Source organism: Xyrauchen texanus, chromosome 33 (assembly GCF_025860055.1).
Source record: "Xyrauchen texanus isolate HMW12.3.18 chromosome 33, RBS_HiC_50CHRs, whole genome shotgun sequence".
NCBI lineage: Eukaryota > Metazoa > Chordata > Actinopteri > Cypriniformes > Catostomidae > Xyrauchen > Xyrauchen texanus.
In genome coordinates this window covers 3,542,417-3,671,974 of record NC_068308.1, presented here as the reverse complement: position 1 = coordinate 3,671,974, position 129,558 = coordinate 3,542,417, and the positions used below count along the sequence as shown (strand labels likewise).

Here is a 129,558-nt window from a genome sequence, read left to right as displayed (position 1 = left end):
TTATGTGTACTTGCTGGTTGATTTGATAAATATAGGGTTGTGTGCACTGTAGTAGCTTCTCCAATCTTTTGATGAAATGCAAGTGTGACTGGAGCTGAAAGAATCTGCCATGGGACATGGTGTTTCTAAAAATTCCAATATCCATTACATGGACACTCTTGGCAATTTAATTACTCCGTAGCCGGATGGAGACCAACTTGGATTCTGATTTATCCTGTACTAGCTGTTTCGAGACCCAGTGTACTACTATGCATGGCAATGTGCAGTCTTTGTTTTAGAATCACACTTAGTTAGCATACTAGCATAAACAAGTTTGTTTGTTTTGTTTTGTTTTTTATAAAAGAAATGTAATAACACTAACTTCAAAATAAAAAAACTAAAGTTGTGCTTTTTTTGGGAGGGATTTGTGAGAATTGTATGGTGTTTCGATTTTAATTGGCTCTATATTACAAAATTATTACACCATACTTTTTTTTATATATAAAATAAGCACATTTTATGTTAAATAAAAACCTTAATTTCAGTAAATTGAAAGAGTGTCAAAACATCAAAATATGTCATGAATTGGGGGTCTCTGGTAAAATCTGCTGTAATAAAAATAAGTTTTGTCAACCAAAAGATGCTTCGGTGCTCCTTGCATTGGCTGATCTCTATAAGCCAATGTTGTAACAAAATTAATTTCTAGATATTATCACAAGTTACGTATTGGATATAGTTTAGACATTATAAAAACAATTATTTATCAAATTGTTGCATAGTTTTTATCTCTGAAATGCTTGCACAAATTTCACCACCAGGCATACTGATACTAAGCCATGAGGTTCTTTCAACACCTGATTTCCATTGGGACAAAAATCCAGTGTTCTACAACTCTGAAAGAAAAATTAACTTTGAATAATATCTCTTGATACTATTAAGATTATAACAGTTGAAGGCGCTACCATGAACAGAAATTCCACTCCGCCTCCTGTCTAGTCTAATGTGATGCCAGAAGCTCACTCAGATTAAGTTAGGGGTTATGTTTTCATTGTGATTGGTTGATCAGGACTAATGAGTAACCAGGCATTATTCATATTACAAAAGCATGTTTTATTTGGTCTACACACAAAAAAACATGTGATGTCGATTTCCAATGGACGGAAGGTCTGAAGGGGCTAATGTGCCTTGATTTTCTGTCTATTGATTTGCAGTTGATTTATAATAGTGAATTGCACTATTATAAATGTACATTTCAATTTTTTTTTTATTAAAAACAAATATATATTTTTAGGACTTTTAATAATAATAATTCATTACATTTATATAGCGCTTTTCTAGACATTCAAAGCGCTCAACATAGCATAGGGGAAATCTCCTCGACCACCACCAGTGTGCAGCATCCTCCTGGATGAAGCGACGGCAGCCATAGTGCGCCAGAATACCCACCACACACCAGCTGTTTGTGGAGAGGAATGTACAGTGATGTAGCCAATTCATATATAGGGGATTATTAGGAAGCCATGATGGATAGAGGCCAATGGGCAAATTTGACCAGAACACTTGGGTTCCAACCCTACACTTTAACGAGATGTACCCTGGGATTTTCAGTGAAGTCTCATCCGAAAGACATTTGTTATTTAAAAAGATAATAACCAAACATGACATATTAATCTTCAATGTCATTTTTAATTTTTTTGGAAGGCAATTTAGATAATTATAAGGAAAACAGGACAATCTTAGATTTGGGTGAGCTAAATTGGGTCACATCTTAGCCTTTGTGACAACAAGCCCCAGTCTCCCACTTATAAGTTAATGGTAAATGTAAATAAATCTTTAGCATCTTTTATATCAAGGGGTAAGAGCAATATTTCTAACAGGTATTCTGTAGCAATTCCCAACTACCTGATTCAATTTTGCACTTATGTTGCCATAGCTATAGTCAATGCCTTTGTGTTTAAAAGGAAGGAATCTTAATTTCACTAGCATAACACCATTGTATAAAGACACTACTTAATAAGAACTTTTCACCAGTTTATTCTATGGGTATAACACATGCACGTTCTGTGTTGTGATGTCATAAAGCCCACTTGGATATTCATATTGAAAGTGAAAACTATTATATTTACTGCATAAATACAATGACATGAACTATTGACCACTATTAGACAGATACTGGTAAAATTAAGGGTCACTATGTAAGGAAATATATTATCATTAAAGCACATAAAAGAGACATTTGCTTTACAACATCTTTTTCAAGATGACGTGTCACAAATGCTTTCCACCTTCTGAGCGTTATAGTCCTCTGTCTGGTAGGCACAAGCGCTGCATTATATGCCTGGGCCAAGCCCAAATTGAAGCGACAAATTGTGAACGTTTGAAGCTCACTTGCAGCTCGCCTTCTTCTGTTGGACAACACTGGTCCCCCTCCCTCCCAACATACTCCCCACTTGCAGGCTTCCTCGCCTCCATTTCAAGCATCTTTGAACATCTGAATTCGCCAGTGACGATCTGCGCCTCACATTCGGCGATTCAGATGAAGAAGGGTTTGCTATTTCATTGGCAGCATCTGAAGGTGAGGCCTGGTCCCACTCAGCCGATGATCTTGTTGGTATTTTATACCTGCAGGGAGGAAAACTGCACAAAAATACATGACATTGGTTCTCTCTCAGGCAGTTGAAAAGCTCCAGCTTGAGGGACACACTCCAACTTGAGGGCCCTTGCGTTCTTGACTCGATGAATGGTTCTTACAGAGTCCCGGTGCCTTTTTCCCTGAGCTGCAGGACAAGTAGGTCAGAACTTGGTGTTTGCACTACTCTGCACGAATGCATGTTTCCGGTGAAGTGGTGTTCACGACACTATTCTGGGGCTATACTGAGATTCCCCCAACTGGCTGGAAAGCTCAGCTGGTGAAACCGTTCAAGCCATGCCAGCTCACGTCCTCGCTCATAGGCAAAGTCTACACTGCTGCGGTCTTGCAGGCCTATTAGGCTGACCTGCTCGATAACATGGACGAGAACGGACAAGATCAAAATTTTTTAAGGAGCTGTGCTGCGCCACTGATATGGCACTCTGGGTAACTAAGAACACTGCCCAAGACATAGCAGGTCTATGAGTGTCCATAGAGCTTCATCTCTGGCACAACTTGACAGAGATTCAGGATAAGGATAAAGCTGTTTTGCTCAACACTCCAGTGTCGCAGCAGGGCCTCTATGTTGACACTAAGAGTGCCTTCACAGAGCGATTCAAAACAGCACCACTTGCCAAGGCAAGCTGCCTCTCTGACAGAAGGGGCTCGCATGAGCTCTTCCGTGGGGAAGTGCCTTTAGCTCCCCAGAAAATGGAGCCAGCTGTTAGGCCCCAGCAGTCATGGCCAAAGCAAAATATTGTTCTCGCTGACCTTCTGAGATGGGTGTACCATCTACGAAGATTCACGCCAAACTCCCATGAAAATACAAGTGATGATTTTTATAGATTCACTTCAATTTTATTTGCATAATGACATATGTTCTTAGCTCATACACATAATGTAATGACACACAGGAGGAGACGCTTGCTTGCTCCATTACTCTTGAAATACTCGACACTCCCCCTCACCATCCTGAACAGCACTGTGGCAGCAGTGGAGTAATTTAGGTTCATGGGCTCTATCTCTCAGGACCTGAAGTGGGATCAGTAACCAAAAAAGAATGCTTTGGCATGAATAAAGCCATGGCTTTATACAAATAAAGCCATGTACACCTCTGCAGATCATATATATATATATATATATATATATATATATATATATATATGTATGTATATACACACACACACACACACACATGTACACATATACATATATATATATATATACAAATATATATATATATACAAATATATATATATATATATAAACCATGGCTCGGTTGGCTGGAGCCTCTGATGATCCTCCGAGCTTTTTTCATACACCGCCTGTCATAGATGTCTTCCAGGGAGAGAAGCTCACCTCCGATGATGTGTCTGGCAGATTGCACCACCCTTTGGAGGGCTTTGCGGTTGAGGTCGGTGCTGTTGCCGTACCAGGCAGTGATGCAGCCAGTCAGGATGCTCTCTACAGTGCTGATGCAGAACCTTGTGAGGATGTGGTGGTTCATTCCAAACTTCCTCAGCCATCTCAGTAAGAAGAGGCGCTGGTGAGCATTCTTCACAATGGCCTCTGTGTGGATGGAGCATGTGAGTTCCTCAGTGATGTGGATCTCGAGGAACTTGAAGCTGCTGACTCTCTCCACCGGTGCTCCATTGATGGTGATGGGGCTGTGTTCTCTGTCTTTTCTCCTGAAGTCCACCACAACATCCTTAGTCTTACTGATGTTGAGGGAGAGGTTGTACTCCTGACACCAGTGTGTCAGAGTGTGCACCTCATCTCTGTTTCATCATTGTCAGTGATCAGACCTACCACCGTCATATCATCAGCAAACTTAATGATGGCATTGGAGCTATGTGTTGCCACACAGTCATGTGTGTACAGAGAATACAGGAGTGGGTTGAGAACACAGCCCTGCGGGGCTCCAGTGTTGAGGGTCAGTGATGAGATGTTGCTGTCCATTCTAACCCCCTGGCGTCTGCTTGACAGGAAGTCCAGGATCCAGCTGCACAGCGAGCTGTTTAACCCCAGAGCCCAGAGTTTTACATCAAGCTTGGAGGGCACTATGGCATTGAATGCTGAGCTGTAGGCTACAAACAGCATTCTCACATATGTGTTCCTTTTTTCCAGGTAGTAGAGAGCAGTGTGTAGTGTAGATGCAATGGCATCATCAGTGGAGCGGTTGTTGCAGTAGGAAAACTGCAGTGAGTCCAGTGAGGTGGGCAGCACAGAGCAGATGTGATCTCTGATTAGCCTCTCAAAGCATTTGCTGATGATGGGGGTCAGAGAAACAGGATGCCAGTCATTTAAGCAAGTGATTTTGGAATGCTTTGGTACAGGCACAATGGTGGACGTATTAAAGCATGTGGGGACCACAGACAAGGAGAGGGAAATTTTGAAAATGTCCATAAAAACACCAGCCAGTTGGTTCCCACACACTCGGATGACGCAGCCAGGAATGCTGTCTGGTCTGGCGGCTTTATGGATATTCACCTGTCAGAAGGATCGTGTTACATCTGCTACAGAGACGAAGAGTGAACTAACCTCTGTAGCTTTGGCCACGAGAGCTCTCTACACGAGGGCGGTGTTGTTTCCCTCGAAACGATCATAAAAAGTATTAAGCTCATCCAGGAGAGAGGCAGCTCTGTACATAGCAGAGTTTTTATTCCCTCTGAAGTCAGTGAACAGTGAACTGTCCTTCAATCTTGTCCCTGTACTGACGTTTGGCTGCTCTGATAGTTTTGTGGAGGGCATAACTGGCTTGTTTATGCTCCTCCATGTTCCTGGAATTAAAAGCGGAGGTCCGCGCATTAAGTGATGAGGTTAAGTGACCAGAATGGTTGACACAGAAGCATGAGAAATTTCAGATCAGAAGAGCAGAAAGACTTGATAGAATGTATGTTCCTCTGATCACACCAGGATTTGTTGATCATAAAACATACATCACCACCTCTGCTTTTACCTGAGAGGTCATGCAGTCTGTCCGCTCGGTGCACTGAGAAACCCCACGGGTTCGATGGCTGAGTCTGGAATCTGCACAGACATTCAAGTTTCTGTAAGGCAGATAATGTAGCAGTCCCTTGTCTCTCATTGGAAAGAGATCAGTGGTCTCAGAGCTTATAGTCCAGAAACTGAACATTTAACAGTAGAATGCTGGGTTGCAGGGGTCAATTTGCAAGATGTCTTAGTCTGATGAGAATGTCGGCTCTCCTTGCCCTTATCTGGCTGCATTTCCGTGGCCAAGCAGCCCAGACAAAATCATAGACTATTAGACTAGTCTATCATAGACAATAAGGCAGATGACATCCAAGACGAAAACCAAAAGAATTGTAGACAAACAAACCAAAAACTGCAATACTGGGTCGGCGCTCGCAGCGCAGCAGCCATACTCGGCGCCATCTTGCCATCAATGTCTGTGTTTCTTTGACCACTCTAACCATTTATTTTTGTTTTTCTGTTTCAAAAGTGTCTTTTTCTTGGCAATTCTTTCCATAAGTCCTGCACCCCTGAGTCTTCTCTTTACTGTTGTACATGAAACTGGTGTTGAGCGGGCAGAATTCAATGAAGCTGTCAGCAGAGGACGTGAGGCATCTATTTCTCAAACTAGAGACTCTGATGTACTTATCCTCTTGTTTAGTTGTACATCTGGTCTTCCACATCTCTTTCTGTCCTTTTTGGAGACAGTTGTCCTTTGTCTTTGAATACTCTAGTGTACAACTTTGTATGAAATCTGCATTTTCTTTGGCAATTTCAAGCATTTTATAGCCTTCATTCCTCAAAACAATGATAGACTGATGAGTTTCTAGAGAAAGATGTTTATGAAAGATGACCTAATAAATAATGTTTAAGACATCTATTGCATACTGTGGCAACTCAAAAACAAACACAAAGACAATGTTAAGCTTCATTTAACAAACCAAATAGCTGTGTTTGATATAATGGCAAGTGATTTTCTAGTTACAAATTTTCTAGTTACAAATATATATATATATATACACACACACTCACCTAAAGGATTATTAGGAACACCTGTTCAATTTCTCATTAATGCAATTATCTAATCAACCAATCACATGGCAGTTGCTTCAATGCATTTAGGGGTGTGGTCCTGGTCAAGACAATCTCCTGAACTCCAAACTGAATGTCAGAATGGGAAAGAAAGGTGATTTAAGCAATTTTGAGCGTGGCATGGTTGTTGGTGCCAGACGGGCCGGTCTGAGTATTTCACAATCTGCTCAGTTACTGGGATTTTCACGCACAACCATTTCTAGTGTTTACAAAGAATGGTGTGAAAAGGAAAAACATCCGGTATGCGGCAGTCCTGTGGGCTGAAAATGCCTTGTTGATGCTAGAGGTCAGAGGAGAATGGGCCGACTGATTCAAGCTGATAGAAGAGCAACTTTGCCTGAAATAACCACTCGTTACAACCGAGGTATGCAGCAAAGCATTTGTGAAGCCACAACACGCACAACCTTGAGACGGATGGGCTACAACAGCAGAAGACCCCACCGGTACCACTCATCTCCACTACAAATAGGAAAAAGAGGCTACAATTTGCAAGAGCTCACCAAAATTGGACAGTTGAAGACTGGAAAAATGTTGCCTGGTCTGATTTCTGTTGAGACATTCAGATGGTAGAGTCAGAATTTGGCGTAAACAGAACGAGAACATGGATCCATCATGCCTTGTTACCACTGTGCAGGCTGGTGGTGGTGGTGTAATGGTGTGGGGGATGTTTTCTTGGCACACTTTAGGCCCCTTAGTGCCAATTGGCCTTGTTGATGAGAGCGAAGTAGTATGGCCAGACTGGTTCGAACTGACAAAGTCTACGGTAACTTAGATAACCACTCTGTACAATTGTGGTGAGAAGTATGGCATCTCAGAATTCTATCTGAGATGCGGGTTGCCGGTGTTTTGGCAGCACGAGGGGGACCTACAGTATTAGGCAGGTGGTTTTAATGTTGTGGCTGATCGGTGTATCACTGTTGCTCTACGGTTGCTAGGGTCTTCCATCTGGTTGCTAGGGTGTGGCTAGGTAGTTGGTTGGTTGTTACAGAAAGGTAGCTGGTCTGAGTCAAAATAACCCACTTCCACATCTCTAATATATTCTGCTACTGAGATATAACTATTAATATTCAGTTGCTAGGGTCCTCTATCTGGTTGCTAGGGCATGGCTAGGTAGTTGTTAGGGTGTTACGGAAAGGCTGCCAGCCCAAGTAAATTTAACCCAGCACCATGTCTCTACCATATTCTGCTACAGAGAAATAAGTGTTGATTTTTGGTTGCTAAAGGTCTTACCTCTTGTTGCTAGGCAGTTTCTAGGGTGTTAAGGAATGGCTCACTGTTGGCCCAAGTAAAAATAACCTCTATGATATTCTGCTGCTGAGATATGTTTGTCGCTATTTGATTGCTGGTGTGTTCCATTTGGTTTGCTAGGGCGGGTCCATTTGTTAGTGTGTAACATCATGTATGCCTGCCAGCCTGAGTCAAATTAACCCACCGCCATGTATCTACAACTTTCTGCTACTGAGAAAGGAGCATTGGTTTTTGATTGCTAGGGGAATTGAACTGGTTGCTAGGGTGTTATGGAATGACTCGCTGTTGGTCTAAGTCACTTCCATGTCTCTACGATATTCTGCCTCTGAGATATGAGTGTAGCTATCTGGTTGCTAGGGTGTTCCATCTGGTTGCTAGGGTGAAAATAAGAGTTACGAAAAGGCTGCCAGCCCATGTCACAAGAACCAACTTCCACATCTTTCCGATATTCTGCTGCTGATTTATGAGTGATGCTACATGGTTGCTAGGGTGTTTCATCTAGTTGCTAGGACATGGCTAGGTAATTGGCAGTGTGTTACAGAAAGGCTGCAAGAGTCAAAAGAACCCATATTCCGCTGCTGATATATGAAACTGTCTGTTCAACTGGTTCTTTTTCAAAGCCACACAGAGCAAATTATAACTCAAAACTCGAATAATTACACAAAATCTATAGCTCAGATCACATTGCAGTGGTTATTACACAAGACCAATCACTTTAAAAACATGTTGCTATTTATTTAATAATTAAATTTAGACACAGTTACACCAACCATAGAAACACACATAGGAGTTTTTAGAATGTAGCTATGATTTAGATAATGCCTGGTGCATCAGTACTTTCATATTACTCATAATACGGGTAATAATCACAAATAAATCCCTTTACATTTATCACTAATTTATGAGTTAAATGTTTACCTTTTCATCCATGTAAGAATTGTGAGGTAATTTTTAAAAATGTACATTAGCATTAACTGATACTAGATCTGAATATGCAGTAAAACATGTACTGTAGAAAAATACTTGGATACTTATTTTGCACATTAATATACTTATTTCTAAACCATTTAAACTATCAAACGTTTTCCTGACCAACCACATGGTGATTGTGATTGCCGCTAGACTGTTTTTTTTTTCAGGTCTCCATAAGAAGGAATGTAAAAAAAAACTACCGAAATGTTGAGTTCAGGTTCAACTTGTGCAGTTGTTGGCTGTAATAACAACTCAAAGTAGTTTATGATATCAACGTAACTAACCACGGTCCATCGCTTCATGTCATCTACCCAATCGGGTGTGGAACTGTCAAAAAGACGGTCATCACGAGTCTGCAAAATATAGGCACTATTAAGCCACATGTTTTTTATTTGGACATTTTTACTAAATGAATACGCTAAACATCACATTACCTGCTAAAAACATATGCCAATGGGAGTGAAAACACTGGAGAAGGTTTCCGTTATGAATTGTGAAGCGTTTCCCTGTTCAGGAAAAAGGTAAGTTACTGTAAGTAAACCTTTAGAAGTCTGACTTCCTGAAGAATGTAAACATTGTGACTTTGTGGTGCTTTAAAAAAAATGTCTCAGTTTCAGCAGCTGACATGTTAGCTTCTGGAGTAACCAATGACATGAGTTTGGGTAGAGACTATCTGTTTTCCAACCAATGGCTGGGGGGCTTTTCAGAAAACCTGTGTCATTATTTTTAGTGGCCAGGCACTGAATGTGCGTAGGCAGGCACCTATTGTATCCATAAGTGTTCTTCTTCTTATTCCACGGTTCTATAATCTACGGCAGCCTATAAACCCTAAATAGGAAAGTTATGAAATTTGGCACACTGATAGAGGATACTTTCAAATGTAACTGACCTAAATTTGTAAGTATAGGTCTATGGAGAACAATAATGGATGTTTCTGAATCTGTAGCCGTTTTCAAACTGGAATGCATGTTTCTCAACTATCCAATGAAGTAGGAAAATTGTGTAAAGCTGTTGAAATATGCTCACTTATTGTCATACGGACATTTTTATTCTGCAGAGAAACAAGTCTACAAATTTGGGGTATCTAACTCAAACCCTCTAGTGCCACCAACTGTTCAAAGTTGCACATGTTTCGGCCTATACATCCATAAGTCCTAGAAACAAAATTATTTTGCCTCCGATACTTTGGGTCATGCCGAGTCCCAATGGCTCATATCGTTTCGAAGCTCCGCCCACTAGATTTTAGGGTATTTAAAATTTTCAGAAAAACCCACTTATTTAAACTTCTCCTAGATCGTATTTCCGACTTGCTTTAAATTTAGCACATGCAGAGAGACACTACAGACACTCATAACAAAAAGATATAGAATTCGCGGTGACCAAACTATTCTCGTATAAGGCATAGAAATCGACGGCGATCATGCCAAAATCGCCAGACGTAAGGCTGTATATTCACAACGCTTAGCAGCTTGACAAAAAACTTGGTCAACACAAGCATGACTTTAGGGTAACTGCACAGTTTTGTCACAGTGGTCAAGAGATATGACATTTTTTTTTCATTATTCTGAATAGTTTGGCCTAAAATCACAAGACGTGTCTCTTTACATTCCTTGGGGCATAACAAATGGAATGATACCCAATTTTCCTATGTAGGCCATTTAGAATTTTGACTTAAATTGCTTTATTTTAGAAACACATTGTCATATCATTACGAAATTTGGGTCATGGTGTCATTGGGTCCCGAAGGTACTCAAAACGTTTGAAGACTGCGCAACCTAGTGGTCAAATGATATTATAAAATGCTTATAACTTTTCAATGACTTTTTAAGCTTCCTTAGTTCTTAGCTTCCTTGGATCATTCCGAGTGCGATGATGCTAAATTCGACATGGATAGACATACTTCCTGTCAGCAATTTTGAATTTAGTTGAAAACCTACCTTTTCTAACTCTTCCAAGAATGTACATCTGATTCACATGAAATTTGTTGTGTATCATCCAGGAACACTCATGACTAATTTATCAAAAGCTTTTTGACAGACCAAACGATTCTTGAATAATGCATCAACGAAATAGATGGCAAGACTACTACAATGATCTGAGGCTGTATCTTGGCAATGCTTTACCATATTGACATTGACCACACACTGACAGAACCATATAGATGTGGTTTTGGTGCATTAGTGGAGCACAAATGACAAAATGTACCCTTAACACATATGTCCAATGTGAGTCTGTTGGTGTTTTTTGAAGTTGCTCGAGTGGCTGAAGCATTTCCCACACAGGCCGCAGCTGTATGGTCTCTCTCCTGTATGATGCCTCTGATGAATCTTCAAGTAGCCAGACTGACTGAAGTGTTTGCCACATATGGTGCACAGATAGGGTTTTTCTCCTGTGTGTACTCTCTTGTGCTTCTTGAAATCTCCAGCATGGCTAAAGCTCCTGCCGCAGAGTCCACAGCAGAAACGCTTTTCAGCTCGATGGTGTTGTGGGAGGAACCTCAAGACTGGCGCATTGCTGGTATTTCTGTTGTACGATATGCCGTTTATATCCTGTCCGAGAAATTGGGAATTCAGAAGTTGCTGCGGATCTAACGATAGTTCAGTCTGATCAATACTATGGTCATAAATTGACTCCTTGGAAACATAAGCCACATTGTCAATTTGTGTTTCCACTTTGATTTTTTTCAAAGTCGGGCTGACAGTCAATTCACTGCCTGACTCATCGTGGTTAGTGTCTTTGTTGTGGTGTGTTAGTGAGGATGTATTTGTTTCATTTGGCAGCATTTGGACAGCAGTGATGGAGTTGCAGTTGGATGACGGACTGTGATTGAGCAGCTTCACTTCTTCTTTGACATGAAACTGTGTTTGGTGAGGATGTCTGAGGGAGGGAGACATGATATTATGTGACAGATTGGTGCGACAGTGGCTGTATTGTGGTTCATTTACTGCAGTTTTGCTTTCAGTGAATAGATCGTTCTCTTCGGACTGCACAGTGTTCCGAGTATCACTCGGCTCTTGATGTTGGGAAGACTCAGGTTGGACCCTCATCTGCGTTTTAGGACTGGTACCATCTGCGAATCAATGGATGAGAGATTTATGTGATCAATGACACAATCCCCTCAATATAACCTCAATAGATGCAAATCTAGAAAAGATCCTTGGTATGTTCTTTATGTTTCACCTGTGTGTGATTTGTCCTGTAACTCATGCAATTTCCTCCGCAGTCTCTCATTTTCTCTCAGTGTTCGAGCGTTTTTTTCCTGATATTCACACACCGTTTCTCTCACGATCTCCAGCACTTCCTGAACAGCTACCGTCAGGAGCTTCGACACACGAGCGTTCAAGCGATCAACCTTCGACATGACTAAAACAGCACCATTCAATACAAAATTGTGAGAAATCAAATATGATATACGGTGCAATAATTAAAAATACTTAGTTGTGCAAAAAGGATCTGCCATGCATCATAAAAACATAATAATAAAATAATAGCAATAACTTTTTTATTGTGACATTATTTTCATTACAATTAAGCACATTTTACCACCAATTCTAATGGAAATCTCTCAGACTTATTACTGCAATATAGTAGAATAATTAAATATTATTTGAGTTAAAAACTATTTATCATTATTATTTTCACAATTATTTTCATTATGCTAAATTAAATAAAAACTACTGTATTACAGTTATGAGACTTTAATGAGAATTCATAAGCCGCAAATGTGGGTGCATTACAGAATTTGGGGGGAAATGTGCATTATTTTCATGAAAATATGCAATATGAAAATGTCACAATGAAAATAAAATCTTGATCATCCTGTTTTTATGCAAAATGTAATTTAATGTTTATTTTCATTTGCACGCCCACATAGACATACAATATATCTATATAAACAATATCACAATAACACAATATTCAAATAACAATAATAAAAAAAACAGATAAAGTTATTATCAACTTTTCGAAATAAATATGACAATGTGAGGTGTTTTACCTTTAATCTTCATGTTAGCTCGCTGTCACGAGGGATCAAATCTATAAATTCATATAATCATGCGTCCGAGTAAAAACTTACCTGCTCCAAATCTGGCCTCTAAATCCTCGATTAAAGTTGCATTTCGGAACGAAATTAAAGCATATAAATTTGTTCGATTCACTTCCGCTGCTTTCAATATTGATATAATCCGGCACTTCCTGCACACAGCGGAAGTGACGACGGGCAAGGTCGCAAGGAGGAAAAAACAAAGTATAGATATAATTTATAACACATTAAAAGTAAATGCGTTTTCCATAAATGCGGTTTTAAGTGATAAAAATGGATTCTTAAAAAAACATGCTCTTATAATATGGGATATTTCAACTTGAAATACTTCGAGAAATTTGTTCTTGTGAATAAAGTATTTCCAAAAAGAAATTAACAATGTGTTCAACAGCATCGATACTTCTTGAATAATTGAGAAATGTATCTTTCAATGAAAAAAATGAACTCAGTTTATAAAGGGAGACAAATAAGAACGTAATCCTCCCAACAGTATTGTACATGTGTACACTCATAGACATATAGATTATATAGTCTCTAAATAATATCTATGTGTACACTGACAAAATAAATTATGCACTTTTGTCCTCCATCATACAGACACACATTCATTAGATTAAAGTAGCTATTAGATCATTTGTTAGATAGATATAATGCAATATCTTAAAATGTAGTTCTTTAGAAACGCAATAATTTTAGGCTCTTTTCCAGTGAAGATTTTCACCAGTTAGGTGATTTATAGAACATGTTATGCAGTAAATGCCTTGACTTATTATAACAAAGATGTTTATTTTTTACAAAAACATCTAATCTCATTATATAAGGCTTTTTGTAAAGTTGTCTCATTACAATGTATTAAATGTGTGTCTATTGTAAATTATACTATTTGGCATTGTATAATTTAAGTTATACTATCCCCCCTTTTTTTTTTTTAAAAAAAAGGGATAGTTCACCCAAAAATGAAAAGTCTCTCATCATTTATTCACCCTCATGCTATCCCAGATATGTTTGACTTTCTTTTTTCTTCTAAACATTTTTTTTTACAAGAATATCTCAGCACCTGCAGAAAGTGAAAGTGGATATTTATTAAGCTTTCTAAAAATCTTTAATAATAATAATAAAAAACATGTTTATACATTTAGATGGTTATTTTTGAAAGTTTGCTAGTTGCACAATTCTGTTTTTTAATCCTTTCAAAATCATTGAAGTATTTTCCCTTCATGTACTGCATTGTTAAAAAATATGTATAGCTCATGGAAGCTTAAAATATGACCATAAAACATTTTCAAATGTCTGGAAAATCTCATCTTTCATACATCCTTTTTATTGAGTAAGAAATGATTGAACCACAGGTTCACTGCAGATGAAAAGTACCAACATTTCACTAAATACTTACAAGCACAATTTAAAGAGTATATATCAGTATATATTTTTCTCTTAATGATATACATCAATCTGAAGTCTTCAGACATATAGCAAAGGATGACTAACTAGTGATACATAAAAAAATAAACCCAAAATCAGGTCTAAACATGCCTTTAAATGTTTGCCCACATAAATAGCTCATATCGAAAAAAAAAATGGCACCAAGACAAGGCAAACTAAACTGATATTAAATATTGAATCTCTATACAGCTAATGATGTATACTAGCACTCGTCGTCTAGTGTTGTCTCATCAAAGAGACTAAGCAAGTTCTTCGGCTCAAAGATGCTTTTATTGGCTGCTTCAGTGCGGATCCAGCTAGAGCTGCGGCTGTGTGGCGAGTCTGTGATGAGACTGTGATGAGAATTGTGGTGTATGGGACTCAGGCTACTGCTTGAGTGGATGCTGGAGGGAGTGTGTTTGGCACTGATGTGTGTGGGTGTGTGTGCCAGTGGAGTAGATGTGCTGCTCACAGATAACCTCGCTTGGACTCTGGAAAAACAACAGGAGAGATCACAACATGAATCAAAAACATCAAACACAACTAGGTTTTTACAATATATGAAGAAATTTAGTGTTCTGTGTGTTGTACCTGTGTGAGAAGGTTGGAGAGTGTTGGTGGTCTTCTGTTATGAACACACTGTGATGAGTGGGACTGTCGGAGTCAGAGTGAATGTTGCTCACATCAATGTCTCTGTCCCCTCTCTCTCTGGGAGGAGTGCAGGGGGGAGAGGAGGCGAAGAGAGGAATAAACGGCACATTGAGGGAGGATAGAAATCTCCAACCGGCCATCAGGAGGGACTGTGTGTGGAGAAACAGAAAACAATATCAGACGTACAAAGATATCAGAAAGGAACATAGAGAAATATCCTTAAAGCACTGTTTACATGCAGTAACACAACCAGAAGTTCATCTGCCTAGAAATGTAGTCCTACTTCAAAAGGATGATTCTGTACATTTTTGTACAGAATTAAACCAAGCACTTCAACAAAAATAAAAACATCCAATTTCTGACTTCCAAGTGCATTATGGTCAAAAAAATGTTGCTATCCAAACTCAGGGACTTTGCAAGCTGAATTGACATTTAATCATGTACAGGATATGACTTGCTGATTTCAACTATTTAATTTGTACTTGTTAAAATGCTAATTCAGCAATGCAGTTACTACTAGTCATTTATTACATTTGCACTAGTAAAAACATTTTATACTCATATCTGTAATTGCATTTTCGTTAGTATATAAAAAATGTGCATTTACATTAGTTGAAATCAAACTGTTGATATCAGGAATGGATATTTGTAATAGATACAATGTAATTTTTGATATCCAAAATGATAATTTTTACTAGTAAGAACTACATAACTGTGGTTTTGGAATTTTAACTAGTCAATTAATTATAGACATCTATTGTTTTTACTTATGCAAATGTAATTATGGATATATATATATATATATATATATATATATATATATATATATATATATATATATATATATATATATATATATATATAAAATGTGCACTTTCACTAGTAGTAATTCCGTTGTTGACTTCAAGAATTAGCATTTTAAAGGTGTTGTAAGCAATTTCAGCCATTCTACTTCCAGGAGACTGTTTACGCCATGTTTAATATGGAAATTATCACATGTAGCCTAAAGCATATATTTCAATCAAACAGTAACATCAATACACTCAAAAAAATTGTTTAGCCTATTTTTAAGATACAGATTTCAATTACATAACAAAATTCCAGCTAAATGAACTGTGTGTTGTATTTTGTTAATGATTACTTAATTGAATTTGATGGAATTATGTTATGAAATTGAAATGTGTAAATAAAAAAAATGCAACAGACTAACCTTTAGCAAAAGATGACACAATACCAGTGTTTGTGTAGTACCAAGCACTGACTTAATTCGGTCTCAGCGGGCTGTCAGACTGACACACGGCTGCTTTTAAATGCTAACACAATTATTTGAGCGTGTGCTCTGTTACTCCTTTTTCACTGAAATGCACAATTATTCAAATTAAAACCAAGTGTTTATTAAACCGCGAAATGCTGCAATCTTAAATTAAATGAGCTTTAAATGCATGTGTGAAGCACCGCTCATACACTGGGAACTCCACTGACATTGAGAATCATTCACGTTGTACAAGATAAAAAACAAAACAAAAACGGAGCACTAATCCAATTTGAAGCACATGTAGACTATATATTTATAAACTCAGCAAAAAAAGAAACGTCCTCTCACTTTCAACTGCTTTTATTTTCAGTCAAATTAACACATGTAAATATTTGAATGAACATAAAAATATTCAACAACTAAGACATAAACTGAACATGCTTCACAGACTTGTGACTAAGAGAAATGGAATAATGTGTAACAGTCAGTATCTGGTGTGGTCACCAGCTTCATTAAGTACTGCAGTGCATCTCCTCCTCATGGACTGCATCAGATTTGCCAGTTCTTGCTGTGAGATGTCCAACATGAGGGAGGAGGATGTCTTCCCTGTAACGCACACTGTTGAGTTTGCTTGCAATGACAACAAGCTCAGTCCAAACATGCTGTGACGCATCGTCCCAGACCATGACGGACCTCCACCTCCAAATCGATCCCCCTCCAGATTACAGGCCTCTGTGTAACGCTCATTCCTTCGACTATAAACGTGAGTCCGACCATCACCCCTGGTGAGATAAAACCAGGACTTGCCAGTGAAGAACACTTTTTGCCAGTCCTGTCTAGTCCAGCGAATGTGGGTTTGTGCCCATAGGAAACATTGTTGCTAGTGATGTCTGGTAAGGACCTGCCTTACAACAGGCCTACAAGCCCTCAGTCCAGCCTGTTGCGGACAGTCTGAGCATTGATGGAGGTATTGTGCGTTCCTGGTGTAACTCGAGCAGCTGTTGTTGCCATCCTGTACCAGTCCAGCAGGTGTGTTATTCAGATGTACTTATCCTGTGCAGATGTTGTTAAATGTGGTCTGCCACTGCGAAGACGATCAGCTGTCCTTCCTGTCTCCCTGTAGCACTGTCTTAGACATCTCACAGTACAGACATTGCAATTTATTGCCATGGCCACATCTGCAGTCCTCATGCCTCCATGCAGCATGCCAAGTCATGCAGATGAACCCTGGGCATCTTTCTTCTGGTGTTTTTCAGAGTCAGTAGAAAGGTCTCTTTAGTGTCCTCAGTTTTTATAACTGTGATCTTAATTGTCTACTGTCTGTAAGCTGTTAGTGTCTTAACAAAAAGTAATATTAGGGTCCTACTTGTGTATAATTAATTGAGAAACACTTGAAGAAAACATTAATTTATTTTAAATTACATTGAAATGTAACTTTAAATAGGCTAAAGGAATGTGTTCAAAAGCATGTTAACATATTAGCATATTTTTGCTGTGGTTTCAAAATTGGTATCGAGAATCATACAATTTCACTGGTATCGCTACGACTACTGAAACGTGGTATCAAGACATCACTACTGAACCCTCTTATCTGTTGTCCAATAAGAAACACATAGTTCTCTAAAACATGTTGAATTCAGTGTTTTAAAGCTCACCAATAACCATTCATTCCCTTTAAATCAAGCATCTAGATACAGAACTCACTTTTGCAGCCAAACAGAATATCTCGTGTATTTGATCGACTGCTGCTCTTGTTTTAGCATTCGGAGCGTAACATTTAGGTTTGCGGATCTTAAGTGTAGCTGCACGAGTAGCATGCAGCACAGAAGGAACATTATCTCGCGTTCATGGCCATGCGTCAAAGGGCTCAGAATAATTTCACAAGCATCGTGAAAATATTGAGATTCCGGGACCATTTGTGTCCCAGACCGGACTTTTCCAGGACAGATGGCCAAAAACCCGGGAACATCCCAGAAAATCCAGATGGGTGGCAACAATAGTCTAGAGCTGTCACAGAGACCGGTGAGATATCTTACAACACTTATTTGTTGGTCAAAAGAAGGATGTATAAATTATTTTCTGTGGAAATAATTGTTCAGTCAATGTTCAGTCATGATGCCAGTTTGGAGTCGAACCCTGATTTTTGGTTCCCTCAGAATTTTCCTATGGATTTTAGTAAACAGTACTTGAAGATACTTTGACGTTTTGTTCCACAACATAAATCATACAAACAGGCATACCTCTAAAGTGAATTCTGAACTACGTTTGTTAAAAACTAAATTTATGTTGCAAATGAGTTGTTACACAAGGATAACAAATACCACAAGCATGTGCGTGTACATCCATGACAAAACAGAAAACCATTGTAGTCCTTTTCTTGATATTGTAAGCAACATACTTTTTCTTTTAAACATGGCAGGTTCATGTTTTTAGAGGTATGACTGTGTGTAATTTATGTTGTAGAACAACATGTACAAGTATCTTCAAGTAATGTTTACTACAGACCTTAATTTACTCATAAATGCAAAACTGCCATTATTAAATCCCATGGGAAAATCCTGAGGGAACCCAATTCTCTTCTGTGTTTTTGGACAACAACTACAACATCTCCATTGACAGCATTTCTCTTCTCTCTTAGACACACACAGGGTTTCATTTGTTTACAAATTCCATTTTTTGCGTAAATGGAATTTTTAAATTTTTCTCAATTTTGTGTTTTACAGTTTAATTAAATTGTATTATCTTAAGCAAAAAGATTTTTAGAACGTTAATATACAATAATATAATGTATTTAATATATTTCTGTTGTAATATCCCACATCTAGTGTGTTTTGTTTTTGCAGAAAGCAGAATGAAGCTCTTTGAGTTATGCATGTATTTGACAACAGCTTCATAAACCTCAAGATAAGCAGTTCGTTTTATGGCTTGATTATTACACTGCAAAAGGCTGTGATTTAATTATATAAATATATACTGTAGTCTGCTTGTGCTGCATGCTTCAAGGTTAATGCGCCTGCTGCTCTCTGTCATCTACACACAGAGCATGTGATACTCCTGAGTTTTGTGGTGTATTAGAGGCCGGCTTCACAAATTCCCTTTGAATCACGCAGCACATGCAGATTTAGACTATTTAGTAATTCATATTAGCAATACCCTAACAATATTATATTTATTTAATGACATTTTATTAGAATTAATCATCACAATAGGATATTTCACGTTTTTAATTTGATTAATTGTGCATTAATTTACGGTGTCAAATTCTGTGACGTTACGCATTTGTTTTGTTAATTTTGCGATTCTGTAGTTATTTTCCACTGAAATCATAGGGCCCTGTGTGATGCCATGCTTACTTGACAGAAGTGGAATAGGGACAGGAAGCTCTCGATGGCGCAGAGAGACAGCTGTCGTCTCCACTTGTGTTTGCACACTGAGGGCAGTGAAAGCAGCTGCTGTGCCGTGACTCTGTCGCAGGGCTCTGGGGTCAGCATGAGCCGTAGTACATACTGCAAGTCTGCTGACAGTGCTGAAACACACACACACACACACACACACACACACACACACACCTTTACTCTTGACAGCTTTAAAGGTGACCAAAAAGTTTTTGGGTCAACAATAAATTAGGATGTCTGAAATTATAATAAGCAGAAATCTTTATAAAATATGTTTTAACTTTTAAATGCATAACTTAGTTGTTTAGTGACCCCAGGATCTCATCCCAGCACCTTCACCTCATCCAGTTTTTAGAGTTATGCCCCTAACTTTCTCTTATAAATTGTGTTACAATAAAAAAAAAGCAAAAATTGCCACTGGTTGGACGCTAGGTGGTACTATGGGGTAAATTCCGTTAAGCAGGTTTAGGGTTAATCCAAAACAATAAAGCAAGACACCTTGGTTTCAAAAATGAACTTTATTTTTTATTAATTTTAACTAAAAATTCAAATGAAACTGAAAAAAAGAAAAAAAAGAAAATTGGCAGTTAAAATGTGTTTTTTTTTTTTTTTTGAAAGATGGCTTTAACAGTTGTGAAAGGCAACATCTCTCTGGCGAAGAACCTCCTCCATCTGTGCATTCTCTACCGGTCGGGTATTTTGTTGTCCAGGAATATACATCATGAGTGTGAATACATTTTTGTTCCCTCCTACACAAGATATGCACAATGAGCCACGTGATAAGATGCGTGGATTGACTGTCATCACTCCGCATACTCTCTTCTCAAATAATACAATTATTAACACTCTGATCAATATTTTAGGTCCATTTATTAAGCATGAGACGATATATCGAATTTCGATATACTACTGCACTTTTTTCTACACTGTTTACAGGGTTCACAAGGTCCTTGAAGCACTTAAATTTTGCTTTTAGTAATGTTCACTGGAATACCTGTAAATCGCCTTGTTTTAATGAAAACTACTTGAGATTAAAGCGGATTGTTTCCTCTGTGTAATGTGTGTCCATCAAAGATGAGGCTACTCCACTCTTAATATCCTATCAGTTCTTTACTGTCAGATAAAATACATTTTTGATATCATTTTAAAATTAATTTTAATCTCACACAGCATGTATGCGCTAAAGAAACTGAGAATCTCGTTGATGTTCGCTGAAATTAAACACTGAAAGCCGCTCGCTGAACTCTTAAACAGAGTAATTTTTTGTACGCATTTCAAACAGTGATAGCTCATATCATTATTATATAAACCATTTCATGATATAATATTAAAGGTGCAGTATGTAACAATTTTCATGTAATATTCGCCTTTTGCTTTGACAATGTGTGAACGTCTTGTAACGCAACTTAAAAAATTTGCCCTTCCTGGACTTCCTAGGTTGCCTATTAAAGCCTGTAGACTGATATAAATGTGAAGGGAGCGGGTCTGTTTTGCCGGGAAAATCCAAAGAATGTGAGTATGTACGCTCTCAAAGAGCCTTGCCTCAGTGCTTCTCTTCTGCTATTCAACAGCGACAACAAACAGTGTGCAATACTAGGTAACATTATCTTAGAGATGGAATCCAGCAAACGGCCGGCTCCCAGCACAACACCGACTCCAACACAAACTCTGAGTAACCCAAAAAAACAACATTTAAAATGTATTTACTGAATCCAGTCTGGCTAAGCGGGAATGTGATCATGGTCGAGCGTAAACTAGAGTGAACATCAGCAGGGCACTAGATTCCTGGAGGGACCTTCGTTTGGTTTTGCGGATCAAAACAGACCCTGAATTGCCATTCTTCTTATCGGACAGGTAATATTACATAACAGCAAAGCATGTGAAATATAGTGCTATAAGAATTGATCTGTGTCATTTTAGCTAAACTACAATAACACATGAAATGAGCAGGTTTTCATCAATGACGTCTTCACCAAGGAGGTACATTGCTGTATTCATCTTTCCCTCAATCCTGACTAGTCTCCCAGTTCCTGCCACTGAAAAACATCCCCACAGCATGATGCTGCCACCACCATGCTTCACTGTAGTGATGGTATTGAGAACAAAGAGGTACAGAGAAACGCTGGAGCTCTGTCAGAGTGACCAACAGGTTCTTGGTCACCTCCCTGACTTATGCCCTTCTCTCCCGATCGCTCAGTTTGGCCGGGTGGCCAGCTCTAGGAAGAGTCCTGGTGGTTCCAAACTTCTTCCATTTATGGATGATGGAGGTCACTGTGCTCATTGGGACCTTCAATGCTGCAGAAATGTTTCTGTACCCTTCCCCAGATCTGTGCCTCGATACAATCCTGTCTCGGAGGTCTACAGACAATTCCTTGGACTTCATGGCTTGGTTTGTGCTCTTACATGCACTGTTAACTGTGGGACCTTATATAGACAGGTGTGTGCCTTTCCAAATCATGTCCAATAACTGATATTACCACAGGTGGACTCCAATCAAGTTGTAGAAACATCTCAAGGATGATCAGTGGAAACAGGATACACCTGAGCACAATTTTGAGTGTCATGGCAAAGGCTGTGAATGTACATCGTTTTTTATTTTTAATAAATTTGCAAAGATTTCAAACAAACTTCTTTCACGTTGTCATTATGGGGTACTGTTTGTAGAATTTTGAGGAAAATAATGAATTTAATAAATTTTGGAATAAGGCAACATAACAAAATGTGGAAAAAGTGAAATGCTGAGAATACTTTCCGGATGCATTTTTGTCTTTTTCATTTTGGTTGTTCGATCATTCTGTCTGTGTTGATGTCAATGGCATAAATTATGCCAAAGGTGTGTATTTTTGGGGGAATTTTAATATTTCAACCTCAGTTCCTATAATACATCTATAATACACTGTGTACACAAAATAGTTACACGCATGACCTTCAGGACAAAAATGTCTCCATTGAAACCCATTAAAACTGCAATAATTGATCCCAGTGCCAATAAAGCATAAACTCATGAATTCTATGATATCATGCTTTCATTCCAGATCCCTGCCTTCAAAATGTGCATTTTTAATATTTCCACCCGATGGCGCCATTTGTCTCATGTTTAGCATTTGGAGCAAATACATGCTTTTCCCCTATTTTCTGTTTGCTGTATTATAGAGCACTGCAGGCCAATTCAATAAATGATGCAGCTAAAATTGTGTGGGTGTGTTGATATGGATGTCAGAGTGTGTTTTTTTATGTGCGTATTGAGAAATTTGTGTGTGTGTGTAAAAAACATGCATTACGTGGCATTATATAAACAAACTGGCATTTAAAGGTTTAAAATCCTGAATATGAATGAATATTTTGTAGTTATGATCAGGACTGATGTTGGTTAAAAAAAAAAACACAAAATAATTGAAAGTGGAAAATAATATTAATAATAATAATAATATTTTTATGGCAGTTTTTGACATGGATATATTTGTCCTCGAAGGACCTCTGAGTAACTTTTTTTGTATTGCTGCACAGGGGTTAAAGGACTTTATTTTGATAAGAAATTTTGATTAGCATTTTGCTCAATCATTGTAAAAAAATAAAATAATATTTTGTCATTTAAGTGTCATTATATCGAATCATGAACCTCATATTATGTATCGAACCGGATCGTGAGATAACCATATCGTCTCATCCCTACAATTTATTTATTTGCTAAGCCACTGTGTAATAAGGATAATGTCTGGGTTAAGTTTGCCATAATGATATAATAATAATAATGTATATAATAATGACTTTATATTATCCCTTAAATATTACTATGCTGTGTTATATGGCATTCATTTTGCAATAAAAATAAGTAAATAAATATGTTTTGAGTGTAATTTACTTGCTTTTCATTCTAACCCTAACCCTAACATATTGAGATATATACTGAATATTATAAGGTTAAAAATACTTAAGTTGTGATTGTACTGTACCATTGGTGAATTCAGCTGGTAAGTGTCCCTGTCTGAGCTGCTGCCATCCATCTCCTCCTTTAGGAACCTCAATGTTACAAGCCAACTCCAGAATAGACACTCCCAAACTAACAGACAACAAAAAGACATCCATTCATCTGATTCAGTGGCGTAACATACATTTGACATGACAATCAAGTCTAGCTTTGACTAACCTGAAGATGTCTGCGGCTGACCCATACTCTCCTCTGAGTAGCTCTGGGGCCATGTATCTGGGGTCTCCTTCCTGTAAATCCTCCTGCTCTCTCCCCGTTTCTTTCTCTATCTCTATCCCTTGTGTTTGGGCATCTGTGGAAAGCTTGAGCAACAAGCCAAAGTCTCCAAGTTTGAGGCGTCCAGACTTGGTGAGGAAAACGTTTGCTGGTTTGATGTCCAGGTGGGCAAACCCTTGAGTGTGCAGGTGCTCGAGTGCTGAGAGCATGTCGCACAGGTATGTCCAGGCACACGCCTCACCTGATACAAAACAAAACATACTCTCACCTTTAGTAATGAACACCTGCAAGCTGGGATTGCATGTCTTGAGCAAATTTAAAAAAGCCCATTGTTGATTGTTGGCCATTACCCCAATTTCACTCATGTTAACACCATCACCAACATTATTACCAGCTTATTCAATGTGTGCAAGTGTTGGGAGTATACACTAATGATTTCACACAGTTTTCTTGCATTATCAGCGTTTTTGAATAAGCTTATTTTTGGTAGTTATCAGGGCATTGTGTGCATGTAAACATAGTTTCATGCTGTAAAGCCCCCAGTGAGCAAATCAAAGCTGACTGTGGCAAGGACAAAAACAACTAAACCCAGACAAGGTGATCAGGACCCCAACATTATCCTTATTACAGAGTTTCCGCTAGAAAAAAATGGTTACGGACATTTTGATGATATGCCGGTCAAATATATCGCCTCTTAATTAGTCAAGTTGAGGAAAACTGGAGGCAGTCTATGTAACTTAAAAAATGACATAATCAGGCCGTATAGAATGCAACATATTATTATTAGCTTAACTTTCAAATAGACGAAAAAAAAAACATGAACGTCCGATTGGCGTCAATCAACGCCAATTGTTTTTTACTGTGGTTTCACACACATTCACTTTTTGAAACATTGAGGCACGGATGTACCTAATACAAATAAATAAAACATCTCCAGTTAACTAGCAGATCATTCATTTAGTCCGTTATTAAATAAGAGATCTAGCGCTGAAATCGTATCGGTTACCTAACGTAACCTCGGTTCTCTCTAGATGAGGGAACGAGTATTGCGTAAGCTAGCTTACGCTATGGGAAAGATTCATCTTTTCAGAGATATTGAAGCCAAAAAATTATCCTTAATTTTTGTATCCATTGTCAACGCAGTGCGGCAGCTGCAGACCTTGAGCGGGCTAGCTAGCGAGCTCATAGGTTGCTCTGCGGCAACTGCTGCAGCCTATAGACGAGCTTGGGCTAACTCGCGATCCAATGAGAGGCGTCCGCGGCTCACTGCATCAAAGCCCGCCAAAATGGGCGTGACTAGAGTGCATATAAGCGTAGTTCGTGAGGCTGGAACCCTGGTTTTCATTGACTGAAGCGAAAAGTCGCCGTGGCGCGAAGCACGGCCGGCTACGCAATACTCGCTCCTCATCTAGAGAGAACCGAGGTTACGTTAGGTAACCGATACGTTCTCTTACGAGAGGCTCTCTCAGTATTGTGTAAGCTAGCTTACGCTACGGGAACCCATTGTCAACGCCGTGCGCGCCAAGCATCCACTGTATGAGCCCCAGGGAATTAAGGGGGACCCGGGGAGCCCTTATGAGTGGAGAAATAATATTTGGCCGGCAAGAATGCGGGTCATTGATTGTGTAATACATAAGCACATAGTGGGAAAGGAACAACAGAGCGGCGGTGCCGGTCTGTGTGGAATGTGTCCCATCAGTGCAGCTCACCAGGGGAGCTGTAGCGTATTAAACCGCTAGTAGTTTTGCCTGCAGAGCGGGCACTTCCATATTGTAAAATCTGACAAAGGTGGAGGGGGAAGTCCATCCCGCTACCACACATATGTCGTGAATGGAAATCCCGCTGGACCATGCCCACGAGGATGCCATGCCTCTAGTGGAGTGAGCCCTAATGCCCAACGGGCATGGCAGGTCTTTTGACGCGTATGCAGTAGCAATAGCGTCCACTATCCATCTAGATAATGTCTGTTTCGAGGCGGCGAGACCTTTGGTGCGCCCTCCGAACGTAACGAAAAGCTGCTCGGAGCGTCTGAAAGCGGCGGAGCGCGCAGTATACAATCTCAGTGCTCTGACCGGGAAAAGGAGATTGGCGTCGCGTTCGCTATCGGGTGCTGGCAGCGCCGATAGGGAAATGACCTGTGCTCTGAAAGGAGTACCGATCACCTTGGGAACATAGCCGTGTCTAGGCTTTAAAATGACCTTGGAGTCACTTGGTCCAAACTCAAGACACGCAGCGCTGACAGACAGCGCGTGAAGGTCTCCCACACGTTTGACTGATGACACGGCAGTCAGAAAAACGGTTTTGAGTGAAAGGTATTTCAAATCCACGGATTGAAGTGGTTCGAAAGGGGGCTTTCATAGTTTCGAGAACTATAGAAAGATCCCAGATAGGAACCGATGGGGGCGCGGGGTTCATCCTTCTAGCTCCCCTGAGGAAGCGGATGACCAGCTCGCTTTTACCCCATGACTGGCCGTGCAGGGGTTCAGCGAACGCCGCAACGGCCGCCACATACACTTTGAGCGTGGATGGGGATCTGCCCTTATCCAGCAGCTCTTGTAGAAATACGAGCAGCGTACGTACACCCCACATGTCCGCGGGTCCAGGTCTCGGTCGGTGCACCATTTTGAGAACACAGACCATTTTGACGCATAGAGTCTTCTCGTGGAAGGGGCTCTAGCGTGTATGATGGTGTTTATTACTCCTTCTGGCAGAGCGACGGGTAGTCATTGATCACCCACGCATGCAGCGCCCAGCGCTCTGGGTGGGGATGCCAGATTGTGCCGCGAGCTTGAGAGGAAATCTGCTCTCACTGGGATGGGCCACGGCGCTGTCAGTGACAGCTGTGTAAGCTCCGGGAACCATGTCTGATTCTCCCAACGCGGGGCTATGAGGAGCACCGAGTGACGCGTTTCCCTGATCCTCTGCATTACCTGTGGCAATAGCGAGACGGGAGGGAAGACGTAAAGCGGGCATCTGGGCCATTCCTGGGCCATTCCTGGGCCAGCGCGTCCTCGCTTTTCGAGAAAAATATTGGGCAGTGAGAGTTCTCTTTGGACGCAAAGAGGTCTATCTCTGCTCTGCCGAATAGGTGCCATAACGTCTGGACTGTTTGAGCGTGCAGGGACCATTCCCCTGGGGGAATATTGTCTCTGGACAGTCTATCCGGGCCGTCGTTCAGGTGGCCTGGCACGTGCGTCGCCCTCAGCGAGCGCAGGTGGCACTGGGACCAACTCAGTATGCGTTTCATCAGATGGAAGAGGTTCCTGGATCTGACACCGCCCTGACGGTTTAGGTAGGATACCACAGATCTGTTGTCCGAACGGACCAGGACGTGGTGACCCTGAATGACCGCGAGAAAGCGCACGAGCGCGTACTCAACCGCTATCATTTCCAGACAATTTATGTGAAGGAGCTTTTCCTGAACTGACCATAGGCCGAAAACCGGAGAGCCCTCGCAGACCGCGCCCCAACCCGTGTTGGACGCGTCTGTCGAGATGACTTTTCGGCGAGATACAGCTCCCATTGTCACTCCCCGCTGATACCATTCGGCCACTGTCCAGGGCTGCAGAGCTGAAATACAGGTCTGAGTCACCTTGATGGGCTGGCGGCCTGTGGCCCAAGCCCGGCGAGACGCCGGGTGTTTAGCCAATGCTGAAGCGGGCGATGTGCAGTAAACCCTGCTGAAGTACTGCTGCGGCTGAGGCCATGTAGCCTAGCACTCTCTGAAATTTCTTCAGAGGTGTGAGGCTGTTCATCTGAAATGACGCTGCTAGTCGCTGCACACGGCGCGCGCTGTGTAGATAAGCGAGCCGTCATTGCCACTGAGTCTAGTTCTATTCCAAGGAAGGAAATTGCCTGACTGGGCTGTAGTGAGCTCTTGGTCCAATTGACTGCAAGGCCCAAACTGTTCAGATGACTGAGGAGAACTGTCCTGTGAGACAGAAGCTCCGTATGTGATTGTGCCAAAATCAGCCAATCGTCCAAATAGTTCAGAATTCGCGAAACCCTGACTCCGCAGGGGTGCGAGCGCCGCGTCCATGCACTTCGTGAAAGTACGGGGTGCTTAGGACAGGCCGAACGGAAGGACGGTGTATTGATAAACCTGGCCGTCGAAGGCGAATCTCAAGAATGGCCTGTGACAGGGATTTATCTGAATCTGAAAGTATGCATTTTTTCAGATCGAGAGAAATAAACCAGTCCCCCTGGTGCACATGCGCGAGGAGTTTCCTGATTGTAAGCATTTTGAACGGTCTTTTTGCAAGCGCTTTGTTCAAAACCCTGAGATCTAATATGGGTCTGAGGCCGCCGTCTTTCTTGGGGACAAGAAAATAACGGCTGTAAAACCCAGACTCGCTCAGGGGAGGCGGCACTCTCTCTATGGCCCTTTTGCACAGAAGGTTTGCTATTTCTGAACGAAGCATGCACGCTGCTTCCGTGTTCACAGTAGTTTCGAGCCGAGCTCTGAAGCAAGGAGGACGGCGATCGAACTGTAGCAAATAGCCCTGTTTTATTGTGCTTAACACCCATTCGGATATCCCTGGAATATCTTCCCACGCTTTGAAGCGTAATGTTAGAGGGTGAATGGCCAAATCTTTTGGGTGATTGCCGCACACAGCGCGCTGAACAGAATGTGTGAGCGCGCTTACTGTGCTTATGCTGGACTGCTCGCAGACAGCATGGACAGGCTGTTCTGTGAGTGACTTCCCGATTGATTTGAATGGGGAAAGAGTCACGTCTGTTAAGTGATGCGCAAGCATAGCCACGGGGCATGGGACTTACATACAGAGAAGTGTTTGCTGGCCGTGTGATAGAGCGGCCAGAGAATGGGCGCGCGCACGGATTCGTGGGTGCGTTTATTAACCCTAACACTCGAGCGGGTCGTAACCGCTTTATGTGAGTGTGCTCTGATAGGGACTGTGTGTAGGGGTGAACACTGGATTGTGGGCACATTTTCTACACATAAGGCTTTATTTTGGGTCGCCGTGGAAACGGCGTTTGAGTGCAGGCAAGCGGGTAATATCACCGGCTTGTTGGCTGCTGAATCCACCACTGCAGTAGCCTGAGAGAAGGGGACTGACAGGGGGCGTACGGGACTTACATACAGCTGGCCGTGTGACAGAGCGGGCAGAGGAGGGGCACGTGCACGGGCTCGTGGGCGCGTTTATTAACTCTAACACTCGAGCGGGTCGTAACCGCTTATGTGAGTGTGCTCTGATAGGGACACGGGATGTGTAATGCTTGTGTGTAGGGGTGAGCACTGGATTGTGGGCACATTTTCTACACATAAGGCATGTTTACTCTTTACAAGATTTCTTTGGGTCGCCGTGAAAACGGCGTTTGAGTGCAGGCAAACGGGTAGTATCACCGGCTTGTTGGCTGCTGAATCCACCACTGCAGTAGCCTGAGAGAAGGGGACCGACAGGGGGCGAAGCTTTGACGGTGGTCCGGCCGTGGCGGGACTGAGCCGTCGTTTTCTCAACAACGCTAGGAGGACTTCGGTTGCTCAGGTTTCAGTACAATCTTAGGCCGAGGCCCGCGGGGGGCAGCGGTCTGCGGCGGCGGCTGTCTGAGCGCGATCGAGGGCGGCCGCCCTGTCGACGCTGAGAAGTCTGGCTTGTTGAGCTGGGCGCTGTGAAGAGGCTCGTGCAGGAGGCTGGTCACGTGGGCGGCCTGCAGAGGAGCTAGCCCGACGAGGCAGAAAGAGATTCATGGCTTGGGCTTCGAGAAACGGTCAACAATGCCACTCACCGCGGAACCGAAGAGACCGGACAGAGAGAGCGGCGCGTAGTGCGTTCAGCTTCTCCCATGTCGGCTAGTCAGATCTGAAACAGCCTCTGTCTGTAAGACGGCCATGGAATGCAGAGCAGATATGGCTTGGCCGGCGGCGGTATAGGCGCGGCCAACACAGGCGGAAGTAGTTCTGCAGGCCTTAGACGGGAGCACCAGCTTAGACCGGCATCTCGCGGAGGGCGGGCAAAGGTGCGGCGTAGAGTCTGTTGGGAGCCTGCTCAGGGGGCGGTGACCACTCGAGCCCGAGGCGGTCGACGGCCTGTGTGAGGAGGCGCGTTAGTTCCCCTTCGACTCCGGCGCGGGTCCTGCTGGATTCCTGGGCCGAGGAGGAGGCGTGTGAGCCTGACCACTCCTCGCTGTCCGAAGCCATGATGGAACAGCCCTTATCCTCCGCTTCTTCATCCGAGATGGCAGCAGAGCAGCCGCCGGCGGCAACTGCGCCTCCCGGTGGGCGGGAGGGTGAAGGCGATGCTCGAGGGAGGGGCTCCGGCGAGGCAATCGCTTCTACCACTGGTTCCGGCAGCCTTTGAGAGCGGCGCTTTTACTGCGCGGCTGAATGGAAGGCGGCGCGGCGGCTCGGTCCAGAACGCCGAGTCGAGCCCGCAGGGTCGACATCGGAAGCTCCTCGCAGAGATTGCATCCGCCTTCAGCGAGGGCGAGCTCTGCATGCCCCAGTCCCAGGCAGAGAGCGCAGATGACGTGGCGGTCTCCGGTGCTGAGAGGGGCGCGCATGAGGCGCAAGTGGAGCGAGGCATCTTTAAAAAGACGCTCGTACTCTTTTGTGAAGTTCATAAGAACTAGCTTGCTTTAAAAGGATACGTCGCCGGATGGCGTAGCTCGCAGGACGGCTGAAGGTGGCGAAGACGGCCGGCTTCTTCGAGCGCTGTCCACGCTTGCTTGATGCCCCTCGAACGGCGACGCGGCTTCCAGTTCAGAGATGCGAAGAGCTTCGCTGAAGAGATGAAAATCAGGGTTCCAGCCTACTGAACTACGCTTATATGCACTCTAGTCACGCCCATTTTGGCGGGCTTTGATGCAGTGAGCGGGGACGCCTCTCATTGGATGCGAGTTCAGCCCAAGCTCATCTATAGGCTGCAGCAGTTGCCGCGAGAGCAACCTATGAGCTCGCTAGCTAGCCCGCTCAAGGTCTGCAGCTGCCGCACTGCGTTGACAATGGATACAAAAATTAAGGATAATTTTTTGGCTTCAATATCTCAGAAAAAATGAATCTTTCCCGTAGCGTAAGCTAGCTTACGCAATACGAGAGAACCTCTCGTAAGAGAACTGTTGTTTTTGAAATCAAGCTGAGCGCTCGTGTCCGCTGCTATCAGTTGCATGGACGACGCGCTGCGCGAGTTGCGCAATCTTCACTAGGACGCGCGTTTCAACCTATCGCCGTTGTGGAGACTCTCTATTAATTCCGGTGAAATCACAAAATAAAATGCACACAAACGTGTCCCTGCTTGATATAGACTGTAACCATGCACTGATGAACATAGGCTATTCAGTTTTGATGATAGAGAAAAAAACTGCACGAATGCGCGGATTAGAAGCACTGATCTATCTATAATGAGATGTTCCTGATTCACCATCGTCTGGCCTCTGAAAAAAGCTTTTAAAGCTAGTCTGCCTGGGCCTGGCCATATTTGAAACGTCTCACTCAATCGTTCGTTGTTTAGGTCTATATTGCAGCCGTTTTAGGTGTGCGCTTTATTTGAAATGCAGCATGCGATGTTGTTTCATAACTTTCAAACGATAGAGCCTGTTCCTTTATAACATAGCAAGTGTATTTTTGCTTTATACATTTTAGGCTTATTCTCAAATTCAGATTGTGTTAGGGGGACGGGATTATTAGGCAATTTTAATCGGACAATTTGACCGGAGAGATTTAATTTTGTCGGACATTTAATTTTTTTACCGGCCAATGTCCGGTAATTACCGGACAACGGAAACCCTGCCTTATTACACAGCTGGTTAGCAAATAAATTAATGGGCATAAAGAAAATCCTGAGATCAGAGCATGATTAGGTGAAATTCATGGTCATTGAGCAAAAGAAAATTTCTCTAAGACCACTGAAACACTGTATCATCAGCCTCATGTGTGTTTTGAGGAAGTGTAATACACTACAGATCAGAGTAGCGCACACATGAGACATACGACACTCGTAAACATCTAAAGAGAGCGTGAAGGGTAGGTTGAGTTGAAAACAGACTTCGAAAGAACTTATGATTTGGTCTATCATCCGTAGACACGCCTTTAATGTAAACTTTCCTGTCCTATAATTTCTGCTTGCCAGGTCTATAATATTGCAGGTGGTTATGCTTAATTAACTGTGAGTGTCAGAAACCGTGATTTAATAAGATTCATTGTGTATCCTTGAGGAGCACGCATTGAACTGGACACCTAAAATAGCCAGGAGTTGAGTGTTTGTTTATAAACCTTAATTTAATCTACAGTGGCAAGAAAAGGTATGTTAACCATTTGTAATTACCTGCATTCATGTATAAATTTGTCTTAAAATCTGGTTTGATCTTCATCTAAGTTACAATAATAAACTAACACAATCTGATTGAACTAATAACACACAAATTATTGTATGGTTCTTGTACATATTGAATACATTACTCATTCACAGTGTAGGTTGGAAAAAGTATGTGAACCCCTAAGCTAATGACGTTAACAAAAGCTAATTAGAGCTAAGATTCATCAAATCTTGCATCCAACTAATGAAATGAGATTGGAGGTGTGGTTTAGAGCAACACTGACTTATAAAAAGCATTCAAACATTTTGAGTTGAGCTATTCACAAGAAACATCTGCTGATGTGGACCATGCCTCGAAAAAAGACATCTCATAAGACCTACGATCAAGACTTGTTGCTTTGCATAAAGCTGGAAAGGGTTACAAAGTTATCTCCAAGAGCTCAGATATTCATCTGTCCACAGTTAGACAAACTGTCTATAAAAGTAGATGATTTGGTACTGTGGCTACTCTCCCTAGAAGTGGCTGTCCAGCCAAGATAACTCAAAGAGCACACTGAGAATGCTCAATGAGGTAAACAAAGAACCCTTGCGTGACAACTAAAGAATTGAAGGAACCATTGGAACTGGTTAACATCTGTTCATGTGTCTACTACACAGAAAACTTTAAACAGGCATGGTGTCCATTGCTATGTGCCTGAAGTTTGCCAAAGACAACCTTGACACTCCACAATGCTACAGGTAAAATGTTTTGAGGACTGATGAAACTAAAGTTGAATTGTTTGGGAAGAACATGGAGAAAAACATATGTCATAAAAAGGGCACAGCATACAAACATGAAAATATCATCCCATAGTGAAGTACGGTGGAGGGAGCATCATGATTTGGGGCTGCTTTGCTGCTTCGGGGCCTGGACCACTTGCCATCATCAAGGGAAAAATGTATCCACAAGTTTATCAAGATATCCTACAGGATAATATCAGGGTGGCTGTGTGCCAGCTGAAGCTCAGTAGAAGTTGGGTGATGCAGCAGGAACATTGAAGTAAATCCACTAAATTCCTGCAGAATGGCTTCTAAAAAAAAGAAAATTCATCTTTTGGAGTGGTTCAATCAGATTCCAGAATGTAACCTAATAGAGATTATGTAGAATGGCCTCAAGAGTGACGTTCACACCAGACATCCTAAGAATATGGCTGAGCTGAAGCAGTTCTGGAGGAAGAATGGACCAAAATTCCTTCTGAACGTTGTGCAGGTCTAATCTATGCCTACTAGAAATGCTTGGTTGAGGTTATTGCAGCCAAAGGAGGATCCACCATTAAATACAAGGGTTCACTTACTTTTTCCACAGCACTGTTCCACAGCATCCCGGAGCGGGTGGGTGGTTTTAATGCCGTATCTCCGGATCCCAGTGGGCTAGAGAGGTGGAGCAGGTGTCGTTGGAAAGGTCCCGGCGAGCCCCGTCGAAAGAGACCGGCCATGACCCGAGTTCGGTCAGGGAGAGAGGTCGAGCGGAAGGGGCGATTCTTCCCGGGGCAGTGTCTCCGCGCCCGGGTGGACTAGAGAGGCGGGGCCAGTGTCATCGGAAAGGTCTTGGGCAACCCTTTCGAAAGAGTTCGGTTCTGTTCGGGAGAGAGAGAGAGGTCGGGCGGCATCAGCGTTTATTCCCGGGGCCATGTATCCACGCCCGGGGTGATGTGTTGGGATGTGTTCAATAAAGACATTAAAGGTTATAGTTGTTTGTGTGTTGTTAGCTTAAGCACATTGTGTTTGTCTAGTGCCTTTGATCACATTTTATGACCAATTACCAGCTAATTCCAATTGGTTCACATACCTTTTCTTGCCACTGTATAGTAATAATAATAATTTCTAATTCAAAAACACAGCTACTCTTTCAAGTATTGCATTATCAAAAAGATACATTTTCTAATGAAAATTATATAAAGCTGTGTTTGTTTTGCTGATCGATGAGAGGGTTCTCTTTGTGTGTACCAGTGTGTGAAGGCTGTTCTTCAGCGTATAGCAGTAGACTGGTGCAGCAGAGTTCAGTCTGAATGTACAGGTGACCGGCCTCCTCCCAGGCAGCAATGAAGCCCAGCACATGAGGGTGAGAATGCAATCCTTCATGATTACGAGCTTCATTTATGCTCCTGGCTCGCTCACCTTCACCACGGAAACGCTGCACTGAACGCTTGACAGCATACTGGCAGCCATCAGCAAGACTCTCCACCTGACAGACAGTTAAAAAATAAAGATGACAGAACTATAAGGGCCATGCATTTTTGCATTCAAAAATTGCTGAAACAAATGGAACAGAATGCAGGTTTCACGAGACACATTTTTGTGTTTTATAGCTTCCTGTGGTCTTGACAATATCACGTTCCACTGCAGCACTTAACGGGTCAAATTGACCCAGCCGTTAAAGGGATGGTTCACCCAAAAATTTAAATTCTCTCATAATTTACCCTCATGCCATCCCAGATATGTATGACTTACTTTCTTCTTCTGAACAAAAAAAATATATTTTTAGGAGACTATCTCAGCTCTGTAAGTCCTCACAATGCAAATGAATGGTGGCCAGAACTTTGAAGGTTCAAAAAGTACATAAAGGCTGCATAAAAAAAAAAGACTAAAATATTGATCTGTTTCTCAACCACACCAATCATTTCACTTCTGAAGATATGGATTTAATCACTTGATTTGAGTGGATTACTTTTATGCTGCCTTTATGTGCTTTTTGGACCTTAAAAGTTCTCTCCGCCCTTCACTTGCATTGTGAGGACCTACGGAGCTGAGATATTCTTCTAAAAATCTTTATTTGTGTTCTACAGAAGAAAGTCATACACATCTTGGATGGTATGAGGTTGAGTAAATGATGAGTTTTCCCTCCAATAGTTGTTTTATCATCAACAATTTCACAAACACATTTGTTCCTATCATGGTGGGGGTATTCCATTGACAACCATTGTATTTATTTTACACTACTGATTTTAATTTCTATTGTTTTCTAGAAGTTCTTGGCCCTGGTTATATTTTGGTAATGTTTTGACACTGCAGTACAATTTTTCAATACAAATTTCTAGCCAAAACATTGAAGTCAAGTTGATGAAAATCTTTATTAAAGTCTACAATGCATCAAATTGACTCAGGGGCCACAGAGGGTTAACTTAATCTTTAAAGCATGGCTTAAAGATGTGATGTCTAAGATGTATTTATAGCCCATGTTTACATTGAAAAACAATATACAAACAGCATAGATAAAGACTTTGTGAGAACAGCCCCATAGTGTATTAATTCATGAACTTATGCTTAATTCCATTATTTTAAAGGAATATTTTGCAAAAAAATACCCACAAACAAATGCACGTTAACTAATTAACTACACATAGATACAGTGGTTACGGTGTAGCCTAACATTCACCTCTTCAAAAATGTAACCACGTGTTGCATCGACACAACTGATGTGATTGGTCTGTTTTGTAACCAGAGACTATCACCCCCCAGGATAATAAAAAGATATCTGATGTGGCGTTGCATTTTCTCCAAGATTATTTTAAAATCTATGCATCATATCCACTGATCAGTGCTCATGTCACATTTTGTTTGGACTCGTTCGTTTTTCGGAAACATCTGCGATTTCTTTATTCTGTTTATTTCATGAAGTTACAAGCGAAAACGTGACAAAAGTCACGTTTACAACTTCTGTGTTTTTCTCTGGGCTTTTACCTGTTGTATATATATTTGATTTCAGCATAAAAAAAATATTTGTTGTATTCTACTTGAGACCTTTACGATCTGTATGTTTTGATCTTATGTTTGACAGTATGGTTTACAGTAATCAGGGGTATTAGGGGCAGTGGTGGCTCAGCGGTTAAGGCTCTGGGTTACTGATCAGAAGGTCGTGGGTTCAAGCCCCAACACCACCAAGACACCACTGTTGGGCCCTTGAGCAAGGCCCTTGAACCTATCTGCTCCAGGGGTGCCGTATCATGGCTGACCCTGCACTCTGACCCCAGCTTAGCTGGGATATGTGAAAAATAAATAATTTCACCATGTATATGCAGAAATGTATGTATAATGTGTGACAATTGGTCAAATTAAATTAAATAAATTAATTAAATTAATTAATTAAATTAAATCAATCATGATTTATGAGTTATGAAAACATAATACTTCTAATTTGTAAGCCAATTAAAAAGCACCTGTTAAGAGTTAGTTATATTATCTATATGCATAGTAAGCTTTAAAATGACACCCATATTGTTTTAGTCACATGTGCAACTCTACCTCCTGCAGCAAAGCACCCCCACAACATGAAGATGCCACCCCCATGCTTCAAGGTGGGGATGGTGTTCTTCGGTTTGCAAGCCTCACCATTTTCCCTCCAAACATAACGATGGTTATTGTGGCTAAACAATTAAACTTTTGTTTCAACAGACCTTATCTTAAAAAAGACCTCATGTGCACTAGCAAACTGTAGTCTGACTTTTTTTTATAGTTGTTTTGGAGCATTGGCTTCTTCCTTGCTGAGCAGCCTTTCAGGTTATGTCGATATAGGACTCGTTTTACTGTGGATATTCAGTGCATTTGGAAAGTATTCACAGCGCTTCACTTTTTCCACATTTTGTTACGTTCAGCCTTATTCCAAAATGGATTCAATTCATTATTTTTCTCAAAATTCTACAAACAATACCCCATAATGACAATGTGAACGAAGTTTGTTTGAAATCTTTGCAAATCTGTACAAATGTATTTTTTTTTTTTTTTTTTTAAATCACATGTACATAAGTATTCACAGCCTTTGCTCAATACTATGTTGAATCACCTTTGGCACCAATTAAAGCCTCAAGTCTTTTGTGTATAATGCTACAAGCATGGCACACATATTTTTGGGCAGTTTCTCCCATTCTTCTTTGCAGGACCTCTCAAGCTCCATCAGGTTGGATGGGGAGCATCGGTGCACAGCCATTTTCAGATCTCTCCAGAGATGTTCATTCGGGTTAAAGTCTGGGCTCTGGCTGGGCCACTCACAGAGTTGTCCTGTAGCCACTCCTTTGTTATCTTGGCTGTGTGCTTAGGGTCATTGTCCTGTTGGAAGATGAACCTTTGCCCCAGTCTGAGGTCCAGAGTGCTCTGGAGCAGGTTTTCATCAAGGATGTCTCTGTACATTGCTGCATTCATCTTTCCCTCGATCCTGACTAGTCTCCTAGTTCCTGACGCTGAAAAACATCCCCACAGCATAATGCTGCCACCACCATGCGTCACTGTAGGGATGGTATTGTCATGTGCCTTTTACTGAGGAGTGCTGCAGAGATGGTTGTTCTTCTGGAAGGTTCTCCTCTCTCCACAGAGAAATGCTGGAGCTCTGTCAGAGTGACCATCTTGGTCACCTCCATGACTTCCCATGATCACCCTTCTCCCACGATCACTCCTTATATAGACAGGTGTGTGCTTTTCCAAATCATGTCCAATAACTGATTTTACCACAGGTGGACTCCAATCAAGTTGGAGAAACATCTCAAGGATGATCAGTGGAAACAGGATACACCTGAGCACAATTTTGAGTGTCATGGCAAAGGCTGTGAATACTTTAGTACATGTGATTTTTTATTTTTAATAAATTTGCAAAGATTTCAAACAAACTTCTTTCATGTTGTCATTATGGGGTATTGTGTGTAGAATTTGAAGGAAAATAATGAATTTATACAGTTTTGGAATAAGGCTGTAACATAACAAATGTGGAAAAACTGAAGCGCTGAGAATACTTTCCGGATGCACTGCAGATACTTGTCTACCTGTTTCCTCCAGCATCTTCACAAAGTCCTTTGCAGTTGTTCTGGGATTAATTTGCACTTTTCGCACCAAACTACGTTCATCTTTAGGAGACAGAATGCGTCTCCTTCCTGAGCAGTATGATGGCTGCGTGGTCCCATGATGTTTATAGTTGCGTACTATTGTTTGTACAGATGAACGTGGTACCTTCAGGCATTTGGAAATTGCTCCATGGATGAACCAGACTTGTGGAGGTCCACAATCTTTTTTCTGAGGTCTTGGCTCATTTCTTTAGATTTTCCCATGATATCAAGCAAAGATGCACTGAGTTTGAAGGTAGGCCTTAAAATACATCCACAGGTACACCTCCAGTTCAGTACATCTCCAATCAGAAGCTAACTGGCTACTTGCCTAAAGGCTTGACATCATTTTCTGGAATTTTCCTAGCTGCTTAAAGGCACAGTTAACTTAGTGTATGTAAACTTCTTACACACTGGAATTGTGATAGTCAATTAAAAGTGAAATAATCTGTCCGTAAACAATAGTTGGAAAAATGGCTCATGTCATGCACAAAGTATATGTCCTAAATGACTTGCCAAAACTATAGATTGCTAATATTAAATCTGTGGAGTGGTTAAAAAAAAAGTTTTCAACCCAAGTGTATGTAAACTTCTGACTTCAACTGTACATACTTTGATAAACTCATTTTTAATGCTACAATAATTTAATAAATACTTTTTAATCCAAAAATTGCATTTTCCTTTATTCATAAATATTAGTTATTTTAGAAAATTAAGGCCTATTCTCTCAATATATAAATACTAGCACTTGGCTGTGAACTCACAGAATGACAAAGACACACTAATGCAGAACTATAAAGGAAAACCACCGCAGTGCCTACTAAATGGACCCTACGGCGTAAGTTCCCTGCAGAAGTATAAATCAGCCTTTTAGTGTCCCACAGAAGAAAGCCATATGTTTTTGGAATGACATGAGGGTGAGTAAATTATGACATTATTATTGTATTATGACATATATAATTATGAATGTTTATTTTTGGGTGAACTATTCTTTTAAGAATTTTTTATTTAAATTATTTTTAAAATAATTAATTTTTAAATATAATGAGTAAAAAAAAACAAAAAACAAATTAGATACAATAATCCACTCTCTGATTGTATGCTGCACATTTTAGCAATTAATATAGTGGGTCTTCCATGCAAACACAAAATTCACATACTGTGCACAGTAATTATAGTACATTGCAAACTGTAGAAACTGTGCATTATTTTAGCACGCTATTTCAAACATAGCCTTCTGGCATGTCTCACCTTGAACACTTCACCAAAGGAGCCTCGTCCAATAAGGCCCAGGTTGATAAAACACTGGCTGAAGAATGGCTGCGGTCGACATGGGTCATACACAGAGCGAGGAGGGGGAGACTCTATAAGAGAGTGTGACAGGGGCGTCCAGGGGGCAGGGCGGTGGGCAAACACCCGACTGACTGGGGGGCATCCTTTAGATGGGGGCCGCGGTGGTGAAGAAAAAGAGAGCGGTCGGGGCGGGGACAGTGAGGATGATGATGTGGAGGAAGAGAAGGGCTGTCTGCGTTTCTTCAGGGAGAAGGACTGCTGGGCGTGATAGAAGTGGGCAGGCAGGGGAAGGGGGGTGCTGACCACTGATGTCTGATGAGAAACCGACATAGGAAAGATAGTCGGTTCTTCTAACGGAAATGCCGATTCAACAAACTTCCAGATTATATTTTAGATTAAGCAGTTGTGAAAGTTGGTTGAACATCCAGAGGCTCCACATCAATATCCACAAACCTATAACAGAACAAGAGACGTGTTACATGTTCAACATAAAATATACGGAGATAACAATATTATGTGTTAGCAATTAATGTGTAAATCTAACCATGTATATCGATCTACTAAGTGTGGAAGTACCACTGTACAGTGATTTTCACACTCTGATGTATAACATAATAGTCCAGGGTATCTGAAAAATACTTTGTGTACATTTCCATAATTATGCTACAACCATTGTGACATGTTTAAAATATTGTATTATAAATGGTGATGCCACAAGAAAAAAACATGATATATGACTATGGCACTAGAAAATATGTCAGTTCTCACATTACCCCGATGCATATGTTACACTGATGCCATCTGTTCCAATGTATACTACGGTTTTAGCATGGTACCATGTCAAAAAACAAACAAACAGATTTTGCTGTTTTGGGAGGATACTGGTACTTTATTTCACCAAAGTGGCATTGAACTGATCACAAAGTATGATCAGGACATTATTGATGAAAAACAAAACAAAAAACAGCACCATCACTATTTGAAAAAAAGTCATTTTTTATAAAATCTAGACAGGCCCCATTTCCAGCAGGCATCACTCCAACATCTTATCCTTGAGTAATCATGCTAAATTGCTAATTTGGTACTAGAAAATCACTTGCCATTAAATCAAACACAGAGCTTTACAGTTTCATGTACAACAGTAAAGAGAAGACTCAGGGGTGTAGGCCTTATGAGAACAATTGCACAGAAAAAGACACTTTTGAAACAGAAAAACTAAAAGAAAAGGTTAAAGTGGACAAAGAAACACAGACATTGGACAACAGATAATTGGAAAAGAGTGTGATCTTAACCCCATTGAGCTTTTGTGGGATCAGCTAGACTGTAAGGTGTGTAAGAAGTGCCCGACAAGACAGACTATGGTAAGTGCTACAGGAAACGTGGGGTATAATGTCACCTGAGAATCTGGACAAACTGACAGCTAGAATGTCAATGATTTGCAAAGCTGTCATTTCTGCATGTGGAGGACTTTTTTGAAGAGAAATCTTGTAAGGAGTTTAAGTTCTGAATTTTCCCCCTAAATTGTAATATAAATTTTTCACGTTATTAATCTCCTCACTATACATTGTGATCAGTTGAATGCCACTTTGGTGAATAAAAGTACCAATTTCTTTCCATAAGAGCAAAATCTGTACATTATTCCAAACTTTTGGCTGCCAGTGTATATATATGGACATATAATAATACCGTGGTGACAAGTCTAAAGCCCATCTACGATGACTGCCATAATAATGATCATAATCATGGTATTTTCAAGGAAAATGTCGAAAAAACATGGTAATACACTGGTAGACCTAACTCGTGTAGCGTTAATATGTAAAATAATAATTAAACCACATAGACAACCAGTTCATTCAGGAGAATATTTTAAATGTCTAAAAGTCTAAACATTTACAACCTTTACTTCTTCACAGATAGATAATACAACTCAGTCGACAGCAGCCTAACACTTGTTCTCAGATATTATATATTAACTTGTGAGGTTGTTATGAGGTAAAAAAAAAATATAATATGATAAATACATGAACAAATCTGACACGCCTTCAATGAGATCTTCCGCCACAAACATTCAAATAACTCTTAAAAAACACTACAGTCCGTTATATTGTTTTATACCTACATTAAATTTCGCTCCTGCTCATTGAGATATAACTGTATATTCATCGCTCCATTTGTTGTTATTAATATGATTCACGATGTCTCGCGCCACATACTTTCAAACGCTTCATACACGCGCCAGAAACACACGATGACGTCGCGCGACTCGCGGTGTATTGTGGGACAGTGGAGCGGTGAATGGTGATTGACCTCACAACCGCTGAAATGGTGAGAAAAGTCATTCCTTACGTTAAATAAGCCGTTTATGCGCTGTTTATATGTGAGTAACTGCCATGTTTCATTTGAAATGTGTTTGTCGTGTGATACTAAAATAAGTGTGTAGTTTACACTAATGTCACGAGTTGCGTCGGACTCAGTGTCGCGTCGATCTTTCTTCATGAACTGTGTTTGAATGACGAGTGTCTGATCGGATTCATGTCGTCGCATGTAAACAAGGCCGCTGAGGAACATTAGAAGAGCAAGTCAATATTAACAACATTACACTCCACTCGACAACACTCATCTAAAGTAGTGTTTGACGTTTTCTGCGATTACCATGGTATATTAATATGGTAATCATTCAGTACCATGGTAAATATATATATCAGAGAATCATGCTATTATAGCCTTATTTTACTATGTGATTGTCGTAGTACTTGTGTCAATCCTGCTTCCCCTTACAACTGTCGAAGATATTAGCTATCAAATAATTGTATTGTCACTGCAGTTTATATACTAGTGTAACTGCCTAATCCAACAACATTTCGATCTTGTAGCAGTACACAAGACAATATTTATATATACACACACAGTAGACGATACATACATACAGTATATTACAGAGCACATGTACAAGTACTTGAACAGTTGGGTCATTGACAAATAATGTTTTCCAAGGTGATACAAATCGTTTACTAATCTAGTTTTAAACACGTGTCAAGTTCTTAGAAATTTGATCTTGGTGTCTATTATTATTATTATCTTGGTTTCTATTATCTTGGTTCTAGCATTTTTTTCACCCTTTCCGGACGGTTCACCAGATGACATTTTTTAATTATGCCACAGAAAAAATATCAAAATGATTTTAAGCTCTGTAATTGAAAACATGTTCATCATAAAAGAAGTAGATTCAAGTAATAGTTTTGTGGAAATTTATTTGTAATGTATTTTTAAATAATTTAATAGTTTTGGACCAAATCTATTGGAATTATCATAAATATGAGTTCCACATGAACAACCCCTCAAGGACACCCTGAGATAATTTTGAAACCGAGTTGGGAGATGCAAGCTTTCAACATGGCAGAGGAGACTACGATTTCTTTAGAGAATGACAGGTTTTAATACATTTTTCTAAATACAGCAAATTGTTAGCGCTTGCCATTTCAGTCATATTCATTTATGTATATGTGCAACATCTGATGCATATTGTACATTTTTACATTGAGATAATAGCTTATATTTGCCCAAAAAACATTATCATCAGCAAACGGGCTGAGTAATATGCATCACAGTGTCAAAATATGAGTCCCCCCAAGAAATATGCAGGAGTGAACTGGGTGTACTCCATGTTTCCTGTTCTTTCTGACAACAAAGCACTTGAACGTGATGTACTCGTAATTACCACTTCAGAAGTAGTACATTTCTTGTAGCACATGATGGCAGCATTAATGCTTCCCCACACTTTTTAAATCGTCCGTAAGCCCCTGCTTTACACAGCTCACTAAAACTCACACTGTTTTCTAGGATGTATTCTTAATGATCAGGCGTCAAAAGACCACAATCTTCACGGACGCCAAAGAATCCACAACCGTTTATGAGTTGAAACGCATCGTGGAGGGCATAATGAAGAGATCGCCTGAGGAACAGAGACTATACAAGGTATGAGCTCACTGATATGATTCAGAACTTTAGCGTCTAATTTTTACCCCATTCATATGTTCCTTTTATTTAGTTTTTAGTCGTCTGTTTGTACTATGTGTTGTACTGCAGGATGTGTTTGTAAAGTTAATGTTGTTTCAGTTATTGAGTCATGATGTGTTTCAGGATGACCAGGCGCTAGATGACAGTAAAACACTAGGAGACTGTGGCTTCACAAATCAGACAGCCAGACCACAGGCCCCTGGGACTGTAGGACTGGCCTTCAAGATCAATGGTATGTGCCATGAACTACAAAACTGCCAGACAGACTTTTAATGGATCCTGATCCCCAGTTATGTAGCTTTCTGATGACTAAAGGGTATTTAACTCGGTACGTGATTGTCGGCAAGCGTGGCTTGCAATCTTGTGAACAGGTATGTTCCATACACACAGGATGTTTTTGCCAAGTTGCCACATTGTGCATTGTAGGGTTGCAAAGGTATGAGATTTTCACGGTCGTTGACTGTCTCAGAAAATATCATGCTTTTACGGTATCAAGGTATATGTTATTACACAATTATTATCAGTTACAATGACCCTTAAAGGAGTGAAATCAGAAGGGTTTTTTTGTTGAATAAACGCTATATTATAATTTAAACTTGAAACCATTTGTTTTAATTAAAGTATATGTAAAAAAAGGTCTCCCTTTTGAAAATAAATTAGAAAGCTAACAGAATTATGATAATAAACTGAATTATAAACATGAAAAAAAAATTGCATGTAACTAACATATATAGTTATATATGTATAGTTTATATAACTAAAGCATGTTAGTTTACATGTTAGCATAGCATGTTAAATTAGCTACTAAATGAAAAATAACATCAGCTGTGTGAGCTTTTAAAGTAATGTCCTATGATTATTAACAATTAAAATATATAGTATTTGTGCGACAGCAAGGCCAGACTGCTCCTGTCTGTAGCATTAACTCAGTGGTTCTAAACTGGTTTTGCTTCAGGACAGATTTTACATTGGACATCAAGTGTCGACCTGCCATAGATTAAACATAACCTGTATTTAATGTATCCTCAGTCGCATTTCCTTTTATGTTGCATAGTTTTGTTCATGGTTTTCAAGTACAAGGACATGCATCAAGCGACATTATTTTTGTTGTTGATGTCAACAACAAAATCTACAGGAAGTTTCTCTCCCCTTTTTAAAAATTGAAGAGCATATTTACTTATATGAGCCCATTATTATCCCGTTTGTTTCCTAATTTCAAACATAATTCAAACAGAACATACATATTACACAGGAGGATATGCTCCTCATTACCACGGTTAGGTCAGTGTAGCTAGTCTTAAATAATAGTAATAATAATAACAAATGATAGTATTTATGAAAAAACGTATACTAGCTGAAACACATCTTGGAACTTTAATTACAACTACAACTGCCACTGTTGATATAAAATGAGGTCTAATAGATTCTACTTTTATAGATTATTTCATATGAAACAAATAACATTTTGTCAAAATATAAAAGTTACTTTTACTCATGTAAAATAATGAAACAGTTTTGCAAAGGTGATGTATAATAAATAAAATTAAGCGCAGAGCACAGAGTTGCTCTTTTATTCCTCAATGCCAGAGAGAAGAGCAGATCACGATCACGAGCTGGTTCCGTTACACTTGTTGCGAAAGTGCCGATAAGAAGCCTTTAGCTGGTTGCGAGATAATAATCACTTGGGCGGCAGCCGAAATATCTGTCTGCAACCTAGTCCGAATAGACCTGCAACCCACCATTTGAGAAACACTGCTTTAACTCACACACACACACACACTCACTTATGTTCAATCTTTGTTTCAATCAGACCAGAGAATCTTGTTTCTCACAGTCTGAGAAGCCTTTAGGTGCTTTTTTACATGTCTTGCTCTTGAGTGGAGGCTTCCATCTGGCCACTGTGCCATAAAGCCCAGATCGGTGGAGTGCTGCAGTTATGGTTGTCCTTCTGTAAGTTTCTCTCATCTCCACACATGATCTCTTGGAGCTCAACCAGAGTGACCATCGGCCTCTTGGTAACCTCTCTTACCAAGGCCCTTCTCCCCGATTGCTCAGAATGGCTATGCAGCCAGCTCTAAGAAGAATCCTGGTTGTTCCAAACTTCCATTTAAGAATTATAGAGGCCACTGTGCTCCTGGGAACCTTCAATGCAGCCGAAATATTTTGTAGCCTTCCCTAGATCTGTGCATCGACACAATCCTGTCTCTGAGCTTTGCAGGCAGTTCCTTTTGACGTCATGGCTTGGTTTTTGCTCTGATATGCATTTTCAGCTGTGAGACCTTATAAAGACAATCAATTGAATTTACCACAGATGGACTCCAATCACAGTGTAGTCATCTCAAAGATGATCCTGAGAAATCGGATGCACCTGAGCTAAATTTCAGTTGTCACAGCAAAGGGTCTAAATACTTATAATTGTGATTTTGTGACCTTGTAAAAGTTTTTTCTTTTTAATAAATTAGCAAAGTTATACAAAATCTGGTTTTTGCTTTTTCATTATGGGGTATGTAGTGTAGATTGATGTGGAAAAAAGTCATTGGAATGCATTTTAGCATAAGGCTGGAGCATAACAAAATGTGGGGGGAAAAATTAAGGGTTCTGAATACTTTCTGAATGCCCTGTAAGTATCGTTCTGGCACACTACGGCTACCGTCTAGCGGTGGGAAAATGCATCGATGCATTGCGAGATTAAAGGGAAAGAAAGAACACTGGAATAAAGTACGTTTATGCAGCCGAGTTCACCCCATGAACCTAGATAAGATAAAATGGATGGATGGATGGAGACTGCTGAGTTCGGCTTACTGTGCCATTATTCAAAACTGTTTGTTGCCTTCCCCGATTATGATATATATATTTTGTTAATATTGCATTTGTATCTCCATAAAATGTGTAATTTCTCCATAAAACAGTTAAACCACGAATAGAACTTGGCTTAAATAAATGTGACTGACTGGGCAGACATTGGCTGTGAATGAAAACATTTAATTTATAATTCATTCTCTTTATAGTAAATTTCAGATTGTTCTGAAGGGAACTAACCAGTTGATTAGTCACCTGTGATTGGTCAATGAAATGCGGCAGCCATGAAAATGTCTTTTTTTTTAATCTTTCTCCATGTGTGCTGCAAAATGTCCTGCATGAAAATGCGATTGAATTCATGTGAATGATCTTGACAAACGGTGGCATCTCCGTGTAACTCCCTGACGGCTCTTTCCCAATCCCAAAATTAATAGGGAACTCACGGTAACCACATCCCTTGTTACTGGGACATTAATTAAGATTATTAATAGGGCTGCCCCCTGATAGTCGACTAACCATTAGTCGATGAGTAGAGTCTTGATCGACCAAGTTTTGGTTGGTTGAGAGAAAAAATAAATAAACTCCAGAGGAAAAAGACAGAAACGAATATTACTGCTGGTTGGACGCTAGGTGGTACTATGGGGTAATTTTCATTAAGCAAGGTTAGGGTTAAGCCTACACAATAAAGCAAGACACCTTGATTTCAAACTTTTGAACTTTTTTTATTTACTTTAACTAAAAGATCAAATGAAACTGGAAAAAAAATAAGTGCACTTAAAATGTGTGTTGTTCAACTTTTTGAAAGATGTCTTAACAACAGTTGTGAAGGGCAACATCTCCCTACTTCATCTGTGCATTCTCTACCCGTCCTGTTTTACATTATCCAGGAAAATATATAATGTGTGTGAATGAATTCATTTTGTTCCCTCCTTCGATATATATATATATATATATATATATATCCAATTACATCGGAAACCTTAGGGCTGAGGGATTAGTGAATATTCTTACTTTTGTGATTTTGCATTGAAAATGTAATAATTTCTTAAAAAAATGAAAAACTTAAATCAAATACATTTCTAAATTCAAATTGCACTCCAAAATAAATGAAAAAGCAAGCAAATAAATAATAAAGTGCTAAAATAATATATATATATATATATGTAAAGTAACCACCTTTCCAGTTACCGTCTGTCAAGAATCCGTCTAAACATGCAGGTGGAAAATTACTTACACAAATGAAGACATAAAAACAATTATGAATGTAAAAATAAGAATTATAATGATAATAATCACTGAAATATAAATCATGGTTCGAGGTGAATGTGTTTTTGTATTATTTTATGTTTTAATCACAGATGTACAGGCTGCAGAGTTGCGTTCACAATGAACTGAACTCAAAACACCTCCTGAACTGAGATGTCGGAGGTCATTTGCAGCACTTATAAGAAAAAAAATCGGAAGGCAGAAACAAAGAAAGAGTGAGATCCTTAGATACGTGTGTTCCACGAGACTGCACACCTCCGTACAAACATACATGCGCATAGACGCTTTTCTGTCATCTGTTCTTAATAATATAATAAAGTGTGTTTCTTTAAGCGTGTGTCTGTGTGTCTACGGGCAAATTATTTGTAATATTAATTTGATTAAAAAATAAAAGTCTAATAATATTAATTTAATACATTAATGGGGAAACGAGCCAAATATTGTATTGACATGTTCAAAGGCATCAGCTATTGGTGATCACTGACCATCATCGATCCCCGAGATCATCGTCTGTCGGCACAACCCGAATGTACATTTCTCTCTATATATTAACAAAATGTTCAGACAGTCTCCATTCAGAATCATTACCGCTTTTGCCGGTGCCGGAATAATTCATTATTTATTCAATTGTTTTCAATAAATATGCCAACATTGGCTAATGTTGATTCAGTGAATGTCATATTTTATGTTTAATGTATAATAATCGTAATGCAAGGGAAGCATGTCATAAATATATGCCCTATTTCCAGCATAATTTAGTATCAGTTTGGCTGTTGAAATAATGGATTGGGTATTTTAAATTGAGTGTGTACACAATGGTTTTTTTGACGGTTTTCTGAGGATTCTTTTCTTTTAGTGTAGTCGATTACAAAAATTATATTTAAACATCTGTGAAATAAGTCATTGCACACACACCTACAGTAGTTGATTAAAGTTGCTTCTGATTGGTCAGTGACATCCAGCAGCCACAAAAATATAAATAATTTTTATGTTGCAGTGTGTGCCATAAGCAGTCATGCGCGACAATTTTACCACGTTTTACAGCCTACCGTGTAAAACACCCTTAAATTGGTACTTATTGTGTATTAGGACTGGTGTAATTGTTTTACAATTTATGGTAACTAAGGAAATATTTTGCAACAAGAGACCTTTTTCACTGACTATGATGATTAAAATTTAAAAAATATTTTGTGTAAATTTATAAAATTATGCTTTGTGTTATATTACCCTGGAATTATGATGCCAACAGAGGTTGCATGTTTATGTAAAAAATAAATAAAATAAACTCTTGTAGGTATCAAAATGTAGATATGCTTAACAAAATAACTCATTCTTTCTTTCCCCCTCCATGCCTCCACAGATGATGCCTTTGAGCCCCTGCAAGTGGAGCCGTTCTCCAGCCCTCCTGAACTTCCCGATGTCATGAAGCCTCAGGACTCTGGCAGCACAGCCAATGAGCAGTCAGTACAGTGAGCACGACTGCATAATGACTAGAGTAGCATGAGTGTACTGATACAACACGTCAGGATGGAGCGAGTATGATTATGGGGATATAAGAAACCAAAAAGATCTCACCAGTCGCCACCCACCGCTGAACTAAAGCCAATTACTAAATGTCCAGAGAAGCATCTAGAAATAAGATTACTGTTGTTGTTGATACGTCTGTTTACTTCATTATCTGGACTGACACAATATTCCATCTCAAGTGACTGACCTCATTTTAAATGTCATATGTGTCAAACTCGTTTTCTTTGCCTGAATGAAATTTGAAGCATTAGAGAGATGCTGTTCCTTTAAGAGGCTGTTTACATAATTTGTTAAAAAATATATAAAAAAGAATTTTGATTTAGCACCACAAATGGCACATGGGGGAGCAAGTGTGATGCAAAGGTTTGTAATTGCAGATGTGCATGTATCAGTTTTAACATGTTACACTTGGAAGCATGCAGGAAATGTTATCTTTTGAAGAAGAAAGCTTTTTGGTTTAGTATGACCTCCGTTCACCTCTGCAGCTGATTTCTAGTGCAATGTATGTTTTTTTTTATTATGATATAAGCCTTTAGATAACAAGCTTCCCCTTAGTCAAAGAGATTATTAAATCAGAATTTTGCATAATCTGCGTTTACGTTACTTTTTTCCTCTTGATTTCTGATGGTGTTTCTACTAGCAACCTGCATTTGCTCTAAAAACTAAGGCTTTCCTAGTAGAGTAACAGTTCATTATAACCAGTAATATCCACCACTCTTTGTGCTTTTTATTGGTTTGTATAAATGACTACTATGACTATTCAGAATGGAAATGCTATACATATGAGAATATATATGAGAACAACAAAAGAGGTTGTCAAGGGGTTGGACACTAAACAGATCACAAACCTTGGTATCTCTGTTTGACTCATTCGGTGAGTAAAATCATGTTTTATGCAGCAACATGTACAGTTCTTCTCAATTTAAAATACTAACCAATAGTGAACAACATTTTGTTGCTAGTTCTTATTTAGCATTGCTTACGGTGTAACATTGCCTTTCCAAACAGTAATGTGGCAGTACCATCTCCCAAAAATATGCTATTGCCACAGTACATGTTAAATAAACTATGGCATAACCATGGTACATGTAATAAACAAAATAAATAAATAAAAAGTCCAAAACCATTGTGCTACTTTACTACTTTATATTGGTAGTTTTTTTTTATATAGCTTATAAGAAACCAATAAACAAAGCCAACTATTATAAGTTAAATTACACTGACAATACTTTACAATGATAAATTACCATGGTACTTTATTTTATAACCATAATACACTGATCAGTCACAACATTAAAACCACTGACAGGTGAAGTTAATAACTTTTATTATCTCATTACAATGGCACCTGTCAAGGGGTGGGATATATTAGGCAGCAGATCAGTCAGTTCTTGAATTTCATGTGTTGGAAGCTGGAAAAATGGGCAAGCGTAAGGATCTGAGTGCTATGACAAGGGCCAGATTGTGATGGCTAGACAACTGAGTCAGAGCATCTCCAAAACAGCTGGTCTTGTTGGGTGTTCCCAGTATGCTGTGATTAGAACCTATCAAAAGTGGTCCAAGGAATGACAACCAGTGAACTAGCAACGGTCATGGGCGCCCAAGAATCATTGATGTGCGTGGGAAGCGAAAGCTAGTCCGTCTGGTCTGATCTCACAGAAGAGCTACTGTAGTGCAGATTACTGAAAAACGTAGTGCTGGCCATGATAGAAAGGTGTCAGAACACCCAGTGCATCGCAGCTTGCTGGGTATGGATCTGCATAGCCGCAATCCGGTCAGAGTGCCCATACTGACCACTGTCCACTGCCGAAAGCAGCAACAATGGGCACAAGAGCATCAGAACTGAACCATGGAGCAATGGTAGGTGGTCTGGTCTAACGAATCACGTTTTCTTTTAGATCATGTGGACGGCCAGGTGAGTGTGTGTGTGTTTACCTGGGGATAAGAAGGCAGTAGAATCACCATGGAAAGGAGACAGGCCAGTGGAGGCAGTGTGATTCTCTGGGCAATGTTCTACTGGGAAATCTTGGGTCCTGGTATTCATGTTTATGTTACTTTGACACGTACCACCTACCTAAACATTGTTGCAGACCAAGTACACCCCTTCATGGCAATGTTATTCTCTGATGGCAGTGGCCTCTTTCAGCAGGATAATGCACCCTGCCACACTGCAAAAATTGTTCAGGATGGTTTGAGGATCATGACAAAGAGTTCAAGGTGTTGACTTGGCCTCCAAATTCCCCAGCTCTCAATCCGATTGAGCATCTATGGGATGTGCTGGACCAAAATGTCTGATCCATGGAGGCCCCACCTCACAAGTTACAGGACTTAAAGGATCTGCTGTTAATGTCTTTGTTCCAGATACCACAGGAAACCTTCAGAGGTCTTGTTGAGTCCATGCCTTGACAGGTCAGATCTGTTTTGGCAGCACGAGGGGAACTACACAATATTAGGCAGGTGGTTTTAATGTTGTGGCTGATCAGTGTATATTATTATTATAATTATTATTATTACTACATATTATATTACCAGTATACACTCACCTAAAGGATTATTAGGAACACCATACTAATACTGTGTTTGACCCCCTTTCGCCTTCAGAACTGCCTTAATTCTACGTGGCATTGATTCAACAAGGTGCTGAAAGCATTCTTTAGAAATGTTGGCTCATATTGATAGGATAGCATCTTGCAGTTGATGGAGATTTGTGGGATGCACATCCAGGGCACGAAGCTCCCGTTCCACCACATCCCAAAGATGCTCTATTGGGTTGAGATCTGGTGACTGTGGGGGCCATTTTAGTACAGTGAACTCATTGTCATGTTCAAGAAACCAATTTGAAATGATTCGAGCTTTGTGACATGGTGCATTATCCTGCTGGAAGTAGCCATCAGTGGATGGGTACATGGTGGCCATAAAGGGATGGACATGGTCAGAAACAATGCTCAGGTAGGCCGTGGCATTTAAACGATGCCCAACTGGCACTAAGGGGCCTAAAGTGTGCCAAGAAAACATCCCCCACACCATTACACCACCACTACCAGCCTGCACAGTGGTAACAAGGCATGATGGATCCATGTTCTCATTCTGTTTACGCCAAATTCTGATTCTACCATCTGAATGTCTCAACAGAAATCGAGACTCATCAGACCAGGCAACATTTTTCCAGTCTTCAACTGTCCAATTTTGGTGAGCTCTTGCAAATTGTAGCCTCTTTTTCCTATTTGTAGTGGAGATGAGTGGTACCCGGTGGGGTCTTCTGCTGTTGTAGCCCATCCGCCTCAAGGTTGTGCGTGTTGTGGCTTCACAAATGCTTTGCTGCATACCTCGGTTGTAGCGAGTGGTTATTTCAGGCAAAGTTGCTCTTCTATCAGCTTGAATCAGTCGGCCTATTCTCCTCTGACCTCTAGCATCAACAAGGCATTTTCAGCCCACAGGACTGCCGCATACTGGATGTTTTTCCCTTTTCACACCATTCTTTGTAAACCCTAGAAATGGTTGTGCGTGAAAATCCCAGTAACTGAGCAGATTGTGAAATACTCAGACCGGCCCGTCTGGCACCAACAACCATGCCACGCTCAAAATTGCTTAAATCACCTTTCTTTCCCATTCTGACATTCAGTTTGGAGTTCAGGAGATTGTCTTGACCAGGACCACACCCCTAAATGCATTGAAGCAACTGCCATGTGATTGGTTGATTAGATAATTGCATTAATGAGAAATTGAACAGGTGTTCCTAATAATCCTTTAGGTGAGTGTACATTCATATATACACTCACTGAACACTATATTAGGAACACTTTTTCATGTGATTATATTTTCAACCAATCGTGTGGCAGCAGTGTAATGTAGAAAATCATGCAGATAAGGTTCAGGAGCTTCAGTTAATGTTCACATCAACCATTAGAATGATGAAAAAATGTGATCTCAGTAATTACAACTGTGGCATGATTGTTGGTGCCAGACGGGCTGGTTTGAGTATTTCTGTAACAGCTGATCTCCTGGGAGTTTCACACACAACAGTCTCTAGAATTTACTTTGAATGGTGCCAAAAACAAAAAACATCCAGTGAGCAGCAGTTCTGCAGATGGAAATGTCTTGATGAGAGAGGTCAACAGAGAATGGCCAGACTGATTCGAGGTGACAAATTTTACGGTAACTCCGATAACCGCTCTGTACAATTGTGGTGAGAAGAATAGCATCTCAGAATCAGGGGCGTAGGAACCATTATAACTGAGGGGGACATGTCCCACAAGATTCGTCCTTGATTGTACTGCAAGGGGGAAAAGTGCAGGCGTTCACCTAAAATGAAGCCTTTAAGACCCAGCAGAAACCTCTGCCAGCTGGTTGCTTTGGCAGTGGGCAGAACTAACTTGAGCTAACCCATTGGCTAGCACTCACAGTCCACGTTTGGATTCAGAAAATCAGTTTAAGTGAATGCAGACAACATGATTAATATTAATGAACCCACAGACTGCCAGAAGCAGACACTGATCTAACAGACGTGAGCAAACAGAGAAGTCATCTTTGGCTACATTCACTCTGTAGCTGAATGTGGCACAAATCAGATATTTTCAGTCACATGTGAAAGGCCTGTTCATTGGATGACCGCGTGAACAGCCAAAAGCGGACACTTTCATATGTGGAAATAAATTGGAGATGTATCTGATTTGTTCCGATGTGTCTTCATTCTGAACAGCCAGGTCAGATTTAATGTGATTTATTTTTACAACAATCTTAATGAACCGTGCTCGCTTGCCTGCTTAAATTACCGTGTGATATGCCTGTTATTGTTTAAAACCTTTCATTTCGAATCATATCTTTTTAATTAATGCATTTATTTCCTTTTTAAGAACTGTTAACTTTTGGATTCAGAGGTTCGTTTGAATTTCACATGGTAAAAAATGTGCATGAAAACATGCAGAGGTAGATTCAGCCTATGTTACATGGCTCTTTGCTCATGTAATTCGTGCAGAAAATATAGTTCCTGTTTCACAAACAGTATCAAAACATGAATGCATGCAATGGTAGGCTAATCTGACATAATTGCAGATAATAAAGCTTACATATTGCCATTTTTCCTGCTGTTTTAAAAAAAATGTATTGGGTCTCGCTTCAGTAGTAATTAAATTCCACCATACGACTGCAAATGACTTTATTTAAAATGACTTTATCCATCTGGTCTTTCATCACCTGCTGATATTTCATTAGATAGTCATTAAGTGCCCTATTGGGTTTAAAAAATAATAATAACCACTAATAACAATTTTAATACATTAATTCATTATACATATTAAAATAATGAACATGGGTTTGTTATACGCATGCTCATGGAGTGTTACGCATGCAGGTCATTTAACCAGCGGCGGCTGTTCAAAAAATAAAAACAATTCTGGGTTACGAGAGTCATATGTGTGTGGCAACAGTAATCTAATGTCATAATATACTTCAAAGCTGCTTGACTTTTCCATGCTTTTTGTTTGGCTACTATATTAAATTTAGAATAATGGTAACATGATGTTTGTGACATATCTATTTTAGAAGGAGAAAAAAATATCAGTGACCAAGTCAACAGTGTAGACAGAGAGGTGACAGAAGCTTCTAAAATTGTTCAGGTAAAATCATATTTGACACGGACATTAAGGAATTATTTATTTATTTGTTCTTGGTTCTGGCTGACTGGACCAATGTTTGAAACATTTGACATCAGTCATTAGATTATATGCAGTGTTGGGTAAGTTACTCAAAAAAATAAATAAAAACAAATGTATTACTAGTACTAATTACATCTTCTACAGTGTAATTAGATTACTGTACTGTACAAGGATTGACATGAAACTGTTATTTTAATTCTTTCATTTTCATTCATACATGGTTTCTACATTTAAGTTTTAATTATTAAAGTTATATCATAACATATGCTGATGTTTCTTAAAACTTCAGTCAGAGACAATTTAGTAGAGATGGGCCACTTATATTAAAATGAAGGGGAGAAATTGGAACAGCTAACAATGAAGAAAGAAAGCCCTGCCTTACAGGTAAAAGCCAATCACCTTTTAGATACAGACATTTCCTGTCAGTCAACTCGAGAACGTGCATGCGCATTAGCTATACAAACAAATTGTGTTTTTTAGTGTAATCTGAGTTAAAGAATCCCACTTCCTCATATCAGTGTTGTTAGATTTTACTGCTGATTTAAAATATGTTTGTTGATCATAATCTTGACCCACTGTTTTGGAGATTTTGGTCTTTCCCCATTTAAGTGGGTAGAAGCCGCTCATGTATGCCGCTAGTTAAACAGCTGCCAGAGAGCGTTCCAAAGATGGTGCAGAGTGGACTGACTTGCTAGAGAGTATTTAGTTCAGTTGACATGCTTTCTTTCAAATTATATCACATATTCTTAAAAACATAAAACATAATCTTAAAAAAATCTAAACTGACCTATTGTGAAGAGAGGCTGATGACACTCCCAGTTTTCAGGTAGTTTCTACGCCCCTGCTCAGACTGCACATCACATCCAACATTGATGTGGATGGGTCTGGCACTTTATTAGGACCAGTGAAATATACAGCTCTAAACACATATATTTCGTAAAGCATACATGTAACATTTATTTTTGATTTATTTATTTATTTATTTTTTGAGGATGAAGCACCCTCTTGTTTCTGGACCTTAATAATATTTGTGCTTTAAATAATATCTGACAATGAACCCCTAGTTATTGCTGGTATGACTCAATACTGGCCGCCACAAATTCGCAATTTTCGATCCCAAATATGGTCTGGGAATGTCAGGGGGCGTTCACCAGGACGCGTTTTGCGTCTTTCTGCGCTGTTTTATTGGTCTCCATACAAATGCGTCAGACAGACGTTCCGTCGCGTCATGCTCGTAGAAATAGGAAAGAAAACGATCTTACCCCATGAGCGTTGCAGTTTTGGTATGGTTTGTCAAAGGAATAGCTCACCCAAAAATGGCAATTCAATCAACGTTTCCTCACCCTCAGACTAATTGATTTTTTTGTAGTGTGAGTAAATGATGGCAATTGTCTTTTTTTTTTGGCTGAACTGATCCTCGACAACAGTTGAACTTGAAAAGCGTGTCTCGAGGTCCAGTTCGATTGCGTCGCATTCCGTCTAGTGGCTTTTGAACGCAAGAAAGCGTCGTGTGTGAACGCCCTTCACTCGACCCGCCTCTTCAGGCCCGTTACATTCACTGGAATAAAGGGAAACGGGACAGTCTGAGGGAAAACTCTTAGCCTGGAAACATATTTGGCACGACCGAGGGTAGTTTCCGCCTTCAGAAGTAGTTTGCGACCAAGGAGAAGAATATATAAATAGTAATTCGACCATTTAAGCTATTTTCTCCTTTCATCAGGAATACGATTTTGACTACTTACTGATGGATGACTTAGGTATGTCTTTTATTATTCTTCCTGACGCGTTTCTTTCACTACTCCATCACTGAAAAGCAATGGAAATGAAGAATAAGGAAAGGGTGGAGAGCTTGAGAAAATGGAGTGGCGCCAAGTTTCATTGAGGTTGAACTTCTTTTAAATCTGTATTCATAAAACAATATAGCGATACTAAATGAACTTTCATGGTGAACGGTTAGAAAGATACGGATCCATTTTGATCTACACTCTTAAAATGAAATATTTCAGTCAGAACCATAAAGGGTTTTACAGTGATGTCATTGACGAACCTCAAGAACTTTTCGTTCTCTAGTTCTTTAGAAGAACATATATTTACTTGCTTTATAAAGAACCCATCAAATAATACACTGATCTAAAAACTTTTAATACAACATCAAGAACTTTTCTTTTCTCAAAAGAACCATAGTCAAATCAAGAACCCTGTGCTGTGTGAAATGGTTCTTGATAAGAAGAGGGTTCTCTGCTCAAGCACAGAACTATTGAAGCACGTTTTTTGGTTAAATACGAAGGGCCCCTTAAAGGTTAATATTTTAATAGTTTTAATGAGCCAAATAGACCCATATCTACCAAAAGAAGCCTTTTATACAGAGAGGTTTCAGGTTCTGAAAGAGGCTCGTGCTATAACTGCGGTGCTGTTTAAACCATTGTTCTTAAGATTTTATAAATACATAAATACACATATGTCCAAAGCAATCTGAATTCTACCAAATGTATGCCTAGGTTAATAAATAATGTATTTTGCAGATGGTTGAAGGCAGTCCCTTACGTTTAAAGGTTAATAAAGTAGAAAACACTGTCTTCAGAGTGGACAACCTATTCTTGTCTCAGAACACATCTGGTAACGTTTGAGGTGGATAAAGAAAGCAGTTTGTGGACAAACCTAACTGTAAAATGGCCTCCATGTGAATTTTACTAAGATAAATCTGCCTGCAAATATGGTGCATTTTATTTTCCATTTTTAGTAATGTTAATTTCTCTTTTAGTTACAAACCACAATGGATATTTGCAAACTTGGATATAACTATAATAAATAAATAAACAAACATGGTTTTAGGACAATGTACCATGACATGTGTTTGTACTTGTATTACGGTACTACTGTGTGTTCTGGACATATACCATGGTAACAGTGAAAGTATCAGGTGGTATTAATGTATTTTCTCCAAGAATACCATGGTACATGTAAAAAATGGGGGTGGGGCTGGGTAGCTCATCGAATATTGACACTGACTACCACCCCTGGAATCACGAGTTTTAGTCTCCTAAGGTCTCCTAAGCAACCAAATTGGCCCGGTTGCTAGGGAGGGGAGAGACACATGGGTTAACCTCCTTGTGGTCACTATATAACCACCTTGTGGTTCTCACTCTCAGTGGGGCGCATGGTGAGTTGTGCGTGGATGCCGTGGAGAATAGTGTGAAGCCTCCACATGCACTATGTTTCCGCGGTAACGCACTTAACAAGCCACGTGATAAGATGCGTGGATTGACGGTCTCAGACACGGAGGCAACTGAGATTCATCCTCTGCCACCTGGATTGAGGCGAGCCACTATGCCACCACGAGGACTTAGATCGCATTGGGAATTGGGGAGAAAAAGGGAGGGAAAAAAAACAGTTTAGAATTTGTTGTGGGGTCCCCTTGACATTTGGACCCCTAGAATCGTTACCACCTTTCACCCCACTAGCTACGGCCCTGGGTGCAGGACAAAAAATGTTAACGAACATCAAAAAGAAGGTAGATGTCCGCACACTGAAATTAAAGCTCCAAACTTTTATAACAACAAAGCATAGTTTTGACCAGTTAGGTCAATGTGCCTGATGAAGACCTAACTGGTCGAAACATTGCTTTGTTGTAATAACAGTTTGGAGCTAATTTAATCTACATTCTTTTTTGACATGTAAAAAAAAAAACATGGTAGTACCATAGTACTCTTTGTAAGAGTAGTGCCAAATTTGCATAGTTAGGCCTAATACAGTTGTTTTACAATGCAATTAAACTGTCCTAATGTTGTATCAACCAATTTCCTCATAGATGAAATTAATAAAAATGACAGATATAGTCATTTTATGCTCTATTCAAAGCATATTATGCTCTATTCGAAGTAGATCACAATTGCTAATTGTTTTAACTTGGAAAAAAGTTAAAACAATTTGTTTAAGCGTTCGTGCCGAATTAATATTTTAAATTGTTTAAACAAAACATGAAATTGACTTAAATCAATATAACTTGTTAAATGAGATAATATGGGCCTCGTTCATGAAACATGAGCATAACACATTTTTGTGTAAATTGTTCGTAAAGCCGGTCTGACGTCAATTTTCAGATTCATTAACAAACATCAAAACAAGTTTTCGTATTTAATTCACTAACATTACCCAAGTTGTACTAACAAATCTGGGCAATACGAAGCGTTCGTGAATCCGGCAGAAAGTTTTCGTGAAGCTCCACGTGGAAATGACTCCCAATTCTTTCGTATATTTAAAATTTTTTCACGATTGAGGCCCAATATCTTTTTAAGTAAACTTGACTTTCTTAGTTCAATCAACTTAATTCTAAATCAGTGAAACTTGAATATAGAAGCCTCAACACTTTACACACAAATCACAATGATTTTGACAGTCATCAACGCATTATAGAGTAAAAAGATGAGCTTTGAACTATAGCTAATTTTCTATATGACAAATAACTGAAAGTGACAACAAAACTACAACCGACAGCATGAATAGATGGTGCAAACATAAAAAAGAAAAGACCAAAACAGAGCAATTTGCATATTCATGCGGCAGTGCACGCTGGGAATACGAAAACGTGAGCGTGATGAGCGTAGTTCTCTTGACTTGCTGTATATTTTTGATTTCAGCTGAATCGTTTTCAATAATTTGCTGAATAAGTTCAATCATTTATCACAAGTTCAGCCTGCAAAAACTTGGATAATTGAGTTGTCTTAACAAGATCAATCAAGGGTAGTTATTCTAACTGTACCTTTTAAGTTATGATAACTAAAAGGCAAACTAATATTTTATAGTGATGTCTATTTATTCCCTGATGAATGGAATACCTTTTTTCTCAACTGATTAGACAAAATTGTTCTCTAAATCAAGTTCAATACTTTCAAAACAATTAACAGATTTTATTTTTGCCACACAGCACCACATCAGTTTTAGGAAACGTCAAAGAAAGAAATAAAGACATCAAAATTGGAATCTGATCATATATTGAGTAATTCAGAGCATTCCAGCAAATTATGTGTTCTTCCACCATGGACTATCCATCCATCCATCCATCCATCCATCCACCCACCTACCTACCTACCTACCATACTATAAAATGTGTATGACAACATGTTATATTTATATATATTATAATATATTTTTGTAATGGTGCTTACAGTTAATTGACACATAAGATTATTTTAGAGATTTGAAAAATTCCCATCAATCATGATTTGTTATATTGAATCAACATTACTGATCGATTTATGGTTAATCAAATTCCTCTTCCTCTCTCGTGTATGTTTGTCGTGTTTTTGGAGGTGATTTGTCAGCTCATACCGCATGAATGTAGAGTGGTTTGCTTTGTGGCAGAATTAAGCCAAGCCAAACAGACATACAGCTCTAAATATGGTTAGAATTCCCAGCGAGGAGAATTTCAGCTCCTTATATGAGCAGGCCACTCTGTGTGTGTGTGTGTGTGTGTGTGTGTGTATTCCAGAGTGTCTCTAAGAATCTGTTTAGATTATAAAAACATAAATCACCTTTAAACTGGATGATAAAATAACTTCTAAAAATTAACTGACTAACTTCATACAGGATGATCTGCTAATATGCGTTGTTCTTTCAAACACACTTTAATAACACATAAACACATTAGCGGAGTCATCTCTGAGAAATGTATATAAATCATCCCACCCTAAACTAAAGGAAGGAATCCAAATTTCACACACCTCAGTCTAACCAGAAACATCTGCCAAAATCAGACTCATATTCTTTTAGAATTCTTAATGCTTAGAAATGCAATATATTTTATATGAATTGATTATTTACATTGCGGAGCTAACCAGTTCACATAACTTTAAAGGAATAGTTCTTTTAAAAACAAACATTCTGTCATCGTTTGCTCACCTTCATGTTGTTATAAACCTGGATGACTGGATGAAAGTGAATGGTGAAGCCGCCATCTCTGTCAAACCCCAAATATAACACAAAAAAGTATTACAAAACTAGTACACTGGTCTGTATATGTTATATTCCAAGCCTTATGAAACCACACAACTGCTTTTAGTGAGGAACAGACACAATTTAAAACATCTCTGCAAGCAGCAATTAGGGGGCCAAGTACACCAACATTTGGCATGTACAGTAGTGTCACTGGACTTCGCTGATTATGACTTAGAAAAGCAACATTAAAAACACAGATAGAATTGCTAAAATTGAAATACAATAAATTATACATTTTGACCAATAGGTTGCACAGTCACCAAATTGGTGAGGTCAAGGTGTGGTCATTATGACACACACAAAGTTTCATGACAATACAGAAAAGCGATACAGCCTTTGCATGTACCAATGCATATTGGTGACTTGCCATCAAATTCGTTGCCACGCTATTTGAGAATTGTTTTGTCTATCGAAAAGCTCTTAATGTTTTGTCTAGAGTGTCCCTCAATGATATATGACAAATTCCATACAAATTGGGTTTAGCAAATTTTGGCACAATGTAAGGCCTTTACAGACAGTCCCTTACAATTTACATGTAGGTACAATTTCCAACGAAGATCAAGGATAAATTAATAATCTAGAAAGATTTTGTGGTGGCGCCATCGAAGCTTAAATACAGGACAAATCACGGGATGCATCATTTCATCTTTTTCAAATATGGGACGATCACTTATTTTATGGGAACAGTGGCTACCCTACTTGGGATTGCCACTCTGAAATGATGATTTCCAGAGATTTTATTGCATTCAGACTAGCACAATAATGCATGGAGCTAGTGCATGCAACACTATATAAAGAGACCTTGTCCAAAAACTTTTTGTATCATCGATGAATTATTCTGATTGGACAGCTAATAATTAAACATCAGATTAATGCAGCTTCTTACTTACGGTCATTTACGTAAACCTGGAGATATTAAAACTATTCGACAATAGAGGTCACTGTTGCCCAAAACATTGCAAATGTACTGTTCTATTCTTCTAATTGGTAATTTGTACTCACAACAGAAAAGATCTTGCAACACAGCAGGCAATTACCCAGTTGTTGAGAAACCCTGGTCTAGGAGGAGTTTGAAAAAGTAGTTTTTCTATTAAATTTGCTAATCTTTAAAGAGCAGTCACAGGACAACAGGGCAAATTAATCACATGTTACAAGCATTAATAAACATTTTGTTATAATTTTTGGCCACAAAGTGGCGCTGACCCTAAATTTTATAAGTACCCTCAGGGCATATAAATAGTGCTGATTATGCACTTTGTAACCCTGCGCAAATGGGTTTGTAAAATACAGGATTTTATGACACAATTCAAAATGGCTGACACCCAAAATGGCCGACATAGGAAAATCATTCAACCTTTTATGCCCCAAGGAATATATATAGAGACCAGTCTCACGATTTAAGGCCAAAATAGTCAGAAGTTATAAGTTATAATTTTTCATTTCTCTTGACAACTAGGTGGCACTGTGCAGATACAGGAAACTCCTATATGCCTTTGACATATACCAAGTTTTGTTTCAATACGCCAAAGTGTTGCAAAGTTACAGCATTGCGTCCGTTTTGGTGTAATCGCTGTTGAATTCATTGAAGTGCTATTTGTAAACAGTTTGGACTATCAAAAAGCTTTTGATAATTTTTGTCCCCAGTGTCCCTAGACAATGCATGCCAAATTTCGTGCAAATCGGACGTACGACCTAGTAGGCTTTCAAAAAAGTAATTGTTTTTCGAAAATTAACAATGGTGGAAAATCATGGTATGCATTCAACTCAAGGCACAGTCACACACATCTGCACTGCGAAATTCTGTGAGCAAAACAATGAGAATCTGCGTGATCTAAAATTTCGTGCAATGGACTTCTGGTGGCGAAGAATTTCCTCTCGTGGATTTCGTGTAAAGTGAACTTCGCGACGAACTTTGCCGTGTTGACCAATAGGAAGCTGCTTTGTTTGGCAGTGACCTCTGAGTGGGGTACACAATTACACTGAATATGCAATGGACAAGGATAACATTTGAGCGTTGAGTTTCTTTTTAACTTAACTCTGCTAGAGGACGAAGTGCAGCATTAAAAAGAGGTTGCTTTAAAAATAAGTTCTGCTGATTTCACATGCGCTCTGCATCCGCCCATGCCATCTTCGCCCACGGAATTTCGCCATGCAAAGGTATGTGTGACCGCGCCTTCAGCATGAGCCAAGGAATTTTGATTCTAGGCCTTACGTTTCAGAAGTTATGAGCATAAACATAAGTACAAATTTGAACAGTTTGTGATGCCAGAGGGTTTTAGCTAGAGACCCCAAATTTGGGTCACTTACACGTGAGAGTGTCCTCAATCAGTGTGCCAAATTTCACAACTTTCCAATGTGCAGTTCTATGGGCAGCCATAGACTTCATCAGCAGAATAATATACATAAAATAACTGCAAACAGCCATTACAGGGCCAAGCACTATCTAAACACAACCCAAAGATCTAACAGAGCAAGCACAGAGCATGTCACCCCAGCACAGATTTGAACCCACAAGTTTCTATTCTAGAATTCAGTGTGTTATCCACTACACTACACAGAGTTGCCTCTGGGTAAGGGGACATACCAAACTTAGTGCAATTGCAGCCGAGCACAGCTGATACCATAATGTAACATTCATGTAACTTTTCAATAAAGGGGAAAATTTAAATTTGCTTGGGGAAAAGTCTAGCAACTATTCAGTAAACAGAATTAAAAATCTCTGATATGGCAAGCATTACACCATAGTAAGCACAACACATTGCATGAATATGACATACAAAGCAACTTTACACTACTTGTCAAGTCACCAAAAATGTTAGAGAAACTGATAAGTTTGACAGGTGCTAAAGAGACAAACCAAACTGAGAGTCAGCAGGTTTTGAATTTTAAAAAAGTATTCAGAATGGTGGAGAGCCGATATGACTGATATCAAACACAGCAGAAAGAAAGAACAGATCGGTCGTAATGTGTTTTTGCCAACACTCAAATGTTTTTTAGTCATCCAAGCTGATCTCCAACCAACAACCTTTCAATCACCACAGCACACATGTATGGTGCATCATACCACGGGACCACATTGCCACAGGATTTATAGTTGCTGAAGAGACATACCAAGCTGAGAGTTAGCAAGTTTTGAATAAAATAAAAAGTATTCAAAATGGCGGAGACCCAAAATGGCTGATATCAAACACAGCAGATAGAAAGAACAGACTGGTCATTATTTATTTAACGGATAGCATTATGATTAAATAGCTTTGCAAATATGTTGGTTAGCATGCAAACAAATTAGCATGCTAAGCTCATGTTGCCCTATGGATAGCATTGTGATCAAATAGCCTTATACGACAGAAAATCCAAACAGCATGTTAACCAATTAGCATGCTAAGCTGTCATAGCATGATAACCATGATAAACAGACCATGTACTTTTGAACTACATGTGATGTTGGCTCCAAACTTCTCAGTTCTTTCAAAAGATATCACTCCCATATATATATATACCGCATATGGGAGTGATATCTTTTGAAATATATATATCTAAGAAGAACAACACTAAAACTAAGAAGAACTGATCTGTGATCATCCCTATATGTAAAACAATATATATAAAACAATTCAGTAAACAATACAAAGATCTCCAGTACAATATAACATAAACTCTAACATCAGTCCACCTGAAAATTGATCCCACAACCTTTCAAACATTAAAACAACACTTTAACACACTGAGCCACTCAGTCGACAGTGGTAAAGAGACCTCCTGAAGTTTGAGTTAGCACACAAGTGTGGGTTATCTTTTGAACTATAGGTGGCTTTATCTCCAAACTGCTCAAGTATCATCAGAACATGATGTCGGTGATACATACCAATTTTCTTTGAAATCCGACAATGTATTTAAAAGATATATAAGTTTGCTATAAATGTCAGTATGGTGGAGAGGCAGTATGGCCGATATGGGAGAAACAGGTATCGTTGAAATCTGCATAACCTAAGGAATCCACATACACCAACGCATGGTTCAAAAGTTACAGGTAAAAAAAAAGAAGCAATTTATCAAATTTCTTGACCCATAGGTGTCACTGTTGCTAAACTCAGCATGTGCCCAAGTTTTGTTTTGATTGGACACAGTCTAAGATATAGCCTCAAATCCTTTTTCACAGCCACCTCTTAAACTATGTGTTTGCATAACTTTTCATCCAAGTCAAATATCAATATTCTGTATCATTCATTCTGTGCGACCCTCAGTCCGAAGATTATTTTGAGCCATTTTGTGTGCAAATCAGGCAAAGTTTGAAGGAGAAGAAGTAAAAAAATGCTGAATGACATACTTCAAGATGGCGGCCACTGTAATGGAATTCAACAAACCATGGTCACCAGTCACTTGAACATTCTTCAAAATTCCTCCTTTGGTGTTCCACTGAAGAAAATCATTCAGGTTGGAAGTAAATGATGACAGAATTGGCATTTTTGTGTGGAATATTATTTTAAGAACTACAGTTTATGCTGTATTGTGAAAGATTAGTTTAATTACTGCTTATATTTAGAAATACAGAGAGATAATGAATAACCTATCAGTGACATGCTATCAACAGACCAACACTCTTCCTCCTGAGTGTCAGTACAACTGTCCTCTGTTTCCCTTTTGTGGTGTAGAACATTGTTGGAGCAAAAAATGGTATGGCATCTTTGGAGTGTTGCTCTGCATCTGTGAGATGTCCAAATGGCTGATTGGTTTGCTGGCTGATACTGTCTCTCTGTGTGTGTTCGGTGTCTCTGTCTGTCTCTCTTCAGGAGTGCCTGATCCGTCTAACTACCCTCTTAGTCCTCGTATTGTGATGTTTGGTATGTAATGTTCTATCTGTCTGTTCTTCTTGTTAATGTGCCTGTTGTGTGTTCTACAACTCACAAACAATCCACTGAACTCATAACCTTGTTTTAACATTAAACGTGCACTCAGTAGTTTTTCTGTTAATCTCATCTTGAACTTACATTGACACCTAGAAGCTTGGATGCATTCATCGTTTACCTTAATTATTTAATTTATTTAAAAAAGCATCTCAAGTTTGGCATAATTTTTGTCATGTCAAATCATGCCAGTTATTATTGAAATAAATGTACAACATTTAATGCATAGCATGTTCTTTATTGAAACAATATACTGTACTGGCAAGCGTACTACTACTTTTTGCAAGCATGCTTTATGGCTGTGTTGGGAATAGCATACTACCACTGTTCATACTATTTCTTCATTATGTATACTGTGTGCCGTATGTGAATTTTCTGTATGCGTGGAGTACCCAGATGATGTGCTTCATTTACCAAAATGTGCCGTATAAAACAGCATTGGTCTGTCAGAAGTTTGGACATTTATCATGAAATTGGAATTAGTTGCTCACCTCAATCTGGGTGGTGGAGGACAAATCTCAGTTGCCTCTAAGTTTGAGATGTCAATCCGCGCATCTTATCATGTGGCTTGTTGAGTGCGTTACCGTGGAGACGTAGTGCATGTGGAGGCTTCACGCTATTCTCCACGGCATCCACGCGCAACTCACAACATGCCCCACTGAGAGCGAGAACCACATTATAGTACCACAAGGAGGTTACACCATGTGACTCTACCCTCCCTAGCAACTGGACCAATTTGTTTCCCTGACCTGGCAGGAGTCACTCAGCACGCCCTGGATTCGAACTTGTGACTCCAGGGGTGGTAGTCAACGTTTTTACTCGCTGAGCTACCCAGGCCCCCTGGATGCCTCTAATGTAATGTGACGATGTGGCATTGTACTGATTAAAAGTTTATCATTGCAAATTGCATACTGTTTCACAGAAATAGTAAGCAGTATACAGTATATACTGTATGCAGTATTCTAGTATTCCATTCGGATGCAGCCAAAGTGTGCCTGCAAAAGTCGTTCCTCATGACATCCTGTTGTAAATATAGCTCTGTAATTATATTTACACTGTAATTGTCTATCCTTAGTATGCCTTTTCTTGCTTTCACTATGCATGACTTTTCATTCAGACATATCTCAAACTTTTAAACCACTCATGCTTAACAGTCTCTAGTTTAAAAAGAATGGTGCTTAAAACAATAATCCAGTGAGGGGCAGTTATTTGGACAAAAAAGTCTTGTTGATGAGAGAGGTCAGAGGAGAATGGCCAGACTGGTTTGAGCTGACAGGAAGGTGACAGTAACCCAAATAACCACACATAAGAACAGTTATATGCAGAAAAGCATTTCTGAACATACAACACGTCGAACATTGTGGCAGATGGGCTACAGTAGCTGAAGAGCCCTCCGGGTACCACTACTGCCAGCTTAGAACAGGAAACTGAGGCTGCAGTAGCCAGAGTCTTACCAAACTGTACCGTAAACAATTGGAAAAACATTACCAGGTCTGACAAATCTGGATTTCTGCTGTTTTCTGTTTCTTGGCTGACAGAAGTGGAACCCGACGTGGTCTTCTGCTGATGTAGCCCGTCTGCCTCAAGTTTCGACATGTTGTACATTCTGAGATGCTATTCTGCTCACTACAATTGTACAGAGTGGTTATCTGAGTTACCGTAGCCTTTCTGTCAACTCAAACCAGTCTGGCCATTCTCTATCCTCTCTCATCAACAGGACATTTCCATCCACTGCCACTGCCACTCACTGGATGTTTTTTTTTTATTTTGGCACCATTCAGAGTAAATTCTAGAGACTGTTGTGTGAAAATCCCAGGAGATCATCAGTTACAGAAATACTAAAACCAGCCCGTCTGGCACCAACAATCATGCCACGGTCTAAATCACTTAGATCACATGTTTTCACCATTTTGATGGCTGATTTTAACTAAAGCTCCTAACCCATTATACATTACACTGCTGCCACATGATTGGCTGATTACATAATCGCATGAATAAGTTGATGTACAAGTGTACCTAATAAAGTGGCCAGAGAGTGTATATTGTCACAGAATATGAGCTGATGCCAATTGAAATTTATAGTTAACCGCTTTATTGAATTAATTAGTAATTTATTTGAATAGTATGAAAAGTATTTAAAGTATTTTACAGAAAAGGTGTCACTAAGTTTTTTATGTCACCATAAAGGTAAAAAAATGCCCTTAAAAATCAGATCCCAGTGGAAAATATTGTCCTATAATGAAAAGTTCATTTCTGACCCTACTATGAATGCATCTTATCTCATAATAGATCTCACTTTAGCTCGTTAAAAAGGTGACTTCATGGATGTCTCCAATCTTTTAACACAACTAATTTATTTGAAAGTAGAAAGAGATTTGTGCATGAACAAATGGTTGGCATAGATATCCAGTATTGAGCAAAATATCACAAGAATAACTGTCAAAACATTTTCTCAAAAAAAAAAAAACATTCAAAATTTTGCCTAATTCACATCCTTGCATTTGTACATTTAGCAAATGTTAACATTGTCGTAAGTACATGACATACCCTCTTGACATTTATGTGCTAATTTAATATATCACCTAATTTAAATTGTTAAACAAAGGGGGTTTCATGTTTTCAAATGTTAATTTGACTTTACATAACAGAGAAATAATTTATGGGGTGTTGAATACTTTCTGAAGGCACAGAAACAAAAGAAATGACAATGACTTACACCACAGTGAACAATACATGCTAAAGATAAATAAATACAGTGCAGAGTAAAATATATGTTCAAATCTATAACTCTCTTTGTGCATGAAGATGCTCTTCTAGCTGATCTGGAGAATTCAGCATTCCCTCTGGCACGCTGTCCTGTCCTGCTGACCTCTGACCCTCCAGTGACCTCTGAACCCTCGCCCACTGCTCAGGATCCTCCCCAGACCCGACCTCCTCCTCCTGCATACACACCACAACAAGTATGCCGTGACATACACAAAACACAAGCACACATCTGTGATGTCTCCAACCTGATGTCAAAGTGAAAACTTGACTCTACATACATTTTTGCAAAACTTGTTATGCGTGTCTCCAGGTGTGTTTTTATTCACATTCACTCAAATAATGACTTCAGTGGCTGATTCTGACTTAATAAACACGTATTTTTCTCTCTATTACTCCGAACCTGCTATGTTATGATATCAACGCATTTTTTGATAAATGATTTTACGCTTGAATAACAGACCCACCTACATATATACACTTATTCCAAAGTGATCAGCTTGCACAGTAGTGCACCTCATAGAGCTTTGGACTTTTGACTCAGAAGTCTGCGGTTCAAAACAAGCCAAGAACTCAAGCTGATATGTGACAAAACAGAAGTGACATGAAATTATGTGCTTTTCATTTTGCTTCTACATTTTAAAACACTATCGGTTAAGATTAGGTGGGGGTTAAGGGTAATGATGTCTGTTTTGTTAAACTCATTTCTCTTTTCAGACACTTTTGGTTAAGTTTAGGGTAAAGTTTTAGGTTAGGTTGGCATGTTTTACTTATTAAAACTAAAATTCACCTTAAAAACCTTGTCTGATTACATCCTCATTTTGCTCGGTTTTGGTGCCCCCTGCTGGAAATTTCAGTTTAAAAGTACAGTCAAACATTTTATGAAGCACATAATTTCAGTTCTGCAAAAATGTTGCAATGCTCATGCAAATTTCATGAGACCAGGCTGGATGTTTCGAAGCAAAATCAATTATTCATTTCACAGTCATTCAAACTGTATCAAAAGCCTGTGCTTTCTGTTCATCTCTTTTACAGACTGTTTCTGCTGCGATGAACGGCTCTCAGAACTCAAACCCAGACAAACTTTACAGGTATTTAAGCTCTGGAGAGCATGATGCCCTATGATAAATCATTCCTACTGTATCATATGTTAATCTCCACATAAGATACATATAATATTCTTACTTAAAAATGCTATAAGCGATTTTAGCCGTTCTAACATCCACAAGACTGCTTTGAATTTGCCATAGAAAGCCATCATTCCAAAACACCACACATCAAAGACAGCGTTAAGTCTGGCACTAAGCAGAAAAGCAGCATTAGTGTTAAACAGAACAGTAGCAAAATTGTGCCCTCAACTGACAACTATTACGAATCATTCAGAATGTGGCACCAAGCCTCAACGAGCAACTTCAGTTTCAACAAATGTATGCACAAAATGATTGACAGGCAGAAAGCGTCAAAGACGGTTTGGATAATAATTTTGTAATATATGATTATTTTCCACCCTGTCTCTGGCCCTCTTTCTGAAACGCTCGGTTTTGGTATAAGCGCCTCCTTTAACTTCAATGTAAATGCCCACTGTTCTGACTGGCTAACATCGTGTAGCCCCTCAAATTAATTTTTTAAAACTCAACTTTGTAAACTCAGTCTAAAGAGAATGAACAAGCTCCACAACATTGTAAAACAAAATTTCAGGGTTTACACATAACGCACATCCAACATGTTGCATCTGAATATATTAAAATGTTAATCTCAAGCACTACTGTTAACACTCACACCCTGTCTACACCGGACGCAAGAGTCGCGTTGTGTCAAAAGTAATAGAACCCATAATAATCAATGACGCTGTCTGCCATGGAAGCGTCTGTTGCGTCACATCGTGTTGTGCAGACAGTAAACAGATGTCCCATTCCATTTTGTGCTGCACATGCTGGTGTTACTACTGCCAACAACACATATAAAGGTTTAGGAAGTTTGTGTCGACGTGCCTCAAGCCGTTGCACTGCGTCGCAATCCAGTTTCCAGTATCATCCTGAACTGAAATGCACATCGCCGGAAACGCATCTAAGCAGTCAAAGACGTCCATCCAGTGCATGTTTTCATACACCAACAATTAAAAATAGTGCAGATGGATGAAAGAATGCATCTATGATGCGTTTGTGCTCAAAACAGCAAGAGGCAGCAGCTGAATGAAAGAGAATAGATTTTCCTCTTCAGAGATGTAACTTGTCACTGCATCTTTTAAAAGTGGCCTGAGATATGTATCAAGTGGTCAAAGATGTCTGTCTGTGCATATTTAAATACAAAAATAATTGAAAATAGTCCAGAGGAGTCCCCTTAGGTGTTCAGGCCTTGTTTGTCCTGCTGTTTCTCTCTCTGTGAGCGAACGGAAGCACCAGTGGGTGGGGTCAAGGGTGAGATGATTTTAAGTTGGCGTTAATGTATTTGAGCTGTAGAGGCGGTGATAAAATGAGGTACCCCAAATAATGTTGGGTAGTCGTGGACTAGAGAATGAGGTGTTTTTGCAGCTTGGTTTTAATGAATGCTTTTATTGCATTGGGGATTAAGTTTTGAGTTCTGAAATTAACAGTATGATTTTTTAAATTTGATTCCTCATGACATGACCCCTTTAAACATAAGCAAATATTATTACAATATATAATGTTTAATGGATGAGCGCTGCTCATATCCACCTCTGAAAGCTGCTGCTCAAAAGAATCCGGAAGCATTGTTGCTCCAAAACGACATTAAAAGTACCATAAAAGTACACCAAGTGACTTGTGCACTATATTCCAAGTCTTCTGAAGCCATATTATCGCTTAGTGTGAAAATAGAAGCATATTCTATTTTTGGTTGCACTATCCCTCTGTTAAGATTGCGAGTGTTATGTTAACCGATGACTTCGTAACTTGTTTTCAGTACAGTATGTAAACCGCGCTCCCCGCGCACAGCAGACCCTCCCCCTGCCTTCTCTTCATCCTCAGTTCTGGGAGGCGGTCTAAGTGAACTCGATCATTTACTGCAGGAGCTCAATGCCACACAGTTCAACATAACAGGTATGAGTGTGTGCTGCCTTCATAGTAGCTTAAAAAAGTTATGTAATGTGAGTATATGTGCAAGGACAGGTAATGTCCCCAGCAGTTATTGGCTCTGTCTATAATCCATCAGGCATGAAAACTCCTCACCTTTGGGCGAAATTTGCCATTTTCAAACAAAATGGGTCACCTGCGTGATATGTGCAGATCCGATGAGAAAATATTCGGGGGTGGGTGGGTGTGGCCTGCAATTACCTGCTATATCTGCATAGTTACCATAAACTTCATAACTTCAGGCTCTGCCTAACCAATCATCACTCTTAATGACGAAACCTGACAGCCAATCCGAGTCAGAGTAGGGCGGGGTTTTTTTCAAAGTCTGCTACACCGCGAGTCGGACAACTGGACACACTGCTGAATGAACTGCACATCTGAAAGCAAGCCTGAGGTAAGTTAGTTTACAATGTTAACTGTCCTGTCAGATACAGTGATGTTGCCAAATTCATTATTTAACCCATTATTAACCAATTATGTTAGCTAAGCTAATTGTTCATTTATGGAGACGAGTGGCAGCAACCTGGATGTAATGTAGGCTAACGTCAACAACAGGATAAATCGTGTCGGTATCTTTCCGTTGTTGCACGTTATCTATACAACATGTAAGCTAATGCAAGCAGGAGCAAGTTCCTATCTGCTAGCTTTTACAGAAATGAGCCTGACCTCCGTTTTACATGTTGAATACGATGCTGATAAATTAATAACGCACTTTATACATTTTAAATGATCATGGCCAGAAAGATACAGATTTTAATTTAATAATTGTATTGTACCGTATTGGTCCGAATATAAGACAATGTTTTTTTCCCCTCATAATTTGTCTGAAAAAGCACTCGTCACAGCCGAGCAGAAATGCGTTCCAGATACTGTTCTGTGCTTGCCCGGAGCAGAAATGCTCCCTCGCGAGGACTGTTTTATGCCCGCGTATACGGTTCAGTGCACTCGTATTACGTACACATGCCTGTTTTTTATGTGCGCTGTTATTGTACTAGGCAGGTGCCATAACAAATTGTATTTACCCATAATGTGTAACATTCAATAGCCATTCATACCGTGAAGTACACCCTCCAATCCGGGGAGAAGACGGCAGTCGAGTTCTTCAGACGAGATGATGTCAAATATGGGGAGGTGGATCGCACACTCTGCAAGAACATCCGTTCAGCAGGAACCACTAACAAACACCAGCAGCAGCAGAGTCTGCTTGAAAAGAGACTCAACTGTGGCTGCAAAGGATCCAGTAGTGCTCAGGATCTCAAAAAACAGACAGCTGAAGAGAAGAGGGCAAGGCTGAGACATGCTGCTAAACAGAGAAAACGGGCCTTGAGAGTCTGGTTCAGGCGAAAAATAAAAACAGACCATTCTTATGCTGTGTGATTTGTGGAATGACTTGCCTCCACACATTAAAATGGACCCCATATTTTATGTGTTTTATGTGTTATTATATTTTGTGCAGCACTTTGGTAACCTTGTTGTTTTTTAAAATGTGCTACTGTATATAAATAATGTTGATTGGATTGGATTTTTTGCTGGCGTATCCTTCTCACCTTTTTTACCCCTGACCAGTTTTCATGTCTGATCGATAATTGGGTATTAAATAGATTTTCTTTGGGATTTCCAAAATAGAAAAACCTACTACCTACTTTTTATTTTTTTAAAGAAAGTAGTGTTAAGTGTGTATACTGTGTACTTCATGTAAATAATCTATGTACATTACCTAACACAAATTACACAATATAAATACTGCGCACTTACACTATATATTATGCACTCAGCCATCTGTTGTATGAATTTTCACACTATTTACACTACAAAATACTGTTGAATACAGCACAAGTATGCAATTTGGGACACTGCTATTGAATATTCACATTAACTACTACATTCGCCTAAAATACAGAGCACGTTGCATGAGAGACGTCTAGTTTACGGATGTAACCTCCGTTCCCTGATGGAGGGAACGAGACGTTGTGTCGGAGAAGCGACACTAGGGGTCCAATTTAAATCCGCCATGCGCTGAGCCGTGTACGTGTTCTGCTGACACAGGAGCGGGCAGGTATTTGTTACGTGCCATACGACCAGCTGTGTCAGACTGCACGTACCCTTCCCCAATGCCCCAGAAAAGTCGTCTGAATCCTTATGGTTACCCTAGGCAGGGGAACAAGGCGACGCTTGCCAACCTGGGAAAGGGCCAAGCCTGGCTGGGCCTCTTTTCTCTCTATGTTTCTCGCATAGAGCAATAGACAGACGGGGCCCTTACACGCACTGAGGGAAGGGGGTCTTACCCAATTCCCATTCTTTCAGGGGGAAAAAGACCCTGCGGAGACCACCCCTTCCCAACTGGGGAGGTACGGTGGTGAATACATCACATGTGTTTTTAGGCGGCACGTGGAAGTGGCGCGGTGGCAGATCCAGCCTCAGCGAGGGTGGAGTTGCTACACACGGCGACCGGGGGGCAGCCGAAACTTACCCAAGGAAAACGCGGGTCTGCTCGTAAGGTGACCGTATCGCAAAAAACACACGGGGGAGTCCGCGTAGGAGTCCCTACACTGTGGAGCACCTATTCCAGTACAGGGTAGATCTGAGTACCCGCAGTGGATTGGGTCGGCAAGTTCCTCTGCCGAACTGTGGACCCACGAGTGCTAGGGAGGAATCGACCAGGGATTCGCGTTGAGTGGAGTCTCCTGGGAAAAAAGACGCACTGTTTTACCTCAAGCGAGGGAAAGGGTGTATATGCAAGCGATTCACCCGGCCAGCCCATCAGCGTGTTACCGAGTTCTACTGGCTCGGACCTGAGAAAACACGGGATGAAACTGACTCAACCCTGAGATTGTAGTATCTCGCAAAGGTGTTGGGTGTCACCCAACCCACTGCTCTACAAATATCTGCCAGGGAGGTACCCTTGGCCAGTGCCCACGAGGACGCAACACTCCTTGTCGAGTGAGCTCGGACCCGCAAGGGCCCCCCACGGCCTGGGTGTGATAAGCCAATGAAATGGCATCTACAACCCAGTGTGAAAGCCTCTGTTTGGAGACAGCGTTTCCTTTCCGCTGTCCCCCAAAGCATACAAAGAGCTGCTCAGAGCGTCTAAAGCTCTGTGTGCGGTCCAGGTAGGTACGCAAGGCACGTACCGGACACAGCAACGAAGGGGCTGGGTCTGCCTCCTCCTGGGGCAGTGCTTGCAGGTTCACTACCTGGTCTCTGAAGGGCGTGGTAGGAACCTTGGGCACATAGCCCGGTCGCGGTCTTAGGATCACATGAGTGTCTGCCGGACCGAACTCCAGGCAAGTGTCGCTGACAGAGAACACTTGCAGGTCCCCGACCCTCTTGATGGAGGCGGAGCCGATCAGCAGGGCAGTCTTAAGAGAGAGGGCCCTGAGTCCAACTGATTCTAGCGGCTCGAAGGGAGGTCTCTGGAGGCCCGCGAGGACTACCAAGAGGTCCCAGGAGGGGAACAGGCTTGGCCGGGAGGGATTTAACCTCCGGGCGCCTCTTAGGAACCTGATGATTAAGTCGTGCTTACCAAGGGACTTGCCGTCTACTGCGTTGTGGTGAGCCGCGATAGCAGCGACATACACCTTTAGGGTGGAAGGGGACAGCCTCCCCTCCAGCCTCTCTTGTAGGAATAAGAGTACCGACCTAACTGCGCACCTCTGTGGGTCTTCCGCCCTGTAAGAACACCAATCTGCGAACAAGCGCCACTTCTGGGCGTAAAGCTGCCTGGTAGAAGGGGCTCTGGCTTGGTTGATTGTGTCTACGACGGTAGGTGGTAGACCAGCTAGATCTTTCGCGTCCCGTCCAGGGACCAGACGTGGAGTTTCCAAAGGTCTGGATGTGGATGCCAGAGCATGCCCTGCCCCTGAGAAAGAAGGTCCTTCCTCAGGGGGATTCGCCAGGGAGGGGCTGTCGCGAGGAGCACGAGGTCCAAGAACCAGGCCCGGTTGGGCCAGTAGGGAGCCACTAATGTGACTTGTTCCTCGTCCTCCCTGACCTTGCACAGCACCTGTGCAAGAAGGCTCACTGGGGGAAATGCATACTTGCGTAGCCCCGTGGGCCAGCTGTGCGCCAGCGCATCGGTTAGTGGGAGGTCTCTCGGGAGGCAAGCAGGTCTACCTGGGCTCTGCCGAACCGTTCCCAAATCAGCTGGGCCGACTGGGGGTGGAGCTTCCACTCTCCACTGGGTAAGCTTTGTCGTGGGAGTGCGTCCGCTACCACATTGAGCTTGCCGGGAATGTGAGTGGCACGCAGCGACCTGAGTCCAAAGGAGGAGACGACGGGCGAGTCGTGACATGTGGTGAGAGCATACGCCACCTTGCCGATTTATGTACGCTACCGCAGTGGTGCAGTCTGACCTGATTAGGATGTGTTTGTCTCGAATTAACAGGAGAAACCACCGCAGGGCAAAGAAGACAGTCAACAACTCTAGGCAATTGATATGCCAGCGCAGCGGGGCCCCTCTCCAACGGCCTGCAGCTGCGTGCCCTTTGCACACGGCACCCCAACCCAATCTGGAGGCGTCGGTAGTGACCAGGATGCGTCGGAACACCTGCTGCAGGGGCACTCCTGCCCGTCGAAAGCAGAGGTCTGTCCAGGGTTTTTGTATTTTTCGGCAGGCAGGGGTGATTGTCACACAGTGCGTGCCGTGGCGCCATGCTCGTCTCGGGACTCGAGTGTGAAGCCAGTGCTGAATCGGTCTCATATGCATCAACCCCAGCGCGTGGTCGCGGCGGAAGGATGCTATATGCCCCAGGAGCCTCTGGAAGAGTTTTAGAGGGACCGTAGTGCCTGGCCTGAATTTGGCGAGGCATTTCAGCACCGACTGCGCACGCTCGTTGGTGAGACATGCGGACATTGATACTGAGTCTAAATCCATGCCGAGAAAGGAGATGCTCTGGACCGGGGTGAGCTTGCTCTTTTCTCGGTTGACCTGAAGCCCCAAGCGGCTGAGGTGCCTGAGCACCTGGTCTCTGTGAGCGCATAGTAACTCTCGGGAGTGGGCTAGTATGAGCCAGTCGTCGAGGTAATTGAGTATGCGGATGCCATCTTCTCGGAGTGGGGCAAGAGCTGCCTCTGCGACTTTCATGAAGACGCGGGGGGACAGAGACATGCCAAAGGGGAGGACTTTGTACTGAAATGTATGGCCGTCGAACGTGAACCATAGAAAGGGTCGATGTCGCGGGAAAATTGAGACGTGGAAGTACGCGTCCTTCAGGTCTACCGCTGCGAACCAATCTAGGTGCTGGACGCTTGTCAAGATACACTTGTGCGTGAGCATTTTGAACGGGAGTTTGAGCAGCGCTCGATTGAAAACTCGCAGGTCCAAGATTGGTCGTAAGCCGCTGCCTTTCTTGGGTATAATGAAGTAAGTGCTGTAGAAACCCTTCTTCATTTCGGTTGGAGGGACAGGCTCTATCGCGTCTTTGAGTAAGAGAGTAGTGATCTCCGCGCGCAGGAATTTGGCGTGTTGGTCGTGCACTGCGGTAAAGCGGACGCCAGTGAAGGGGGGCGGGGGCCTGGCAAACTGAATTGCGTAACCGAGTCGGATGATCCGGGCCAGCCAGCGAGACGGGTTGGGAAGTGAAAGCCACGCATCCAATCTCTGTGCTAATGGCACCAATGGGACGGTTATTTTTGACATACCCGGCGGGGCTTCGCAGCGGGGTGGAGCAGGTAGTATGCCGTCGGGAGGCGTGGACGCGTCCCGAGGCTCTGGTGCTGAGAAAAGACTCAAAGCACTTACCTTGCTCCGGGCATCCGGCAGGGGGCGGGTTGGTGACTGAGGAGGAGGTCCTGTAGTGGCGTCCTCTTGACTCGTCAGAACCGGCCGGCCGGGGAACAGTCGTGGGGCTGAAGGCTGGCCTGGGGTCCGTGTCCAGCGTGCCGGGACTGTTGAGATCTGGGGGCAGAGTGCCGTGTGGGCCAGATGACACAGAGACAGAGGAAATAGCTCTTTTATTGAGAATTTGGGTACCGCTGCCCTGGTTAAGGGGAGCGGCAAAAGAAAAGTTAAAGGAAAATTCTCCTCCCGGCCCTCCCCCGGGGGACGGAGTGGTCTTACCATCTCCGGAGCTAACGTCTTGGGCTCTGGGTCGTCCGTCTCAGGAGCACCTGGGAGCCTTCTGGGTCCTCAAGGGGGTCCGTGAGACGGGGGGGCGTCTGCTTCCCGCGGAGCGCCGACGCCGTGGGCTGAGAGCTGGGCCCAGGTTGAGGTGGAGCAGCTTGTCGTTTCCTCGCAGGGGGACGCCCTCGGCGAGCAGACGGGGCAGGGCCCGGGGCGGCAGGTTTGCGGCGGGGCAGGATATGTGATATCACCTCCGTCTGTTTCTTCACCGCGGAGAACTGCTGGGTGAAGTCCTCCACGGTGTCGCTGAAGAGACTGAACTGGAGACTGGGGCGTCGAGAAAGCGAAGCTTGTCGGTCTCATGCATCTCGACCAGGTTCAGCCATAGGTGTCGTTCCTGGACCACGAGGGTGGCCATCGCCTGCCCGAGTGACTGCGCTTTGACCTTCGTGGCTCTGAGGGCGAGGTCGGTCGCTGAGCGCAGTTCCTGCAGCACGTCGGGATCAGGGCTACCCATGTGCAGTTCTTTGAGCACCTTGGCCTGGTGGACTTGCAGGAGGGCCATGGCGTGCAGGGCGGAAGCGGCAGTTCCGGCGGCGCTGTAGACCTTCGCTGTCAGCGAGGATGTTGTCCTACAGGCCTTGGAAAGGAGTACAGGGCAACCGCGCCAGGTGGTAGGGTTTCCGGGGCATAGATGGAGCGCAACAGCTCTATCCACCAGGGGGATCGTCGTGTACCCGTGGGCCGCTCCGCCGTCGAGGGTAGCGAGAGCGGATGAGCGTGTGGCTTTGTGATGTCGTGTGGTGAACGGTGCCCTCCACAGCGACGTCAGCTCATCGTGCACTTCCGGGAAAAATGGGACCCGGGGGGGGCGTGGCTGTGAGCGGCATCGGGACCCCAGGAACCAGTCATCCAACTGCGATGGCTGTGGGGAGGACGGGGGATTCCAGTCCAAGCCCACGCTGGCGGCGGCCCGGGAAAGCATGTCAGACATCTGAGCGTCAGCCTCGGCTTGGGCGTGCTGGCCCGCAGGCGGCAGCCCAAGGGAGTCATCTGCGTCAGACACCGCGCTGTCCGATGCAGCGGCGAGCTCATCCACCTCTAGCTCTAGAGGATAGGCAAGCTGGCTGTGAGGCGAGCTGCTGTTGCCTCGAGCACGGACGGGAGTCAACGTGCGTGCCGGGGGACAGGTGGTCCGAGGGGGGGTACCCGACGGAGCCGCACCCGCTGCCATCCCCGAATCGCTTCCAGCGCCACTTGCACCGTCCTCAATCCCGTGGAAAGAAGGAGCAATGCGAGGTGCGGCTGGAGTGGCTTGCTTACGGTTGTAAGCAAGCCGCGACCGCAACGTTGTCATGTTCATGTTCTCGTAGTGAGAACATGAACCATCCACAAACGCAGCCTCGGTGTGATCGCTGCCCAGACACACGAGACAACGCCTGTGGCCGTCTGAAGCTGAGAGCACTCTACCGCATCCAGGAACTACACAGGGGCGGAAAGGCATCTTTACAAAGACGCGTCCTGAAAAGGACGTTCAATGCCGCTGTGTATTTGCTCTTTTAGAGAAAATTACTCTTTTAAAGAAAATCACTCTTTTAAAACTCAGTTTTAAAAACAGAGTTTTTTATACTGCGCTGTCGAAGCGCCCAGGGGCAATATGCACTGCCGTGCAAATAGAAGAATCGCAGCTGTAATGCGCCCTCAATCCAACAGCATGCAGTAGCATCAGAGGAATACAGAAATGGGTGTGTTTCACTGCGAACAGCATGCACAACCATCGGCTCCGAAGAAAATTTCTGAATGAACTCTAGTATTTGCCTCGCCTTTATACCCGTATGTCCGGGGGCGGGGTATGCAAATACTGACTGCCAACTTCTCATTGGCCTTTTTTCAATGGATCAGAGGCATATTCGGCGCTCAAGAGAGACCCCCAGTGTCGCTTCTCCGACACAACGTGGAGAGAGCGACAGACGGGGAACTGTATTTCACAAAGCAATCAAAAATCTTGACCTTCTTTTTCAAGTGTGAATAATGAATTGGAAGCAATATCAAATTTTTACTTCTCTTTCACGACTAATTATTTGATCAGACTGGCAAAAGTTTAGACATTTTAACATATAGTTGGGTTCAAATGGAAAATTATGGTATATATTTTCAAGATGATAACTAGATGCTACTCGCTGAAGGTCATCTGACTACTAAGTAAAATTGCATTTATTTGAAACATTTATTGTTGCATAATGTTTACTTATTTTAAAATATTAAAAACACTGAAGAGTATTCATTGTACTCTTCACAGTGTGCAGTAATCAGTATGTTAGTACACTGCCTGGCCAAAAAAAAAGTAGCATACTCTAATATTTTGTTGGACCGCCTTTAGCTTTGATTATAGCGTGCATTTGTCGTGGCATTGTTTCGACAACCATATGCAACATCATAAGATTTATTTCCACCCAGAATTGCGTTAATTTTTTGCCGAGATCTTGTATTGATTACGGGACAATTTAACAACACTGTAAAGTCTTCTCCAGCCCATCCCAAAGACTTTCAATGGGGTTAAGGTCAGTACTCTGTGGTGACCAATTCATGTGTGAAAATGATTCCTCATGCTCCCTGAACCACTCTTTCACAATTTGAGCCTGATGAATCTTGGTATTGTCATCCTGGAATACGCCTGTGCCGTCAGGGAAGAAAAAATCCACTGGGATAACCTGGTCATTCAGTACATTCAGGTAATCAGCTGACTTCATTTTATTGCTGCATAACTTTGCTGAGCCTCGACCTGACCAATTGAAGAAACCTCAGATCATAACACTGCCTACAGAGACTTGTACAGTGGGCACTATGCATGACGGGTGCATCACATTGGAATAGAGTAAATCTGGACTCAACAGACCACATGACCTTTTTCCATTGCTCCACAATCCAATCTTTATGCTCCCTAGCAAACTGAAGATGTTTTTTCAGATTAGCCTCACTAACAAGTGGCTTTCTTGTGGCCCCACAGCTGTTTAGTCCCAATCCTGTAAGTTCTCGTCACTTTGTGCATGTGGAAATGCTCTTACTTTCACTATTAAACATAGCCGTGAGTTCTACTGTCGATTTTTTATGATGTGACTTCACCGAGCGTTTTAGTGATCTCAAGATTTTTTTCTGACCACATTTCTTCTGTGAAGTTGACGGTTCACCACTATCCTTCCAGGTTTTAATAATGCGTTGAACAGTTCTTAACCCAATTCCAGTGATTTCAGCAATCTCCTTAGTTGTTTTCTTTGCTTGATGAAGGGCAATAATTTGCCCCTTCTGAAACACAGTAACATCTTTTCCACGACCACGGGACACGTCTTCAGACATGGTTGTTTAAGAAATGAGAAGCTACACACTGCATCAGTTAGGATTAACAGTTGAAACATATGAATCACTACAATAATGATCCAGTCATAGACTCTTGAGTATCTGCTTATTTAAATCCAAACGATTACTTTTTTTTGGCCAGGCAGTGTATTTCATTCTAATGGGACAGTTCACCCAAAAATGACAATTCTCTCATCTTTTACTCATCCTCATGCCATCCCAGATGTATTTCTTCTGCAGAACACAAACAAAGAATTTAAAAAAATGTTTTCGGTCAGTTCATACATTACAAGTCATCAGGGTCCAAAATTTTGAAGCTCAAAAAAGCACATAAAGGCAGCATAAATGTAATCGGTAACGCTTTATGTTAGGGATGAGAAATTAGATGGTAATTAATGACTAATAATTGTACTTGTAAGGGACTAGTTATGGACTTGTTTAGAATTATAAACTATATATTAAGCTTTTGTTTGCTGATTTCTTACCCTTGTCTAACAGCCTCTTTACATTTGTTTGTTCACTATCAACAAACTTATTAGGAAAAGACATCCTTTATACATGTAGGGTCTCATTACACTGTGTGAATGTGCAGCTAATAAATATAAAATAAATATAGAAGGCAGATATTTTGTAGCTTAGTGCAAAGAAGATTGTTGCTATTATGTTATTATTATGCTATAGTGTTAGATGCTATTAGCACCCCTAATTAAATACTAACACTTCAGCATGTTTATTGTGTATATTTAGAGTCCCACAGACACCCTACACCAACCCCTACCCCTAACCTACCCTGCTTTCTACATGTATTTTATATTATAAACTACACATTCACACAGAGTACTGAGAACCTTTAAAGGATGTAATTTGTGTCATACTAGCTACTGACATGTTTTGTTTTTAGAAAATAAATGCATTGTTATGACAAAAGCAAATGTAAAGGGCAAATAAATCAGCCAAGGCTTAGTAAATACTTTATAATGCCAAAGCAGTCCATAACTAGTCATTTAAAAAGTATTTATTAATCATGATTTACATCTTGGAAGTAAACGATGAGAGAATTTGTACTTTTAGGTGAACTCTCTTGAATGAAGTTTTCTTAATTCTTAACAATTAAGGTTTTCTTTTTGTCTTTGTTAGATGAGATTTTGGCCCAGTTCCCCACTACCAAAAAAGATGACAAGTCTTCAAAGTCTGGGCCGTCCTCTCCTGGGTTAGTATATTAGCCATGTACTGTATATTTATCTATAAACCCATTTACATCTCTTTTGATCAATACTGGACATCTGTAGTCCACACTACTCTCTAATTACATACAAGCATCATTACAACTGATGATATAGTCCTGCATAAATGAGAAGTCTTCATTTAAATATGTCTTAATTTGTATGTCAGTTATAAGGGGAAAGGTCAAATGTGTTTGTGTTTCTGTCTGTGTGTGTGTGTGTGTGTGTGTGTTTGTGTATTTGTTTAATCAATAAGTGTATGACTGTAAAATTTCTCTCTGTGTTTCTAGCTCTGTGAAACCTTCAGCTACATCTGCCACTCTAGAGCTGGACAAACTAATGGCGTCTCTGTCAGACTTCCGAGTCCAAAGCACAGTATGTTTGATACACATGTTGGCAGATTTTAAGTGTGTAACAAATAATATGCACAAAGAGTGATAGTTTCCAAACAGATTACCCAAACACTCCCCCCTTGTGCCATTGATTAGGTAGTGCTGCCTCAAACACGTGCCATTAGTTGAGTCAGAAGTTGTCGGACCGCAGGAAGTCAACCTGCCAATGGCTTACTTATAGCTGACTGCATATTAAACTAAGATAGGAGAAAGTATTTTAACATCCAGATATTACACACTTCACCTGAATCAAAAGTATTTGTTATTTATTATTAATATTCTATATATTTTGTGTTTGGCTGTTGTTCTGTCCTCACTAGACGTGTCACTTCTCTATCCAGCTAGACAGACAGTGAACAGGCGAGATATTGATTCATGGCTTTTGATCTTTCTCGTTAAACTTTAACATTGTAAAACTGTAAACAAACATAGAAAATACGGCAATTACAATTGTACATATTCAAAATGCATAGCTGACTGGACAGTGATACTGCCTAAATAAAGCACTTAATTGAAACATTAAATCAACATAAGCATTAAACGTTACATTGTCATGTACATTTGATACTTATACGTATTGATACGTATTCGCTAGCATACGGCGCTAACTAATGCTCACATATTGCACAATCACTTACATCACGGTTATAGTACATTTGCATCTCTAGATTAATTAATTTACTGACAAACTTACTAAACATCATATTTATATGACAAATAATAGCAACTTACAGCCTTATGCGAGCCACAACTTCACCGTACAAGCAGCTCTTCAGCCATGACACATTACAATGAACTCAACTCGACGCAAGTCATACACAAGTCATACGGAAGTTACCATACACAATCCTCGCCACAAGAGGGCGCTTAAAGGTTGACATATAACCAAATCAACCTGTCTTTACACTTAAACTGAACCATTACAGCTGTAGTTTTTAAATGACACATTCTTTTCTATCAGCCAGCAGCTCCTGTTAGTCCTGTGACTGCTTCACCACAGCAGACTGTAGCTCCGCCCCCTGCCTCTTCTGGAGGCTCATTGGACAGCATGTTGGGTCTTCTCCAATCAGATCTGAGCAGGCAAGGAGTGCCCACCTCCTCTAAGGGGAACTGTTCTGCTTGTCAGAAACCAGTTGTAGGACAGGTAAAATATTTTAAGATGTTTACCTTGCGGTAATGATTAGTTACTAACAAAAAATATTATTAATTTTTTTTCATTTGCGGTTCTATAAACTGCAACAGTATAGTCAAAGTCCCTTTGAAGGCCAGTCAGTTCAATCGGCGGCCATCTTTGGAATGCTCCCAGGCAGCTAGTTTCTATGAAAATAAGTGGCATAAAAACACAGCTCTTATCTACTTGAATGGAGAAAGACCGAAATCTTCAAAATGGCCGTCAAGATTACGATCAAAGAATATATATAATATCAGTAGTGAAATCTGACATCAATGGTATCATAAATTGTGCTTCCTTAGCTCAGATCACGCTAAAAAACTAAAATTTTCAGGCATGTTCAGCTAATGGGCATGCACGTAATGTCTGTATCTAAAATGTTATTGCTCTTTTACCTGGAAGGAGGGACTTCCTTTACTACATCTGTCATAATGGGCATTCCAATTTTAAAACAAGTTGTCTGTCTCAGGCTATATAGTATCTGGTAGTTTCAGAAGTAAAAATCCCACAATGATTCATTGGTAGAGTATTAAACTCATCAATGATAATAGAGCGCAACAGTCTGGTTACATAAAAATCTCATTGACTTTTTCCATAGGCGAATACAATATTAACGATTATTTATAAACCTTTAAAGGCAGGCTTACCGTTACGTACGATGTTGTTAATCGATGGTTTATGCTTCTTTTGAAGCCATCAGTCAGTGTTAATTAACTGAATTTTTTAGAAAACGTGTTTAATAGTGGGATTACTGGTGAAGAACTACGCTACCCAGTAGCCAACAGAGAAAGATCCACCAATCACAGAATCGCGACCAACAAAGTGCGCCCATTCGCATGACGTAATGTGAATTCGGTCTTTCTACACTCTCAAACTACTTATGTATTTGTAAATATCGACTTTTTTGCAAAACAATTTTATCATACATTTCTTTATGTATAATCAACAACTTTAAATAAATAGTTTATATTTTTCCTTTTGATTACATCAGTCGCAATGCTTCATTGTAGTTCATTCCTTCATGACTTGCACCTTTGTCTTTTTGTCTGATTTATAAATACAATTTTAGCTTCAAATCCAGTTTGTAATGTTGTGATTCACCTTAGAGCTGGTTGGTTTGTTTCATGGCTTAGAACCCTTTTATGAAGTATTTTATAAATTCTCTATGGAACAAAGGATCCAGGACACTGTGTTGCATTGTATAGAAAGTATTTTCAGAATTATGAACGTCTTTAGCAATTGATCTGATTCTCATCTCTCTCAGGTCGTGACGGCTCTTGGGCGGGTTTGGCATCCAGAGCATTTTGTTTGCTCTGAGTGTGAGTGTGAGCTCGGCAATCGTAATTTCTTTGAGAAAGACGGTCGACCATACTGCGAACCAGATTATTTCACCCTGTACTCACCTCACTGCGCGCAATGCAACAAGCCCATACTCAACGTAAGTATACTTTCATGTGTAGTCTTCATTCACTGCAGCTGATTGAAAATGATTGTTTATGACATTTGATGACTGTGAAGAGAGGGGCCCACAGTGCTAATGACACATAAATTATGCATGTATTTATTTGATAATAAACATGAACTGGCATATTAGATTGCCTTTACAGCTCTGAATTAAAACAGCTGTTTAAAGATGCAATGCCACATTAAAGCCAAGCTAATATATGCCGGCCATGTTCATTTTAGCTTTATTGGTTTCTACCAAGTTTATAAAAATTGGTCATATCTCCCCAGCTATTCATGGCAGCACTAAAACATATTGTTCCTTATTAATTTTAAAGAGAAAGTTTTTTGCTAATACTTGCTTAATATGAGAAGTTTTCTTTCTTGCTTGTAACCCAAAACCATCATAGCTTTATTATGTGCTGTTAGAACTCCTGTCTGTGCTGTTTTCCTTTGCAGAAAATGGTCACTGCGCTGGATAAGAACTGGCATCCAGAATGCTTCAGCTGTGTGAAATGCAGTCGGACATTTGGAGATGAAGGTATGATGATGGGGGGATGATGTCAGAGCCATATCCTTTTATTTACTCAAAAGGTGCTAAGTGTTGTTGGGCGTATCGGCACACATGAGCTCTATTTTCTGGGTTAAATGTCCATGGAGGGGCACAAGAAGCGAGTTGTGAAGCGAGTTGTTTCCAGCTGTACAGGATGTAATACGGTGAAGAATAATTAATATTTTATAAACTGAACCCCCCAGCCCAAACCCCAAACCTAAACCTAACAATCAGTGGAGTAAAAATGTAATGTTAGAGGGGAAAATGCAACCTCAGAATCACGCTCGTCACTGATTAAGCAAATGCCTTTTAGCGTATTAATGATGGAGAACATTTAATACTTTAAGTCTCTTAAAGTATAAGTCGTACTGAGTTGATAAACTTATTTGTGTATCACTGTATCAAGTTCTGTTCTTTTTGTTGTGTTGTACAACTGGTAATGTTAATCCTGTTCAGATGCATTAATGTTAGAATGTTAAAGTTCGAAGATTTGTCGATGTATTGACACAAGGGGTCGCTCTTGGTAGCCCCAAAACACCTCAGATCTGTGAGAAAAGGCCAATGAAATTGGCGAGTGGAATTTGCATGCCACTCCCCTGGACATACGGGTATAAAAGGAGCTGGAATGCCCACTCTTATTCAGATTTTTTCTACGGAGCCGAGCGGTTGTGTATCAGCAAGCTGAATCCCACTGCTGTTCCAATTCACCTCTACAGAAGCGTTTTGCTATTGGATATACTGCTCATTGTAGCGGCTTTCTCTCCATCTGCACACCTAGTGCAGAGTACGCCCCTGGCTAGCGCCTTCAGGTGTGCCGGCTCAGTCCGAGGCTGATGCAGAGCTGACACCGCCATGCTTGCCCAGGCAGCTGCGAGTGCCAGGCTGGACTGGAACCCTCCACCTGCCCCTGAGTACTTGCGGCTTGACGACTGGTTCTTGGAGTTGGTGCGCTGCTCACGGCCACGCCCCCACGGTCTCTTTTTTCCCAGAGGTGCATGACAAGCTGACGAGGTCATGGGGGACACCTTTCACTGTCCGAACCTGATCCTTCAGCTTGTCCACTCTCATTACCCTCGATGGCGGGGCGGCCGAGGGTTATGCCAGGATACCCCAGGTGGATAAAGTGATCGCAGCACACCTGTGCCTGCTGAGCGCTGCTACCTGGCGGAGTCGCCCGGCACTCCCTATAGGACTATGTCATGTCTAGCGGCCAAAGTCTACAGTGTCGCCGGTCAGACCACCTCCACCCTGCATTCCATGGCCCTGCTACAGGTCTATCAGGCCAAGGCACTGAAAGAACTGCACAAGGGTAGTTCTGATCCCGACATGCTGCAGGAGCTGCGCTCGGCGAAGGTCACGGCGTGGGCACTCGGGCAGACGATGTCCATTCTCGTTGTCCAGGAGCGCCACCTGTGGCTGAACGTGGACAAGATGAGGGATGCGGATAAGGCACATTTCCTGAACGTGGCCATCTCCCAGGTCGGTCTTTTCGGCGACACCGTCAGCGATTTCGGCCAGCAATTCTCCGCGGAAACAACACATCTTGCCCCGGCACGGCACAAGAGTAGGTACCCTGTCTGTTCACCGAGGGAACATCATCCCCCTGCAACGACGCAAGCCCAAGCGGCTCCGCCCCAGTCCGAGCCGAGCCCTGGGCCACGGCGTAGAGCCCCCCCACAGGAGGTTGACACCCCCTGCCTCATGACCTGCAGCTAAGACCTCCAAGAGGGCTCCTAAGCGCCCCTGAGATGGGCAACCCGAGGAAGAAGACATCTGCTGGAACTCAGGAGCTGGTGAACAGACCACTCTGTCCCCCAGTGGGGGGCCGGGAGGAGAATCTTTTGTTCACCTTTTCGCCGTGTTGGGGGAGGCTACGTGCAGTCCGAGTGCATCTGTTCTTACGCACGCAGTAGCCTGCTTACACCTGCATCGGCAGTTCACGTAACACAGTTCAGCCGTCGTGGCGTTTTGTATAGTGACCCCTAATGTCACTACATCGACACAACGTCAATCAATCTATGTTTATTTATATAGCACATTTAAAAACAACCGAAGTTGACCAAAAAGTGCTGCACAATAAGTAAAAAGACAACAATCAAGACATGTGTAAAGCATTCAATGGAAAGGAGGAGGCGAGAACCGGCTTGGCGACATAAATAATAGTTTTAATGATAAACTAAAAAAGATACAAACACACACACATGACGGATATGTCCGTAAACAATCTCTCTCTCCCGCACTATATTCCGCAGTCGGCCTTTATCCCTCTCAGGGGCTTGATTAGCCTGATAAGGGACCGGGTGTGTATAATCACTACCCGGCCCCGCCCTCCGCCCTGCCACAACATGTAAAAACAATAAACAAAAAACTTACAAAGATAAAAAGAGAAATGGTCAATGAATGTTAAAAGCCAAGGAAAATAGATACGTTTTAAGTTTAGTTTTAAAAACCGAGATAGTAGAGGCTGTTATAATGTGTGCCGGAAGACTTTTCCATAGCTTAGGTCAAGCAACAGTAATTTATGCACAGGGGACATGATTAAATGCATAAACATTTCTTGAATTCATTATTTTATATATAATAACTTGCTCTAATTAACATGATAAATTGACAGCCCTATGTACTGTAATTAATTTATTGATTTCTCGTTTGATTTGTATTTATTAGTGCCATATTTTGACCCCAATCAATAGCAAGTTTTCAACAATTACACACTTTTATGCTCTCAGTACCTGACTTTAAACAATGTGCTTCTTCTTCAGGTTTTCATGATCGTGAGGGGCAGCAGTACTGTCAGCAGTGTTTCCTTTCTCTCTTTGCCTCTCGTTGTCAGGGCTGCTCTCAGCCCATCATGGAGAACTACATCTCAGCTCTGAGTGCTCTGTGGCATCCACAATGCTTTGTGTGCAGGGTGAGTGAGAGTGGATTCTGAGGTACAGTCAGTGTGATTGTGATGTGATTGTCAACACTCCCTCCATAGAGGTGTAATGCTGCATTCTAGGGGTGTTTAGCCATTATCTGTATCTGTTGCAATGGCAAAATGTTCTGTATCTGTATTCATGTAGAACCGAATGTGGGCAGGGCTTAAACAGGAAGTGCATCAAAACTAAATTAAAACCCAATTTTGAATGTGACTCTAGTCCATTTATAGTTTCCATATAACAAATATGCCTTATATAATTCATCATCTTCTTCTTATTATTATTCTTCTTCTTATTATTATTATATTTAATTAATTAATTCTTTTTTTCTTTCAAAATAAAGCTGATTATGTGTTGCAACCTTGGATTGCTCTCCCTTATCATCCATATTGTCAAACAAACAAACAACAAAATAGCTTAAAATATAATACAAAAAGATTATATTTGAATCAGAAATAAACAACAACAGTGAGACTTCTTAACGGCTCAACAGTAGGGTTGGGCGATATTGTTAAAAAAATTGGGCTATATCTCAATATTTTTCAGCCTATTCGATATATAGCTGGATAATTATGTATTGCTCTGATTTTTTTATTTTTATCAGACTCACCATCATTTTAACATTCTAGATAAGTAGATTCAAAAGGTTTAATGCATGAAGTAAAAAATCTTGTTAAATGTTTAAAGTAGGAATAATATTTAATCATTTAGATTTATATGCACAAATATACAAAAATACAGTCATAAAATGCATTATATTTTTATTAAATCATGTTTTCTTTGAATGCATAAGGTGTGCAAAAACTAACTTTACAAATTTTTTGAACCCAGTTGATTACTATTAAAATAATGAAATACTATTGTGGATTATTGAATCATTTTGAGGATTACATTTGTTTTAGCCTATGTAATAGTAATTTAGAGCTAGCAAACCGCTCTGAGCGTATCTAGGAGCCCTGCATGTAAACACGAATGAAACTCTGAAGTGCACACACACCATCTACACTATTCATTTCATTTAGTTTGAGCTTTTTGTGGTTCAATAATCAAAAATGTAGTTTTATTGTGCAGCTCTGAAGAATCTGGAAATTAATGTAAGTATGAGCTCTTAAGGAACTTAAGTGGCCAAAATAAAGTGCATTAAAATCCTTGTGATATTAACAATATTGCCAACTGACATAACTCACAAAAATAAAAAACGAGACAATAGCCTTCATTTACCTCTGGGCCCACCATGACCTTCACTTAGCACACCTGACATCTTAAAGCTGGAGCCTGGCCTGTTATTCGGGAGAATTCGTTACTCTTTTTGAAGTTGTTAATCGTGCCTTTTCAAAGAAGATATTCGGCTTCTGGCACATCCCTACTGCATTCCAGCAGAATTTCCCACTTCAGATTAGGAAAAGTGCAACAGATTACCACTTAAAGCTCGACTTCAGTGTGGAAACTCGCATTGAAATCTAGAACTTATGACAAGGAGGTGATGTCACTCAAACATGTTGGCATGGGAAGAAGATGAAAATAATTTATGATAAGCATTCACTGTTTAGCAAATCAATCAAATGGATCAATAGATATGATTTACATTCAAGTTGCGAATTTAATATCTGTGAAAAATCTAAATATATCACAAAAACAATTTTCACAAGTTTCCATTCCATGTGTAATGAACTACTAGCGGTTTAGAGCATGCTGATGAACTTCATGTTTGCTTGCGTTACATGACATAAATTCTCTGGAAATATATTAGGAAAATGTGTTTCCATCATAGTAGATGTGCACATCTTCTTACTGAATAAAAAACATTCTTTATTACGTTTTTATGGTCATTCTGGAAACGTTATTTCGCATCTTGGTGTTTCCATCCGCATTTTTTATATATAATATCCCCACATTTTTCATAAAATGACATTTTGACATTTTGACATTTCATGTCAAAGTTCCTACATTTTGTAAGGGACGATGCCGAAGCGGGTTTCACCCTGAAGGGGTTTATTTTGTGATAACAACGGGCTAGCTAGTTTATTGTAAATTGTATCAATTGAAATAATTCGCAATTACAGTATCAAGGGAAAGAATCGTCAATTATGATTTTTCAGAATCGTGCTGCCTGACAGTAGAAGTTATGTTTGAAGTGTTTTTGAGGAAGCATTATTATGTCAGTCAAACCATTTCTTAATTAAAAAGAAATATTTACAGTATGACTCTCAATGATAGCAACTAAACCTAACTTCTGTTCTTCATATGTTTCATTGCAGGAATGCTATTGTCCATTCGTAAATGGCAGTTTCTTTGAGTATGAGGGGCAGCCCTTGTGTGAAGCCCACTACCACCAGTCCAGAGGCAGCGTATGCCAGGCTTGCCAGCAGCCCATCCTGGGGCGCTGCGTCACTGCCATGGGCGCCAAGTTTCACCCGCACCATCTGGTGTGCCACTTTTGCCTGAAACCCCTCAGCAAGGGATGCTTCAAAGAGCAGGAGAGCAAACCATACTGCCACCCCTGTTTCATCAAACTCTTCGGCTGAGAACAATGACATGAGATGATGAGAATGATGATGAAGATTGCTCAATGGTCATATAGCTTTATTAAAACGTTTGTAAGAGGAAGCAAGCGCAAAGATCAGCTGTTCTACCAAATGTTATTTCATTGCATACATCTTTAATGGAGAATGAATATAGAAAGATAAGGGAATGTCAACAAATCCTAAAGAAATCCATTTGGAATCATAATGTGCAACTAATTTTGAAGGATCTTAATGGGAAATTTCATATAGGATTCCAACATAACACAAAACAAGCTAGATCTTTTAAAGCAGTGGGTCTCAACTGGTTTTGCTTCAGGACCCTGATTTTACATTGGACATCAAGTGGCGACCCAACACAGTAAAATTGAAATTGTTCAACGTACAAAAGTCGATAAACAATGAAAATTATTCATATTAGTATAAAATGCATAGACCCAGTATCATTGAAATTGTAATGCCCTCGACAGCCAATAATTCACGGCACAAAACCATGTTCATCCCTATTGCGAGTGAACCCGTATTTAATGCATTTTTCGTCGTCCTTATGTATTTGAGGATGAGTGTATATCACAAAACCTGTTCATGTTGGCCAGTTTGTTGACCTACTACCAAGTGACATATTTGCATATTGCACCAGTATACCACAGTTTGATCGGACACACAGCCTTTACAGACTGATCTCCTCAAAATAATGTGGCTGTGGCGATATTTTTGTAAAATTACATTACATGATATCACGGCAGATCCAATGTGAAATGGCCTCTGTGTGGTGCTAAAAGCGAATGAAATGTTCCCCCAAAAAGATGATGAGGTTTGTAAGAATAATGCTCTTTCTAGTTTTAAATCAACAAAACCGACCTCCCTTCCCTACACCGTAAACCGAACCAACAGAGTCAGAAAAAGCAAATGTGAGATGAAAAACGCAATTGCTGAAGCATTCACATCATTTTGTAGTGCTTTTATGACACTTTCGGCTCAACTCATCGACTCGTGTGCTCTTCTGGACTCGTCCTGGTCTTTTGCATTTGTATATCAGTTGAGATATCATGCAATTTGATTACACACAAACAAGGATGTAAATGATTATGTAATGCATTAACATGTATCGTCTTAAAAGTAATTTGCTATAGTGGAGTTCATACAGTAAGATAGCATTGTGTGAGAAACAGGGATGAGTCTGTTCAATCAAACCGATCAAACTGTGGTATACTGGTGCAATATGCAAATATGTCACTTGGTAGTAGGTCAACAAACTGGCCAACATGAACAGGTTTTGTGATATACACTCATCCTCAAAAACATGGTCATTTTAGTTTATGAAATGATAATCTGCCATTTGACCCGTGATTTGTGTGAATGGCAATAGTGTGAAAGCGATATGTACAATGAGCCACGTAAAGATAATTTGGCAAAAATGTAGGTATAGTAACGTTATACCCAGGTTGAACCTTTAATGTCAAGGGCTGAAGATGCAGTATGGGAAACGTGTTCTCCTCCCTCTAAAATGTTGTTAACCTTAATATTTTTCTATCCTATGTATGCACGATCATGTGATTAATGACATTTTATTGTTTGCACTTAGCATTGTTTTTCCCCCCTGATGCTCAAGACTCTTATCAGAACAGACATGCGACCGTTTTTGGGTCACAAGCCACCAGTTAAGAACAACTGTCCTTATGAATAAAAACTGTTCTAATAGGATTAGATCATTAGATCAAAACTAGATCATTTTGATCAACATAGTTACGACTGACACTGTTATAATTACAGGAGAATAAAATGCTCCTGTAGGACATCAAAATCAATTGAAAGAGTCTTTCAGGATTTTAAAACTTCTAAAGCTCCCAGCTTCTAAAGATTCCTTTAACTGTCCAGTAGCAAGACATACACTGATGAGCCAAAACATTATGACCTAATATGCTAATATGCTGTTGGAGCTCTGCATGCTGCCAAACAGTGTCGACCCACCAAGGCATCGACTCTGCAAGACCCCTGAAGGTGTCCTGTGGTATCTGGCACCAAGACATTAGCAGCAGATCCTTCAAGTCCTGTAAGTTGTGAGGTGGAGCTGCCGTGGATCTGACTTGTTGGTCCAGCACATCCCACAGATGCCCAGTCGGATTGAGATCTGGGGAGTTTGGAGGCCAGTGCAACACCTTGAACTCTTCATCATGTTCCTCAAACCATTCCCGAACAATGTGTGAAATGTGGGAGGGTGCTTTATCCTGCAGAAAGAGGCCACTGCCATCAGGGTATATCATTGCCGTGAAGGGGTGTACCTGGTCTGCAACGATGTTTAGGTAGGTTGCACTTGTCAAATTGATGTCCACATGAATGGCTGGGCTCAGGTATTCCCAGCAGAACATTGCCCAGAGCATCACACTCCCTCCATTGGCTTGTCGTTTTCCCACAGTGCATCCTGGTGCCATCGCTTCCCCTGGTAAACGCACACACGTATATGGCCTTCCACGTGATGTGGACCAGGCAACCTTCTTCCACTGTCCAGTGTGCCATTGTAGGCGCTTTTGACGGTGGACAGGGGTCATCATGGGCACTGCGGCTACGCAGCCCCATATGCAGCAGTGTACGATTTACTGTGTGTTGTGACACATTCCTCCCGTAACCATCATAAATATTTTCTGTGACTTGTGCCACAGTAGACCTTCTGTCGGTTTGAACCAAACGGGATAGCCTTCGTTGCCCTCGCACATTGATGAGCCTTGGGTGCCCACCACCCTGTCGCCAGTTTGTGGCTTGTACTTCCTCGGACCACGATCGGTAAGTACTCACCACTGCTGACTGGGAGCACCCCAAAAGCCCTGCCATTTCAGAGATGCTCTGATCCAGTCATCTGGCCATAACAATTTGGCCCTTGTCAAAGTCACTCAGGTCTTTACTCCTGCACATTTCTCCTGCATTCAACACACTGACAACTAGAACTGATAGTTTGCTTACCATCTAATCTACCCATACCTCGACATGTGGCCTTGTTAGAAGATGATCAACGTTATTCACTTCACCTGTGAGTGGTTATGATGTTTTGGCTCATCGGTGTACACTGCTATCCAATACTTTGCAATAGCTGCATTAGTGATGAAGATTACACAATTTCCAGTAGGGTTTTAGGAATGAAATCCAAATCAAAACATCCCGTATTCATTTTAGTTTATCCAGTATGATCTTATTTTATTTTTTATTAGGATCCTTTAGGATTGATACCAAAGCCCCGCCCACAGTGATATCTCATTGTTTCAAAATTCAGCTCATTAAATATGTTCGCATTGGCTGTGATCGTGTGGTATCATGCAGCATTTTGCTTTCAGTGTAAATAGACAAATTACTTTTTGCTGGAAACTTGTCAGGTTGTGCCAGTGATAAAGGGGCATTTACATTGAGAGTAATTAAATCATTGGATGTCACTGAGTCTCTATACTTTTGGTTGCTAACTAGGCATTCTTACTCAGCTACATCACCAACGGTCTCTATAGCTCACATCGCTAGAAATCAAAACTCTCATTGAAAATGAATGACTTCTGGTCACTGTCAGTGTGAATGCCCCTACATGCTCACCCAAAACCAAACCATTTAGACAATCTATTTTATATCTCTTTGTCTTTTTTTATAGACTGAAACATTTCATTAAACACGTTTGCTTATACTCCAGCTTTTCACTGCTACAGCATCTTTTTATACTGTATATTCATTTTCATTTCAATTTAAATACTTTTGTTGTTTGTAAAGCCAAAGATATGTTATAGATCAGTGCTTGTGCTGTATCATTTATTATCATTATATCTCTTAGTATATTATGAATGTACCAATGAAAATAATAAATTTCTTTATTTACAAATTATGCAGCAGACCTTCCTTGTTAAAATATTTACCATCCTATTGCATTTGGGTCATTTTTGACCCGGGAGAGATTATATTATATATCATATTTTTTAAATGCCATCTAATTTTTAGGACGGGAACCGCACTTGTGACTTTGTCAAAAATACACATAATATATATTTTTCAGCTTAAGCAAACACACATCAACATTTGGCAGTTCATGCATATAAATAGAAAATATTTACCGGTAGCTTAAAAACATAGTAAAGAAGTATTAATGTTGTATATTTGAGTTGTGCAGCTGTTTTGAAGTTTCTTTGAAAAATAATATGTTGATTTCATAACTTTTGACCACCAAGTTGTGTTGAGCAGTCATGAGTAACATGAAATTCATTCATATATTTTGAAATGTCAAAGAATTTCTATAAATGTATTATTAAAAAAAGAAAAAAAGACATTAATTAATAACTTTTATATTTGTCAGTTAACATGCCAAAAATGTCAATCTTTTTATATGTGTGTACTTTTTAATGACTTACTATATAGTTTTAGGTGAAAACCATCAGGTTATTAATGATTTATAAGCTTGAATTCCACCGGCTCAAATTGTTTGCAGATTCTGAACACAATAGGAGGGTTCAAATATATATTGTGGCACATAGTCATTAAATTATGCGAGTAGGCAACTAAATGTCTAACATCAAAATACTGATTGGTTGATGGCACCACAAGTTCACTGTACCATATTATATTAGATTAAAATATTCCATATAAAAAGTACATTTCTTACTTTTAAGAGACTTCAAATATCAGGAACTGGTATGTAATATGCTATTATATAATGAAACATTTACAATTGACATGCTTTGCTCTCTCACACACACACAAGGTTCATTATGGATTTATGAGTCACTTACAAATGCATTCTAAATCATTGATTTTACAACTTTAATAAAAAGGAAAATTTTCTTGCAATAATTGCAAATAGTGAGCACTGTAACTTGCATGTTATAAATGCTTACTAAATACACTTATTTATACTTTATTTAAAAAAAAATAAATGCCCAATGTTACGTCCTTGTACCATGTTCATTCATGATTTATGTCATAATGCAGCAAAAAAATGTAATATAATTAAAAGTAATTACGATTATAATAGTGAGATTAAAAGGAGGCATTATGTCAATGCGTTTACATTTATTACTGTAATGTCTTGACTCACTCATGTTTCACTTTCCTCGTCACGTTAATGTCAAAAGAATGGTTGCACTCCGAGTGGTGTCCCAATTTACCTACTGCCGGCCGAGCAAATGCCATTGAGATTAATGTGAAAACAAACAGATATTTCCAGTATTATAGAAATACAACTTACTTATTACCATTGACAAGTACAGACACAAGGAGTACGAAAGATTTTTATTTGACTTTTGAGTTACAGGTGGTTTGGGACAAAGACATGAATCAAAAGCAAAGAAGAAATCTGAACGAAATGAGGACCTCGGAATGGAGGAGAAACAAGCCAAGAAAAGTAAAAAAATAAAAAGACATCTTTTTCTCATCCTCCACTGTGTCTCCTCCCTATTCCCAACATCTTTCCTCCTTCCTTAAAATTTCTCTGCAAGAAAATGTGTGGGAGGTATGGAGAGAGAAAGTGATGCTCTATTATAGAGGTGTAACTTCTCTTTTAATATCTCCCATACTTATATACAGAACTGACCGACTGTGATTTGATTATTTTAGATTAATGTACTCCATGCGACAGTCCTCCAGTTTAACATTTAAGTCTTTCTTTGAGAAGAAATGCAGATGGACAATGGGAAGACAGAGAATGCAGGTGTGCCGTGGAGCGACAATAATGGCAGAAGGTGACGTGGTAATGAGAAAGAGAGAGATGGATGACGGTTGAGAGAGTCATTTTAATCCTCCTCTTTCTCCTCTCCGTGTGTGATGACGTAGCAGATGTTCTTGTAGTCTATGTTGCCAGCCACATCTGGAGGGAATGCAGCCCAGAGGTTGGTCATCTAGAGGAACAAAAAAAATTATCAGAGGATCAAAAACTCTTTGGTCCATAAAATAACAAAATTAAAATAATTCAACAAAAAACGAACCTCCTCGGGTGTAAACCTGTCGCACTGGGTGCTCAGGAGCTCCTGAAGGCTAGAAAATATTTAAAATAAATAATTAAATAAAAATGGCCCATTACCAAAAGTTTCATAGAAATGTATTAAAGGGGTCATGTCATGAGAAATATTTACAGTTACATTTATGCATTTGGCAGACGCTTTTATCCAAAGCGACTTACAGTGCACTTATTTCAGGGACAATCCCCCCGGAACAACCTGGAGTTAAGTGCCTTGCTCAAGGACACAATGGTGGTGGCTGTGGGGCTCGAACCAGTGTCCTTCTGATTACCAGATTACCAGTTATGTGCTTAGACCACTACACCACCACCACTCCATCATATCAATGAAATACAATTTTCATTGATATTTTGACATATAAGAGTTATTTCTGCTATAAAAGCATACTGTAAAAACTTAATCTCCTATGCAATAAAAGCATTTGTTGAAACCAAGCTGCAAAAATGCCTCGTTCTCTACTTCCTCGACTACGCTTTGTCATTTGGGGAAAATTAATTCAAGACCGCCTCTTGCATGTTTCTTTGCCTCATACTGTAAATATGGATTGCTTGTGAACAGTCATTAAATAATTCAAGCTTTTTTTGACATGACGCAACGCAATAGCTTCAGGCTGTCTACACCGGGCGCGTCGACACAAAATTTCTTGATCGTTTATTTGTGTTAATGGCTGTAGTTACACCAGCGTGTGCAGTGCAGGATGGAACGGGACATCTGTTTACTGTCTGCACAAAGTGACGCGTCGCAGTGGACATGGTAGATAGCATCACTGATTATAATGTGTTCTATTACTTTTAAAGCTAAATGACTATCACGTCTGGTGTAGACAGGGTGTGAGTGTTAACAGTTGTTCTTGAGTGAACAGTTTAATATATTCAGAGGCAACATGTTGAATGTGCGTTATGTGTAAACCCTGAAATGTAGTTGTATAATGTTGTGAAGTTGTTCATTCTCATCAGTCTGATGTTAGCCAATCAGAACAGTGGGCGTTTACATTGAAATTTTAAGGAGGCGCTTATGCCAAAATGCATTTCAGACAGAGGGCCAGAGACAGGGTGGAAAATGATCATAAATTACTAAATTATGAATGTTTTCATGCAAACAAACATTACAAACATTATCAGTGGACCTCAGGGAAGATAATAAAATGATAGAAAATAGCATTTAATGACCGCTTTAAAGTTCTGTCAGGAAGTGGCATTCTGTGAGGGAATTTTATGAGGAGGCCGATATGTAAATCAACATTGATCAAACCAATAAAAGATAAGTTAGATGGGTAACAATTTACATAAATGTTCCTTTTGTTAAAGGGTTAATTAATGGTTAATTAATGGCATTAATGGCTAATAAAGCATATATATATATATATATATATATATATATATATATATATATATATATATATATATAATCCCTGATATGCTTTTATAACAACACAAATAATAAAGGCAACTTTCATGAAATACTTGCCAAAGAGTGAGCATTTTAACTTACATGTTATAAATGCTTAATAAATAAATGTATTAATATTAATCTAAAACATAAAATGCCCTAATTCCTGGTTTATTTCACAATGCAGCAAAATATTATATACTATTATAGTTAGAATAAAAGGAGAGATTATGCCATTTTGCTACAGTTCGCTTTGTGTTTATATATTAATAACTGTAATGTCTTGACTCACTTGTGTTGTCACTTTCCTCGTCACATTGATGTCAAAAGAATGGTTTTACCTAGTCCTAGTTACCAAAACACTTTCAGGGCTTCATGCTCATTCACATCACATAGAATTTAATAAATCCTGATGACCATTAAACCATACTGAACGTTGTGTACATAATGTAGGTTTCTAATGTTGACAGCTCCTTAATAAATGCTTTATCTGTGTCCACTTTAAGATAGATTTTCATAGGTTACTACTATTGAATAAGTGTTATTAAGCATTTATAATATGTGTGGTATAAAGGCTCTCTTTTTGGCAGGTATTGCATGAAAGTGTTGTTATAACTGCATATCATTGATTAATAAACCCCTTTTAATGTTACTTTTAGATGCAATAGGTTTTATAATCATGTCACCAAAACATTCCCCTGAGACAAGGGATGTCTCAGCATTTATAGTGAGCATTTAATTATAGTTTCTGTAATAACAGAGTGCAATCCTACAAAACTAGATTACTCCTATTATAATTAACAACCGATACTTTCTCAACAGTTTTGCATTACTAATCCAGTACATTCTTTAAAGCTCATTCCTCAACGAACACAAAGCATTTCATATTGACTAATTACCTATAATGGTCCCTTACATTGCTTAAGGGAAGTACCTTGATAAAGATGTTGTTGCAACGCAAACCTGTACATAAGGGAATACTTTAGCACCAAATGGGAAATACTTAGTGATGGCATTAGCTGGACCCTGAGGTGTTTTCATACAACTCATTAATCATTCAGAATAACCTTACAATGATTACTTTTGGGTTTTCTTAACTTAAGGGGTCTGTTGCAACTGGACACAAGACACTTACAATTCCTTTTTGATGGCGCCGGTAGCCTCAGGATCCAGGACTTTGAACGCACTTACGATAACGTCCTCAGGATCAGCACCTGAAAGAGTGTGAGGAGATCTTTCAATGTTCATATTGAAAATGTTTGATATGATGTTAATGCTACATATAATCAGAAATATGTGTGATTGCAAGATTAAATGAAGTTCAACTCACCCTTCAGCTTCTCTCCAAACATGGTGAGGAAGACGGTGAAGTTGATGGGGCCGCTGGCCTCTTTGATCATGGCTTCCAGCTCCTCATTCTTCACGTTCAGCTGACCCATGGTGGCCAGCACGTCTCTCAGATCGTCCTTGCTGATGATACCATCCCTGTTCTGGTCAATGATTGTGAAAGCCTGTTGGTTTCAGAAAGAGAAAGAATGTTAATGCCAATTCATGTTGCTTCATGAGCAGAGAAGACATCAGTCGTCCTTATTTGAATGGGGTACAGAATGTAGTCATGAACATCAACGTAATATTGACGAATGGGTAACTAGACACATAATTCATCATCCGCTAAATGTTTCTCAGCTGTAAGTGTGACTTACTGTATTTTAAGTGACTGTTAATCGTAACGGAAGTCCCAAAAGATACACAAGACATCTCTGCGCAAATAAAGACAAGCTAATATTTCACAGTTTTGTTTCTGGCATCACGTCAAGTTCTTTTGCAGAACACCCAAGTATCTGGAGACGACATCTGAGAGCCAGAAGTGTCTTGGCAGCTGCTGGCCACTTGTGTTTCTAAGGTGTTAAATGGTCACAGAATGTCCGACAAGAATTTGGGGATATTTAAAGAGGGGTTTGGTTACGTTTGCAACCCCCAACTAACCCTTCTGACCCCCTTCATACCACTACCCTATGTTTGACTTATAACAGCTGTGTAAATGACAATATGTTGCATGATCATTTCTGTAGGATAATTCCAGAATTATCGGTAACACTTTACAATTAGGTTGTATTTGTTAATGTTTGTTAATTACAGAAGTTAACATAAACTAAAAATAACAATACATTTACAGCACTTAATAATCTTGGTTGATGTTAATTTCATCATAAACTAATACGTTTTTTAAATTGTATTTATTAACATTACTTTATGCATTATGAACTAAAAGTGAACAAATACAACAGTGTTGTACAGAGTTACTGAATTATCAATAAAAGATGTTGAAAGTGTTTGGCATCTTTCAAGAAAATCGTCAGTCAATTTAATTCTCAGTTCCTTTTATTTTTCCAAAAATAGTTTTCTCATTTCTTGATAATTCTCAAGTTAATTTGAAAAGGGTCATAACTGTAGACTACCTGCTATCACTGGTTTAATATAACTTTGTTGAGTATTCCAGTTGCGTTCTCTGAAAACATACTGAAACCTGAGTTTTTTTACGTTTTTAATGCTCATTCTAATTTTTATGAAGAATAGTAAAATCTACCCTTTTTTAGACAAATTGCTCCAACGATTGTTAAATGACACTAGTATAACTAATAAACATTTTATTCTTGACCATCACAAAATTCTCTAACATGTCTTAAACTTTAATGACTATTCATTTAATTGATATTAAAGGGTAACTGAAATCCATCCCCCGGTATTTAATGACCGTCATTTGGCATTTCAAAATGTATATTGAGGCAAATTTGAATTGCAAAGTAAATAAAGTGCACAGCCAGCACAGACAAAGTTGGCCATTCCTTAAAGGAATATTCAATATAAGTTAAGCTCAATCCACAGTATTTGTGGCATAATGTTGATTACTACAAACAACTTGTCAACTTGTCCCTCCATTTCTTTAAAAAAGGAAAAATCTGTGTAACAGTGAGGCACTTACAATGGAAGTGAATGGGGTCAATCCATAAACTTTAAAATACTCGCTGTTTCAAAAGTATAGATCAAACAAAATATGTATTAATGATTTTCTGTGTAAAGTTATATCCAATTCCACAAATGCGTTGCGATTATGACGTAACGTTATAAACCCTGTAATCCCCGTAATTTAGTAGCAACTTCACAGCTCAAATAATCCATGAGTTTTAACAGAAGAATTACTGTAAATGCCTTTAAACCCTCCAAAAATTGGCCCCATTCAGTTCCATTTTAACTGCCTCACTACATGTAACACAGATTTTTGCTTCTTTTAAAAAAAAGTGTCTGCTAAACGAATAAATGTAAATGTACTGAATTTACATTACCAAAAGCAAAAAGTGACATTTTCCTAAATGTTCCAGAAATGTAATCAAATGTGTTTAAAGTGATGTAGAATGTGAAAGCAGCAAACCTCTTTGTACTCTTGGATTTGGCTCTGCTCAAACATGGAGAACACGTTGGAGCTGCCGCCCTCCGCCTGCTGCCTCCTCTTGGCTTTCTTGGGTGCCTAGAGACAAACACATAAACATGGAATAAACACACTCCAATAACAACAGTCAAAAATGAGGCGAATTACTGTATGGAGGCGTTTACTGAGCTTAATAAATTACCTTAAAAATAATAATAATAAAACACAGAATTTAATATTGTGCTACTCAGAATTCCACAGTTATATAAACATCATCAAATACAATTTCAACCAGTTTTTCCAAAGAAAATCCATTTATACGTTTGCAAATTACAGGTAACCAAAGAAGGAAATAAAACATTTGGTGTTTTATGGATTTGTGGTTTGTTGGTTAGATGTTGGGAAACTGATACTCTCTAGATGCTCTCAAGGAAACATGTCTAGTACACCTCAACTTCCTTCCCTTGTCAAATTTCTATCTATGAACATAGTGGCATGTTAGTAAGCATAGTAGCAATCTATGTATCTGACATCATCTATCCATCTATCCATCTGTCCATCCACTGATAACCGTTGTATCTATCTATCTATCTATCTATCTATCTATCTATCTATCTATCTATCTATCTATCATCTTAGAAGAGTGGAGTTTATATTTTTGGAGTGAAGTCTCCAAAGAAACACTTACCATCTCTCAAGGTGTATTGGGGTTGGTCAAAGGAGGAGAACTGTACACAACGCAGAGGTGACTGACATGTTTGTATGTTTGGTCTTATATACAGGGCTGTGTGTGCTAACTTTAGCCCGAACCTTAGGTTTGGTAGGCAAAGAGAGTGCTGGTCAGAAGACTTGCTTGGGGTGTCACCTTTCACTCCTGAGGCAAAATAGGATTTGGACAACTTGGAATGAGGTGAATTCTGTCCAGTCATTTTGGCCATAGTTTGGTTTACCATGTGGACAAATATGGCAAAGCCAAGAACAGTGTTGCGGGCTTGAAGGTAGCACTCTGTTTCTTCTCATCTCAAAGTTACATTCAACTATTTTGTGTGTTTATCATTTGTACCTTTATGCAAATGTTTGTAGTTATGTAGATACTGTATGTTCTCCAGAAGATAACATTTCAAAACATCCAATGGCATCGTTGGGCAACGTGACACACTGTGTAGATATAAACAATATCACTGGATCAATCAAAGTTAATATTCAAAACCTATTTCTATAGTACACATTCAATGAACTTAATAAAATTAAGTAAAACTTTGCCATGGAATTAAGTTACATTTATTTGAATTAAGTCTTGTTGCACAAACTTAAAATTCATTTTGTCACAGCTACTGGATAAAAACGTGTCAAAGTCATCATTGTAATTACACTGAGGTGACTTCATTTATACCACATTTTTATTTAAAAAATGTTCTCAAACTTGTGTTGTAAGAGTATTAAGCTGGAAGCCTGTAGTCTCAGCAATAGATGACAATTTCTTGCCGATGAGTTTTAATTCAAGCTTTCCAGTCAGGCATGTGAGGTCCTTCATTTCAACACACACACCACAATGACTGTGACAATCAACAATCATATATTTGGAAATAGATGCACTCACATGACACAAAACCAAGAGGGACAACAACACCAGTGCAAATACTGCAAAAAATAGCAAATATTAAGAAATTAATTTGCCATTTTTTACGGTATCACATTTACATCTGGTTATGGCCAATGAAAATGATTTAAGTTTTCTCAATGTAAATGGATTAAGTGAACTTCCATTTTACAAATTTAAATTGATTGCACACAATGAAATTAAGTTGTCACAAAATGTTTTTGTATACATTAATTCAACAAGGAGCAAAAATTCCTTTTTTCGCAAGTAAGAAAAATATAAATAATAGTTTTACGAGTAAATACTGGCTGTAACAAAGACCGCTTCACACACATAACAAATGCCAAAGTCTAAGCAAACAACAGGGCATTAAATACACAATGGATAATGAGGTAAATGAAACACAGGTGAGAAACAATGGGGAACAGCTGGAAGTGATAAGAGCAGGGGATTATGGGAAGTGTAGTCCGGGAGGGAACAGATGAGGCAAAACACAGGGCAGGCAACAGTGAATCGTAACAATATAGCTTTATATACATAAGTACCATTTAAAACATACATCTACAATATATTTCAAATCAATTTTGGCCTGATGGGTAAATCAACATAGTATGTAGCTAAAAATGCAACATATACAGAATGACATTACTCTATTTTGATTTTAGAATGTACAAAACTTGGCCAAAAAATATATAGCTATCAGGAAAAGAAATAACTGTATTCAAAATGCATTCAAATAAATATCTTTTTGATATATATAAGCAGTATTTTTCATTATATGTTTGAAGCATATATGCCATTTTTAAGATACAATATATATATATTATTATTATTATTATTATTATATTTTTTTAAAGCACTAAAGCTCTATATTGGGCGTTTTGGACCCTCAGCATAGACCAAACCAGTATTCTGCAGCCCACCCGCTCAACCCATATATGTCCATATATGTGACTCATAGCTGCTCATTCATCATGAGACCAACACTGAAATACAGGGTTGTGGAAACTGATACTCAGATCTGTCAAGCTACCCAAGTCTGTAATTAAAAGTCAAAAATCTCAACATGAACTCAAGCATCAAATTCTTCCAAAACCATACAACAAAAAATATTTTTCTTGATCAGTATTTTTGGGTAGAGAAAACCAATTGCGTGGTTGTAACTTAGAGAGAGAGAGGGAGAGAGAGAGAGAGAGAGGAGAGAGAGAGAGAGAGAGAGAGAGAGAGAGAGAGAGATTGAGGGTCACTGCAAGATCTTAAAAAGTGACAGCTGCTGACCAAAATAACCCAAATCCCATGATTTACACTCTGTTAAGAGCAAATGAACAGATTCCATGTGTGGGATCCTCCTGTTTGAACAGATTCCATTTGCAACCACATGACATCATGACCTCAAAAAAACGGTTAGCCGAAAACAATCATGGTTACAACAATTTTACTATAGAAAAAACATGTCTTACACCATAAACAATGGTTACTACTGTCTAAAATATTGCAGCACTTTATTATAAGGTTACATTTGTTAGTAAATTCAGTAAGTAACATTAACAATCAACAAAATATTTTTTATGGCATTTATTAATCTTTATGTTAGTTAATTAAAAAAAAATTGTTAATGTTAGTTGATTTTACAATAACTAATGTTAACATATACAACTTATGATTTAAAAAATCATGTTGAAATTAACATTAACCAAGTTTAATAAATGCTGTAAAAGTATTATTCATTGTTAGTTCATGTTAACTAATGTTGTTAATTCATGTTAATAAATTGAACCTTATTAGGGCCCAAACACTGAAAGTGCGGTGTAGCACATCCCTTTTGAGCTACAGTCACCAAACTTTGTACATATATAGATCTCATCAAGCCAGACAACTTTCACACTGGCAGTCATAAGCTTCACCCAACAGGAAGTCAGCCATTTTGGATTGTTTGAAAAATACATGCTCTGGAATTTGAAATACTCCTCCTAGGCATTTCATGTTACAGGTACCAAAGTCTCTGCCAAGACTTTGATGATGCTAAAATGCGAACAGATTTTTGATATATCGAACGGTGTTTCTATGCCGATGCAATAAAGTAATGTAAAAAAAATGGTACACAGGAAGTGTCTCATATGTTCTGCATGCATCGTGTGCTTTACATAAAAATATATATAGCAGTATGTTAGGCCTTGTGGGCTAATCACACTGATGTGGCTATTGTGGGTCACGGACGTAGTGCCACCAACTTTGAAATTATCCCTCTTATGTTTACTTTAATTGCTTCAGATTTCTTTAGAATAATGTGGGTATAATGGGATATCATAATATAGTGTTGCCATGACAACACATTAAATGTCATCATTCCTTTTTATGTATATTCACGTTTTTGAGGAACTTGGCATGCGTGAATTTTTACGATACTTTGCACACAAATCAGAGTTGTCGGCCATTAGGCTTGGGCAAAAGTTAAGGCATGGACGTGGCTGGGGAGCTCTGTAGCGCCACCTATTGTCAGTTTCTAGTACGGTCTCCAAACTTGCTACATATTATTCTCATCAAGCTGGACAACTTTCAAAATTACTGTCATTAGCTCCACCCAACAGGAAGTTGGACATTTTGGATTGAATGTGCATTTTTTGAACACTGCAGGCCCTGAACTTTTGAATACTCCATCTAGGGGATTCATGTGATTGTCACCAAATGTATGCAATATTTTGCCAAGACATTGAAGATGCTAAATTGTGAATGGAGTTTTTATATATTGAACAGTGTTGCCATGGCGAGGCAATCAATTAATGGCAAAAATGAGAAACAGGAAGTGTCTTATATCTTCTGTGTGTATTGTGTGATTTAGACCACAGTTGATATGTTTGTTTGGTAATGGGGGCTGATCACATGGACGTGGCTATTGCGGGTCATGGTCATAGTGCCACCAACTGGCAGCAGGAAGTGTGGCACTTACAACAGACTTTGAAATAGTCCTGTTATTTTATATCTGAAACTCTTCAAAAGAATAATGTCCAGACACTGCTGGTACAAAATAATCAAAGTGTATTTTATATTTAAATAGTGTTGCCCTGTTAGTGTTACATGGCGTTGTACTCAATCTGGGTTTATGGCATATGATTTGCGGCCAATGAATAATAATAATAATAATAATATGTTTAATCACGCTTATGATGTGAATGTGGCTTTAGTGGATCATGGTCATATGGCCTCCAGCTGTCAACAATAGATGTGACACTTTGAATAGACTTTGAAAAAACAATCCTTATTTTCACCTGTTACATCAAATTTGACTCAGACTAGTGACAAATTGAATAAGGTTAGGGGATTCTTGATATCCTACGTGATATTTTCTTTTTTGGACTGTTCAGGGTTTCACACTTGCCATAATTACACATTTATTACATTTGCCACACACACCAAAGTTGTTATCCATTATGTCTGAGCAGAAGGTAAGACATGGTATGGTGTCTTACTTGGTTACTCAGCCAAATGCATGTCTATCATGTATTGTTTTCCAAAAGCCACCGGGTGGAAATGGACCCATGGTGCTTGTGCCCATCATCGCTGCTTGCAGCTATATTTCTAAAGTGTTATCATAAAATTACTATAGTAAAACCATAGTTAAACTATGGTATTTGCACAGTAAAACCATGATACCAACAAAATTATGATTTTTATTACCACAGTTAAAAATGTCCTGTAATATCACTATGGTTATATTAATTTCACCCAAAATATCATGGTTAAAATATTGTTACTGTAGTAAAACCATGGTAAATGAATTTCGAGGAAATGCAAAACTATGTCAGAAAAACATACTGCAAAAAAACTAAGAAAGGAAAAAAAAAAACATTTTCTTTCTTATTTTCTGGAAAAATATCTAAACATCCTTAAAACAAGAAGAAAAATTACTTGTGAAGCAAAACGGCATAAGAGATTAATTCTTGTTTTCAGAGAAATCTAACAAAATTTGGTGGGGTTTCTATTTAAAACCATGGGGTAAGAAAAATAAAATGTTTTTCCTTTAAATCAAATAATTTTTTCCTTAGCCCTTAGGCAAAATTTTTTTCTTGTTATATGCATAAACTTTACAAAATTTTGTTCAATTTATGAGAAAACATGACCAAATATCTTCTGTAATTAAGCAACTGAAGTAAATGTATATTGTTTTAAGGATATTTAGGTATGTGTATGGGGGGTACAAGGTAAAGGAGGAGGGGAGAACCGGCTTAACAATATAAATAATATTTAATAAAAAAAAAGACACACGCAAACACATACAGGGCAGCTGCCCATAATTCTCTCTCTCTCGAACTGTCATCTCAGGCCGCCACTATCCCTCGCGTGCCCAATAAGGCTGATTGGGGACTGGGTGTACGTCGTTCCAGCACGGCCTGCACTCTTCTGCTCTACACTCCTCCCGTCATTTCCTCAGGCCGGGGAGTGCCTTGCGCCTCGTCTGCCGGCGGGTCATCCAACCTTTCTCAACCTGGGATGAGACAGGAGGGGAAAAACAAACAAACAAAAATAAATTGCCGAGGGAAAGGACAACACGGAGAGAGAGAGAGAGAGAGAGAGAGAGAGAGAGAGAGAAAAGAAACTCACTCACCGGTTCTCTGATGCGCCGTCACGTGGTCCTCGATCACTCCTCCATCCTCTCAGGTGGACGGCAGTCGCTCCTCCCCTGGAGGACCGGAGTCAGACCTCTGACCCCCAGCAGACAGAATGTCCCTCCGCATTCCCAGCGACCCATGGGGATACTCCTCCGGCACTGGCAGCGGCCCTACCACTCCAGACGGTCGGGGAGTCACTTCCCTCCTCCCCGTCGCGAATGGCAGTCTTCTCTCGACCCCTCCGCATTTCTGGGGGACAGCAGGGCACTCCTCCGCCTCTGGCAGCGGCTCCATCGCTCCAGGCAGTTGGGGAGTCCTGTCCCCACTCACCTCATGGACGGTGGCCGTTCCCCGCGGTCGGGCTACTTCGTCCCCTGGAGGATGGCAGCGGTGCTCCCCTGGGTGGACGGCAGTGTCGAGTACTCTGCGATGGGCATCCCCGAGGCGAGAACCTGCTTAACAATATAAATTATATTTAATTAAATAAAAAGACTCACACAAACACACACAGGGCAGCTGCCCGTAATACTCTCTCTCTCTAACTGTCTTCTCCGGCCGCCCTTATCCCTCGCGTGCCCCGTCAGGCTGATTGGGGACAGGGCGTGCGTCGTTCCAGCCTGGCCCCGCCCTCCTCCACTCTACAGTATATTTTTTACTGGAAAACAAGACAAAACTATTCAGTATGAATTATTTTTCAGTGCAGGTCTTTATAAAATTCACCTTATTAAACAATGATACATGCAGAATAAATCATTACATTTGAGAATGAAAAGCCTTGGAAGTCAGGAGGGAAGATCAAGAAGTGTTTTAACATCAGTTTAATTAACTAGAAATCCATTAAATGGGTAAACTCACTTTTACACATGACCATCACCATACTGAGGTGACAGAAGTTGTAAGTCTAATAACAAGGAACAAGAAAACAAAATGTAAAATGTCCATATATTCTACAATCAACCCCAGTAATGGGTTAGGTCATAACAACAGCACTCTTTGCACTTTACAATATTTTACACAGTTTAGGGATAAGAAGTAAAGTACTTTATAGTCTGTAATGCATTACATATAAGTGGAGCGGAGGGGTCTTGTATCACCCTGAAGGGGTTTATTTTGCAATAACGACCGACTGACTGTTCATTATCCTGCTTATTACACGACTAACTACCAAATAAATAAATAAATGAAATATTTACAAAAAATAATGGCATGAAATATTGAGAGTACCTGACAAATAAATAAATGAATGGACATGAAAAAGTTTGTTGAAATTATTTTATTAGCTTACTTGTAGAGAAGTAGGATAGTAGGAAAAAATGTCACGCCTCCTTTCTGAAACAGAAAATAAGATGAATACAAATGTTGTGATTGGATGTTCAACTGAGTCACCCATGACCTCAGGTCAGCGCTCCCGAGTCCCTCCTGCCGCAGCTCACGCTTGAAGGGAGAATCTCTGTATACTTTTTAAAGTAAAAAAATCAGCATTTCACTCAGAGGTGCTGCAGCATCGCCTTAGTATTTTTAAATGTTACATGTCAAACCCCAGCTTGTTGTTCTGGTGGCCTTTGATCCGTATTGTCACTCTTTTTAGGTGAGCACATGCAAAATCAGGCACTGCTCCAGCTTTAAGATGCCTCCAGGTGCATGGGCCAAACAGTTAGAGGGGTGGGTGTTGTTGTCAAGGTTGGCCAAGCTCATGTATGGGTGGGCCAGGCCTCTGTGCAGTCAGGACAAAGTCCTAAGAGCAAAGGTGGACATACGGCATAAGTTTAGCATATGCTCTCGAGTATACTACTGGTATCTATAATATCAGTTTGAGGGATATCAAACAACACAATGAGTTACTCCTCCAGTCTCCGCTATATGTAGAATATTTTTATAACGGTTTTCTAAAATTTGTACACGGCTTTCTAGAATACTTGATTGTGATTGGTCAATTGTGGCATTCTGGGGTCATCTTTTGTATAATTGACTGATGTCACCGTGATTTCCTACATACTAGTTTCATGTCTCTTGTATTACGCCATGCTCTTACTTGTAATGTGATAACATAATTTTAAATCAAATTTAATGTCAATTGATTCATTTACTTGGTAAGTAGCTGTCTAATAAACATGATAAAGTCCAGTCAGGGGTCCTGGTCACCCTGTTGGAATTTACTTAGCACTAATGACTGTACATTATACCATACCTAAAGCTATTTTTAACGATTATTTAGGAGAACATACAACCAATTGTAAGGTGTATTATAAGGCATTATGAAAACCTGTTCACTACATTAAGAGTACTTATGTATTCTTGCATTGTATAAGCAGACTTGCATATATACACAGAAAGTGTAACCACTTATTGAACAAGGTTCATAAAGACTATTTAGTAGCTGTAATGAAGACTCAGGTGAGTTGAGATCAGTGGCGGCTGCTGGTCTTTCAAAGAGGGGAAGCTCATTTTCGGCCTACATTATAAACTTATTTACCCTATTTTTTGCACTAAATCAATCTTAGGTGTTGATCTGCCCTGCTGTTTAATTCTAATTTTTTCCTCGTAAGGAAGACTTTCAGATGGCTTCGCCAAAATCAGGTCGACAATATTAGCACCGTCTGCCATCGTGCGCAGTTTCACCCGTACAACGCTAGCCTAGCCTACTGTATGAATGAATGAATGAACGAACGAATGAACGAACGAACGAACGCTCTAAAACAAAATATATTAAACTTGGTAAAACTGAAACAAGGAATGTGGTGTATAATTGTGTGAAATGTATTATGCAAATTGACTAGCAATTTCACCAAACAAATATAAAGAAATAGGTTGCAGCAGTTTGTCATTCGACTACACTCGATGGGACTGAGCGCGAAATAGCTTCACTGACTTCTTATAGTACAGATTCGCTGTCAATCAAAAGGAGATGCAGTCTTTCGACAGATCCTCCAATCATCACGCGGAAGCCCGGAGTCCGGGCCAGCCCACTCCTCATTCACCCCCAGAGACGCTGAGCGTCCGTGGGCGGGACATAATCGCAGCATTTATCCAATGACCGTCTATTTTCGAGCACTGAAAAAAACTGTTCAGAGCAGCCCCGTTGAAGACAATGGACGCTCGGCTTCAACAGGAAAATGCACTGACGCTACGGGAATGTATGAGAAGTAAATGGAGTCAGCCGACCTGCTATATGTAATGTAGCTGATTCTGAACGAACTCGTCTTCGAGATGAACGTGTTCTAACGCATATTTAGTCAATAAATTGTTTACACAATAGTACATATTTGACCATTATTTTTTTGACATTATAGGGGAAGCTGAGCTTCCCTTGCAGTCTTAAAGAAATCCCCACTGGTTGAGATCCATCAGCGTTTTTTATTGAAAGTAGAATACTCAGGTCATACAGGCAGGGTCGAAGAGCAGGCAGACAATAATGTAGAGGGCAGGCAAAGTCGAGAGTGAAACAGGCAGAGGATCAGGGCAGGCAGCAAACAACGGTAATCAAAGGCAGGCAATAGTAATAACAGGGCAGGTGGCAAACAAACGTGGTCGGAAAACAAAGCAAGGTTGGTACACGATAGATCAATAGGTATAGACAGAGTAATGCTTGGAAATGTAGCCGAGCAAACAAGACTTCGCAAAGAATGAGTAAACAGTCATGGTTTAAATAGTGGTAGAAAACAAGGGACAGCTGTAGCGCAATCAGACCTAGGTATGCGGGCTTATGGGACATGTAGTCTCTAAGGTCAATACTCCGGTGAGTCTGATCTCCGATGACTGAAGGGGGAGGCGCCTTCACCAGTGTTCGTGACAGTAGCGAAGCAAAAAACCAGTAAAAACCTCAGACACTCCAAATAGGAATAGAAAAGTTTAAGAAACCTTGTTTGTTGTCTAAATCCGAAGCTCTGACAGCATACTGCCCAGAAACGGCTTTTCAGCTGGGCGCCTTCCAGTGGCCTAAACAGGGCATTTAGTATTTGGCCATTTTATTCCCAGAAAATGTGTGTGATTTAGTTTTTTACCCCTTAATAAAAAGGTTTGAGCGATGTGGGCAGGTGGGCTTCATTACATTTATCTATGATTGAAAAGGTTAATGTTATTAAAATGAATTGTATTCCAAAATTCAACTACCTGCTTCAGTCTCTCCCTGTAGATGTCCCCCTCTCTTATTTCAAGCAATTTGATAGCATAGTGAAGTCCTTCATTTGGAATGGTAAACGTCCTGGATTACATTTAAATAAATTACAAAGGCCGAATGATAAAGATCAGCAAAGCCTACCCAAGATTTTTTTATTATTATTATGCATTTGGCTCATTGGCCGCTTCCACCTGAGAGAGCTCCTCCCTGGTTTTGTATTGAACAGGAAGTTCTTGCTCTTATTAGTGTTTAATTCAGACATTTATTTAAATGTTGCCTCAAGCATATGGCTCAACCCTAAATTGCATTCTTTCAAATGTGATGGGATTGTTGTCCGGCAGTGTAACACGAGGAAAACTGTGTTTTGACTTTTGACTTTTTTTTTTGCATGCACTGTAAGCCACTTACCGTACCGGGGTAAAATGACTTGTTGATTAGCGCCACCAATTGTAAAGGCGTGACCTGTAATTCACCACTCATAATCGTGTCGCGTTTGGTGTGTAAACGCCTATAGATGGCTTTTTGTCCAGCAAAAGCCAAGCTTTTCGAAAACTACATTTGAAAATGCCATCTTTGCGTTGTATTATAGACAGGGAAAACAGAGATATTCAAAAACAATGACATATTAGTTGTCACGTGGTGCAGTCATGTGATCCATTCAACCCAAAACAATCAAGATGGTGGCCCATGTTGTAGTGGGGTTGTTGTGCCTACTATCCACTTTGATAGCGTTGTTGAAGATAAATGTTACTTTGTACAACCTTCAAATTGCATTCCTTCAAATGTGACGAGAAGTTTACACGGAATTGTTGTCCGGCACTGTAACACGAGGAAAACTGCGTTTTCAGAAATTACTTTTTTTTTGCATGCACAGTAAGGGGATTTAAGCATTTTCAGACATTTTAGTGTGGATGAACAACTTATGGTAAACGTTTGAAAACGGCAGTGTGAACGGAACAAGTGTTTTGAAAACGAAAAAGCCGTATTCAGATTTATCCAGATTAATGTGGATGTAATTTGTAGCATTTTCGGTGTATCAAGAATGAGCATTTTAACTAATGAAAATGAATTATTGATAACAATCATTCATATCCTGCACATGATTAAACATCAATTTGGCATGCCATAATTGGTGAGTGAGTTTATATAATATATTATCTATAATAAATGTCACTTCCTGTATATCCAGAGAGAGTGTGATTATCATTACTTCTGATTCTAATAGTAACATTTACAGTGTAATAAATATATTGTTTAATGGACCTCGTTAGGGAAGACGCCATATTTAATTTGATGTGAATGATAATTACGTAGTGAGTTCAATATGTACAAAATATTGAAAATACTTTCCAAGCATTTTCCACTGGAAGTAGAAATGACCCCTTGTGTAATTATTCAATATTTTGGCTCATTTGATAATGGTTTTACCTACAATTGTGGCACAAAATGTTTAAATAGAAAAATAATTCTACAGATTTCGTCCGGGCTCCGACAGTACGATACAGTACAACACACTGAACGGACTGTACTTCTGTACTTCACAGCCTCATTTTCATTTGCATCCACTCTAATACTGTGGCTACCTTGAAAAAGTTTTACGTCTCTATTAAACACAGCATGAGATAGTGCTTGTAATGAATGTTAATATGTTAATTCTTGGAACAGATCTCTATCAACTCATCAGTTCATTGGACTCTTAAGATCCTAATCCTGATTGAACAGTATGATGTACTTACATTAATACACCACTAGATGGTGGTAGTTATGTTTTGAAGTGAAGAGAAGAGTGAGAATGCTGCACATGTGCATGTTTAGTTGTCCTGTTGGTTCTGAGCATTTTTTATTAAAGTGTCCTGAAGGAATATCTTTTTAGTCTTTCTTGTCTACATAAAAAAATTTATCTGCGGATGGCATCTGTAAGTGCTCCGTTTCCAAGCCCTTTTTTGCCTTGTCCTGGTGTGCCCACTAGTCACATGGATGAAAATGTTTCAGAACTATATGTTAGTGATAAATGCAACTGGAGATTCCTGGCCAGAAGCCAGAAAACTGGCTTTGCTTCTTCACTGCCTCGGAACGGAAGGTGACAATCTGGCAGATGCTGTTAAATCTCTGGAAGAGCATTTCACTCCAAAAAGAAATGTGGTAGTGGAAAGACATGCTTTCAGAAAACGAGTACAGTGAACAGATGAAACAATTGTGCAAAACATTGCTGCATTGAGAGATTTGGATACTACTTGTGAATTTGCTGATAATTTAGATGATATACTGCGTGACCAGCTTGTTGAAAACATTGCTAACCCTTGCATTCGTGAAAGATTATTAGTGGAATCTAAATTGACTCTGGAGACCGCAATTACAATCGCCACACAACAAGAAATCAATGATTACAAGCAATTCTGCCTCAGTACAAGCCATACACGCTACTCCTGCATCCGGACGTCAGTGTCCAAAAGCCAAATTCAAACATCATCAAAAACCTCTGCTTCAGCCCCTTCAGCTCGGACATGCTTCCGCTGTGGCTCAGCTGGACATCTTGCAAACGCACAGAATTGCCTTGCTGCATCTGCTAAATGTAAGAATTGCAATAAGACTGGACATTTTGCACGAGTCTGATGTTCCGCTCCTACTTGTTCAGTACATTCGATTGAATTACCAGAGGTCTGTATTCTTAATCTGCCTGGAGCAACTGACTGTTTGATGTGCGATGTGACCATAAATGCTACACCTGCTGCTAAAACCTCTTCATCTCACAGTTGACTCTGGTTCATCTGTGTCCATCCTGCCGAAACAATTGTATGAATAGTATTTCCGCTCTGTGCCGTTACAAGCGCCTACTGCCCGTTTAGTTACTTATTCACAAGAGCCAATTTCAGTACTAGGCTGTTTACTTGCAATGGTATCTAAATATGGCCTTACATGTCCTGCACACTTCTTCATTGTCGACAATGGCACAGCTTTGCTAGGCATGGATCTGATTAAAGGACTCCAGCTCCGATTTGATGGACACACTGTGTGCCACCACCACAATCTGCTTCAGTTTGTGCCCTCTCCACTCCTTCATCACAGCATACTGCATTTGGCTGTGTAAAGAATTTTACACACAAGGTTAACATTTCTGACTCTGTACCTCCTGTTAGACACAAATTACGTCACTTACCTTCCTCTGTGAGAGATGCTGTTTCCACAGAGCTAGATTGACTCATGAATGCAGGCGTAATCAAAATAATTGATTCATCTTCATGGGTTTCTCCGATTGTGTGGTTCTGCGAGGACCCAACAAGGCAGTTATTGTAGACAGCTACCCATTGCCACATATGAAAGAGATGATGACATTACTGCAAGGTGCAACTGTGTTTTCGACTATAGATTTGGAGATTTGGCAAACCTTATGGCTTGACGTCTGCTCCATCTGCTTTTCAGAAAATGATGGTTGTCATTCTAAAAGGAATTAAGAATGTTGCAATCTACCTAGATGATATCATCGTCTTGGGACGTTCACTACAGGGGCATGATCAAGCGCTAAAATATGTGCTGCAATGTCTCAAAGGTGCTGGATTGATGCTAAATGAGTCCAAGTGTCAATTCAAAAAGAAGAGCTTGAGGTTTTTAGGACACATAAATCAAATCAAATCAAATCAAATCACTTTATTGTCACACTACCATGTACACAAGTGCAACAGTAGGTGAAATTCTTGTGTGCAGTTCCGAGCAACATAGCAGTCATGACAGTGACGAGACATATACCAATTACAATAAACAACATACTTACACAACACAATTTACATATCAAATGTACACATACTTACACAACACAATAATTATATACAATGTACAGTAAACAATACACACAATATACAATACAATAAGTAAGGAGTATATGAAATATATACATATATAAAGTAGTATATTGAGGAGAATATGTTGACAGTCCAGTGTGAGATATAAGATTAATAAAGTGCAGTCGTGTAGTCGGCTGGTGCGGGTCCTGATGCTGCGATACCGCCTGCCTGATGGTAGCAGTGAGAACAGCCCATGACTCGGGTGGCTGGAGTCTCTGATGATCCTCTGAGCTTTTTTCACACACCGCCTGGTGTATATGTCCTGGAGGGAGGGAAGCTCACCTCCGATGATGTTTCTGGCAGTTCGCACCACCCTTTGCAGGGCTTTGCGGTTGTGGGCGGTGCTATTGCCGTACCAGGCGGAGATGCAGCCAGTCAGGATGCTCTCTACAGTACTAGTGTAGAACCGTGTGAGGATGTGGTGGTTCATTCCAAACTTCCTCAGCCGTCTCAGGAAGAGGAGGCGCTGGTGAATCTCCTTCACAACGGCCTCAGTGTGGACGGACCATGTGAGTTCCTCAGTAATGTGGACACCGAGGAACTTGAAACTGCTGACTCTCTCTACCGGTGCTCCATTAATGGTGATGGGGCTGTGTTCTCCGTCTTTCCTCCTGAAGTCCACCACAAGCTCCTTGGTTTTACTGACGTTGAGGGAGAGGTTGTGCTCCTGCACCAGCGTGTCAGAGTGTGCACCTCCTCTCTGTAGGCTCTTTCATCATTGTCAGTGATCACCGTCGTATCGTCAGCAAACTTAATGATGGCATTGGAGCTATGTGTTGCCACACAGTCATGTGTGTATAGGGAATACAGGAGTGGGCTGAGAACACAGCCCTGCGGGGCTCCAGTGTTGAGGCTCAATGATGAGGAGATGTTGCTGCCCATTCTAACCACCTGACGTCTGCCTGACAGGAAATCCAGGATCCAGCAGCACAGTGAGCTGTTTAAGCCCAGAGCCCGGAGTTTCTCATCAAGCTTGGAGGGCACTATGGTGTTGAATGGTGAGCTGTAGTCTACAAACAGCATTCTCACATATGTGTTCCTTTTTTCCAGATGGGAGAGAGCAGTGTGTAGTGTAGATGCAATGGCATCGTCAGTGGAGCGGTTGATGCGGTAGGCAAACTGCAATGGGTACAGAGCAGAACAGAGCAGATGTAATCTCTGATTAACCTCTCAAAGCATTTGCTGATGATGGGGGTCAGAGCAACAGGACGCCAGTCATTTAAGCAAGTGATTGTGGCTTGCTTCGGTACAGGCACAATGGTTGATGTTTTAAAGCATGTGGGGACTACAGACAGGGAGAGGGACAGATTGAATATGTCCGTAAAAACACCAGCCAGTTGATTCGCGCGTGCTCTGATGACGTGGCCCGGAATGCCGTCTGGACCCGCGGTTTTACGGATGTTCACCCGTCGGAAGGATCGGGTTACATCCACAACAGAGACGGAGAGTGAATCAACCTCTGTAGCGTCAGCCGCGAGTGCTCTCTCCGCGAGGGCGGTGTTATTGTCCTCAAAACGAGCATAAAATGTATTAAGTTCGTCCGGGAGAGATGCAGCGGTGTCTTTATTCCGTTTGTAGTCCGTTATGGTATTAATTCCCTGCCACATACTTCTAGAGTCAGTGGTGTTGAACTGACCTTCAAGTTTTTGCCTGTACTGGCATTTGGCTGCACTGATAGTGTTACGGAGGGCATAACTGGCTTGTTTACGCTCCTCCGTGTTAGAAGAATTAAAAGCGGAGGACCGCGCATTGAGTGCCGTGCGAACCTTGCCGTTAACCCATGGTTTCTGGTTGGGGTATATCCGTATTGTTTTGGTTGGAACAACATCCTCTACGCACTTCCTGATGAAACACGTTACGCTGTCAGCGTAAACCTCGATGTCGTCAGAGGCGGACCGGAACATCTGCCAGTCCGCGTGATCAAAACAGTCTTGTAGCGCAGAGTCTGATTGGTCCGACCAGCACTGGATTGTTCTGAGGGTGGGTGCTTCCCGTTTTTGTTTCTGCCTATGAGCAGGTAGAAGTAGAACGGAAGAGTGGTCCGATTTGCCAAATTGGGGGGGGGGGGCTGGGGGGTGGGGCGGGGGAGGGATTTGTAGCCATACCGGAAAGGAGAGTAACAGTGATCTAAAACCCGGTCCCCTCGTGTGTTGAAGTTTATGTGTTGATGGTATTTTGGTGCTATTGTTTTAAAATTAGCTTTGTTGAAGTCCCCGGCAACAATGAACGCAGCCTCAAGGTGCGCGGTTTCCTGCTCACTTATACACCCATACAGTTCCCTGAATGCCCGGTCTGTGTCGGTTTGTGGGGGGATGTACACAGCTGTGATGATGACCGCTGTGAATTCCCTCGGTAGCCAGAATGGTCGACACAGAAGCATGAGATATTCCAGATCAGGAGAGCAGAAAGACTTGATGAAATGTACGTTCCTCTGATCACACCATGATTTGTTGATCATAAAACATACATCACCACCTCTGCTTTTACCTGAGAGGTCTTTCGCTCTATCCGCTCGGTGCACGGAAAAGCCTGTGATTTCGATGGCCGAGTCTGGAATCTCCGCAGCCAGCCAGGTTTCTGTAAGGCATATAACGCAGCAGTCCCTTGTCTCTCATTGGAAAGAGATCCGCGCTCTCAGCTCGCAGAGTTTGTTGTCCAGAGACTGAACATTTGCCAGTAGAATACTGGGTAGTGGGGGTCGATTTGCACGACGTCTTACTCTGATGAGAACGCCGGCTCTTTTTCCCCTTTTCCTTCTGCGTTTCCGCGGCCGGGCAGCCCAGACAAAGGGCTCCGCCGGCGTGTTTGTAAACAGCGTGTCGGCGTTGAGGAATTTGAAGTCCGGTTTTCGATGTGTAATTGTAGAACCTTTGTCCAAAAGCGTTTGTCTGTCGTAAACAATAAGGCAGACAACATCCAAGACAAAAAAACAAAGAACTGTAAACAGAACAAACAATAAACCGCAGTGTTGTATCGGAGCTCGCAACGCAGCAGCCATACTCGGCGCCATCTTGAGTCCAGTATCTAGTGACTGCACAAGGTATTCAGCTGGATCAGGAACATCTCTCCACAATAGTCAATGCACCTGCACCATCAGATGCTGTTCAGTTACGTTCTCTGCTGGGACTCCTCTCGTGGTACAATATGTTTATTCCAAATTTCGCTACAGTAGTGGTGCCTCTGCGTGCACACCTGAGGGACGACAGTGGAATTTACTGGTCTAATGAAGCTCAACAAAGCTTTGCTGAAGTCAAAGAGCTACTTGTACACAGTCCTGCTCTTGCACTATTTGACCCGGGGCTGCCAGTGATAATTTCTACTGATGCGTCTGATTACGGATTAGGTGCTGTCTTTTCACAAATAAATAGACACTGATGGTCAAGAACGTACTGTCGCTTTCGCATCCAGAACGCTCACCCCAGCTGAACAGAAATCATGTGTTTGGGCAGTAGAGAAGTGGAGGACATAATTACGGGGTCGCAGTTTTACTTTGCGGACTGACCATCAAGCATTAACTATGATGACCACAAAAGGGAATGATAGAGCTGGTAAGCGCATAGCTCGGTGGGCTGCTCGTTTGCTCTGTTTTAACTACACAGTTCAGTACAGTGCTGGATCTGAAAACCACCTGCCCCTGCCTCTTACTTCAGATGCAGAGTACGGCTCTTGGCTGGTGGTACCTGGTGAATTGCATGAGTCTCTGGTTCGCATTGCACATGAGGGTCATCAAGGAATTGTAAGAACGAAACAATGCCTACGTGAAATTTATTGGTGGCCCACAATGGACACATGTGGCAGACAAAATTACTGCCTGTCAGTTATGCCTGTCTTTGGATAAGACTGCCAAAGCTTCTGTTGTGCCTCTCCAGCCTGTTCCTTTGCCCTCTGCACCCTGGGAAAAACTTGCAATAGACATGGTGGGCCCTTTCGAAACTGCTGTCTGGGACTGTCGATATGCTCTGACACTCACTGACTATTATAGTAAATGGCCCGAGGTAGCCTTTACTGCGTCTGTGGCAACAAACAGGTGATTTCATTTCTTACCTCTGTCTTCAGTAAACACGGCAATCCGACAACTCTAGTAAGTGACAATGGGCCTCAGTTCACTTCGCCAGAGTTTGCTGCATTCCTGAATGAGAGAAACACTAAACACATTCGTACGTCGGTGAATCAACCTGCTGCAAATGGAGCTATTGAACGTTTCCACAGAGTGCTTAAAAGTATTATTCAATCAGCCATTCTACAATCAGCACCATGGAAAGCAACAGTGACTGACTTCCTGTAAATTTACCGTGCTACACCACATGCTGTGAAAGGTGTTTCCCCCTTTGAATTACTCCATTGAAGGAAAATGCACACCCGCGTCAATGTTCTGAGACATCCACCTTCTTGTCATGAGCATACACAAATGCAGAAGCATGTTTCAGCACGGCAGGATGTCATGAAATCTGGCTTTGATCATAAGTATCGAGTATGTCAAAATTCACTCCTCCAGTTGAAATTAAAGAAAAAGTTGTCCCTTACACTTACATCTTAGAGGATGGAAAGAAGTGGCATGCGACATGCCTCACGCCCGTGTCGACTAATGCACTGGATAATGGACTGACCACCAATGCTGAAAACGTACTTCCGTCTCATGCTCCATTGTCTGAAAATTCAGTGCCTTTGGATGCTCGTGTGCTAGAGAAACGCCAAAGACGTTTGCCAGTTTGGTTAAAAGACTATGTCCATTAGTCACAGTGACATGGACTTTTGGAGAAAAAAAAACACTTTTATGAATATTGAAGTGCTGTTACAGTGTTCATATTGTTTATTGTTGGTGTTTTTTTGCATTCATTTAATGTGCTGTTTAGTGATTCACATACATGTGGAATTGTTGACACGTAACAAATTTGATTTGTGTTTCATGCCCATTGTTGACTACAGAAAGAATTAATTTAAGGAAGAGGGGAATATGTGATGTCCTCACATTAATACACCACTAGATGGGTTTTGAGGCATCAATGCTGAGTTAGGGAAACCAGGGGGTCGCAACAGGTGAACGGCGTTTGGTTTAACCTGTTCGGCGGCGTGTTTAATGGAGGTGAACACAGCGAAGTCAATAATGACTAAATATAGGAACAATTTTAATGGAAATGGACCAGAGACACTAGTTAGTATTGATGAATCAGATGAGGAGGATGATCAAATGGATGTCGGTATGATAGATGGAATCAGAGATATGAAGGTAGATGCAGGATCAAAGAAAAGAAAGAAAAATCAACAGGAAAGGGAGGTAAGAAGTTCTGGGGAGAGTAACAAGAAGAGTTGAAGGTAATACTGAAATTCAAAGAGGAAGGTGGATTACAAAAGGTAAGTCCAATTGCATTAACGAAAGAGTTGAGGAAAGGAGTTGGAGAGATTAAGCTTGCTAGAGTGTTAAAGAATGGAGATTTGTTGGTAGTATGTAACAGTGAAGAACAAAAAAGTGATGAAAATTAAAGTAATGTGTAAACAGGAAGTGGTGAGTAGCAAACTTGTAGGTCAGAGGCAGTGGGTAAGTGGAGTTATATCTGGTGTGCCATTAGGAGTGTCTATGGAAGAGCTTAAAAATAACATAAATGGAGGGCATATAGTTGGTGCCAGACGATTGTTTATGAATAGAGAAGGGAATAGAATAGAGAGTGTCTCAGTAGAGCTTAGATTTGAGGGAGTTATTTTGCCGGAAAAGGTCAAACTTGGATTTAGCAGTTACACAGTGAGACCATATATACCTCCTCCCTTAAGATGCTATAATTGCTAAAAGTATGGGCATGTTGCTATGGTGTGTAAGTCTAAGAAAAGATGTGCAAGATGTTGAGGGAGCATGATTATGGCAAATGTGAAGGAGCTGGGCTGGACTGTTGTAACTTTGGAGGAGAACGTTGCGTTTGGGGGATGTGAGGTGAGGAAGAGAGCTATTGAAGTGCAGAATGAGAGAGTTAAGAAGAACATTACATATGCAGAAGCAGTTAAAATGGTTGATGCAAAGAATAAAGAGAAAGTTAAAGAGAGAGACGTGCAAATGGAGGGAAGGAATGAGTTAAGTTCAGAGATGGAGGGTTGGATCACAGAGGATTTAATGATTGTGAACAAAGTACATTTCTTGCTGTTCATAGCTCAAGTAATTAATTGTACAGCGCAAACAGAAAAGAAGACAATTAAGATTCAAATTATAGTCAGGGCAGCAGAGAGATTCTTAGGAGTAGAAGGTTTATCATGGGTAATGATTAGGGATGGGCTGGTGAATGAGAAACACTCGAGTCAGGAAGCTTGGTTTGGATAGGAGTGATGATTTTAATATTAAAATGGAATGCAAGAAGTCTTGTGGCTAATGGATTGGAATTTAAAAGTATTATTAATGAGATGGAAATTAGCCTGATCTGATATGTATACAAGAGACGTGGCTTAAACCCACATTTAATTTTGTTATAAAAGGTTATGTGAGTGAGAGAAGAGATCATTGGGAGGGTAATGGGGGAGGGTGTATTATTCTGATCAAGGAAGGTCTGCATTATAGAACTTTAGGTAAAGGTATAACAATGGAGTATGTGGAAGTGGAGGTGTGGGTGAATGGATTAGACTGTAATAATACATTTTTATAATCCTTGTAAGAAATTAATGTTGAATGATTTAGAACAAATAGAGGACCAAAATGGAGATAGGGTGATTTGGTGCGAGGACTTCAATGCACATAGTACGTTATGGGGAGGTTTAGTGGCAGATCGTAATTATCGGCTGGTGGAAGATCTTATGGAAATTAAGAATTTGGTGTGTTTGAATTATGGAGGTTACACGAGGGTAAATGAGGATACAGGGAAAGAATCTGTTTTAGATTTAACATTGACATCTTATTCAATTGCAGGGAGTACTGAATGGGAAATTATGCGACAAGACACTATAGTTAGTGATCACTATCCTATATTATATATTATAGCTCTTACCTCTCATTTATGCAAGGTAATGGAGAGAATGATAACTGATAGATTGACTTTTCATTTGGAAAAAGGGAGCTGTTTTTCTCCTTATCAAAGTGGATTTAGGTGTGGAAGAGGGACTTTGGATCCAATAGTATCTTTAGAAGATGATATAAGGAAGGCATTTATAAATAAGGAAAGTGTCATCACTGTTTTCTTCAATATAGAAAAAAAGAAAGAAAATAGAATAGAATATAAAGAAAATGCAATGTGCGTTAAATGAAGTAGAAAAGTGGTCAGGGGATAATGGATTCAAGTTTTCAGTGGAAAAGACAAAAATAATAATTTTTACAAATATAAAGAGGAAGGTGGATGTTAAATTAAAATTATATAAACAAGAACTGGAACGTGTTAATATAATACGATTTCTAGGAGTATGGTTTGATAGTAGATTAACCTGTAGAGAACATATAGGAAAGATGGTTGGAAGATGTAAGCAAGTAGTGAATGTAATGAGGTGTATTTCAGGACAGGAATGGGGTGCAGATAGGTTGGCTTTAAAAACTACATATATCCATGATAAGATCTATATTGGATTATGGTTGCATAGTGTATGGTTCTGCAAATAATTCTAAATTAATTAAATTGGATAGAATTTGTTGTGGAGCATATTTGACTTCTCCAGTCTCAGCTCTTCAAGCAGAGATGGGTGAAATGCCTCTGCATATAAGAAGACAACAATTAATGGCTTCTTATTGGGTAAATCTAAGAGGTCAGAGTGGGAATCACCCTACAAAAAAGGTACTAATGCCTAGTTGGGAATATGAGAAGAAAGTGTGTAATAGTTATGGATGGAGTGTGGGGAAATTAGTAAAAGGTATGAGACTGGAAGAATTCAGATATGCTCTAATTTACATTATTAGAAAGAAGGCAAGAGGAAGGTCCATATGATGCTGAGGTATATGATGTAAGGGAGTATGTGGGGTCCAGATATGGGGATTATTTGCACATTTATACAGATGCTTCGAGAAGACCCCAAAACTGGTCATGTGGGTGCTGCATTCATAAATAACATGATTTCAGATTACCTATCAGTGTATACTGGAGAGATGTTTGCAATAATTGGATTAGTGAGGTTAAAATATCTAAAGCAATAATATGCTCAGATTCTAGTTCAGCTCTAATAAGTCTGAATGAGCAGAAGTCAGAAACTAGACAGGATATGATAATAGAGATTTCTCTAGAATTATATTCTCTCACCAAAATAGTATAAAGGTACAGTTTTTGTGGGTACCGGCTCATATTGGGGTGAGACGTAATGAAGAGGCTGATGTTTTAGCAAAAAAGGCCATAGAGAGAGAGATAGTTGATATCCAGATTCCTTTTAGTAGGTCAGAAATAAAGTCAATAATCAAAAAGTATATTATGAAATGATGGCAACAGTATTGGGATCCACTGACAAAAAAGGTAGACATTTGTATGGTATACAGTCAGTAGTGGGTAAGGGAAGAGTATCAGGTGGGAGCAGATTTGAGGAGAACGTCATTTCAAGATTAAGATTGGGGCACACAAGGTTGAACAGCACAAGGCACTTAGTAGGCAAACATCCAACGGGTCTATGTGAGATATGTGGTGTTAATGAAACAGTTGAACATGTTTTAATGCACTATAGGAAATATACTGTTGAAAGGAATGAGTGGAAGGATGAACTTGTTAAAAAGGAGCAGTTTACAATTAAAAATGTATTAAATATTGGTAGAAACATAACTCCATTATTGTTACAGTATTTGGGAAGTACAGGTTTGCACAAATGTATATAAATATGTAAGAAAAATTATTATTATTATTATTTATTAATTAATTTTCATTTATTTTACCCCTCCATGGGGGCTGAGTGTAGGAACGGAGGAGCTGAACACGCAGCGCCGGACGAAGCCTCAGCCTCTATGTGGGTTTGAGAATTAAGGGTGATTGTATGTAGATTGGTGGAGTAAGGTCAATTAGAAGATTGTATGTAGAGTGTCAATGGTCCATTTGGGTTATAGGTGGCAGTAATGCACTTATATGTCTGCGATCCGCCGTAAAACAACAACAAGAAGAAGAATCCGTTCCTGGTGGTAGTTCTGTTGTGAAGTGAAGAGAAGAGTGAGAATGTTGCACATGTGCATGTTTAGTGGTCCTGTTGGTTCTGAGCATTTTTGATAAAATTTTACTGAAGGAAAATCATTTTAGTCTTTCTTGTCTACATGACGACATAACAAACAGTATAATAACAACAATCATATTTGGTCAGTGACAAAGTAATGGTGAAAATAAACATGTTTGTGTCAATGACAATCCAAAAACTTTTCCAATCCAAATGCTCTAATTTCCAAAAAACTTGAATCATTTTAATTTATTAATTTCCCCTCTTGATTCTTTCCCATTCTTTTCCTCTGCCAATCAGCTATCAGATCTGTCACTTCCTTCCCATAATGTTCATGCAGTGTGCTGAAATCATGTGTGTGATCAGACTGTTCCCCTGTCTTGTTAGTTGTGGGTGGGGCCTGTAACAGGTTGTTGTTGGATGTTGCAGATTGTCGTGATGTGCTCTGTGTGTACAACACTGATCCAGACTTCTGTGAATGAGTGATGCTTTCTGCTGTTACAGAGAAGTAGTCCACTGCTTCAACACCTGCCGCCTTGGCTGCCTCTATAAAACGATTAACAAAGACAATGAAAGCAAATATAAATTAATATGTTAACATGCACTTTAAAAGTTTTCAATGGGATTAAAACAATAATTAGTCATGTCAACACTTTAGTCTGACTGAAATCTTACCAGTCCAATTTTTGTAAAGAGTGACTAACAGACCTAGATAATGCGACTGATGCTCGACTGTGTTGTGTAAATTCGTCCTCCAAAAGACCGGTGATGCGCAACTAAGGTTGTCATTGCCAACAATCGCGTACATTTTATTAAATCCATTCGGAATTAAGTTGGTCCCATGTATATCCCGTATTTTAGCTATTCCCACCCAAACAGCTGAGGGCATTTCAGTATTCGTATGCATTTCAGTCTTTATAACATTCAACTGTCAAAATATATATATATATTTTAAATCACAGATTAGAATGGAAAACAAATCTACTTCTACACTCTTTAGAAAAATGGTTCTAAATATTACCAAATAAGGGTCCTTCAGCTTGTAACAATTTTGATCCCTTTTTTAAAGGTTCCATAAAGAACCTTCCTTTGAAAGTGCTATATACTGTAGAACCTCAATAGTGCTATAAAGAACCTTTTTGATGCTCTATATATTTCTGCTCTTATAAAACATTATTGCCTCAATTATGGTTTTATATTAAATATAACGCAAACAAACAAATATGTATATAAAAGTAATGCCTGTGTCAATAAAGACATTTTATTTTCTAATTCAATGAAAAATTATGGGAAAAATAATGCGTTTACAGCAATTGTTAGCTGAATACATTAATTATTGTGATTAAATAAATGATAGTGATTAAATCATTCCAAATGCATAAATCACTCATTAATAAAATATTATAAATACATATTTACATTAATAAATACATCAACAAATACATAACGTGAAAGAGTCAAGAAATGCATTTGCAAATGAATTAGCAGACCTGGTGGCTGTCGCCCATGTCTAAATCCACCACTGTATGGACTTGCTCAACATTTGCAATAACGTACTCATGCGATGTGCTGCCTTTATCAAGCAGTGACAAAACAGTCGGTTGTCTGATAACAGGCATAGTTTTATTCATTCTGTGATTATTATTTAGAGGTTATTATAAGCACTAAAGTTGGTCCATCAGTCTCATGCCCTGCAGAGAGAAAAACAGATGTCATGAGCTCTTGGTTCTATCTACATTAATTCTCATCAGGATTATTACAAATATTGGCTAAAATAACTGTATGCTGGTTTTATTTGGACTATGTGGCTACATTTCTAAATCTAAAGGTTAAGAAGCTCTGAATACAATAATTTATCATTATTGAATGCATAGACGATAATGTTGCAATGAGAAAAGTAATTTTGTGCAAATAGTCATGTTAATGCTTAAAATAGTAACAGCTTGGGGATTGTTTCCACATACAGTTTACTCTATATTCATCCTGAATTTTTATGACATGAATAAGCTGAGAAAATGTGATCTCCCCTATATGAACAGTTACAGCATTAGCGGTTACAAAAGTGTTACAAATCATGACTTCAAATTTGGGCAACCTCTTGCTCCCAAACAGCACATTTACGATCAACTGTAATCTTAAAATTCGCCAGTGTCTAACTTCGAGACTGAGAAACATTGAGTGAAGTGAAAGAAAAATAAGCAAATGTTCACTCAAATATAACTGCTGTAATGAAGGCAGGAGAAGGCAGATGGGGGGTGAGGATCTAAATGCAGTTTATTAGCAAAATAACTAGACAAACACTGGAACAAATAAAACGTCCACAATGGGAAAATAAAAAAAAACATGAAAGACATCCAAGAGGTACACAGGTTGAGGAAACATCCACGGAAGGCAAAGGTAACATTAACAAACATCTACATTCTAACATCCACATTCAACGATCAACAAGGACTGGGGAACAAACAGGGTTAAAATACACAGGGAGAGTGATGATCAAACGACAAACAGGTGAGAACAATGATTGAGTGCTGGCAGTGATGAGGGCCGAGAATTGTGGGTATTGTAGTTTATAACAGGTGACACGAGAAACACGGGGCAGACAACAAGGGATCGTGACAACTGCGCTAATGGGATTTGTTATCCCTTATAACTTTCCTGCTAAAACTACTAATGGTTAAATATTAAAAAAGATATCAAGTTTACCTGTGGAGAGAGCTGACAGTCTGTGAAACTGCCAGGAATCCAGTGCTTTTTAATGCTGCACTTTATACTCTGAGAGAGTGAAGTTAAACAGAAACTCGCCACTAAAATGATATCCTTGTCCATTGTGAATATTCAGTGTTGCTCCGCCCACACAGAGGTCACTGCCAAACCAAGTGACTTCCTGTTGATCAAAATGGCCTGTCAAAGTTCACCAAACCTAAACTCCACGCGAAATCCGCGAAGTCCATTGCGTGAAATTAATGTGTAAAGCAGTTCAATGGAAAGGAGGCGGCGAGAACCGGCTTGGAAATATAAATAATATTTTAATGATTAACTTAAACAAAAGACAAACACACACACACACATCTCTTAGATATTAAAACCTTAAAAATCCTGGCCAATGCGCTTGTTCAATGTCATTTTGACTATACCTGTATATCTTGGTACACAGGCATTACTAAAGGCCTTAAAGACAAGTTACAGATCTGTCAAAATAAACTAATCAGACTGATCCTTAAATTACATCCTAGAACTCATCTTCTTCCTGACTATTTCTCCAGTCTTGGGTGGCTCAGAGTGGAGGAGAGGGTTTCTCAACTTAAACTGTGTTTAGTTTATAAGATAAGAAATAATCTGGCACCCAAGTACTTATGTGATTACTTTTCAAAAATTAGTGATACGCACAACTACTGCACCAGGGGGAGTTCCACAGATTACAGGCCCTGCCGTTTTAAGAGTGGTCTAAAGCACATAACTGGTAATCAGAAGGACACTGGTTCGAACCCCACAGCCACCACCATTGTGTCCTTGAGCAAGGCACTTAACTCCAGGTTGCTCCAGGGGATTGTCCCTGTAATAAGTGCACTGTAAGTCGCTTTGGATAAAAGCTTCTGCCAAATGCATAAATGTAAATGTAAATGTAAGAGCTGTGTGGGAAAGTACTCTTTCCTATACTCTGCAGCTGTCTTGTGGAATGGTTTACCTTTAAACCTTAAACTGTTGAGCTCTTCCTATTATCATTTTAAATCTTCAATAAAAAATTGGTTATTGAACCTATAAAAAAATTAAAAAAGGAAATAGAAATCCTTGAAATATTAGGAATATTATGTTGTCTGCTTGTGTGTCTGCTTGTTTATCTGTGAATTTAGCCCTTGTTTCGTTCTTTTTATTGTGTTTTATTTGTTTGTATCTTTTTATGTCCCCTTTCTTCATTGTCCTCAATGTTTTTAGTCCATGTACTGTTACTCATCTTCCATCTTAAGGACCACAATGGAAACAAGCCTTTGGGCTTTTTTTGTGTTTTTATCCTTTTGAACACTTCTTGTTGATTGTTGTTGTTGTTCAATAAAGTTTTAATTCATTCATTCATTTAATACATTTCTCTCCCGCACCATCCTCCGCAGTCGGCCTTTATCCCTCTAGGAGGCTTGATTAGCCTGATAAGGGACCGGGTGTGTAGAATCACGACCCAGCCCCGCCCTCCGCCCTGCCACATGAATGCTAATGTGGATTCCCATTGAGATGACTGTATTTCGCCAAAGGAAATACACAGTGCGAAGGTAAATGTGACCATGCCTTAAGAGTGACGTGTATTGAACCTGGTGTATTTGACGTCCTTCTTTTAAATATTCGATTATGCATTGTGTCATGTATACGTGGACATATAATAACTGCCTCTGTACAGTAAACATACTGAATGACATGTATTTTCTATTCTCTATTCCAGAACTTAGTGAGTTGCCTAAGGAGGCAGCATTTTAAGGCAACATATGGACATACTCCCAACTAAAGACCAAAAGGTACTGTGCATAAAGCAAAACAAAGTTTTGGCCATTCACACTGCCAGCGACAAGTAGTGATAAAGACACATGATCTCATTCGTTT

At 40.1% G+C, this 129,558-nt stretch overlaps 6 protein-coding genes and 1 long non-coding RNA gene across 9 annotated transcripts in view; 2 read left to right on the top strand and 5 right to left on the bottom strand.

Annotated features, from left to right (window-relative positions):
• Nucleotides 1-8,651: 8,651 nt before the first annotated feature.
• Nucleotides 8,652-13,097, bottom strand: LOC127626499 (zinc finger protein 135-like). Its single transcript, XM_052102311.1, has 3 exons — nt 12,972-13,097; nt 12,074-12,256; nt 8,652-11,963 (listed from the first exon to the last, which is right to left on the bottom strand). Exons 2-3 carry the CDS (start codon nt 12,252-12,254, stop codon nt 11,101-11,103), a joined length of 1,044 nt encoding a protein of 347 aa, XP_051958271.1. The 5' UTR covers nt 12,255-12,256; nt 12,972-13,097; the 3' UTR covers nt 8,652-11,100.
• Nucleotides 13,098-14,299: 1,202 nt separating this feature from the next.
• Nucleotides 14,300-41,485, bottom strand: pkmyt1 (protein kinase, membrane associated tyrosine/threonine 1). The gene is made up of 8 exons (XM_052102305.1): nt 41,397-41,485; nt 39,236-39,730; nt 34,125-34,362; nt 23,809-24,106; nt 23,615-23,721; nt 19,620-19,792; nt 14,952-15,160; nt 14,300-14,851 (listed from the first exon to the last, which is right to left on the bottom strand). The coding sequence occupies exons 2-8, from the start codon at nt 39,605-39,607 to the stop codon at nt 14,584-14,586; spliced, it is 1,665 nt and encodes a 554-aa protein (XP_051958265.1). The 5' UTR covers nt 39,608-39,730; nt 41,397-41,485; the 3' UTR covers nt 14,300-14,583.
• A 54-nt stretch (nt 41,486-41,539) lies between these two features.
• Nucleotides 41,540-49,474, top strand: LOC127626502 (elongin-B-like). Its single transcript, XM_052102313.1, has 4 exons — nt 41,540-41,602; nt 43,118-43,252; nt 43,418-43,526; nt 48,720-49,474. The coding sequence occupies exons 1-4, from the start codon at nt 41,573-41,575 to the stop codon at nt 48,830-48,832; spliced, it is 387 nt and encodes a 128-aa protein (XP_051958273.1). The 5' UTR covers nt 41,540-41,572; the 3' UTR covers nt 48,833-49,474.
• A 6,343-nt stretch (nt 49,475-55,817) lies between these two features.
• Nucleotides 55,818-91,979, top strand: LOC127626497 (transforming growth factor beta-1-induced transcript 1 protein-like). 2 transcript variants are annotated; one of them, XM_052102306.1, is made up of 12 exons: nt 55,818-56,297; nt 65,325-65,375; nt 68,244-68,398; nt 69,237-69,292; nt 71,124-71,260; nt 81,846-81,918; nt 82,222-82,306; nt 83,285-83,467; nt 84,759-84,932; nt 85,397-85,478; nt 88,253-88,401; nt 90,670-91,979. In XM_052102306.1, exons 1-12 carry the CDS (start codon nt 56,285-56,287, stop codon nt 90,934-90,936), a joined length of 1,425 nt encoding a protein of 474 aa, XP_051958266.1. In that variant the 5' UTR covers nt 55,818-56,284; the 3' UTR covers nt 90,937-91,979. The 2 variants fall into 2 exon arrangements, with proteins under 2 accessions (XP_051958266.1, XP_051958267.1); XM_052102307.1 differs by lacking the exon at nt 65,325-65,375 and having other exon boundaries at nt 55,819-56,297.
• Nucleotides 68,239-83,271, bottom strand: LOC127626503 (uncharacterized). Of its 2 annotated transcripts, none has more exons than XR_007968461.1 (3): nt 83,056-83,271; nt 72,349-72,596; nt 68,239-68,378 (listed from the first exon to the last, which is right to left on the bottom strand). It is a non-coding gene; the product is annotated as an uncharacterized LOC127626503 (long non-coding RNA). The 2 variants fall into 2 exon arrangements; XR_007968462.1 differs by having other exon boundaries at nt 72,349-72,593.
• A 4,240-nt stretch (nt 91,980-96,219) lies between the features above and the next one.
• Nucleotides 96,220-102,470, bottom strand: LOC127626501 (myosin regulatory light chain 2, skeletal muscle-like). The gene is made up of 6 exons (XM_052102312.1): nt 102,416-102,470; nt 101,731-101,826; nt 99,631-99,811; nt 99,436-99,514; nt 96,879-96,927; nt 96,220-96,791 (listed from the first exon to the last, which is right to left on the bottom strand). Exons 1-6 carry the CDS (start codon nt 102,416-102,418, stop codon nt 96,687-96,689), a joined length of 513 nt encoding a protein of 170 aa, XP_051958272.1. The 5' UTR covers nt 102,419-102,470; the 3' UTR covers nt 96,220-96,686.
• A 22,648-nt stretch (nt 102,471-125,118) lies between these two features.
• LOC127627214 (sesquipedalian-1-like) overlaps nt 125,119-129,558 on the bottom strand; it is a 7,162-nt gene continuing 2,722 nt past the window's right edge. Inside the window, exon 2 of the mRNA XM_052103509.1 lies at nt 125,119-125,517. Within this exon, the coding sequence (XP_051959469.1) occupies nt 125,216-125,517 (302 nt within the window). The 3' untranslated portion in view covers nt 125,119-125,215. The remainder of the gene's footprint in view (nt 125,518-129,558) is intronic.

Bases quoted from the DNA above. Each gene is read 5' to 3' on its own strand.
- LOC127626502 (XM_052102313.1), top strand. From the start codon at position 41,573: ATGGTGATTGACCTCACAACCGCTGAAATG. The intron at 41,603-43,117 runs GTGAGAAAAGTC...ACTGTTTTCTAG, and splicing joins ACCTCACAACCGCTGAAATG to GATGTATTCTTAATGATCAG. The intron at 43,527-48,719 runs GTATGTGCCATG...ATGCCTCCACAG, and splicing joins ACTGGCCTTCAAGATCAATG to ATGATGCCTTTGAGCCCCTG.
- LOC127626497 (XM_052102306.1), top strand. The intron at 69,293-71,123 runs GTATTTAAGCTC...ACTTGTTTTCAG, and splicing joins AACCCAGACAAACTTTACAG to TACAGTATGTAAACCGCGCT. The intron at 82,307-83,284 runs GTATGTTTGATA...CTTTTCTATCAG, and splicing joins ACTTCCGAGTCCAAAGCACA to CCAGCAGCTCCTGTTAGTCC.
- pkmyt1 (XM_052102305.1), bottom strand. From the start codon at position 39,607: ATGTCGGTTTCTCATCAGACATCAGTGGTCAGCACCCCCCTTCCCCTG. The intron at 24,107-34,124 runs GTACACACAAAG...GTTTTGTATCAG, and splicing joins AGAACAGCCTTCACACACTG to GTGAGGCGTGTGCCTGGACA. The intron at 19,793-23,614 runs GTACAGTACAAT...TGTGTGTTTCAG, and splicing joins ACCAGCTGAATTCACCAATG to CACTGTCAGCAGACTTGCAG.
- LOC127626501 (XM_052102312.1), bottom strand. The intron at 96,928-99,435 runs GTAAGTGTCTTG...AATATTTTCTAG, and splicing joins GGCGCCATCAAAAAGGAATT to CCTTCAGGAGCTCCTGAGCA. The intron at 96,792-96,878 runs GTTCGTTTTTTG...TTGTTCCTCTAG, and splicing joins ACAGGTTTACACCCGAGGAG to ATGACCAACCTCTGGGCTGC.
- LOC127626499 (XM_052102311.1), bottom strand. From the start codon at position 12,254: ATGTCGAAGGTTGATCGCTTGAACGCTCGTGTGTCGAAGCTCCTGACG. The intron at 11,964-12,073 runs GTGAAACATAAA...ATTGATTCGCAG, and splicing joins ACAGGACAAATCACACACAG to ATGGTACCAGTCCTAAAACG.